The sequence below is a fragment of the Talpa europaea genome, assembly GCF_964194135.1.
Source record: "Talpa europaea genome assembly, chromosome: 2".
In the NCBI taxonomy this organism is placed as follows: domain Eukaryota; kingdom Metazoa; phylum Chordata; class Mammalia; order Eulipotyphla; family Talpidae; genus Talpa; species Talpa europaea.
The window spans coordinates 97,093,257-97,203,363 of NC_140068.1; the positions used below are offsets into that span (position 1 = coordinate 97,093,257).

Sequence of the window (110,107 nt, forward strand, 5' to 3'; positions counted from 1 at the left end):
GCCCCCTGTGAACATCACATAAAAAATTGTTAGATTCAGGAGCTTGGAATGGAGTCCAAGCACAGCTACGATATGATGATCAGGCTGTGGCTCAGGTTCGAGTCTGCTATCTTAAAACATAGGACAGGATCTCCCCTCCCAGGAAGGTCATCACCCCTTCTTTTGTGCAGATTAAGCAAGGACCTACCGAACCATATGTAGAATTCATAGCCCAATTAAAACAATAAACCTTGCTAAGACATTGTCATGCCTGGCTTGTGAGATCTTCTTTTAAAAACACTGGCCTTTATTAATGCCAATAGGGACTGCCAAAAGGCCCTGCAGCCAGTCTAAGCTGCTAATGGGGTACTGAAAGATTATATAAAAACATACCAGGATAGGGCCTCCCTGGTGGCGCAGCAGTTGAGGGCTGGGTTGCGAAGCTGCCTGCAGTCTCTGCGGCGCCGGTTCAATCCCCAGGCGCCGGCGAGGGTCCCACATGGTGCACAGACTACTCCTGCAGCACCTGCTGTTCCCCTCAGCAGTGTATTTCACAAGTCTGCCTGTTCTACTCTGGCTCTGGTGAATTCTTTCACCCTTCTGCGCTTCTGACTGTACCCAGTGCTTGTATAAATAAATCTTTAAAAAAAAAGAAAACATACCAGGATATTGGATCTCATTCATACAATGCTAATCTTCTTGCAGCTGCCCTCAAAAATTTGAATATGAATCAAATTAAGGGCAATTGTTTTAATTGTGGAAACCAGGTCATTTAAAGTGGGACTGCAGATATCGCAGAAACTCAAGAGGGTATCATAAGAACTTAAACAATGGAATATGCCCCTGTTGACAGAAAGGAAAACACTGGGCCCATGACTGTCATTCCAAATTTACTAAGCAAGGTCAGTTTCTTGAATCTACTCTGGAAATGTGGGCCCAACAATCACAATACAAGGCATTACATCCAACAATATTCAATCCAGACTTGTCAACATTTAGGTCCAAATTGTTCACAAACCTTGTCCCTGCCATGGCAGGAAGTGCAGCCTTCAACTTAAGTATTTCTGATCATCTGCTGCTCACCCCTGCAGAAGGAGTGGTTAAACTCCCCACAGGTGTCTATGGGCCATACCCCCAGGAACAGTAAGATTAGTTATTGGCTGTGATAGTTACAACCCTAAAAGGCATAAAAGTTCATATTGGGATAACAGATAAAGAGTATGATGGGCATATTCAAATTATGGCTTCTAGTACTTACCCATCTCAGTTGAGTACAGGAGATAGAACTGCACAGCTGCTGTTCCTACCTTATATTAAAGTCAATTCTTCACAACACAAAAGGACTAGGGGCGGGGGGGCCTCCCCTGGTGGCACTAGCAGTTGAATGCTGGGCTGCGAAGCTGCCTGCAGCCTCTGCAGCGCCGGTTCAATCCCTAGCCGCTGGGCGAGGGTCCCACATGGTGTGACAGACCTGACCTTTCCTGCTGCACCCCCTGCTCCCCTCAGCAGTGTATTTCATCAGTCTGCCTGTTCTGTTCCCCACTCTGACTCTGGTGAATTCCCTCACCCACCCGCACTTCTGACTGTACCCAGTGCCTGTATAAATAAATCTTAAAAAAAAAAAAAAAAGCACTGGGGGGTTTGGTAGTACAAATACTCAAATCTGGTACAATGCAGTCCTTCAGCTTCAATGCCCAGAGAGTGATCTTCTCACACAAGGAAAGAAATTTAAAGGGCTTATAGATACAGGGACGGATGTTTATGTGATCTCAAAAAAATTCTGGCCTGTCTCCTGTCCTTTCCAAAAAATGGACACGCTGGTTTCTGGAATGGGGTCTCTTGCCGCTGTGCTACAAAGCTCTCACATACGCAAGTATCAGTGTCCTTAAGGTCAGCTGGGCTCCTTTCCACCTCTGGTCTTTGACATTGCTTTTATTTTTTTTTTTTTAAAGATTTATTTATTTATTTATTTATACAAGCACTGGGTACAGTCAGAAGTGGGGGAGGGTGAGAGAATTCACCAGAGCCAGAGCAGGGAACAGAATAGGCAGAGTGATGAAATACACTACTGAGGGGAGAAGCGGGCATGGCAGGAGAGGTCTGCCGCGCTATGCGGGACCCTCGCCAGCGGCCAGGGGTCGAACCTGCGCTGCAGAGGCTGCGGGCAGCCGCTGCGCCACTAGGGGAGGCCCCCTGACATTGCTTTTAACTTGTGGGGCAGAGACTTAAACAAATGGGGAGTGTTCGTACACATTCCCTCGGTTTTCCCCAGTCCAAGCAAATTATATTGGACATGGACTATAATCCCTTAAAAGGACTAGGAAAAAATGAACAAGGAAATTCATGACCTTTACAAATTGAACCTAATGAAGGTCGCTGGGGTTCAGGGTTTCTAAATTTATCATAGGGGCTGCTGCAGTGCGTCCGTGTCCCATTCCACTTAAGAGGCTGATGGAAAAACCTATTTGGGTAGAACAGTGGCTCCTATCCATAGAAAAGCTGGACGAGTTAAAACAATTGGTTTTAAAACAGCTTACTTTGGGACGTATAGAACCCTTAGTAAGTCAGTGGAATAAAAAAGAAATTTTGGGAATAAAAAAGAAATTTAAAAAATGGAGAATACTGACTGTGGTCATTCATTAAATGTGGTCATTCAACCAACGGGCGCTTTACAGCCAGGGCTCCCTTCATCCACCACGATCCCTAAGGTTGGCATTTGAGGATAACTGATCTCAAAGACTGTTTTTTCACAATTCCATTGGTTCTAAAAGACCATAAAAAATGTGCATTTTCCATCCCAACTTATATTAATATATCTCCTTATGAAAGATACCAGTAAAAGGTACTATCCCAAAAAATGCTAAATAGTCCAACAATCTGTCAAATGTTTGCGGGGGGGAGGGGGGGCTCTATGCCCTCTGAGTTAATTTCCCTAAAGCCTCTATCATTCATTATATGGATGACATCGTCATGGCTACTGCCACTAGTCAAGAGCTGGATACAGTTTTCCAAGAGGTTCAACCGTATTTGTCCTTTGCAGGCTTGCAAATTACATCAGATAAGATTCAGGATCGGCCCCCCATCTCTATTTAGGTACAAAAATTATGTACAATACGATTATCCCACAAAAACTATAAAATAGAAGAGATAAATTAAAAACGTTAAATGACTTTCAAAAATTGCTTGGGGATATTAATTGGTTTCACCCTTCACTGGGCATTAATACATATGCGTTAAGCCATTCATTTGACACACTTTTTTAAAGATTTATTTTATTTATACAATAGCTGGGGTACAGGCCAGATGCACGGGATGGTGAGAGGATTCACCAGAGACAGAGCGGGGAACAGAACAGGCAGACTGACAAAATACACTGCTGAAGGGAGCAGCAGGCGAGACAGGAGAGGTCTGCTGCACCATGTGGGATTCTCACGGGCCCGCCCGGATCGAACCCACACTCCAGAGGCTACGAAAAGTTTCACAGTGCTGCAGCAGGGCGCTCAACCACCTGCGCCACCAGAGAGGCCCTATTTGACACCCTTAAAGGAGATCCGGCCTTACATAGTCCTCCTTCTCTCACCCCTGAGGCAGAAAAGGAGCTTGAATGGATAGAGGAGTATATTCATAAAGCTCAGTTACAGCGTATGCTTCTTGATTCTACTGTGGGTCTCTTAATCTTCCCCACAAAACATTTTCCTACAGGACTGCTAAGCCAAGGTAAAGGATGGATTAAATGGATTTTTTTTGCCCAACACACAAACTAAGCAATTATTAACTTTTGACAAAATTAGAGAGGTGATGTTAAGAGGGCATAGACGCCTTCAAACTCTGTTGAGACCCTGATCACATTGTTTTGTCCTTATCAAGAAAACAGATTGATAGTGCCCTCAGTGAAAATCTTAAATGACAGATAGGTCTCTGTAATTATCTGGGGATCTTGGATTGTCACTACCTTTCTTCCAAATTGTTTAACTTCCTTAAATCCACTTCGTGAATTTTACCAAAAAAATTTCTGTCATTCCTCTGCTAGATACAGTCACATATTTTACAGATGGCAGCAGTCCATTCTCCTTATCGCTCAACAGGTAAAATTGTATGCCAACTGTATGCTCTTAACTGACAAATCTCAAGCCCTTATTATTGTTACTGATTCTCAGTATGTTAGTCACACTCTTCCTGTTCTAAAAACTTTACACGTTTCTGCACAAGAGCCTCCTATTAACTCCTTATTGTTGGACATCCAGATGTTACTGCTTTGTCACACTACATAAATTTATTTATTTTTAAAACATTGTTTCTTTCTTTCTTTCTTTCTTTTTTTTTTTTTGAAGATTTATTTATTTATTTATACAAGCACTAGGTACAGTCAGAAGTGTGGGAGGGTGAGAGAATTCACCAGAGCCAGAGCAGGGAGCAGAGCAGGCAGAAGGACCGAAGTACACTGCTGAGGGGAGCAGCGGGCGGCAGGAGAGGTCTGCGCACCATGTGGGACCCTCCTCCAGTGGCCGGGTTGCAGTTGGGGATCGAACCGGAGCTGCAGAGGCTGTGGAGCTTCGCAACCCAGCGCTCAACCGCTGTGCCACCGGGGAGGCCCTCTTTTTTTTTTTTTAAGAATTATTTATTTATACAAGCACTGAGTACAGTCAGAAGCGCGGGAGGGTGAGTGAATTCACCAGAGCCAGAGTGGAGAGCAGAAAAGGTAGACTGACAAAGTACACTGCTGAGGGGAGCAGCGGGCGGCAGGAGGGGTTTGCGTGCCATGTGGAACCCTCTCCGGCAGCTGGGGATTGAATCTGAGCTGCAAAGGTTGCAGGCAGTTTCACAGTCCAGCACTCAAACACTGCACCACGGGGGAGGCCCACACTACCTAAATTTACATTACATTACTCACATTAGACCTCATTTTCACCTGCCTGACCCATTAGCACATGGTAACGCCCAGACAAATCATTTGGTAGCTCCTGTACTTGCCGAAGCTTAACACTGGCATCAGCTCACCCACGTGAAGGCCAAAGGGCTTCGAAAAAAATTTGCATTGACTAAGTCACAAACCAAGTTCACTGTCTGACAGTGTCCGTCTTGCTCTCCCTTAGTGACTCCCCCATTTCATTCCTGTGTAAATCCTAGAGGCCTCTGTTCCAATGAGTCATGGCAGATAGAGGTAACTCACATCCCAGATTTTGGTAGTTTATGTTCATGTCTCTGTAGACACATATTCTGGGTCCTTATGGGCTACCCTGTCATAGAGAAAAACTGCCCAACATGTAATTTCACATTTATTGTCTTGTTTTGCTTTACTTTTTTGTTTAGGCTTTACTCTACTTTTTATTTTTCCTCCTGGATGGGGGAATTAGGGTCAAGTCAGACAGAAGATGATGCTCCCAAGCCCCTTAATCCTGGCATTGCTGAGCAAAGGCTTCCATTCCAGTCTCCTTGATCCAGCCAGCTGTCAGACTAAGTAAGAGTGCCAGTGAAAGAGGGCAATGTGGATGAGGAGGATGTGTTCTTGGCATTTGCCTGGAGTCCCTCTCCTCCCAGGGGTCCCCTGCATCAGACCTTGGACAAGGCTTTCTTTACCTTGCTGGTCCTCATCTTGACACTACGATGCTGGAAGCTGGATACAGGCTGCTGTGGCTGCTTCCATGGGCAAAATTTGGGGACTGGCTCTTAGGAACACCTCAGAAGGAGAAGGAGCTGGAATTGTCACCACCTCTCCTATAAACATCCCATTTCCCTGCCTCGGAGGTGAGAGGAGAGACAGGAGGGAAATGGGAGGGTTGGGGACAAAAGCTTGTACTCCTTACATAAACATCTAATAATCTTCATAGGGCCTCCCCGGTGGCGCAGCGGTTGAGCGCTGGGTTGCGAAGCTGCCAGCGGCCTCTGCGGCGCCGGTTCGATCCCCGGCTGCTCCCCGGCCACCGGAGGAGGGTCCCACATGGCACGCAGACCTCTCCTGCCGCCCGCTGCTCCCCTCAGCAGTGTACTTCGGTCCTTCTGCCTGCTCTGCTCCCCACTCTGGCTCTGGTGGATTCTCTCACCCTCCCGCGCTTCTGACTGTACCCAGTACTTGTATAAATAAATAAAAATAAATCTTTAAAAAAAAAAGAATACTTATAATAATCTTCATAAATTAAAATTATTTCAAGGATATAATTCTGGCATAGTGAACACATTGATATTTAAAGTAAAATAATTAGGGGCCTCCCCGGTGGCACAACGGGTTGAGGTCGGGTGAAGTCTGCTGCGCCACGTGGGTAGCTCTCTGGCTGGGTATCAAACTCATATTGCAGTGACTGTGGATAGCTTCACAGGTTGTGTCTTAACCCCTTGTGCTACCAGGGAGGCCCTACAGCCCAGTTCTTGTATGCATAAATAAATAAATCTGTATAAAACAAACAAACCTGGCCTCCCAGTGGTGCAGTGGGTTGAGCGCAGCACTGTGAAGCTGTCTGCAGCCTCTGCAGCACAGGTTCAATTCCCGGCCGGCCAGGGAGATACCCACATGGCATGGCAGACCTCATCTGTTGCACCCGCTGCTCCCCTCAGCAGAGCTTTCAGTCCGTCTGCCTGTTCTGCTCCCCACTCTGTCTCTGATGAATCCTCTCACCCTTCTGCACCTCTGGCCTATACCCCAGCTATTGTATAAATAAAATAAAATAAAAATAATTAAATCACCTTTTGACTGTCCAGGGCTACCGAAATATTACTACCATCAATTTAAAAATAGATAAGTAAGCTGTTCACATTTGAGGATCTTTTTCTTTTTTTTTAAGATTTATTTATTTATACAAGCACTGGGTACAGTCAGAAGTGCAGGAGGGTGAGAGAATTCACCAGAGCCAGAGCGGGGAACAGAACAGGCAGGCTGACTAGAAATACACTGCTGAGGGGAGAAGCGGGTGGGGCAGGAGAGGTCTGTGCGCCATGTGGGACCCACCATGTGGGACCCACTGGCAGCCAGGAATGGAGCCGGCGCTGCAGGCAACTTCGCAGCCCAGCACTCAATTGCTGTGCCACCAGGGGAGGCCCTCTTTCTTTTTTTTTTTTTTTTTTTAAAGATTTATTTATTTATTTTTACAAACACTGGGTACAGTCAGAAGCGGGGGAGGGTGAGAGAATTCACAAGAGCCAGAGCAGACAGAAGGACCGAAGCACACTGCTGAGGGGAGCAGCGGGCGGCAGGAGAGGTCTGCGCGCCATGTGGGACCCTCCTCCGGGGGCCGGGGAACAGCCGGGGATCGAACCGGCGCTGCAGAGGCTGCGGGCAGCTTCGCAACCCAGCGCTCAACCGCTGCGCCACCAGGGAGGCCCGAGGCCCTCTTTCTTTTCCTTCTTTCATCATTCTCTTTTTTCCCTGAACTCCTATTACCAACTCATTTCCCCACTGACTATTTTAAAAGATTCTTTTTGACCAATCTATCATACTTTCCTGCATATACATGTACATTGAGGTGAAAGATAGTTTCCTTTCTTGTAACCATAAGACTCTAGCTTAAAATTTTCCCCCTGGGTTATCATTATAATTATTATGAGACCAGAACTAATCAAATAATATGAAATGTACACATTTTTTACAATTGTTGAAAATAAAGGTACATTTTTAATGAGATAGATGAGGAGGTTTACGGTACCTTGTCTCCTCATTCAAGGAAAAGGTAAGATTATCCCTAGGAGAGATAATGTTTGAGAACAATGTTTTTGTTTTTGTTTTTGTTTTTTTAAATGAGTGAGAAATTCTACCTCAAGAGGAAAAAGGAAGAGGGGGGACCTCTATTGCGGGCATTTACTCAAGTAGGCCAATTTGGAGAACGTTGATCATCTGGAAATTAAATCCCTTATGTTTCCCAAGTCTGAGTATCCTTTGGAAAGTCTCCATGTTCCCCATTTGAAGACTGTAGGCTTAGACGAGTGGAGAGAAATGGTGTGGAATTTTTTAATGAGTGGAAGGGCTGGAGGTTCTGGGACACTGAGGGATGGGGATGTACGGGCCTCAGTGGTTCTAGAAAGCGTCAGGATGCTGTCCACTGGTAGAATGTGCAAGGATACAGCAGGTGGGAATCTCGGGGATCGGAACTGTGTTAACTTTTCCTGTTTCCTCTTTGGAAAGCTCATCTTGGAAACAGCCTCGCCTCCACAGCCCCCCAGCCTCCCTAAAGCTGGACAAGGTGGGGGTGCGAGAGAGGCGGCGTCACCGTCGGCTTCTTCTCTCTTCCTTCTTTCCTCAGCTCTCCCAGGGGAAGAGGCGACTACGAGACCCGAGCTCTTTGACGAGCCTCATTTCATCTCAGCCCTCACAGCGGCAACTCGAACAAGATTCTCCTCAAAGCCCCCGCCCCCATCGCCCGCCGTCGGCCCTGAAGCTCCCGGGCACAGCGGGACCCCGGCCCAGCACCGCCGGCGCGCGGGGCTCGCCCCAGAGAAGGGCGGACACCCACCTAGGCCCCCCCACCCCTCTGCTTGGTCAGTAGTTCTGTGGTGGAGCTTGAAAAGCAGATCGAGAACAAGCGCAATTATTACAACAGCACAATTTGCCTAGCCCCGTGTGCTCATTTGTATGCGTGTGTCGTGACTCCATGACAGGGAGCGGGAGGCCCCCCGCGCCCGGCAGCTGGCGGACAAGGGCTCCGCGGCGGCGGCGCGGCCTGGGACGGGAAGGGCCGGCGCATTCGCAGAAGCCGCGGAAACGAGTACCTGGCAGGTAGGACAGCAGCACCGGAAGACTTGACGGTAGCCCAGCGGAAGGAAAGGCTTTTCTTTCTCTCTTCAGAGACTTCCGCCCTTCGGCGAACCCCGGGGCAGGCTAGCTGGGCGCGACTCCTTAGGTGCGCGGTTCCGCTTCCCCCTCGCCGCCTAGAAAAGGTGGCGCAGCCCTCCGGCACGTGACGGGCTGACGGTTGGGCCAGATATAGGAAGTTTCTGATTGGCTGAGTCGCAGAAGCACCGGGAGAAAAGAGCTCCCGAGCCCAGTCAAAGCCGTACGGCAAAATGGCGCCCGCCATTCGGAGGCCCAGCAGGGACAACCCCGCCCCCTGCAGGTCAGCGGAAAGGATCCGCAGACTACGTAGACCGCGCTGGAGAAGCTCGGGGGGCGGGTCTGCCATCACTTCCGGCCATGGGGAAGGGACTGGGTGCCGTGCGACAATATGGCCGCGCCTAGGTATCTGTTGGCGGAAGCTCTGTGACTTCCGGCCCAGAGTGGGACCCGCGGTGGGAGGGGAAAGGAAGGCGGAGGGAACCATGCGAGGTTCTGAGATCTGCGGTGAGGGTCGCCTCGAGAGACCGTTTCTGAGGTGGGGGCCGGATGGTGGAGGGAACGAGGGGGGGGGTGGGAATGTCAAGGGAAAGGTAGTAGGGAGTCCCGGGCGCTGAATCTGAGGGGCAAGCTGTGGTGCCTTCCTATCCTTGAAGGGAAGTGGGGTGGCCGGGTGCTAAACTGGGGGAGGGGGACTTGGCGGGAAGGTGATCACTAGATCCACTAGGAAGGATTGGGATCTAAGGTTGGGATCTGAGAGAAATCGGAAGAGCCCAGTGCGGGGCTCACAATCAGTACAGGTCACCGAAAGAGAATGGGGAAAATTAGGGTGGGGTGTGCGGCAGGGGACTTGAGATGAAATGTCTCCAGTCTAAAGCACCTGCTTGAGAAGAACCATCAGAAGGTGGAATATGGAGATATTTGAGGAGAAAAGGAAATGGATTGTTGAGAGGGAACCTTCTTTTGCCTCAGAGAGTCTAGGAGTTGGGGTGATCCTTCAGAATGGGTAAGGGTGTAGATTTGACGTTTGAAAGCGAAGCGGGGAAAACAAGGGAGGTGGTGCCAACGGAGATGTATCCGTGACGGGATGTCAAAGAATTCTGGAATGCAACGTGGGAAGTGGTCCAGGTGTTGGAAGGAAGAATCAACTTGCCAACTACCCGAAAGACAGGATATTGACGTGAGAGGGGTGGAGCTGGGGGTGGGGACATACGACTTTTGAGGCACTGTAGTAAAGGGCTCAAAAAACTTATGGTACTAATGGTTGATGGTGATAAGCAGTGGGGACACTGTTGGGTAGGACTGGGTATTACTGAAACCTAAGGAGGTTGAAAACGTGTGAGCTGAAGGGATGGGGCTATGCTGGAGGGGCATTTTCTGAGGCCCCACCCCCTTCCAGCAGGAATTCTGAAATCCCCAACACTTCCTCCCTCTGGGGAATTTGATCCCCCATGGCCACCGCTAACAGCATCATCGTGCTGGATGATGAAGATGAAGCTGCTGCTCAGCCAGGGCCCTCCCACCCACCCCCCAATCCAGCCTCACCCCTGGCAGAAGCCCCTGGTTCCTCCCAGCCCCCTGTGGCTGGAGGAAGCAGTAGTTCTGGCGGCAAGAAATGCTACAAGTTGGAGAATGAAAAGCTGTTTGAAGAGGTGAGCTTTAGGGGAGAAGACTCTTGATGCTCCAGGGAGGGGGATGGCTGACAGGCTCTCCTGTCCTTTCTTCCCCACTAACCCCACCTCGCCTTCTTTCTCTCAACCCCTTCCCTTGTCTCTTTCTCCTTCCCTTCTTCTGCTGAACCCTCCAGTTCCTTGAACTGTGTAAGACACAGACGGCAGACCACCCTGAGGTGGTCACATTCCTCTGTACCCGGCAGCAGCGTGCCCACCCTCAGTTTTTGGCCTCAGCGGAGTTCTACAACATTCTCTCTCGAGTCCTATCCCGGGCCCAGAGTCGGCCAGCTAAATTCTATGTCTACGTTAATGAGCTTTGCACTGTACTTAAGGCCCACTCGGTCAAGAAAAAGCTGAACCTGGCTCCAGCTGCCACCACCTCTAGTGAGCCCTCTGGGAATGACCCTCGCACAGACCCCTCTTCGGACCCCACAAATGCTGAGACCACTGCCTCTGAAGCCTCAAGGACCCGTGGTTCCCGGCGGCAGATCCAGCGCTTGGAGCAGCTGCTGGCCCTCTATGTGGCAGAGATCCGGCGGCTGCAGGAAAAGGAGCTGGACCTCTCAGAATTAGATGACCCAAACTCCACATACCTGCAGGAGGCCAAGTTGAAGCGGAAACTGATCCGCCTCTTTGGGCGGCTGTGTGAGCTGAAAGAGTGCTCTTCACTAACGGGCAGAGTCATAGAGCAGCGTATCCCCTACCGTGGCACTCGCTACCCAGAGGTTAACAGGCGCATTGAGCGGCTCATCAATAAGCCAGGGCCTGATACCTTCCCTGACTATGGAGATGTGCTGAGGGCGGTAGAGAAAGCAGCTACACGGCATAGCCTTGGCCTCCCCCGACAGCAGCTCCAGCTCATGGCTCAAGATGCCTTTCGCGATGTGGGCATCAGGTTACAGGAGCGACGCCACCTCGATCTCATCTACAACTTTGGCTGTCACCTCACAGATGACTATAGGCCAGGTAGGGATTAATGGGACATATGAGGGACATAACCCTCATATGTCAGGTGTGTGGTGGAGGGGCGTGTCCCTAGTCCCTTTTCTTGGGATTTGGGCTGAGTGCTCTGACTTTGTATCTTCCCATCTAGGCATTGACCCTGCACTGTCAGATCCTGCCCTAGCCCGGCGCCTGCGGGAAAACCGGAGCTTGGCTATGAGCCGGCTGGATGAGGTCATCTCCAAATATGCAATGATGCAAGACAACAGTGAAGAGGGTGAGAGACAGAGGAGAAGAGCCCGGCACCCCCAAGCCAGCTCTTCTCACTCTGCAGACTCTCCCAGAGCGCCCTTGGATTCTGGTGAGGTATGGAGGCCATATGTCCTTCAGAGAGACCTTATCCTTCCCCTGCACTAGCCACCAGAGAGTCCAGAGTAACTGATGGGGGAGTGTGCAGAAGGAATGCAAGAACCAGACCCTCTGGGGTGAGGGATTCCTTAGAGAGCCCCCTTTGTAACCCCAGGGCCCTAGTGGAATGGTATCCCAGGAGTGTGCTGTCACCTCCAAGACTGAGAGAGATGATGAAGAAGATGAGGAAAGTGAGGAGGAGGAGGAAGAGGAAGAGGCCACAGATTCTGAGGAAGAGGAGGATCTGGAACAGATCCAGGAAGGTCAGGGGGATGATGAAGAGGAGGAGGTGAAAGCAGGTATGTCTCGTGTCAGTTCCCTCTACTCTGTTGGGCATGAGCCACCTGTTTGAGACCCTTCCCCTCCTCCTCTTACTTGTAGTGTCCTCTCAGCAGTATTCTTCCCCCTAGTTCTCATGCTGCCCCTCCCCCATTTTCTTCTTTTCCAGATAAGGTTGGAGATAAGAGCCCTGTGTCCCCACCACAGATTTCTACTGAGAACCTGGAACCTAGCAAGGGGATCAGCAGGTCTTCGGAAGAGCAGCAAAACAAAGGACTCATAATGTCACCTTCTTCATTGTCAGAAGAACCCTTGGTCCCCTCTACCATAGATGCTGAAAGCAATGGAGAACACCTTGAGGAGCTGCGCCTGACAGAAGAGAGCCCTATGTCCCAGCTCTTTGAGCTGGAAATTGAAGCCTTGCCCCTGGATGCCACCCCTTCCCCTGAGGAGAGGGACATTTCCACTTCCAGGAAGCAATCAGAGGACACCCTCACCACTGTCTTGGAGAATGGAGCAGCCATGGTCTCTTCTACTTCCTTCAATGGAGGTGTCTCTCCTCACTCCTGGGGAAACTCCAGTCCCCCCTGCAAGAAATCTCGGAAGGAAAAGAGGCAAACAGAAACAGGACCATTAGGAAACAGGTAACAAGGGGAGGAAGAGGGAAGTCCAGGTGGGATGGCAGCAGGCTTTCTGAGAGGAGTATTGGGAGAAACTGGAAACTCCCCCTCCAACCTTAAGCTCACCATATCCCTCCACACATTTATATTTCTATCCCTAGCTATGTGGAGAGGGAAAGGCCAGTGCTTGAGAAGAATGGGAAGAAGATATGTACCCTGCCCAGCCCTCCTTCTCCTTCAGCTTCCATGACCCCAGTTGCCGATTCCTCCACAAGGGTGGATTCTCCTAGTCATGTCCTGGTGACCAGCTCCCTCTGTAGCCCATCTCCAGCTGGGCTGTCCCAAATTCCCCAACCACAACCCTCCCGGCCTGGTACTTACAAGGTAAGGGGCAGGGAGGGTACTGTTTTTCCTCACTTCATTCTTTCATCGTCTATTCAGTTTCAGACCCTCTGTCTGAATATTTATTTATTTATACAAGAACTGGGGTACAGGCCAGATGCGCGGGAGGGTGAGAGGATTCACCAGAGACAGAGCGGGGAACAGAACAGGCAGACCGACGAAATACACTGCTGAGGGGAGCAGCGGGCACCACAGGAGAGGTCTGCTTCATCATGTGGGACCCTCCCCAGCCGGCCAGGATCGAACCGGCGCTGCAGAGGCTGCGGGTAGCTTCACAGCTTCACAGAGCGGCGCTCAACCGCCTGCACCACCAGGGGAGGCCCCCCTCCATTTTTTCATCGGTGATAAATCCTTGCCTCTTCCCCCTGTATTTCAGACCTATTTGTCTCTCTATCCCCTACAGACAAGTGTGGCCACACAGTGTGATCCAGAGGAGATCATCGTGCTCTCAGACTCTGATTAGCTGCCTCCCCCAATCCCTGCTTCCCAAAATGTTCTGGTATTGTATTGGAGGATGGTGGAAAGCAGATGACTGAGGAAGGACTGGACTGAGCTAATCCCCCTTTGGTGGTGTTTCTTAAAAACAAAAACAGCAAGAGTTGAAGTTTTACACAAAAACATTAATAAACAATAAAGTTCTTTTCCTATTGTATGCCTGTCTTTCCTTGTTCTCCCTCTCATGCTCTCACCACTTGGCACCCACTGTTCTCTACTCAATGTTAGGTCAGCCCCCAGTAGCTCTGGGTCTGTCCTTTCTAGCCCACCCTTGGCACGCCTCTCTTGGAGGTTCCTCACTCGCAGGCCTTCCCTTTCACCCTCTGCCTGACATTAAAAACAAATTTGAGCTTCAGTCTTCTGAAAGCTCGTCGCTTTCTCGCTTGGAGCAGTAGGAGTAAAAAGGCCAATCAGGACTGACTCAAGGTTATTTGGCCAATCCAGGCCGGGAGGAGGGGGCGGGGCTTCAGGAGGACTGTCATAAACTGGGAGAGACCTGGGCGATTCGATGCCGCAAAAGCGCTAATGGCCAAAGCTTGGGGGCGGAGTCTCGGTAGCGACGGCCGAAACCCGTCACCTATGGGAAGAGGCAGGCTTACAGAATTAAAGAGGAATAAGTGTTTCGGCCAAACCTAGTCCTCAGTGCTCAGCTACAAAAGGGACGTGGTATCTTTAAGGTGGAATGAAGCGCCAGTTCTCTTTAAAGGAGAAGTGGGCGAGTCGGCCGAGTATTGCCCAGCAGCACGGGCGGGGTGCCCGCCTGTACCTTTAAAGCCGGAGGGGCGGGAGGCGGAGCGGAGGCGGAGGGCGGAGGGAGTCGGCGCAAGATGGCGGCGGGAGGGGCCCAGGCTGCGGCTCTGGCGGCCGAGTGAGGGGCGGGGGGGCCCGGGGGCGCGCGGCCCGGTAAGCGGGGACGCGCGGGGTTGCGGGGCGCCTTCCGGGTGGGAGAGGAGGTCGAAGTAGCGCCTGGGGCGGAGCAGAGGGGGCGGGGTCGGTGTGGGCGGGGGTAGACAAGAGGCGGGGCCGAAGGGGCCACGGGGGCGGGCCCTGAAGGGGGTGGGGCCGAGGGCGCGGGGCGGGTCTTGAAAGGGGCGGGGCCAGTGTGCGCGTGGGGTGAAGGGGGCGTGGCCGGCGAAGGAACCGGGGTGTATAGCTTATAAGGAAATGGGAGGATGGTTTTCAGTACGAGGGCAGACGTACCCCCCCTTCCAAGAAAAGGGTGCGGAACACCAAAAAGACACCCCACTCCCCAGGAACTTCTTGTTTCTCTAACTTCCAAAGAAAGAACATTGGATTTGGAGTCAGGACAACTGCGTTCGGTGGTGCAGCCACTTACTGGCTGTGTGACCTTGTATCATCTCTTGATTTTTCTGAGGCTCAGTTCATCTGTCAAATGGGGTCAGGAGGACTCTCAGTTTCACAGTGGTGGTGTGAAGTTACTCAGATAATAGGTGTGAACGTATTTTTAAACTGTAAAGGGCTGTATATTTATGAGATGTTATCATTCTTCTCTCTTTTTTTCCCCCAGAGACCCCCCCGGCCGCCCTCCTCTTTTCTTTGTTCCTGTGGCTGGGGGGGGTTATCCCCTCCCTCCACACCATGGAGCCATCTCCTCTGTCTCCCAGCGGGGCAGCACTCCCCCTGCCTCTATCACTGGCCCCACCCCCACTGCCCCTGCCTGCAGCTGCAGTGGTACATGTGTCCTTCCCTGAGGTAACCAGCGCCCTCTTGGAGTCCCTCAATCAGCAGCGGCTGCAGGGCCAGCTCTGTGACGTGTCCATCCGAGTACAGGGCCGGGAATTCAGGGCTCACCGTGCTGTTCTGGCTGCCTCCTCCCCTTACTTCCACGACCAGGTCCTACTCAAGGGCATGACCTCCATCTCGCTGCCCAGCGTCATGGACCCAGGGGCCTTCGAGACTGTTCTGGCTTCAGCTTACACTGGCCGCCTCAGCATGGCCGCTGCTGACATTGTCAACTTCCTCACTGTGGGGTCTGTGCTGCAAATGTGGCACATCGTGGACAAATGTACTGAACTCCTCCGTGAAGGCCGGGCCTCAGCTACTACCACCACCATCACCACTGCTGCGGCTACCTCGGTCACTGTCCCTGGTGCTGGGGTGCCTTCAGGGAGTGGGGGCACTGTGGCCTCTGCCACAGTGGGCTCGGTGCGCTCCCATGCCTCCAGTCGGGCCAGTGAGAATCAGTCCCCTAGCAGCAGCAACTACTTCAGTCCCCGGGAGTCTGCTGATTTCTCATCTTCCTCCCAGGAAGCATTTACAGCTTCTACAGTGGGTAGTGTGGAGCGTCGTGGAGGTGGCCCTGTATTCCCAGCCCCTGTGGTTGGCAGTGGGGGGGCTACTTCTGGAAAGCTGCTGCTGGAGGCGGATGAGCTATGTGATGATGGGGGAGATGGGAGAGGTGCTGTGGTCCCCGGGGCTGGGCTCCGGCGACCCACCTATGCACCCCCTAGCATCATGCCCCAGAAACACTGGGTATATGTGAAAAGGGGTGGAAACTGTCCAGCGCCGACACCCCTGGTTCCACAAGACCCAGATCTGGAAGAGGATGAGGAGGAGGAAGACCTGGTGTTGACCTGTGAGGATGATGAAGATGAAGAGCTAGGGGGTGGGTCCAGGGTTCCAGCAGGGGGTGGACCTGAGGCTACCCTTAGCATAAGCGATGTCCGGACCCTGACTGAACCTCCAGAGAAGGGAGAGGAACAGGTCAATTTCTGTGAGTCTTCTAATGACTTTGGCCCCTATGAGGGTGGAGGTCCTGGGGCAGGGCTTGATGATTCAGGGGGGCCAACTCCTTCCTCCTACGCCCCCTCCCACCCTCCCCGGCCCCTGCTTCCACTGGACATGCAGGGCAACCAGATCCTAGTCTTCCCATCATCTTCATCCTCCTCCTCACAGGCTCCAGGCCAGCCACCAGGGATCCAAACTGAACACGGGGCGGTGACCATGGGGAGCACATCCGCAGGAGGTCTGGGTGTGCCCAGTGGCCCTGGTGGGACCCCTGGAGGGACAGGCAGTGGGGATGGGAATAAGATCTTCCTGTGCCACTGCGGGAAGGCCTTCTCCCACAAGAGCATGCGTGACAGGCATGTGAACATGCACCTCAACCTGCGGCCCTTTGACTGCCCCGTGTGCAACAAAAAGTTCAAGATGAAGCACCACCTGACTGAGCACATGAAGACGCACACAGGCCTCAAGCCCTACGAATGCAGTGTCTGCGCCAAGAAGTTCATGTGGCGAGACAGCTTCATGCGCCACAGGGGACATTGTGAGCGCCGGCACCGGCTAGGTGGGGGCGGGGCTGGGGCTGCACCAGGACCTGGGGGCCCTGCTGGGCCAGCCTTGCCTCCCAAGAGAGAGTCCCCTGGGGTGGGCGGTGGAAGCAGCGATGAAGCCAGTGGAGTCACCACACCTTCCAGCCGAAGGGTCTGGTCCCCACCCAGTGTCCCCAAGGTGGAGATGGGATTCAGTGGGGGTGGAGGAGCAAATTGACGGGTGGTAGCTTTCAGGGAAGAGGGATTAGGGAGTAAGAGCCAGGGGGCTGTGATCCCCAGATGACCCCCCACTACAGTTACTGTCTTCCTTTTCTCTATGGACTTGTATATATTCTGGAGGGGGAACCACGTTGCACCATTGGCTGCCCCATTCCACTCCTCAGCCCCTTAGAGTATCCCCAGAACTCAGTCTTTCCTTCCCCTCAGATGGGAACACTGAAGCCCTAGCTCCAGAGTAGGGCACATATCGGGGGTGGGAGGGGGAGAGGGGGGCTTGTTGAGCATCCTGGAGCCACAGGGTCAAGGGTCAGGTGGTTGTAGTCTGTACCTGAAGTCTGTGTTGTATTGTTGTGGAGACCAGGCCTTTCAGTCTCACACCCTTGTCCTAGAATCTACCCTGCCCCTCCCCCCAAAGATGTGCCCTTTATTTCTACCCTATCCTTCCTCCATCCCTCCTTTGGCGCCCCCCCCCCAGAAAAAAAGCAAAACTCAGTTCTCACTGAGGAGGGGTTGGAGAGAAGGAGTAAGTCGTAGGAGTACAAAGTTTTTATTTTAAATTTTATTTTTTTTAAACGGTGATTAAAATATTTATTGGTCATTTCACTTGGCTTCTTTACAGCCCCTCTGTGTTTGCTGGGAACACGGCACAGGTGGGGGAAGGCGGAGTAATGTTCGTGGGGGAGTGGGTGGTTGGGGGAGCACAGGGTTGGGAGGTCTCTGGGATTCAGGGGGGTGGTGTTGGGTGCTCCAGGAGGGCAGAGCTGAGGTGCCACACCCGAACTGGAGAGGATGGCCCTGGATACCAACCTGCCCGGCCAGTAGGGAAGCACCTGCCTCCCAGAAGCTCTCTGCTAATCGAAGCGGGGATTTCCTCGGCTCCTCCTGCTGGCCTTTGGGCGAAAGAGAAAGTGAAAGGGGAAGAGGAGGCTTGAAGACTGAGAAGATCGCGGCGCGATGAAGCCCCTATCCCTGCTCCTCATAGTGGCTTTGGGTGAGCGGACCCCGCGACTTAACGCTCAGGAACTGGGGGGGGGGAAGCAGAGGGAGGTTTCCCTCCGCGCACGCGACACGCGCGGCGGGGTCGGGTGAGTTCTCCTGAGTTGGGGCCTCCCGCTCCCTCGCGCCCTCCCCCCAGGCCTGCAGACCGTGGTCGTAGCGGGGCGCGCGGTCATCGAGTGCTGGTTCGTGGAGGATGCGGGGGGCGGCCGCCTGGCCAAGAAGCCCGCGGCCCTGATGGTGCACCAGGGCCCGGGGCCACTACCTCCTCGGCCCGACCTCGACCCCAAGCTCTACCTCAAGGTGCTCGGTGAGTCTTTCCGGTCTCTCCTCCATCTTGGGCTCCTCCGCCGAAACCCCGTCTTCCTTAGGGCACTCAGTGACCTGTGGCCTCAGTGTCTCGCTCTGTAAGACGAATCTGGAACACACGTCGAACCTCTCGCTACCGGGCAGTCTGTGCCTTTGCAATTCCCTGGCGCTGCCCTCCCGCCCCTTTGCGCGCGGTGACTTTACAGCTGCGGCTCCCCTTCCCCGCACTTGACAGATCCCCCCAGCACCCTCCAGGCCGCCTTCAAGCGCTTCCCCCGGGACGCCCCGGCGCCGCACTGCGAGATGAGCCGCTACGTCCTGCTCCCCGCCTCGGCGGAGTGGGCCGGCGGCCTGACCCCCGAGGAGAGCTGCCCCAGAGCCCTGGACGGCACTTGGTACATGGTCAGCGTGTCCAGCCCGGTCGTCAGCCTCTCCAGCCTCCTGCTGTTGCAGCCCGAGCCTCAGCCGGAGCCCGTTCTCTTCACCGTGGCGACAGGTAGCTGGCCGGGGAGAGGGGGGAGGTCGTGAGGGTCGCGATCGCGGTGTGGACTTGAGCCCAGTTTCCTTATTTGTAAAGCGAGGCAGTTCGGCTAATTAAACCGCCTCTGGCTTCTTCCAGCCCCCGCCGAGTATAACAAATCCGGAGGTTTGGGGCGGGGTTTGGAGAGAGGCGGGGTTTCCCGGCGCCCGACCTGGAAAAACTTGTCGGGAGACGAGGGTGGGAGGCGTCAGAGGCGGGAACTTTTCTTCAGCCCTTTCCCTTTGGCGCGAGGTGGCGCCATCTCTTTGCGGCACTTAGTGGGCTCGAGTAGAGGGAAGGTCGCAGCGAGAGACCCGAGCTTCCCACGGCGGGGACTGCGTGGCCCGTTTGAGGCCCAGGCGCCGGGCACAGAGTTGGGCTGGGGCGCCGGGAGGGAATGGGAGATAGCGCAGGAATGGGGACACCTAGGGGCAGCGGCGGCTGGGTGGGATACGGGTAGAGCCCTCGCCTTCCCTCTCTCCTGTGTGATTTTACGTAAGTAACACGGCCTGACCGTTAGGGCAACCCCAACAGAGCCCTTGCACCCTTGCTTCCCCGCCACCCTCCTCCTCGCCGAGAATCACCCACAGGACCAGGGAGACGGACCCAGCAGCCACACCCAACCCCCACCTCTGCCTGCACCTCCGGTCTTGGTTTGGAGGCCCGACCCTGGGCGGGGCAGAGGCAATTTGCTCCTGGTGGGGGCTGTCGCTCCCTCCAGCGGTAGGAGTACTCCCCAGAGCTCCTGGCTTCCCCACCTGGTGGTGAGAAAGTCCCTTCTGAGCCCGTTTTTCTAAGTGTGGAATGTGGATGCTATTTCCCATCTGTCTCTGTTGTGTCTTGATAGTTGTGACTATCAAGGGAGGCACTTTGTTAATTTATTCACTGATGCAATAAATATTTCTTAGCACCAAGAATAAATTAGGGCCCAGTTCTCAGTCCAGGCTACAAATAACTCCTCTTGGAAGTTTCTAAATATACTGAAACCTGGGTCTCCTTACAGGCGAATTAAAATCAGAATCTCTTAAATAAATAAATAAATAAATAAATAAAATCAGAATCTCTTGGGTGTCCTCCTCCTCCCCTTTAAGGGTCACAATGTTATTAACTGCAGATTCTGCTCTGTAGAAGGTTCTCAGTTGATTTGTCATAGATACTGTAAGGCAGCCTAGAGAGCAGCTGGGGTAGGAAGGCAGCCCAGTTAGGGATCCATGGAATGGCCTACTGGGAAGATTATCTGCATTTCATAGACCACCAGGGGTAAAAACTTCCTGTGCTCAGTCTTCCTTTTCAAGCATTTCTATTTGTTAGGGACTTAAGAAAATCAAATTTGTTTGTTTTTTTTTTTAATTTTCTAGAGGCATGTCTTATTTATTTATTTATTATTTGTTTGTTTGTTTGGTTTATACATGCACTGGGTACAGACAGAAGCGCGGGAGGGTGAGAGAATTCACCAGAGCCAGAGCGGGGAGCAGAGCAGGCAGAAGGACCGAAGTACACTGCTGAGGGGAGCAGCGGGCGGCAGGAGAGGTCTGCGCGCCATGTGGGACCCTACTCCGGTGGCCGGGGAGCAGCCGGGGATCGAACCGGCGCCGCAGAGGCTGCGGGCAGCTTCGCAACCCAGCGCTCAACCGCTGCGCCGGGGAGGCCCAAAATCAAATTTGTTTTAATGTAAAATTTTAAAATGGGGGCCTCCCTGGTGGCACAGGGGGTTGAGCACAGCACTATGGGGCAGTCCACAAGCTCTGCAGCTTGAGATTGATCCCCCGCTGGCTGGGGAGTGGCCCACATGGCCCAGCAGACCTCTCCTGTCTCGCCTGCTGCTCCCCTCAGCAATCTGTTTCATTCGGTCTGCCTGTTCTGTTCCCCGCTCTGTCTCTGGTGGATCCCCTCACCCCCACATCTCTGGCCTGTACCCCAGTTCTTGTATGCATAAATAAATCTTTAAAAATTTTTTTAATGGAATATATACCTGGATTACAGATCATTGATGATTTTGCTAATATGTATTTATACACTATTTTTTTTAAACTAGTCCAGACCTATCATGCTGCGAATTCATAGGGAATGGGGTCCAGCAAATCAGCACATTTCCATGGGTTCTCACAAAATGTGCTTCTCTGGGTAGAGCAGGCAGGTGTTGCAGCTGAACTCAAGTACCTTTCTCTTTGGCTTCCTTCATTTTTTTTCTGATCATTTTCTTTCATACTTTTCAGGGAGCTATCTCCACTCTTAGCGTGCTTAATATGCTCAATGGAATATTCTCTTGGCAAGAATTTTGCCCTTGTTTGTTTACAATAATGCCAACTGCATGCTAGTGCATTGGGTGAGAGGATTCACTAGAGACAGAGTGGGGAGCAGAACAGGTGGATTGACTGAAATACTCTGCTGAGGGGAGCAGTGGGCGAGACAGGAGAGGTCTGCTGCACCACATGGGTTAGCTCCCTGGCCGGGAATTGAACTCATGCAGCAGTGGCTAGGGATAGCCTGATAGGTCTGAGACTTTAATCCCTGCGCCACCAGGGAGGCCCTAACTCTCATGAATCTTTTAAAATGGAAGCCTCCATGGTGGCCTACAAGTTAAGTCTCAGTGCCATCTCCATCAAGGCCTAAGTTTGATCCTGGTCAAGGAGTTAATCCACATGGCAGCAGCAAACCGCTCTTGTCTCTGCCCACTACTCCCCTCAGCAGTGTATTTCAGTCAATCTGCCTGTTCTGTTTCCCACCCTGTCTCTGGTAACTCCTCTCACACCCTACACCTCTGGCCTATACCCCAGTTCTTCTATACAAAAAAAAAAAAAAAAAAAAAAAAGAACAAAAACAAACCTTTTAGAATGTTGTTATACAAAATTTCAAAGACACAAAATTAGAAAAGTATATTTAGCTGCCATATACCCATCACCCAAGAGCACAGTTTTGTTTGTTGGTGTTTTTTTTTTTTTTGTACACTTTACCAAAATGTTTCACTATCTTCCCCCACCTTCTTTCCTTTTTTTTTTTTTAAGTGTTTCATATATGCCAGGCATCATATTACTTTACTCCTAAGTACTTCAGTAGGCATCTCTATTAAACAAGGTGGTAACAAAAGCCAGAAACCATTATCATACTTAACAAAAAAATTCTGTACTATTTATTTCATTTCTAGCCTGTATTAAAATTTTCCTGTTGTACAAGGATACAATTTTACAGTTGATTTGCTTGAATCAGGAGCCAAAAACAAGTCTGTGGTATTATATTTGATTGTTGTTATCTGTGCAGGCTGCTATAGCATAATAGCCTAGACTGGGTGACTGGGTGGCTTAAATGACAGGAATTATTTTCTCATAACTGTGGAGCCTAGCAGATCAAGTTTAAGGTGCTAGCAGGGTCAATGTCTGGTGAAAACTCTCCCTTTTGTGTTACAGGCCCCCTTACAGGCCATGTCTTCAGAGAAGTCCAGCAGTTCTAACAGACAGGGAGCATACGTTTATGATCTCATTTAATCTTTACCACTTCCTCACACCCTTTATATCCAAACATAGTAACACTCGGTTGGGGGCGGGGAGAGGATTGGGGGTTAAAGCTTTAGATATGAATTTGGGAATAAGGGGGACACAAATATTCAGCACCTATCAGTTGTTTTGTCTTGAGTCTTTTTTATTCTATCATTCCCTGCCCCATTTGTCCTGTAAAATTTCCCTACGTTTTCTATTTGGCCAATTGTTTCCTCATGGTGTCATTTCCCCTCTTCATCTTTCTTCCACACTTCCTACATATCGGTAGTTAGATCTAGAAGCTTGAGTAGATTTCGGTTTAAATACTTTTTTAAGATTTATTTGTGCATACAAGAATTGGGGCGCAGGCCAGAGGTACGGGAGGATGAGCGGATTCACCAGATAGAGTGGGGAGCAGAACAGGCAGATCTACTGAAATACACTGCTGAGGGGAACAGCAGGCGAGACAGGAGAGGTCTGCTGTGCTATGAGGTTTATCTTCCTGGCAGGGGATGGAACTTATGTTGCAGGGGCTGGCAATAGCTTGATAGTGCTGTGTCTTTATTAACCCCTGTATTACCAGGGAGGCCCTGGGTTTATATAATTTAAATAATGCTTTATATGATGTTGTTTTTTTAAAAGATTGATTTATTTATGCATACAAGAAACGGGGTACAGGCCAGAGATATGGGGTGAGGGGTGTGTGTGTGTGTGAGGAATCACCAGAGAGAGACAGAGTGGGGAACAGAACAGGCAGCAGGCAGATTGACTGAAATACACTGCTGAGGGCAGTGTAGTGGGCGAGACAGAAGAGGTCTGCTGCGCCATGTGGGTTGCTCCCTGGCCAGTCTGGGATCGAACTCGTGCTGCAGAGGCTGCGAATTGCTTCATAGTGCTTAACCCCTTGTGCCACCAGGGAGGCCCTATATGCTTGTTTTTTTTTTTTTTTTTTTTTTTTTTTTTATACAAGCACTAGGTACAGTCAGAAGTGCAGGAGGGTGAGAGAATTCACCAGAGCCAGAGCGGGGAGCAGAGCAGGCAGAAGGACCAAAGTACACTGCTGAAGGGAGCAGCGGGCGGCAGGAGAGGTCTGCGCGCCATGTGGGACCCTCCTCCGGTGGCTGGGGAGCAGCCGGGGATCGAACCGGCGCTGCAGAGGCTGCGGGCCGCTTCGCAACCCAGCGCTCAACCGCTGCGCCACCGGGGAGGCCCCCTATATGCTTGTTTTTAATGAGAAAACAAAAATCTATATAATGCAAGCTGCAAAAACAGAATTTTTCTTGCTGTTCAGACCATTTTTACAGAGTAGAGTTTGTGGCATGCAGGCCTCAAATTGTTTCTAAAACCCCTACTAAAGCACACTATTAGTTTAAAGGTTAAACTGTAAGAACTCTAGGTTTTATTAATCCTATGGATTGTTCTTAACAATTCAAAAGTATGTGTCTGGATTTTTATAAACTAGGTGAAATGCCCTACTTTTTAAAACTCTGTTGAACTAAAGCAGTCCCATAAAGCCAAGAGAAATTTAATCTTGTAAACTTAGACGCTAGGCTTAAAAATTGCATACTCACTAGAGAAAAAAGATTACTTGGAGGACCCTGACACTTCTGGGAGGAAGTAGCCATGGAACTGACCTTGAGAGACATGGGATATTTAGATATTTGGGAAGGGATGTTGTAAACCTAAGGAAACATATCCAAAGCAAAGACTTATAAAATGATTAGCATTTCCACTAGTCACAGAAAGGCATTTAATGTGACTGCTTCATAGGGTGTGAAGGAAGCCTGGGAAGGTAGATGGAGGCTGGAGGCTGGATTACCAAGTGCCCGGAAAGGCAGGCTTACAGGTGATAGTGAGCCATCAGAAGTTGAATGTGTCTGTGTACATGCGTGCAATTTTCCCCCAAACTATGTTATTTTGATTCTTACAAAAGGTAGCAAGGTCAGATCATTGATAAATAAGGAAAATATACATTAAATGATTTTCCCATGGACTTTCCCAGCAAGTTCATGATGATAATAATGATGATAGTCCAAGAGCTAGAAAATAGTAGCAGCTAACATTTATCAAGCATTTTCTACATGCCAGGTCCTGTTCAAAGCACTTCGCATGCATATTGTCATTTATTCCTCTCAACAACCGTAAGAAATTGGTGTTGATATTATTCGCATGTCACAGATGAAGAAATCTGTGACACAAAGCAGCTAGGTAACTTGCTCAAGGACAAAAAGCTTGTAAGAAAGGGGCTAGGAATTGAACCAAGGCCATCTAGCCCCAGCCTGTGCCTTTAGTGACTGGCTTTCTAAGTTGTTGGGAATTTTAAACAGGTGAATGACTGGATCAGACTTGTAGCCACACTGCTTGGCTATAATTTGGAGGATAAATCAAAGCAGAGACACTGAGGATAGGGAGACATGAGAGGAGGCCGTTGCAATTATCCAAGTGTACATCGATGAGAACTTTCATTGGAAACAGAACTTGAGATATGTTTGGGAGATAGAAGTAGGAAGTGGTGAGGAAAGAGTATTATACATTATACTTGGCAACGTGCTTGTCTGTCTTCCTTATTAAACTGGAAGCAATTGGAGGGCAGGGGTTACCTCTTCTTCACTACTTTGTCTTCTACCACAACACGCTGAACATCCTAGGTGCTCAACACATGCTTGTAGAGTGAATACTTAGAGGAGGCAGAGTGGCTCCATAACATATGGCTCCCTCATAACAACCCCATGAGATAGGTACTCTTCGCATTATCATTCCTATTTTAGAGATTAGGAACCTAGCCATGGAAAAGTGAGATAACTATAGCCATATAAATAGCTAAAGTTAGGGTTAACCAGGACAGCCAGGCTCCAGGCACTTCCCCTCTGAACACTGCCACATAGAGCAGAGAGGTCTAGACAGAGCCAGAACCCTCCAGAGTCAGTAAACACTCTGGACATCACCACGGGATTGAAATCATGAGTCACCAAGATCTTCATAGCAACCAAGAAAGGTCTGGCTTGCTCTCCAAGGCTGGCTCAGGCTGTGTCAGGAGATCTCGCTGCCCCCACAGCTCCCGTGGGCTGAGTCCAGAGCAGCCTTCAAGAGCTATACCCAGTCACTGCCCCTGTTCACCTCTAGTCTCTGGTCATTCAACCACTCTGGGTCCTACCAATACAGAACACCAATCCAGGGGGTGGGGCAATGCAGGGAGGGCTGGGAGATGGTATCAGAAAAGGGTATCCTCTGACAGGTAGTACTTAGTTTTGCCCTACCTGTGTAACTCCATTTTTTTTTCCTTGTGTTTTTTCCCCCTTCTTTCTCTCATGTCCTTTCCACTCCCCTCTCTCCCTCTTCCACAGCTGTGCTGTCTGTCTTCACCAACACACCCTCCCCTCAAATCCGACTGGGACGAGATACACTGCTGGACTTGAGTTTTGCCTACACGCCCCCCACTTCCCAGGCTGCTACAGCTCCGGCCCCAGGCCCCCCTCCCTTTGGGCTGGAGTGGCGACGTCAGCACCTGGGTAAAGGGTACCTCCTCCTGGCTGCCACTCCTGGGCTGGATGGACAGATGCCAGCTGCCCAAGAGGGAGCAGTGGCATTTGCAGCTTGGGATGATAATGAGCCATGGGGTCCATGGACTGGAAATGGGAGCCTCTGGCTACCTGCAGTGCGGCCCTCTCAGGAGGGCTCCTATCTGGCCACTGTCCACCTGCCATACCTGCAAGGGCAGGTCACCCTGGAGCTTGCTGTGCAGAGTGAGTGACGGGACAGGTGTTCCCACAGGTAGGGGGTGGGCATTGGGATTATGGGGACACCAAAATAGTAGTGGGTAGGGATGGTGGAGAAGAGTGGAGGGAGACAGATTAAGGTCTCTCAGAGTCACAAGGGCAATGGCTAGAAAGTTCCTGGGAATCTGTGGGGCTCTGGGATGAAGGTTCCCCAAATCTCAGGGAATAGGGGTCCCTGAGATAGGAGGCTTGGACATAGGAATTCCTATGAAGTGCCAATGGAGAGATAGTAGATTCCCTACTCCTAGAGAAAAGAACCCAAGCCCCCCTCAATTTTGGGGAATCCAGAGGGCAAACTGAGGGTCTCTGAGGGAGGACAGTGTGGACTGATTACTACCATGCTCCTTTCCTACTCTCTTTCCAGAGCCACCCAAAGTATCTCTGACACCAGCACCTCTTATATGGGCTGCCGCTGGGGAGGCCCCCCCAGAGTTGCTCTGCCTTGTGTCCCATTTTTATCCCTCCAAGGGCCTCAAGGTGGAATGGGAGCTCCATGGTGGCCCAGCAGGTGGCTATCAAAAGGCTGAGGGGCGAAAGTGGCTCTCCGCAGTTCGCCACCACTCTGACGGCTCCATCAGCCTCTCGGGGCACTTCCAGCCACCCCCAGTCACCGCTGAGCAGCACGGGGCACGCTATGCCTGCCGTGTCTACCACCCAAGCCTGCCCGCTTTGGGGCGCAAAGCAGAGGTCACCCTGGAGGTAGCAGGTAAGAGCCAAAGCATTCAAAATCTGGAGTCAAGCACCTGGGAAGACAGGGAACTTATTCCAGTCTCCTCTGCCGCTAGGTCTCTCTGGGCCCTCCCTAGAGGACGGAGTTGGCCTCTTCCTGTCTGCCTTTTTGCTCCTCGGGCTCTTCAAGGCACTGAGCTGGGTTGGTGAGTGTGGGCCCCACCCAACCAGGACCCTCCACTGTGGGATATCCCCTGCCCACTCCCAGAGGCCTGACATCCAGCCTGCTGCCCTCCCATCACGCCTCTCCCTCATCCTTTCTCAATCTCTCTCCACAGCTGCCTACCTGAATACACCCAAGGATTCAAAGGAGGAGAAGGTAACATCGCTTGCCCCTCCCTTATTTTTCCCTTCTCATTTGGTTCTGTCCCCCCAACTATTCACCCTTGGAGGGAGGCTGCAGGTGTGATGGGTGGGGCCCAGGCTTGGAATTCACAGACCTGTTAGATCCTGCTGCCCTGAGCATGCTACTTATTTTCCTTGGGTGTGGAGACTAAAAAAAATTACTTAGGTATCAATGTCCCACAGGACTATAATGGAAACCATATATGTACATTTAAAGGATCTAGTAGCAACATTAAAAAGGAAAGGTGGATTTTAATAATTTATTTCATCCAAGATATTAAACATATTATCATTTCAACATGTAATAAATAGAAGAAAAAACAATCCCCCCCCCCACCAACCCGATCCTAAATCTTCAAATACAGAAGTTTAATCTGTCAGCACATCTTGGTGCAAGCCACATTCTAATACAGATACCTGTGGGTGGTGATTACTGTATTTGAAGGTGAACCTCAGAGTTTTGTTGGGAGGACTGGAAGAGACAGATGCAGTGACACTGGCAATGTCTGCCAGGAAGAAAACAAAAGTTAGCCCTGTGGTTCTCCCATCCTGTGCCCATGTTGGTTCATTTACCTCTAGCTTGATCAGGAGTAGTTTACCCCACTTTCTAAAGCCCCCAATTCCTCACTTCCTCTTACTTCTCTTCCAGAAAACACAGTGAGGGCATTCACCACCATCCTGGGGGAACCACCGTTATTTCTGGCCTCAGCTACTGTGGTAGCACCCTCATCAACCATCATCTGTTCCTGCCCTCTCCAGTCTCTCCACAAGTGACTGGAATACTTTTTTATTGTTGTTGGCATATTTTTTTTTTAGATAAAAATCTATGGCATTCATCTTCTTAGAGCTTCAGGGCAGTGGTTCTCAAAATTTTTGGTCTCAGGATCTCTTAAAAATTATCAAGGACTCTTAAAGAGCATTTCTTAGGAGGGTTGTAACTAGTTGTTCTAGCACTTAGAAAAATTTGAAACATGAAACTAGAGCCACCCTGGTGGTCAAGGGGTTAAGCACAGCACTGTGAAAGAGACACAGCTACTGCAGCAGGAGTTACCAGGGAGCTACCCACATGGCTCAGCGGACCTCTCCTTTCTCTCCTGCTGCTCCCCTCAGCAGTGTGTTTCAGTCAGTCTGCCTATTCTGCTCCCCACTTTGTCTCTGGTGAATCCTCTCACACCCCCACCCCCATCTCAGGCCTGTACCCCAGTTCTTGTACACAGAAATAAATTAAAAAAAAACCCAAAAACATTGGGCTTCCCTGGTGGCACAGGCAGTTGATTGCAGCACTGTGCAGCTGTCCACAGCCTCTGCAGCACCGGTTTGATCCCCACCGGCCTCGGAGCAACCCACATGGTGAGCAGACCTCTCCTGTCTTGCCCTCTGCTCCCCTCAGTAGTGTGTTTGATTGGCCTGCCTGTTCCGTTCCCGGCTCTGTCTCTGGTGAGTCCTCTCACCCTCCCGCGCATCTGGACTGTACCCCCAGCTCTTGTATAAATAAAATAAATCTTTAAAAAAGACAAAAAAAGTTGGAAACTTACTAAAAAAAAAAAACATGAACCTATATAAGTACATATTCCATTAACCTTGAGGGCAATAATGCCAGTTCACATCTTGTACCTTCTGGAAAACACTATATTCTTAGAGAACGAGAGAGAAAAAAGCAGGTAACATCTTAGCATTACTGTAAAAAGTCTTAACCTGGTACAGTAGTCACAGGAACCTCTGGGACAGGGAGCATACTTGGAGAACTGGTGCCCTAGAGGCCAAACCCATTCTTCTTGCCATTGGCCTATGCATCCCATGCTCAGCCACGGCGTACACTTCTGCCCACCTGTGCCCTCCAGCCCTCCTCTCCTACAATGGACTAACCGCCTCCTGCCAGCCCTGGGTGCCAGTGATCCGTTCCCTCTGCCAGCTTGACCCTCGTCCTCCCCCGGCTCCAGTCCAGGTCAGCCTCAGCACTCCCTACAGACCGCCATGTGTCCCACAGTGCGGTTCTTTGCGGTTGTGTTAAGTGATCGCGCGAGTCCTTGGTAAATGCCTGTCCCCCTCCCGCCCCCCGCCAGACTGCGGGCTCCTCGAGGCCGGGCCCGTCCACTGCAGTATCCCCCGCGCCTGCAGAGCCTGACGGCCACTGGAGGGCGCTCGATACAAGAAATTAGTTTTTTTCCTGCCCACAGCATTCAAAAACCGGGGTTCGGTCTTGTAACTACTGCTGGAAGGAGCTGCGGCTCGGCTTGGGGGCCTCCGAGCACAGGCCCGCGGCCAGGCCGACGGCGGCGCGTCTAACCGGGTGGGAATAAAGCTGTTTCCAAGGGCTGGCGCAGGCCACGCCGGGGTCTCCCTTTCCAAGAAAAACCCGTCTCCCAATCACTTCTGGTCCCGTCCAGTTACCCCGACATCTGGGCCACACGCAGCCGCCCCTGCAAGCTCGCGGTGGGCGCCACCACCGCGCGCCCGACACCCCGGGCAGCGGGCCGGGGGCCCAGCGGGGAGCGCAGATCCCGGCCCGCGCCGGAAACTCCGGAGCGCGAATCTGGAACCGGATGCGGCGGCTTCCTGCTCCGCCCTCCCGAGGCGGGAGCCCAGGGCGCTCCCGAAAACCCGGAGTGGACGCGGGCCGCTCCGCGCGTGGGTGGGGGTGGGGCGCGCAGCCCCGCGGGGTGGAGGGCTGCGCCCGCCCGGCCTAAAGCGCCTCCCCGGCGGCTCCCGCCGTGCGTGGAGTGGCGGGTGTCGTTCTGCCCCTGCCCGCCCCCGGGGGCTGGGGCGTAGAATCTTATCCAAGTTCAGGGAGGGGCGACGTGGGCCGCGGGTCCCCGAGTCGGGGCGGGGGGGGCGTGAGGACCGCGGAGCCGGGGCCGGGACTCCTGGCTCGCGGCCCCCGGCGCCCAGCGCTCCCCTAGTCCGCGGCCCTGGCTCCTGTCCTCACTTCCTTCCCCTTTTGGCTCCTGCTCTCGGAGCGGGCGGACGTGGGGGGAGCGGAAAGGGCGGGAGGCCCGGGAGCCTGGCGGGGGGGGGCTTAACGGGGGTGCGGAAAAGCCGGGGAGGGTACTCGGTCGCGGGCCGGAGACCGGCGAGAACAGCGGCCCGGGGACCCGCGCTGCCCCCCACCCCTCCCAAGCAGGTCAGAGCCCCGTGACCCTGCCCGTTCCCGTGACCCCTTCATCCCCCAAGTGCACCGGGGCCCCCATATTCCGCCCTGGCGTTGCCCCCCGCCCTCAGCCTCCCTGCTGGATTGCCGTCCGGTTTCCTAGACACCCACACGCGTCCTCCCCGCCCGGATCCCGCGCCCACCTGACTCTCCACCCGTTCCCCCTCCGGTCTCTCCCCAGGCGCCCCCATGGGCCGACCCCGCTGATTCCTTCATCCGGCCATGCTCCCGCGGCCCCTGCGGCTGCTTTGGGACACGAGCCCCCCCGGGGGAGTCGTGTTGAGCAGCTTCCGGAGCCGAGACCCCGAAGAGGGTGGGGGCCCAGGTGGCCTGGGCGCGGGCGGGGGGCAGGAGGACGAGGAGGAGGAGGAAGAAGACGAGGTGAGACGCAGGCGGGGGGAGGCAGGGGCCGCGCGAACTTGGGAGACTCTTTTCTCTCGAGTCGGTGTCCCGGCCTCCCTTCCCTGCCTCGGTTATTTCCTCTCTCTGGGCGTCTGCCAGCTCCCCGCCGCGGGGAGGCCCGGCGTTTCTCCGGATCTTTGTGCCTGAGTGATTTGGGGCCTGCCCGTAGGAACCTGCCCTGTTGCCGCCTGGAGGGGCTGTCCAGCGGGTCCTCGGCCCCCAGCGCCCGTCTCTCCGGGCATTGTGTCTTGGTCCCTGTCCCTCCTTGTTTTTGTTTGGCGGGGAGGGGTTTGTTTCCACAGTAACCGGCTCCTCTGACTCTGGGATTGGGGAGGGAACCCTTCGATTTCGTGACCCCTCCCCCTTCTCCCTCCTGGCCCTGAGTGGAGGCGGAAAGCCAAGGTTCGCGGAACTTGGAGCGAGTTCCCAGGCTGAGTGGAGGTGGTCACCTGCTCTCCTCAGGGACTAATGGTGGTGGCCAGGAGCAGGATTTGGGGACATGGGAGGGGCCAGAAGTTGGATTTGGGGCCCCGAGGCCCTGGACTCCTGGGTCCCAAGGCTGGGTGAGGGCAGGGTGACTGGCAGGGCTGGTTTTTCGGGATCCGTTGGGAGGAGGGGCTGGGGCCACGTGACACTGAGTCTACAACCCCCCCCCTCCCCACCACCATCATCCCCACTTCCCCTTCTCTTTCCTGTCCTGGGATCGGAGCCGCCACCTCGCAGGGGTCTAAGGGCAGGGGGCTGGGGGCTAAGGGGAAGTACTAATTCTTCGGGCTTGGCCAGTTCCCGCGGGGAAGGGCGGAGCATGGGGCTGTGCCTATGACTGAGGTTTCAGCTTCTCAAGGTCTCTGCCTCTTGACTTTCGGCCTCTGGCCTCCCCTCCTGTCCTTTACACCTTGCTTCTCTGTGTTGGGACTCAGCTCTGGGGGGAAGGGGCTACGGTGGCCTCCAGGATCAGGGTTCCTGCCTTCCACCAGCCTCCCCACTTCAAGCCCCTCGACTCCACCGGGCCCTGAGGCGGCTTGGGGGGGGCTGTCTGGGCCCCAGTGTGGGAGACCTGGGGTCACCAGCCCGCCCCGCCCCTCGCACTCGCTGGTACTGTCCCCTGCCATCACAGGTGAGGGGCACAGAGGGAGGAGTAGGACCTGGGGTGAGGGCTGGGGACAGTGGGGGTGCTGTGGGGCTGTCTGACACCCCTTCCTTGCTCCTCCAGGCCCCTGTGACTGCCTGGGATGAGGAGGAGGATGGTGCCACATTTACTGTCACCAGCCGCCAGTATCGACCTCTTAATCCCTTGGTGAGATCATAACTTTGGCTTCTTACCTCTGACCCATCACCTCCAGCTCTTTGTCCTGTGGCCGATTTTCTGGCCAGAGTGCTAGGTTAGAAGTCCAGACACCTGACTGTGCTATGTGACTTAGGCTGTCTTTTACTCTCTTCTAAGTAGTGTAAGCCTGGATGATCTAGGTCTAGAATTGGCCCCAGAGATCCAGAAGCAGGATTGAAGAAAGGATTAGTGACTGGCCCTCTATCTCCCTCAGGCCCCAATGCCTCCCCCGCGTTCCTCCAGAAGGCTCCGTGCTGGCACACTGGAGGCCCTGGTCAGGTACCTGCTGGATGCTCGGACTGCAGGGGCTGACATGACCTTCACATCAGCCTTCCTGGCTACCCACCGGGCCTTCACCTCCACGCCTGCCCTACTAGGACTTGTGGCTGACAGGTCAGTCATAAGGGACTTGGTCCTGGAGGCATCTAGACTTTCTAATCAGTATCCCAGCAAAAATAGTCACAGCCACTGGACTTTGGAAAAATATAAACAGATAGGTTCTCTTTCCCTCCCCAGGTTGGAAGCCCTTGAATCTCATCCTACCGATGAACTTGAGCGAACCAAAGGGTAAGTGACCCCAGCTTCTTTACCTCACATTCCCCTCTGCCTGAGCTGTAGCTTGACATCTGATCCCTGGCTGATTTCACCTTCTCCCAGGGTAGCCATCTCTGTCCTGTCAACCTGGCTGGCCTCTCACCCTGAGGATTTTGGCTCTGAGGTCAAGGGTCAGCTTGACCGGCTTGAGAGCTTCTTGCTTCGGACAGGGTATGCAGCAGGGGAGGGTGTTGGGGGGGGCAGCGCTGACCTCATCCGCAACCTCCGGTCCCGGGTGGACCCCCAGGCCCCCGACCTTCCTAAGCCCCTGGCCCTCCCCGGCGATCCCCCTGCTGACCCCACGGATGTCCTGGTGTTCCTCGCTGACCACTTGGCCGAACAGCTGACCCTGCTAGATGCGGTGAGACCCTGACCTCTGACCCCATGCCCCCTGTCCCCTTACTAACCTCTCCTTGACTCCAGATCCTTTCCTTGCTTCCAACCCTTGATCCAGCTCCCAGCCTCCTCCATCCACCCAGTTTTGACCTTTCCCCTTTCCCCTTGGGCATTACCCTCCAACCCTGTGCCCCTCTGGTTCCTTGGCCGCCTGAGATCCTCACAGCCCCGATATTAGAAGGCTGACCCCACTTGATGATGAATTTTAACCTCTGACCTTTGATCTGCAGGAACTGTTTCTCAATCTGGTCCCCTCTCAGTGCCTGGGGGGCCTATGGGGTCACAGAGACCGGCCAGGACATTCCCACCTCTGCCCATCTGTCCGGGCTACTATCACACAGTTCAACAAGGTGGCAGGGGCAGTGGTCAGCTCTGTCCTGGGGGCCACCCCAACCGGAGAGGGACCTGGGGAGGTGACCATACGGCCACTCCGTCCCCCCCAGAGGGCCCGGCTTCTGGAGAAGTGGATTCGAGTGGCAGAGGTAAGAGAACCGATGGGCCCTGTTGGGGGCCAGGGTGTAGAGGGGAGTCCCACAGCTGTGGCCTCCCTCTGTGACTCCCACAGGAATGTCGTCTGCTCCGAAACTTCTCCTCAGTTTACGCTGTCGTGTCAGCCCTGCAGTCCAGCCCCATCCACAGGCTTCGGGCAGCCTGGGGAGAAGCAGCCAGGTTGGGCACTGGACTGGGAGTGAGGGTTGGGATTGCCTCTGCCAAGCCCATCCTCAAGGCTACTGCCCTCCATCCCCTAGGGACAGCCTCAGAGTCTTCTCCAGCCTCTGTCAGATTTTCTCTGAGGAGGATAATTATTCTCAGAGCCGGGAGCTGCTCCTGCAGGTGAGCCCTATTCCCTGGCGTTCCCAGCTACATCTGCTTTCCACTCCCACCACCACATCTCCTTCTTCTGCCACCACCAGGATGTGAAACTGCAGCCCTCTCTGGAGACAAATTCCAAGAAAACTCCGAGGCCTGGCTCCCGGAGAGGGGTGAGTGACTGGGGGGAGGGGGTGGTTAAAATGAGTAAGAAGTGTGTGTGGGGGGGAGCTGTGTGAATGATGGAAAGGGGAGGCAAGTAGGGTGTGGACAATTAAATGTGTTCTCCGAAGCAATGGGATGGGGACGTGCATGGGGTGGAGAACCCCTGGATCAGTGGCAGGGGCAACTGACTCTTGCCTCTGACCTCAGGGTGTGGTGCCCTACCTTGGTACCTTCTTAAAGGACCTGGTGATGCTGGATGCAGCCTCCAAGGATGAGCTGGAGGTCAGTAGTGTGTGTGTGTGTGTGTGTGGGTGTGTGTGGGTGTGTGTAAACATGATGTGATGGCTCAGGGTCAGACAGCCCTCCCTTTGTGAAGAGGCTGTGGTAGTTGAGCATGCGACCCTGGAGCCAGATTGTAGGGTTCTGGTGCTCTTACTTTGGAAGTTGCTAAGCCTCTCTGTGCCTTAGTGAGCTATAAAGGAGAAACTCATCAACTTATTATTATGAGGGTTAAGTGAGTGTTAAAACATATTTGAGATGTTTGTTGAACAAATACGAGGATACAGTTTCTACCTGATTTGAAAACTTTGAAGGTTGAGTAATTAGGGCCTGGTGGATGTGAGGGAAGAGGTGGAGGGAAGTGTATGTGAGCTGGATGTGGGTGTGCAGGTGCTTGGGAGAGTACATCTCTCTCCCATCCCTTTTGTTCTTGCAGAATGGATACATTAATTTTGACAAACGGAGAAAGGTGAGTGGAATGCATGGGTGAGGCCAGACACCCCCTAGCCATGTCCCAGGAAAGGGAGAAAAGGATGAGTCAGGTGTCCCTGAGATTTTACTCCTACAGTTTGAGGCTCTTTTGTAGGAGTTTGCTGTCCTTTCTGAGCTTCAGCGGCTCCAGAACGAATGTCGCGGCTATGACCTCCGACCTGACCCTGACATCCAGCGGTGGCTTCAGGGACTCCGGCCACTAACAGAGGCTCAGAGGTGACTGGCTGGGTGAAGTTGGGACTCAGGCTGGGCCTGGGAGTGTGTCCTGTCCTCATCTCTGTCCATTTCTCCCTCTCCCAGCCATCGTGTGTCTTATGAGGTGGAGCCATCTGGTACCAGTGAATCTCCTGCCCCAAGGGTGCTTCGACCAGCAGTGGTCATCTCACATTGGACAGAGTGAGTCAGCGGTCGGGGGATAGGCTTTTGGAGGCTTACCCTTCTTTCTCTGACTGTCCCAATCTCACCCCTGTAGGGTTCTGGGCTCTGTTGGGGGTCCCACCTCCCTTGTGTCCTGGGACCGGCCCAGTGTAGGGGGAGATGAGGTGCCTGGAACTCCTGCTCCTTTACTAACCCGGCTGGCCCAGGTGAGCTCTGCTCCTGACCTCTGACCTCAACACTGACCCTGACTTTGTGTATGTTTCTTCCTTGATCTCCCTGCCTTCACCCCAGTCCCCATGTTGTTTGTCCCCAGCACATGAAGTGGCCGTCTGTCTCATCTCTGGACTCCGCCCTGGAAAGCACTCCACCCCTGCACAGCCCGGCTGACTCCAGCCACCTCTCTCCCCCAGCTTCCTCCCCTAGGCCTTCTCGAGGTCACCGCCGCTCTGCTTCCTGTGGCTCCCCACTCAGTGGCGGTGCAGAAGGGGCCTCCAAGGGCACAGGATACGGGGGTGGGGGGTCTGGGCCAGGGGCTTCTGATTGCCGAATCATCCGAGTCCAGATGGAGCTGGGGGAAGATGGCAGCGTCTACAAGAGCATCCTGGTGAGGGAGGCATGGGCTAGGAGGGGGCGGTGAAGGGTGGTGCCTCGTGGGACAATATAGATGTAGTTTTAGGTTTAACTAGCTAAACGGGACGACGATTCTACTTTGAAATGGGATCTTGGGTTTTAGCAGCTATGTTTTATTTGATGGCTATTTTGCTGCTGCACCTGGAACTTTGGGTGGGCATATTCTTTTTTTTTTTTTTAAATTTATTTATTTATGCATACAAGAGCTGGGGGACAGGCCAGAGGTGCGGGCAGCGAGAGGATTTACGAGAGACAGAGTGGGGAATAGAACAGATTGAAATACACTGCTAAAGGGAGCAGCGGGCGAGACAGGAGAGGTCTGCTGCCCCATGTGGGTTGCTCCTTGGCCGGCCGGGGTTGGAACTCATGCTGCAGATGCTGCGGATTACTTCATAGTGCGGTGTTTAACCCCTTGCGCCACCAAGGAGGCCCTGGATGGCCATATTCTATTTGTTGAATCAATCAGTTTCCCCACAGAGAGCAGCTCTATTTCACTAGGATGGCTTGTCAAGTTCAGGGAACCACCATATTGGGTCTCCTTGTTCACTCTAAATTAACGGTGCACATGGATAACCTGTGCGTGGATAATCAGTAGCCAGGGTTGAAAGGATAGGAAGGAGAGATCATCATGGCCAATTCACTGCTCTTTTCGTCTCCTCTCCTGACAGGTGACAAGCCAGGACAAGGCTCCAAGTGTCATCAGTCGTGTCCTTAAGAAAAACAATCGTGATTCTGCAGTGGCTTCGGAGTATGAGCTGGTACAGCTGCTACCAGGGGAGCGAGGTCAGAGGCTATGAGGGAATGCAGGCTTGGGGGTAGAGTGGTCCCCAGCAGTGGGATTGCTTCTACATCTGGGCGGTTGTGAGGCAATGACTGTGTTTGTGCTTGATACCCCTTCTCTGAACCTGCAGAGCTGACTATCCCACCCTCGGCTAACGTCTTCTATGCTATGGATGGGGCCTCCCATGATTTCGTCCTGCGGCAGCGGCGAAGGTCCTCTACTGCTCCACCTGGCCTCCCCAGTGGCCCCTCTGCCTCAGGAACTCCTCCAAGTGAGGGAGGAGGGGGTTCTTTTCCCAGAATCAAGGCCACAGGGAGGAAGATTGCCCGGGCACTGTTTTAAGGAGGAAGTCCTGCTGGCTTACAGAACTCATGGTGGCCTTACCAGATGTGGGTAGCCATCCCGAATGTTGGCAGTTATGTCGCACTGAGAAGAAATGCAGCAAAGTAGCAGCCACCCTGGGGCAGTGAAGTGACACTGACTTACCAGATAGCCGAGAAATCCAGCCCTGTGGGAACTGGCAATCTTGGTAACCAAGTAGGATACCTGTGTATACCTCCCCTATTTCCATGAACACAGCACATGGCTAGTGCTGGAAGCAGCAATCAGTTTCTGATTCCTGGCCACATCCTAGCATGTAAAGAGCATGGAAAAGCCTAGGAGAGGAAAAGCCTAGTGGCTCTGAGCCCTGGGGTGACGGGATGGCAAGAAGTGGGTTCAAGTATTCTTTTCCTACAAGGTCCCTGTCACTGTGACAACACTAAGATAATAAACCAAAACACTACCTGAATTTCACTTCCCTGTTCTTGCAGTGTGTATGATTAGCTACTAGAAGTGGGGGTGGGGAGTTGGCTCAAGGCAGATGCCACAGAACAAGGCTGTGTCCAATGTTTTCTATCCCCAGAAGAGCTCCAAGTCAGATATTGTGGAAAATGATTTCCTCAGAAAGGTTTATACCTTCCCAGCAACATCTCCTCCTCTGGCCCCTTTCTTTCTTTCCTCAGTTGTCACAGACCCATATCAAGTACTAGCCACCCAATTAGAGTGACTGGCATGAAGAACTCCCCTGACTGCAAATTTTTAAGGCACAATTTTAAGACAAAGAAATAGAACAACTTTGTGGACAATGTGCAACTTTGGAGAACTTACAACCTCACAAAGCATTATGTGATGGAATTTTAAATCAGTTTTGCTACACTCAAATTCTAGGGAGAGGCTAAAAAGAAGTAAGAGATTCCAAGGTGCTCTCTCGGAGGATGACAAATAATCATAGCAGGGAGGACCACTACGTTTCACTGTGGGGTCTCAAGTTTGAGAACTGGAAGTTCTTTAGCCAGCTGACATCCCCACAGATTGTGTTGTTGCTGATGTTTCCTTAAGCAATGTGCCAACCAAAATAGGGGAGCATTGAGGCAAGAAGTAAGTTTGAGACATCTTAAGAATTTGGACCTGATGGAGTAATGTAGGTGGTGTGCATACAAGGTGGACGATGTAGGGGAGGGGGAAGACGACACAATTATGACAGAAGTGGCTGGTTGGAAAACAGCCAGGTATTCTCACATTTTATTAGCTACAGTATAGACCCTAGAGCTGCCTCATTCCCTCCCCTACCCTCCCCCCTACCATGGGGTCAGGCCTTCCCAGAAGCCCCTGCCTTTGCTGCCTGGGCCCGCTGGAACTCCTGTTGCAGCTGAGCAAGGGTCTCCCTCTGTTGTTCTGATTGCCGCTCAAGGTCTCGGAGCTGGGATTCGTATCTCTTACTGAAGAGAGGAAAGAGAGAGAGAGACAATTGAGGAATCAGAGGTGCTTACTAATGAGGGTGCTGAGAGAGTTGGGTGAAAAAGTTGAGATTGAGGGAGGAGGGGGGCTAAATGAGAGGGGCTGGAGGAACCAGACAACTGGGGGCTACTCCAGAGAGCTACTCTACAAAGGTTTCTCCACAACTCTAAGAGTGTCAGGTGCACCACAGGGTGGTAGTAGAAAGACTCACATTTCAGCTGTGATATAGTCCAGCCTCTTCCCAACTGTGGCCCGCGCCTCCCCCAGCTCCTGTTTGACCAGCACGGGACCCAGAAGTTTAAAGACCACGTTGGACCCATCTAGCAGGGCCAGTTCCTGGAGGAGTGGGACATACATCTTCAGAATCATTGCTAATACAGGTCCCTCCTCGCCCCACAAATCCCAGTCTCTCACCTCCTTCACGATATTGTTTTCTGTTAGTTGTGCCTCCAGCTTCTGCCGCCCTGACATGGATTTACTCAAATCTAGAGTATGAGAAGAAAGATTTGGCTAAGGTATAAAAAGAGCCACCCGATCCCCACCAATCCCAGTCAGGAGAAAATGGAACCGAGGAAATAGACAAGAATGAAGGAGGAGGAGGGGACCCGGGTGGGGAAGACAACATCTGGGTATAGCTTCGGATTGTGAGTGAGTGAAGGGACTGGGACGAGGCTACACCGACCCTGCTCCCTTACCCTTTTGTAGCTGTTGATATTTCTCCACTTCTCCCTGTAACTTCTTCTGAATCAGTTCAGCCATGGCGGGGACGAAAGTCTGCGGGGAGTGGGAGAGGGGCGGCTGGATTTCACTCTGGAAAGGACCCGAGGTCTCGTCCCTGGCCTGGCCTGCGGAAATGACAGTACTCTTGAAAGGCAGCCTCTACCGGTTCGGAATATCCACTCTACTCCGGCTCCAGGGGGTGGCGGGCGAAATGAGACCCCCAAAACCCTCAACCGAAACCGGGTCCTACTCACGTTCTCCTCTCAGTATTGAAAACCCGGAAGTAAACAAAGAATGCTGGGAAAAAGACGGCGCCGGAAGTTGTCGCCTGACTCATTCTGGGAATTGTAGTTCTGACGTGTTTAGTCAGTGGCGTTCTGCTAAAACTGACTGGACTCGGAAGGTGTTAAGCAAGGTTGGAAACGAAGCTGGATAAAGAAATTGCACATTTCTTTGTCCCTGACCCGGACTTGCCTTTTCTCGTAACTTGGTTCTCAGCTGACGCTCGGGAGGGAGAGGCCAAGTCTTGCCCTGCCCTCAACGGGGCGCATGCCCTTATCCAAAATGGCGCCTAGACGGCTTCATACTTGGTACGTGCTGATTGGAGAAGACCAGAGGACTTCCGGGAGGTTGCAGCAGTACTGTGGGACAGCTGAGAGCGATTTGCACGTGGGTCGTTGTTCGGGTGGGCTAGATGGAGACAGCCCCCAAGCCAGGCAAGGGTGTCCCACCCAAGAAGAACAAGCCTAAGGCGAAGAAGGTACAGACCTCCCTGGGATGGAAGGGAAGTTTATAGCTGCGGGGTCGAAGGGGCGGGGCGCGGGCAGAGGCGCATCAAGGCTTCTGATGTGCCCGTAGAAACCCCGGCGATACTGGGAAGAAGAGAGCACCCCATCCGCCGTCGAAACCTCTTCAGGACCTCCTCGTAAAAAGAAGAGGAGTCGAGAGCTTTGTCCTCAAAAGCCAAAGAACTCTCACGTCCCTAAGTCCCGAATCTCCAAGAAGCCACAGGTGCCAAAGAAACACCGACAACGGAGGAAACCGGAGCCTCAGCGCACTTTGTCTGGGGTGAGCCTGGGACCTGAGGGGGTGGCGGTGCAGGTCGCCTTGTGTTTTGAGAGTGCGAGGGATGGGGTCAGCCCGAGTCTATCTACTAATAGTCTTCTCCCTGCCCTAGGCCCAGGACCCATTTCCAGGTCCCGCCCCTATCCCTGTGGAGGCGGCCCAGAAGTTTTGTCGCATAGATAAATCCAAAAAGGTGAGGACCAGCCGGAGAGTGGGGAGGGGTTGCAGTAAGGGTGAGTTGGAGGAATCAGGGACCCCATTTAGCCTCAGGTTTTTCTTCCACTCTTCCTCCACCCATGATGTTATAGCTGCCACATTCTAAACCTAAAACCCGAAGCCGAATTGAGGTGGCCGAAGCTGAGGAAGAGGAAGTAAGTGCCAAAGCTGCTCGTTCTGAACTACTGCTTGCTGAGGAACCCGGGTAAGTGGACCTTAACCCCACCCCCAACCCCTGCTTTATGCTACTCTTTCTCATTTGTATGTGGTACACTCATTTCATATTAGAGAACCTTGCTGCAACTCCAACACTCACTTGCAGGTTTCTCGAAGGGGAAGATGGGGAGGACACAGCAAAGATTCGGCAGGCTGACATCGTGGAGGCTGTGGACATTGCGAGTGCAGCCAAAGTGAGCCTGAGAATGGGAAAGGGGTGAATGGGTTGACTGAGGAGCAGAGCAAGTGGGTGCTGGGTAGTAAAAGAAGGAATTGCTGAAAGAAACCAATTACTTCTGGGTATTCTTTTTGTTTTTACTTCTCTTTTTCCCAGCACTTTGACTTAAACTTGCGGCAGTTTGGACCCTACCGCCTGAATTACTCTAGAACTGGGAGGTAAGGTTGAAATCCACTGAGCCTGTAGCCAGAATGTGGCCATGTCTCTTAATCGCTTCAGCCATGCCTGCCTCAGTCATACCACTCAGCATGTTTGGGCTGTTGACGTGGGGAGGGTCGTTGGGATTTGCTTGCCTGTGAGGGTGAGCATACATAACAGTATTTCTCCTCTCACCTGGAGAGGAGGGGCTGACATGGGCAGACCTCAGATGGTCTGATGACGCTCCCCTGCATTGACATCCTGTCTGTCCCCCACCAACAATATAGACACCTGGCTCTTGGAGGGCGCCGGGGTCATGTGGCAGCCTTTGATTGGGTGACCAAGAGGCTTACCTGTGAGATCAACGTCATGGAGGCGGTGCGGGACATCCGGTCAGTGAGGGTGGGAGAGGCCAATCCCTGACTGAATAATAGCCTGTGAATCCCTTTCCCATTGAACCCTTCTGCCCCCTGCTCCCCTCTCCAGGTTTCTGCATTCAGAGGCACTGCTCGCAGTGGCTCAGAACCGCTGGCTTTACATCTATGACAACCAGGGCATCGAGCTCCATTGCATCCGCCGTTGTGACCGCATCACCCGACTTGAGTTCCTACCCTTCCATTTCCTCCTGGCCACAGCTGTGAGTGTCTGTGGAGCACAGGGGCTGGGCAGCAACTCTAGGGAAGACTGCTCATCCTCTGGAACCCGGGAAGAGGGAGGACAGAGGGCAGTCAGGACTCGTTCTCTCTCTTAGTCAGAGACGGGGTTTCTGACCTACCTGGACGTGTCAGTGGGGAAGATTGTGGCAGCTCTGAATGCAAAGGCTGGACGGCTCGACGTCATGACTCAGAACCCTTACAATGCCGTCATCCATCTTGGACATAGCAATGGTCAGTCAGTGGCTAACACTCTCCTGATTGGCTTTTTTCTATATTTGTACTTCCCAAGACTCTTAAAATTGCTCTTTTGTCTCCTTTTCTTTCTTATCTCCTTGACTGTTCTTCTTTCTCTAGCATAATCACCTCATCGCCCGATTAGGAACCTTAGCTTTTCTCCTCTGACCCAGGTACTGTATCCTTATGGAGTCCAGCTATGAAGGAGCCACTGGCGAAGATTCTTTGTCACCGTGGAGGGGTTCGGGCAGTGGCAGTAGATTCTACAGGCACGTAAGTCACATGCTGGGGCAGAGGTGCTGGGAGAGGTAGCAGGTCACAGCCAGGCAGAAAGTTATGGAGGGGGCCTCCCCGGTGGCGCAGCGGTTGAGCGCTGGGTTGCGAAGCTGCCCGCAGCCTCTGCAGCGCCAGTTCGATCCCCGGCTGCTCCCCGGCCACCGGAGGAGGGTCCCGCATGGTGCGCAGACCTCTCCTGCCGCCCGCTGCTCCCCTCAGCAGTGTACTTCGGTCCTTCTGCCTGCTCTGCTCCCCGCTCTGGCTCTGGTGAATTCTCTCACCCTCCCGCGCTTCTGACTGTACCCAGTGCATGTATAAACAAAACAAACAAACAAACAAGTAAATAAATAAACATGCCTCTATAAAAAAAAAAAAAGAAAAAAAAAAAGAAAGTTATGGAGGGCAGCGTGTCTTTAGGAGAGCAGACTAGTTAGACTGTCTGGGCTTAAATCCTAGGGTTAGCCACTGACCAGCCAGGGAAGCGTGACTCATAGCACCCATAACTTCTGTGTGCTTCACACTTTCCTCCCCCTCCACGTCTGGCTGACTTTCACACAAGTTCCTGTGTCTTCTAATTCCTTTTATCCATCAGGCTTTCACTGGGTACCTGTAGCAGCTGGGCTTTTTGCTAAGGTTTGGGAGGGGTATAAGGATGTACTGGCCATGGAGCCTTCCCTGGTGCACTGTTCCACTTATCCTCCATTTGTAAAACAAGTCACTGGAGCTTGTAAGAATGGTTGCCAGGTGGTGCATTTCACTTCTGCTCAGCTGTCTTTTGTCATTCCAAACTCAGTGTGTCCATTATGGGACCAGTTACTCTACTCTCTACGCCCAAGGTTTCGCCTTGCCTGCTCCCTTTTTGCCACGTTTTCCTGTCTCTTGGAATTTGACCCCTCTAGTTAGCTACTTAGCCCCATGTCCTTCAACCATTATAGCAGGATCAAAAGTGTCATTTACTGAGTGCTTTCTGGGTTTGGACTCTGCTAGTTGCTTTGCTCTTGAGCCCCTGTGAAGTCCTGACTGCTTTAACCCTTGAGCTTTGTTCCTAGGTCTGTTCTTTCCATCCTTGCTCTCTCTGGGGACATGCGTGCTCATGAGCAGTTTTCATTGTCTTTTGGTGCCGTTGTCAGAATAAGCTTTCCTCTTTTTTTTTTTTTTTAAAGGTTTATGTTATTTATTTATGCATATGAGAGTTGGGGTGTAGGGCCAGAGGTGCAGAGGGTGAGAAGATTCACCAGAGACAGAGTGGGGAACAGAACAGGCAGACTGACTGAAATACACTGCTGAGGGGAGCAGTAGGCGAGACAGGAGAGGTCTGCTGCACCATGTGGATAGCTCCCTGGCTGGGGATCGAACTTGTGCTGCAGTGGCTGCGGATAGCTTGATAGTGATGAGTCTTCCCCCCTAATGCCACCAGGGATGGCCCTAGTCTTTCCTTGTTTCACCCTGCTGCTCAGGAACCTTCTACATGAAGTATAAGTCACCTAACTCCATTTTTAAGTTATTTTAGAGAACATCAGGAAAAGGTGGCCACCAACTTAGGAAAGCCTAATATATGCTTGGACCGCCCCTCCCCCCATCTTTGTGGACAAATGATCTGGCCCCACTCTTTTGACTTCATAGCTGTGCCAGCCTGGCTCTGGGAGAGGGCAGAACCTGCCTTCTATATGCCCCAGGCCTAAGCTGTGGTTGACCTGCCCTGGGCTGCCTAGGTTAGCTGCTTCAGTGTTGTGATCACTGCACAGAGGTTTGTTCAACAACTGAAGCTGAATGGTTCTACCACTTGATCTCAGGCCTATCCCGCTTATCTCTGACCCTCCTCAGAAGTGCCGCAGACAAGCCACAGGGACTTCAGAGATGAGTTTATTACCTTTCTTATAAGGTTTTCTGGAAACTTGAATCTTGGGTGCATTGGATTCTCTAAACTGTTTCTTGTGGCCTGGATGCGCATCTGGCCTGTGGACTGGTATTTGTGTAGGAGGATCCAAACACAGTGTGTGAGGGCAGGAACAACCTGTGCCCCTAGTGCTGGTTCACTGAAGGGTGTGCCCTTGAGTCCCGGGAGCCCGGCTATTCCTTATTTATACTCATGACCTTGCCTGCTGGTGGAGTTAGAGCCAGGGCCCCCATCGTCTGGTCTTGTCAGAAGTATCCTGCTGGGCCACTGTTCAGCCTCACTACAGGGTGGGTCTCCACTCATAGAATTCTTCAGTCCCCTTCTGGGTTCACAGCTTTTTGGCAAACATACATCCCCTGGCCTGGTACATCCCCTTTCAGCCTTTCTTTCTGAAGGATGACTAGAGCAAGGGTAGAAACTCATGTCTCTAAAAAGTACACAACTTTTTGTCACAATTCCTTGAGAGGATTTGGCCATCAACCTTGCCCTCCTTCAGGGAATAGGTGCGTGTGTGGGGTGGAGGGAGTGCAGGGCCCTCAGGCATACTACTTCATGGCTTCCTGAGGCTTTCTCAGATCCATGCAGTCTTTGGTGCCAGAGAGCATTGTTGGAGACTTTGGGTTCTCGGTCCACTGCTTACAAGTTCCTGGTATGTCCATCCCGAGCCTCTTGAACATATTTCATACCCATTCTGAAAACAGATCTGTTTCTTCTGGCTCCAATCTGATGTTAATTCATTTGTACCTACTATATCTATTTCTTGTGCTTTCTTGGGAGTTAACCTAGAATGACTCAAATACCAGTTTTCCCACAAAGTGCACCCTGACCACGGCAGTCCACCCTTCGCTCTGCCAGGTTGCTGTGCTGTCTGTACAGTGGAACTTCACATTCAGGCCCAGGTTGTCTTGTGTTCTTTGACTCATGTTGAGTAGGTAAGAGGGTAGACACTAATGAAATAAGTCTGACTTAAATTCTAGCTCTCCCACTCACCCTGATTTCCTTTTTCCATGTTCAGTTTCCTCATCTCAGAGGAAAATAAAAATAATAGAGTTGGGGCAGGGAGCAAAATGAGTGAAAGGGATCAAGAGGTACAGACTTCCAGTTACAAAATAAATTTAAGTCACAGGGATGTGATGTACAGTGCAGGAACTTTACTCAATACTGTCTATCGGGGCCACCCTAGTGGTTAAGACGCAGCACTATGAAGCTAGCCGCAGCCACTGCAGCACAAGTTCGATCCCCGGCTGGCCAGGTGTTACCCACATGGCGCAGCAGACCTCTCCTGCCTCGTCCGCTGCTCCCCTCAGTAGTGTATTTCAGTCAGTCTGCCTGTTCTGTTCCCCACTCTGTCTCTGGTGAATCCTCTCACCCTCCCCACACTTCTGGCCTGTACCCCAGTTCTTGTATGCATGAATAAATCTTTTAAAAAAATAAGCTGCTGTATGTATATACACACACATCAATATATGTAAAATGTACCTATTGTGGTTGCACAACAATGTGAATGTGCTTGGTGGCATGAAATTGTAGAGTCAAAATTTGTTAAATTTGTTTTATGTTACGTGTGTTTTACCATGCACAAATAGGACAGAGTTGTGTCACCCCTAACTGCGAGGATACCTGCGGAGTGTTTGGTGTGATGGGAGCAGTAAATATCATTATTGGTCTTTTTCTCCCCACCTGTGCTTCATACCTAGACTTGCCCACAGGTCTGTGATTGAGCCCCTCTCTTTCTTTCCCCAGGTACATGGCCACTTCTGGCCTGGACCACCAGCTGAAGATCTTTGACTTGCGAGGGACATTCCAGCCCCTGACCGCTCGGACCCTGCCCCAGGGAGCAGGGCATCTGGCCTTCTCCCAGCGGGGACTGCTGGCTGCGGGAATGGGTGATGTGGTCAACATATGGGCAGGGCAGGGCAAGGCCAGCCCACCCTCCCTGGAGAAGCCCTACCTCACCCACCACCTCTCAGGCCATGTACATGGCCTTCAGTTCTGCCCCTTTGAAGATGTGCTAGGGGTCGGGCACAGTGGGGGCATCACCAGCATGCTGGTCCCTGGTAAGTGGGCCCGGGGATGGGACTCACAGTAAATGAACTCAGGATGGAAACTAGAGTAGGCCTGAGAGCCACAGGCAGGGCTTGGTCAGGCTGCAGCTGCTGGACAAGAGTTCCTTTTGATGGCTCCATGCTCCTTCCTCCCGCCAGGGGCTGCTGAGCCCAACTTTGACGGCCTGGAGAGTAACCCATACAGGAGCAGGAAGCAGCGCCAGGAGTGGGAGGTGAAGGCCCTGTTAGAGAAGGTGAGGACGTGCCTGCGTGTGGTCTGGGGTTGAGGGTAGGGAAAGCTCCCCATACTGGGGGTTGTGGGAATGGTGGTCTCTGGCTTCTGTTCCTCTTGGGGGTCTTCCTCTTGTGACTCCTTACCCATTTTTGTCCCTCTGTGATACCTCCAGGTCCCTGCAGAGCTCATTTGTCTAGATCCACGAGCCCTGGCAGAGGTTGATGTCATCTCTTTGGAGCAGGAAAAGAAGGAGCGGATAGAGAGGCTGGTACGGCGCTCCTCTCACCCCCACACCTCTCCCCATATCCCCAAAGCTCGGGTGAGTTGTTGGGTACTGCCAGTTCCTTGCCTCTGGGGCTTTTGTGGATTTTACTATCTACTCTTCTAGGGCTATGACCCAGAAGCCAAGGCCCCCTTCCAACCAAGGCCAAAGCAGAAGGGGCGCAGCTCAACAGCAAGCCTGGTAAAGAGGAAGAGGAAGGTCATGGATGAGGAACACCGGGTAAATGAGCATTTTGTGCCTCTGTTTGTGCCTCTGGCCTGGCCAGCCTGCCCGTCTCACCTCCCCCATTCCCTTCCCCCCACCAGGACAAAGTCCGTCAGAGCCTTGAACAGCAGCCACAGAAGCAAGATAAGGCGAAGCCTACTGGGCACCGGCCGTCTGTCCTGGATAGATTTGTACGCTGAGCCAGGCTCCAGGGTGGCATGAAAATCATCTCTCCCTAAGATAGCTTTTGGGGAAATGAGCCTGTTTCCTGGAATAAAGAGGGGGTCGTGAGCCCAGTCCCTGACTGGGGCAGACATCTGGTTCCAGGGGTGGGTTGGCATTAAAGAGGAAGGTGGGTTTTTTTTTTAGATACTGTGTCTGGATCATCCTTGTTCCTCTTCCCTGGTCCAGCCTGGAGCTACTTTAGGATCTGAGGGGTTTGGGTGTCCTGCCTCCACCCTTATCCATTGCAGTTGCTGTGGCCTTAGCCTTGCTCTTTAGAGGTCTTCCTCCTCAGAGAGGCTGCCCTCTGCCACCCACATCCTTTGAGCAGTCCTGGCAGTCTCTAGCCTCTCCAGGTTTGTGTTCTGGGGATCCTGGTGAGGAACACACTACACTTGAAGAGGTAGAAAGACAAGTTTATTGAGGGGCGTGTGTCCCTCTTCTGCCATGGCTGGAGGGGACAGCTCCAGCATTTCTTTGCTCTTCCTGATGACCATCTTGGGGTTGGCAGACCAGTCCCCTAGGTTTCTCCTCTATTCCTCAGTCTCTAGTACTAAACATCCGGACAGAAAATTATGATTGCCACCAGTGAGGGCCCAGTCTTGGGCCTGTGAGAAAAGGTCATGAGGGTCTGAAGATGGTGGATAGGCCCTCAGCTCCTCCACCTGTGGCCCCAGCACTCAGCTGTGAAGCCAGGCTATTATCCGACAACGTGTGATGCCCAGGACTCCCTGAAACCAAGAGCACAAGGGTGCAGTCCTACCCCCTTTGGAGCTGCCCACCAGCTTCCAGGCTTCCTGCATCTTCCAGGGGTCCAACTTGTGGGAGGTCAGCAGGAACTTCCCATAGCAGCACCGGTCCAGGGGGTAGTGGGTGGCACCAGCTAGCCTGACACAGTGGGTTGGAGAGAGGCCTCCTCGTCGGGCACTCACCCCCACAAAGACATCCTCCAGTGGCAGAGAGGGTGCCCGGCTGGCCACTCTGAGCACAAGCTGCACAGCGGAAGCAGACAACACATAGCCTGTGCCAGAGGCATAGGGTGGAAAGGCACCCCAGGTGGGAGGCCACTGCTCCTCTGATATCTGGTGCTTGTACCCCGGTGTCCGAGAGGGGTACACCCGCCAGTGTACACGGCCCAGGTACAAAAGAGGCACGGGCTGGTGCCCCAAGGTGAAGTGTCCTTCCCATTGTTCATGTCCCACCTCAAGCCCTCCTTGGCCCCTCTGCCATCGCTGCGAGTGTCCCTCTCGCCGGAGCAGCTCTGATACCAGTTCAGGGACGTTGACGAACACATCGTCATCAGTTTTGAGGATGTAGCGGGCCATGGGGCAGTGTTTCTCTGCCCAGTTCAGTCCACTGAGGGTCTTGAGAGTAAGGTTGCGGTAGGAGTCCTGGAAGGCTGCCTGCACGATGTCCCCGTGGGCTTCAGACTCGAGGGCCAGCATCTTGTGCTCCGAGTCCCAGGCAGGATGCCCCCTGCTCGGCTCTCCCAGCAAAAAGAGAGTCTGCACCCTGAGCCCCTGGGCCTCCCGCAGCCTGCCCCATGAGGACCGAATGGCGTTCCTTTGGTTGAGGTTCTCCGTGGCGGAGCACACCAGGATAAGCAGGAAGGGTGGGGCGCCGGGAGTCCTGCAGGCGGCCTCGTTGGGGATCAAGAGGCGGGGCAGGGCTAGGGGCGGCCCGGGCGAGGCTGGGGCTGGAAGCAAGGAGGCTAGCGAGAGGCTCAGCAGCTCCTCCTCGATACCGGAAAGCCCCAGGAGGGTCCAAACAATCACCAGTAGCAGGGCGGCTACGAGAAATCGCCGGGAGAGGCTGAAGGGCATGGTGTGTGACAGTCAGAGGGGAGCTGGAGGGAGGGAGAGGGTGGTTAGCCGGGGTCTCGGTGGCCTGGGTCCCAAACCGGCCCGAGGCGGGGCGGGCGGAGCATGCGGCCAGCGCCTACCCTGGGAGGTGGGGAGCGGGATGAGGGGGAAGACCGGAGCTGGAGAGGGAGCGAGGTTACCTTGTGGCGGCCCCGCGGCTCCGGAGCTCCGCGCCATGGCTTCCAGATGGCGACTCTTCCCGCCGCCCCTCCCCACACGCGCGGCGGGGGCCTGCCCCTCTCGCTGGAAGCCGCGGCAACGTGCCAGACTCCCCCGGGCGGGAACAGACTTCAACCCCTTTGCTAGAGGAACGCTGCGGAGCTTGTGGAACCGGCAGCAGCCTGCTTCCCCAACCAATCACGCCGGAAGCCTGATGCTGGAGGTTGCTCTTCCGGGTCAGTGAAATCACCATCTCCCCAAAATTTGACTCCCAGCCCTCATCCTTTAGAAACTAGGTCTCTTTAAGTGGCCCAAACGAGCTACTCACCCCCAACAACCAGCGGCCCAGCTCTATCACCACGTGGCACGCCACCCCCCAGGAGCCTGATTGTCTAGAGGCTGGTCAGGCTCCACCTCCAGGCTGGGTGGTTGGTTATCACCTTTCATTTATCTTAAGAGGGCGGAGCCCCACCAGGTGAAGGGTTGCTTCAGGTAGGGCTGCAATTGGTAACTTGTTTTAACTAAGACCAAGGATACTCAATGTTTGGGCAGCTGAGTGGGTAACATCAGGAAAGAGGGGAGAATGCCTAACAGGGCTGAGTGACAGCATTCCACACCAGTATCCCCGCAACAGAGAACCACACAGATCATAGCCGTATAAACTATTTATTTGCAGGGCCTAGAGATTTATTTCTTCTTGGACACACCCACAGTACGGCCACGGCGTCCTGTGGTCTTGGTGTGCTGGCCTCTGACGCGAAGTCTGCAAGTGAGAAAAGAAAATAGCCATGGGTCATACCAGCACAGAGAAGAAATCTCTGGGAATGTGGGGGAGTCAGGGAGATGAGAACCCTACCCCCACTCACCCCCAGAAGTGGCGCAGCCCTCTGTGGGCCCGTATCTTCTTCAGTCGCTCCAGGTCTTCACGGAGCTTGTTGTCCAGACCGTTGGCCAGGACCTGGATTTGGAAGGTGGAAGGATGTTCGTCTTACTCTACCTCCCACGACCAGTTCTAAGTGAACTCCTGCCTATTTTTCTACAATCTTTCCACACACACCTGGCTGTATTTCCCGTCTTTCACGTCCTTCTGTCTGTTCAAGAACCAGTCAGGAATCTTGTACTGGCGTGGATTCTGCATAATGGTGATCACGCGTTCCACCTGGCAGGCAGGACAAGGGTCAGATCTGGAGTTGGTGTCCCCCCTCCTAGCCCACCAGTCCCCTTCCCTGTCCTCACCTCATCCTCTGTCAGCTCTCCAGCCCTCTTGGTGAGGTCGATGTCTGCTTTCCTCAACACCACATGAGCATATCTTCGCCCCACACCCTGAGAAGATTTTGTAATTGAGTTTTAGTCTGCATTCTTTTTTTTTTTTTTAAAGATTTACTTTATTTATTTATACAAGCACTGGGTACAGTCAGAAGTGCGGGAGGGTGAGAGAATTCACCAGAGTCAGCGGAGAACAGAACAGGCAGACTGACGAAATACACTGCTGAGGGGAGCAGCGGGCGGCAGGAGAGGTCTGTGCGCCATGTGGGACCCTCCTTCGGTGACTAGGGAGCAGCCAGGGATTGAACCGGCGCTGCAGAGGCTGCGTGCAGCTTTGCAACCCAGCGCATTCTTTGAGTCCCACTACCCAGCGCTTTGCATTTCCCACACTGCCCTCGCCTCACTTGTTTTTCCAGATGTGAAGCCTAAATACAACCTATAAAGGGGATCAGGAGTACAGCTGGACCAAGAACAGGAACTTGGGGGTAGGTAACCCAAAAGCAGATCTTTTTCACACTGCCCAGAACATACAGTCATTGAACATGTTGTTGGACATAATAGCAGCAGCATGAAAGACCATACCGCTTTTAATCTCTACACTATGGAAGATGCCTGGCTCCCCAAGCAGATTGCAGCATAAAAGCAGGAAGACTAGGGTCTCTCCCGAGTTAACAGGATTGATCAGGAGGCAAAACTGTCAGTTGCTTGGGGTCACTAAGGGCTACAATGTTTGGGCAGGTTACCACATGCCCCCATGACCAAAGTTTTCCAAGGTCATAAACTTTGTCAGTGCCTAGAGATGACCGGAAGCTAATCCCTAAATCAAACTCAAGAGGGAATTAATGTTTACAGTGGTGGCACCACACCAACACCAGTACATCTTTCCACCTGAATTCACAAACCAGATTTGGTCTGGTGTGAACAATGGTGTGCTGGGTAGACTTAAGCACCTTCTTCCCACCCCCATGTAAGGTTATCTAGAATCTCAGGATGTGACCTTATTTGTACTAGGATTTTTGGAAATGTAATTTATTAAAATGAGGTCATAATGGATTTGGGTAGGCCCTAAGCCCAATGTCTTGATACCATAAAAATTGAACAGAGAAGGCCACATAAGAGGCAAGAAGGCTGGAGTGATGCAGCTGCAAGATTAAGAACTCCAAGGCCTGACGGCAACCACCACTGGAGGGATTCCTAGAGCCTTCAGTGGGAGTCTGGCTTCACTGATGGATTTGGGTGTTTTAAGTCAACTCTGTGGTAATTTATCTTAATAGCCCCAGGACCTCTCTAAAACCCCTCCCTCGTGGCACATGGAACTATGAAGCTATCACCAGCCACTGCAGCACCAGTTACACCCCTGGCCAGGAAGCTACCCGCATGGCACAGCAGACCTCTCCTGTCTTGCCCGCTGCTCCCCTCAGCAGCATATTTCAGTCAATCTGCCTGTCCTGCTCCCCTGTCTCTGATGAATCTTCACTGCCCACCACCTCTGGCCTGCACCCCAGCTCCCTGTATGCATAAATAAAAATAAGTCTTTTAAAATACATTAAAAAAAATGATTTGGGGGCCTCCCCTGGTGGTACAGCGGTTGACCGCTGGCCTGCGAAGCTGACCGCAGCCTCTGCCGCGCAGGCTCGATCCCCGGGTTCAATCCTGGGCTGCCAGCGAGGGTCCCATATGGCACGCAGACCTCTCCTGCCTCGCCTGCTGTTCCCCTCAGCAGTGTATTTCGTCAGTCTGCCTGTTCTGTTCTCTGCTCTGGCGAATTCTCTCACCCTCCCGCGCTTCTGACTATACCCAGTGCTTGTATAAATAAATCTTTAAAAAAAAAGATTTGGGCATCAGATTATCAGAAGTTTGACTCAGAAAGATTAGGGTCTAAGTCCCTCATACGTAAATTTACAGATTAGAGTAGGCCTGAGATTTAGGTTGCAAATTTTTAGCTAGATGATATATCCATGGGAGGTGATAATTTCCACTACTTTTGAACTTTCAAAGTTTTCCAATCAAAAAATTTTAAAGTTGCTGTCAAGCTCAAGTTTTTGAAAGTGTATTTTCACACTCTAGATACTGGCTTACCAGCCTAAGTCAGTCCTCCTTTCCTCAGTCCCAAGGAGCCCACTGGGATTTTCTATATCCAGAAGAGTAAATTCAGGGACCATTTTTTAACTCTTTTTAGTAGAAGACCACAAAGTGTAAGTGTTGATATCAACCTACTATTAATCTCTAGAAAGTAGCTGGAACATTATTACTCCCGAAGGCATTGGTATTTTAGCAGAAAAAAATTCCTTATAAACAAGGCCAGTGGGCGGGCACCTTCCAGTCACTATGACCAACTAACCAACCTCTCCCAATTTTCTGAACAATTCACCTGGCAGCTCTCACCCAGATTTAGAGAGAGGATGGAAGATTAGCCAGTCTTAAATAACAACCACAGCCAAAGTCTACATGTGGAGACAATACAACTAGGAAGGGACTGCAGCATAACCTTGCAGGATCTGTATTACCACTTTATACCTTCTGCCTGTGTCAACTTCCATTCTTTACCCTTCCATTGGTCAATCAATGACCTCTGTTGAGGAACCCCTCTCCCCCGAAACTTTCTTCAAATACTTCCCCCATCCTAAATCCTTAACCAAAGACCACCAAGTTTTAATTCTCACCAGCAGAAAAACTAGCTGTTTCTCCTGGTTCGCCACAAAAGGAACAAACTCATTTATCTTTAGGCACCTTTCCCTAAAGGTGATAAGGGGCACCAGGATCCTTATGAAAATTTTTAAAAATTTTATTGTTATTTATTCATGCATACAAGAACTGGGTGGGGTGTAGGCCAAAAGTGCAGGGAGTGATTCACCAGAGACAGAGTGGGGAGCAGAGGGTGAGACAGGAGAGGTCTGCTGCACCATACGCGTTTAGCTCCCTGGCCAGGGATCGAACTCATGCTGCAGTGACTGGTGACAGCCTGATAGTGCTGAGACTTTAACCCCTGAGCCACTGGGGAGGCCTCCCTTAAGAAATTTGTTATCATAACACTCATTAACTACCTTACCTAAAGGTGCTTTGGTTACACTGTGGTTAGCTACAAAGATTATGGCACACACTAACTAAAGCATCAACCAAACCAATGAACTTCAAAGAGGAAGGGTTTAACAGAAGCATCCTGTTAACCACACTCATCTTTTACATTCACTATCTCACTGAAGTACAGCAACCCTTGAAAAATGTACTGTACTTTACACTGCTACCAGGTCTCACAGGTTGCAGTCTTATCTACTATTGAAGAACAAATGAAAGCTGTGCTCCCTGCAGTACAGAAGAAAATAAAGGGTATATTGATCTTGTAAATCAAACGTAAACCAACAACTTACCCATAAAATATTTATCGGTTTCCTTTAAACTCTTTGAAACTAGACTACACTACCCCAGGTAACAAACACTCCCTAACAGGGTATTAGCACCTATCATACCCAAGAAGCTGAGGATTGTGAGCAAGACAGGTTAATTATCCTTTTCCCCACAGAAGGCACAATTGGGTAGAGCCAGTTCTAGAACTGCATGTCTTGATTAACGGAAAAATGATGTCTCCATCCAGAAGGCTTGAAGTTCATCAGGGGGAGAGCCAAGTTTGTACCCACTCATTGTTAACTCACGCAACTAGCCCAAATACTGGTTTCCACTTCCAGTGGAAAAAGGCAACCACTTCACCTCTGGCTTCTGAGTAAATATCCAGGCTCTATGGTAATGACACCCCTCCCACCTACTGGCTTCTTCACACTTAGAATCTGTTAGCATTTCCACTCAATCTTCTAGATGCAATTAAGTTTCACAGGAAGGATGGCTGTTATGCACAGACGAGGAGTGACAGAAATCAAACCTAGAATGGAGCTCTTAAGCTGGATAATGGTTCCAGGAAAACTGTAGTGAATCCCAGAAGACAACAAACCCACTTGCACCATCCTCTGAACTGACCTGAGACTACTCTTTGGGCTTTCATTACTTACCTTTTGGAGTAAATGTGGTAATGGGTTTAGTTGCTCCTTTTCTGAAACCCTGAGGTGATCTCATTGGGACTTAAATATTCTCAACCTCGTCCGATTTATGGCTTGTATCTTAACAACCTACATTTCACTTACATTTCTCTACTCCTTACCCTCCTTTACCTTAATTGCGGTGATGGCAAAAGCTATTTTCCGCCGCCCATCGATGTTGGTGTTGAGTACTCGCAAAATGTGCTGGAATTTCTCAGGAATCACTAGAGACTGACAGAGATGGGGGAGAAATCAGACACCGTGAAGTACCATCAAAACTTAACCTCAAGCAGGGAGCCTGTCACACAGGGTGCAATGACCCCTTTTCATGAACTGCACAGCAAACTCCTCAGTCCTGCGGACATCAGGTACATGAAGTGCGCAGGACTGAGAACATGCAACCTCTGGGGAGAGGGCAAGTTTCCTGCCTGGTCCCAAAAGTACACTCTGAGTAGCAGAGACCGGAGATGCCCATAGAAGCCCAAGACTTTAGCGTGTTTCCAGCGCCTACGGGGTGACTTTTCCTCTGGACCCACTCCCCAGAGCTAGATGTCTTTACTCGTCCCTTCGCAGATGAGGGGTCCAAGGCTCCACACAGACGTTGCAGGCCCCCCGGATAGGGTGTTTTTGGCCCCCTGATAGCAGATCATCCCTGCCCGAGTTCCGATGTCGCTGGATTCCCGCACGAACTCCAGTCTTACCATGGCGGCGGCCAAGCGGCGGCGTGTAGGCCTCCTGTGGAAGAGAGAGCGGAAGTTACGTAACAGTTTTATATACCCTACTCGGCGGAAGAGGCGGAGCGATCTTGGCAAAGTGCTTCCTGAAACTGCTTATAGACTAGCCGACTAGAGACAGACTGAATGGGCCACCACAACTTCCGGTACGGTTTCTCTTTACAGTTCGTAAGGTTCTCGAGTGAGAGGGCAGCGAAGGTTCCGGGGTGAGATTGTCCCCAAGACTTCCAATTCGCTTTTACTCTCGGGTGAAGTGGTTAAAGCGGAATGGTGGAGACTGGAGTAAAAAAATTTAACTAAATATTTGGGAGCGATTTCACTCTGCGTAAGACATCTCAAGACTTGTAGTTCCACTCCGGGGAACGGACTCGCCGGGACTGACAGCTGCCGGAAGTGAGGCTGCGCGGAATGGCCGCCGCTGCGACCATGGCCGCAGCCGCCCGGGAGCTGGTATTGCGAGCTGGGGCCTCGGATATGGAAGAGGAGGAGGGCCCGCTGGTGAGAACGCAGGACTGTTTCTTCTCCAAATTCTTGTCCGGCCGTCCTCCCGTGCAGACAGGCCTGGGCTGGGTTTAAAACGAGGGTAGAGCTTGGCTGCTACCGGTGATGCTGCTTGTTTGGTTCTGTGTACACCTCCCTGGCATCACCTAAACCTGAGTGGAGACCAGAATGGCGAGATTCAAGCTGGGGGGCAAAATTTCAATTAACTTCCAGATTTTCGGGCAGAATAGAGAAGCAGTGTAGTGTAAAGTTTAGGAATATGTCTGGAGCCAGACTGCCTGGGTTGTAATTTCAGTTCTGTCACTTACATGCAGTGTGCCCTTGGGCATATTAACCAGCCCCTCTGTGCTATCACTTCACACCTATTAGGAGAAAGAAATAAGACCTGCCATAAAGGTTGTCGGTTAGATGAACGAGGATTAGAATGAGTATATATACGTCGGCACCTGGCATACACCTAAAAACTGTGTGTTAACTGACATTTCTGCAAAAGCTGGGACTCCCCAGAGGGATTGGGATAGTAAACCTAAGAGCAGGAGTCTGGGATTCAAACTAAATGCAGTTCTGCTCTGTCCCCTGAAATACTTAATTGTTCTCATTCATACACCTATACTGTTTCTCTGCATTTCCTATTCCATCAGGCCTAAATGGTAGATTGGTTTCCATGTGAGTGTTTTGGGATTTTTTTTGACTCAGTACCTACGGCTTACCCCCCATCCCCATACACATTTGAAGTTTGGGTTTATCCCATTATATTTTCTTCCCCTCTCTCCCTGTATCCTCTCCCATTAACCTGTCCCTCTCCAGGGGGGTGGTCCTTGTCTTCAGGAACCATTGCAACTTGGAGAGTTGGACATCACCTCTGATGAATTCATCCTGGATGAAGTAGATGGTAAGTGATGGTCCAGGGTGGATATAAGTGCCTGCAGTCTGAGAGGGTTGGGGGCTGGAAATGATAAGTCAGGGATTGGTGTGCAGATGATCAGTGTGGGAAGAGGGAGCTGTGGAGCTAGACCCTTATGACAAACTTCTGTTTCCAGTTCACATTCAGGCAAATCTGGAGGATGAGTTAGTAAAGGAAGCTCTTAAAACGGTGAGATTTTATACTAAACTGCCCTCAACTAACACTTCCCTCAAGGGAAAAAAAAAAGGAAATTGTCTCTTGCTCTTAAAATATCACCCCTTTAGTCCTTTGTTGATTCTGTTCCAGTGACTTCTATCTCACCTCTCATGTTTATGTTGTACCAGGGTGTGGATCTCCGTCACTATTCAAAGCAGGTTGAACTGGAGCTACAACAGATTGAACAGAAGTCCATTCGGGATTGTATCCTCCCAACAGAGTAAAGGGTGCTATTATTAAAATGGGGATTTTGTAGAATGTGCTATGGGCTTCCAGCTTCTGCTTGAGGTTTCTATCACCTTAGGGAGAAATTACAAGGGTCTTGCAAATCTGAGATCATTCTCCATCTTCATAATGGGCCCCTTGACTTTTTGTGGGTCAGATATCCAAGAGAGTGAGAACATAGCATCTCTGCACAACCAGATCACAGCCTGCGATGCTGTTCTAGAGGTTAGTAACAATCACCCCTGAAAACACTGAAACAGTTCGTGGTCTCTGATGCCATGATCTCTTGAGGTTATCAGCCTCAGGTGGAGACAGAGTCACTTTCAGGAAAACCTCAGCAGCCTTTTCTGATACTTGCAAATGACTTTTAGGGTACTCTTCCTTCATTACTTATATTACCTGGTGATACTGGAGACTACCAGTAAACATAGGTGACCCACTTGTTCTCTGCCAACCCTGTGGTGCTCCAACAAACCTTTCCCTCTTCCCCTCTTCCCCTCAGCGCATGGAACAGATGCTGGGGGCTTTTCAGAGTGACCTCAGTTCCATCAGCTCGGAGATCCGGACACTGCAGGAGCAGTCTGGAGCCATGAACATTCGACTTCGGAACCGCCAGGCAGTTCGGGGGAAACTTGGGGAGCTTGTTGATGGTCTGGTAGTGCCCTCTGTGCTGGTCACGTAAGTCACTGGTTTGAAGGGTCACAATATCTATAGCAGGAAGATAGACTGGGGTGACCTACCCTACGTACACGTGGATCTCCTGGCTCTAGGTCTTCGAGTGCCTTTCAGAAACAGATGGGTAGGTTAGCAGCTCTTTCTAACCTTGGTGCATACTATAGGCATCAAAAGTTAGGAATCATCCAGGGTTGAGTATATAGTAAGGAAGTCCAAGTCCAAGGGGTCCAAGAACAGAGAACTTAGTACTTGTATCCTGACTGCATGCTATGATGTGAGAGGGGAGAGGAGTCAGAAACTGGATTTCAGGGATATGGTTTGAAGTCCTGCGATGCCTGGGTCTTCTTCCTAACCCATCCCATTGCTCCCCACAGGGCAATTCTGGAAGCACCAGTGACAGAGCCCAGGTTCCTGGAACAGCTGCAGGAGCTCGATGCCAAGGCAGCTGCGGTTCGAGAGCAGGAATCTAGAGGCACAGCAGCCTGCGCTGATGTCAGAGGCGTGCTTGACAGGCTCCGGGTCAAGGTGGGGGTTGTCTAGTCACCTGAGATGACTAGAACTTGCTCCCCGATTCTTTCACTCTGGATTTCCTTGGCAGAGCTCAGGGTAGCCTGTCCCCTGCCATTACCTGTCAGAACTCCCCCTCACCTCTTTGGGCTCCACTGAAAATCCCAAGATTACTGAAGAGATATTCTCCACCCTCCCTCTTCTATGTTTAACATTTGTCGTGTCCCCCACTTACTATCTGCCTCCCAAACAGTTACAGCTTTATGCCCTGTGTTTGGCCCCCACATCTAGGCAGTGACGAAGATCCGCGAGTTCATCCTTCAGAAGATTTATTCCTTCAGAAAACCAATGACCAACTATCAGATCCCCCAGACGGCTCTGCTGAAGTACAGGTCACCATTCAAGGAAGGGCATGGGATGGTCTCTGAGCGTCCAAGCAGCTCCCCATCATGTCTGCTTTCTTGGGCAGGCAGGGAGACTGACCCATCCCTGGCCCCCCAGGTTCTTCTATCAATTCCTGCTGGGCAATGAACGAGCAACAGCGAAGGAGATCAGGGATGAATATGTGGAGACACTGAGCAAGATCTACCTGTCTTACTACCGCTCTTACTTGGGGCGCCTCATGAAGGTCCAGGTGAGACTGAGGAGAAGGGGGTGCTCCTGAGCACACTGGCCGGGAGGTGGAACCACCCCTGGGCAGGGGGCCTGTGTGCTGTTGGGGGAGATGGTGACCAGTGCTCTTTTCTTTTCTCTAGTACGAGGAAGTTGCTGAGAAGGATGACCTAATGGGTGTGGAAGATACAGCAAAGAAAGATATCCTAGAGCTGAGAACCCTTATATTAGGCCTTGAGAGTGAGGGTGCTTCTGGGTCCGACCTGCAAGGCACTGCTTCTCACCTTTATTGTGGGACTGGAACTTTTGATACTGCAATGAAGGCTACAGCATCCTCCCCAGATCATTTTGACAGTAATTTTGCATATGGTGTTAGGGGTTGTAGAGGCTCCAGGAAGCCCATTCACAGATGTCAGGTGAAGTGGGGCCTTGGTATTGGGCAAGGGGGGCATCTAGGCTCTATCTAGCTGCTGGGGTCCTCCCCAGAGGTATTGAGTGACTTTTTTTTAAAGATTTATTTATGCATACAAGAACTGGGGAACAGGCTAGGGGTGCAGCGTGTGAGAGGATTCACCAGAGACAGAGTGGGGAGCAGAACAGGCAGACTGAAGAAATATACTGCTAAGGGGAGCAGCGGGTGAGTCAGGAGAGGTCTGCTGCGCCATGCGGGCAGCTCCCCGGCTGGCAAGGGATCGAACTCGTGCTGCAGTGGCTGCGGATAGCTTCATAGGTGTGTCTCAACCCCTTGTGCCACGAGGGAGGCCCTTGAGTGACTTTCCAAATTACTTGTGACCTTATTGTTCCCTGACTCTGACCCTTCACGGTTCTTCTCGAAGCCATCCCTCCGCAGCAGGAACACTATCTTCACCCTGGGTACCCGGGGCTCTGTCATCTCCCCCACGGAACTGGAGGCCCCCATCCTGGTGCCCCACACCGCCCAGCGGGGAGAACAGAGGGTAGGAAAAAGAGGAATGAGCTTCAGTCATGATGGGACCACTGAGCATGGAGGGGGTGGCTGGGGAAATCCTGAGCTCAGGGCAAAGCATCCCACCTGCCTGCCCTACATAAATCCCCTCAGACCAGAGGGTGGCCTCTAGTTGTCCTCATGAGTTCTGTGATGTGAAGAGAGATGAGGGGAGAGGCTACCTGAGGGGATGACAGGTCATGAGGCAGGGTGGGGTGGGCTACAGCTTCTTGTGTTCCCCACCCCAACTTTAGTTCCCATTCAGGATTCTCTTTCAGTCTGGACTTGGGTGGATGGGAAGGGTTTTACCCAGGTTTGATGATTTGCCCCCATATCCTGGAGGAGTCAGTGTCTGTCTGTTTACCCCTCCCACCCCAGTATCCATTTGAGGCGCTCTTCCGCAGCCAGCACTACGCCCTCCTAGACAACTCCTGCCGTGAATATCTTTTCATCTGTGAATTCTTTGTTGTGTCTGGCCCAGCTGCTCACGACCTCTTCCATGCTGTCATGGGCCGCACACTCAGCATGACGCTGGTGAGATCCCCGTCTCCTGTGCTCTTCGGCGCTTTGCCCTAGTTCTCAGCAGTGCTACAGTGGGATCATAACTCTAGTGGTACTGCAACCCCTCATTTCTAAAATCTCTAAACCTCGTAGTCACGATGTATTCCCCATGAAACCCTCAAAGCCGGGAGTTTGTAAGACACCCTTCCTGCTGAGCCACACCCAGGCAGCAGCACTTGAAAACTGAGGGGCCCTAACCCATGGTGCTCAGCTCTGAATTCTCTGCTAGCTTGAGAGCAGAGATCCTGGCAAGTAAGGCCACTGAGTGACCAGTTGTCAGGGAAGGGGGCCTCATTGCCCCTTTTAGATCTCTTATGCCTCTCCCTGCCTCCCCTCCCATCCATCCCTCCCAGTGCTGCAGCCTGAGGAGAATTTGCATTTGTCCATAGCTGCTGGGAATGACATAGTAAAATTCCTTTTCAATCCCTTACCTGTTCCTAAATCACAGAAACATCTGGAGTCCTATCTCGCAGACTGTTACGATGCCATTGCTGTTTTTCTGTGTATCCACATCGTCCTCCGATTCCGCAACATTGCAGCAAAGAGGGATGTTCCTGCCCTGGACAGGTCACTGAGTTCTGGTCCTTGTTGCCCTGCTGCCTTGAACTCTTAGTCTAACGTGACTCTGCCCTGTCCCTTGTCAAGGCTCCTGACAGTGATCGCCCTTATCCCCCATCCTTCTGCTTGGAGCCAGTGTTGAGGCTTTGGGGTCCATCTTTCACACCCAGTTGTACCATCACCTGTCATCACCTGTTAATCAGATTTCCCCACAGAAACCCCACCCCTTCTCCCCACCATCACCTTTCTTGCCCTCTAGTCTGATTCTGATAAGCCCACAGGTACTGGGAACAGGTGCTTGCTTTGCTGTGGCCACGGTTTGAACTTATCCTGGAGATGAATGTCCAGAGTGTCCGAAGCACTGACCCTCAGCGCCTTGGGGGACTGGATACTCGGCCCCACTATGTAAGGGAGAGCGAGGGTAATAAAGGGGTTCCTGAAAGGCAGGTGTAAGCTTCACAGTGGTAGGTGGCCAGGGTCACAGTTGTGTGGTGGGTCTGGCTGGATATTTAGACACACGTTGAGAGGGGACAGTCGAGTGTGGGCCAGCTCAGAGTGGGTTGGGTGTTGTCTGTAGGAGGGGTTGGAGGTGGGAGTCACACAGGTTGATTGACCAGCCTCAAGGGAGTAGGAGGCTGTATTGGTTGAGCCGGGAGTTGATATGATGTTTCCTCCCACTTCCTCCCAGATCACGCGCCGATATGCAGAGTTCTCCTCTGCCCTGGTGAGCATCAATCAGACAATTCCCAATGAGCGGGCGATGCAGCTTCTGGGACAACTACAGGTGAGCGTAGGGCCAGACATGTCCCAGCAGCAGGGTGGCTGCCGTGGGCTGCAATGTGAGGAGGGGCCCTGGCCTGCTCACATCACCTCCTCTCGGCTCTTTCAGGTGGAAGTGGAGAACTTTGTCCTCCGTGTGGCAGCTGAGTTCTCCTCAAGGAAGGAGCAGCTTGTGTTTCTGATCAACAACTATGACATGATGCTGGGTGTGCTGATGGTAAAAACCTCCCCCTTTCCTTGATTCCCTGCCCAGAGAACTCAGGATCCCCCCTGCTCTGTTAGCCCCATGTGGGCAGAGATGACGTGGCCTTGTTTGAGTTTTGTTCCTGGAGTCTGAACAATGACTAATGAGGAAAGGGGAAACCTGAAGTGAAGGGCTGCTTCTCCTTAAACTTGAGATTTCCCATTGGCTTCCCCTAGGAGCGGGCTGCAGATGACAGCAAAGAGGTTGAGAGTTTCCAGCAGCTGCTCAATGCCCGGACACAGGTAGGGATGTGGGGAAAGGAAGAGGATGTCTTGTGTGCTCTTTCAGTTCAGAGTGTGTGTGACACAGAATTGGAATAATTATTAACTCTTGGTTCACAACATGCTGTCATTATTGGTCTATTTTTTTTTGAAGTTTTATTTATGCATAGAAGAACTGGGGTGCAGGCCAGAGGTGTGGGGTGCAAGAGGATTCACCAGAGACAGAGCAGGAAGCAGAACAGGCAGATCCACTGAAATACACTGCTGAGGGGAGCAGCGGGCGAGACAGGAGAGGTCTGCTGCGCCATGTGAGTCAGCTCCCTGGCTGGGGTTCGAACTCAAGCCATTGTGGTGATAGCACTGAGACTTAACCACTATGCTACCAGGGAGACCCAATTATTGGTCTATTTTAACTTTAGTATTTTTTAAATAATGCTGACATCTGGGCCTCCCTGGTGGCTCAGGGGTTAAAGACAGCACTATTAAGCTATCCCAGCCACTGCAGCACGAGTTCGATCCCCAGCCAATAACCAACTTCAGAGTATGAATTCCTCCTCCCCATCTCCCTACAACTTGGTCAGAGATAGCTTTGACCTAAATATTTTTTTTATCATGCCCTTGCTTTAAAAACTATAGCTATAGGTATTCTAAAACAGTCATTCCTATGTTTGGGGGATGTCATAAAAATGGAATCACATTATTTTTTTAGACATACTTTTTCTAATATTGTCTTACTACATAAGGCTATAGCTCTTTTTTCACTGCTATCTGATGTTACACTGTATGAATATAATCTCCTGTAAGTAGACATTGGATTATGTCCACTTTTTGCTACCATGAGCATTGTTTTATGAACCGTTGTCTCTTAGCACACATAGATGTAGTTAAGTTTTATCAGATTCCTCTTGAAAGTAGTACCTTGCTGTTTATAGGGTTTGCTTTATGAGATAATGCCAATTGCCAATGCCAAATGGTCTTCCTAAGTGGTCATATCAATTTATTCCTTACCTGCAACATCTAAGAATTCTCAAGTGTATTTCCTCTAACTTGTGGTCTCATAAAACAATCTTTTTTTTTTTTTAAAGGTTATTTATTTATGCATACAAGAACCATGGTATAGGCCAGAGGTGTGGGGGGTGAGAGGATTCACCAGAAACAGAGTGGGGAACAGAACAGGCAGATTGACCTAAGTACACTGCTGTGGGGAGCAGCGGGCGATTCAGGAGATGTCTGCTATGCCATGTGTGTTCTCCTTGGCCGGCCTGGGGCTCGAACTTGTGCTACAGTGGCTGTGGACAGCTTTATAGGTTGTGTCTTAACCCCTTGCGCCACCAGGGAGGCCTTATCAAACAATCTTTGCCTTTCTGGTGGGCATCTCACTGTGGTCTTGACTTGCATTTACCTGATTACTGGTGAGATTGAACACCATTTCAAATGTTAAGTAGCCATACAAGTTTTTCTTTTCTCTAAGGTGTCCTGTAATTGTGTATGACCTATTAAAAGTTGGAGTGTTTGGGCCTCCCTGGTGGCGCAGCGGTTAAGCGCTGGGTTGCAAAACTGCCCGCAGCCTCTGCAGCGCTGGTTCGATTCCCAGCCGCCAGGCAAGGGTCCCACATGGCGTGCAGACCTCTCCTGCCGCCTGCTGCTCCCCTCAGCAGTGTACTTCGTCAGTCTGCCTGTTCTGTTCCCTGCTCTGGCTCTGGTGAATTCTCTCACTCTCCCTTGCTTCTGACTGTACCCAGTGCTTGTATAAATAAATAAAGAAATCTTTGGGGGGGGGGGAACAGTGACACTTAAGAAATCTCTAAGCTTTAAAAAAAAAAGTTGGAGTGTTTGCTTTTCCTTTTGATTTATAAGAGTTCTTCACATATTTTACTACTGATCTCTTGTTGGATACATACGTTGCATATAGCTTTCAGTATGCGTTTTTCACTTCTTTTATGATCTGATGAATAGAAATTCATAATTATAACAGAGTTGAATTTATTAACCTTGTCTTTATTCTTGTGACTTGTTTTAAGAAATCTCTTATTAGGGCCTCCCCGGTGGCGCAGCGGTTGAGCACTGGGTTGCGAAGCTGCCCGCGGCCTCTGCAGCGCCGGTTCGATCCCCGGCTGCTCCCCGGCCACCAGAGGAGGGTCCCACATGGCGCGCAGACCTCTCCTGCCGCCCGCTGCTCCCCTCAGCAGTGTACTTCGGTCCTTCTGCCTGCTCTGCTCCCCGCTCTGGCTCTGGTGAATTCTCTCACCCTCCCGCGCTTCTGACTGTACCCAGTGCATGTATAAACAAAACAAACAAACAAATAAAGAAAGAAAGAAAAACATGCCTCTATAAAAAAAAAAAAAAAAAAAAAAGAAATCTCTTATTACCCCAAGGTCAGAAAAACAATTATACTACATTTTCTTAATATTGTAGAATTTTTGTTTTACCTTTGGGGTCTAAATTTGCCTAGAAGTGATTTTTTGTGTATTATGTGAGGTAGGAATCTAATTTAGTTTTTTTCCATATGATAATGATTTACCCTAAACCATTTCTAGAAAATCCCTTTTCTTTTCCTACTTGATCTGCAGTGCTGTCCCTTCACATAGCAACACTCCACAAAGAGGTGCTTCTTGCCTCGATTCTGTTCCATTGGTCAATATGTCTGTAGTACAGTTTTTTTTTTTTAAGATTTATTTATTCATTTATACTAGATCTGGGGTACAGGTCAGAAGCGCGGGAGGGTGAGAGAATTCACCAGAGACAGAGCGGGGAGCAGAGCAGGCAGACAGACCAAAGACACTGCTGAGGGGAGCAGCGGGCGAGGCAGGAGAGGTCTGCCCCACCTTGTGGGAATCTCCCTGGTCGGCAGGGAATTGAACCGGCGCTGCAGATGCTGTGGACAGCTTCACAGCGCGTTGCTCAACTGCTGCGCCACCGGGGAGGCCCTGCAGTACAGTTTTAATTATTATGCTTTATAGAGAAAATTCTCTTGCCTTTTTAAATCAGTATCTTGAGTATTTTGATCTTTGATTTTTCATTTAAGTTTTATCATTCGCTTGTAAGTTTTCACATTAAAAAATTAAGGATTTTGGGCCTCCCTGGTGGTGCAAGGGTTTGAGCACTGCACTATGAAGCAATCTGCAGCCTCTGCAGCATGAGTTCAATCCCCTGCCGGCCAGGGAGCAACCCACATGGCATGGCAGACCTCTCCTGTCTCGCCCGCTGCTCCCCTCAGCAGTATATTTCAGTCAGCCCACCTGTTCTGTTCCCCACTCTGTCTCTGGTGAATCCTCTCACTACCACCCCCCATTCTGTCCTATACCCCAGCTCTTGTATGCATAAATAAATAAATCATTTAAAAAATTAAGGCTTTTGATTAGAATCACATTGATCAATTTGAATTGATTTGGGAGAACTGACACAGTGAATTTGAAGCTTCCTGTCCATGACCATGGGCTCCTGCTCCAATTTTTTTTTTTTTGTGGGACCCTCACCGGTGGCGGGGGATCAAACTGGCGCTGAAGAGGCTGTGAACAGCCTCGCAACCCAGCGCTCAACCGCTGTGCCACCAGGGGAGGCCCTCCTGCTACATTTTAAAAGCTGTTTTCTAATGTATTTTGATAACCTCTTACAATTGTTAACATAAAGACATCACAAATATCTCATTAGTTATATGTGTGATACATAGGTTCAGTTTCACTGGGAATAAATTTTTCTAATCCTCTGCCATTAATTTTATGTCTTTGATCTCTTTCTGTTCTGGCTAGGACCTCTATGACAATATGGAATAGTTGAATACTAGGGTAATAGTAAGGAAGCTTATGCTGTTCCTCATTTAAAAAGATTTCTATCATCATTTCCCAGTTAAGAGTAATGTTGCTGGGCCTCCCCGGTGGCGCAGCGGTTGAGCGCTGGGTTGCGAAGCTGCCCGCAGCCTCTGCAGCGCCGGTTCGATCCCCGGCTGCTCCCCAGCCACCGGAGGAGGGTCCCACATGGCGCGCAGACCTCTCCTGCCGCCCGCTGCTCCCCTCAGCAGTGTACTTCAGTCCTTCTGCCTGCTCTGCTCCCCGCTCTGGCTCTGGTGAATTCTCTCACCCTCCCGTGCTTCTGACTGTACCCAGTGCATGTATAAACAAAACAAACAAATGAATAAATAAATAAATAAATAAATAAAAAACATGCCTCTATTAAAAAAAAAAAAAAGATTAAAAAAAAAAAGTAATGTTGCTGTAGGGTTTTATGTAGATCTGCTCTTGCTATCAGGTTGAGAAAATGCCATTTAATCTATAGTGTGCTAATAATTATCGCTAGTTATTCCTACTAAGAATAAATATACATTTACTTAGGAATAACTTATTTAGGAATAATTACTAGGAATAATATTAGGAATGACTAAGAATAATTTTTTAAAAGAATTTATTTATTATTTATGCATACAAGAACTGGGGTACAGGGCCTCCCCAGTGGCGCAGCGGTTGAGCGCTGGGTTGCGAAGCTGCCTGTGGCCTCTGCGGCGCCGGTTCGATCCCCGGCTGCTCCTCGGCCACCGGAGGAGGGTCCCACATGGCGCGCAGACCTCTCCTGCCGCCCGCTGCTCCCCTCAGCAGTGTACTTCGGTCCTTCTGCCTGTTCTGCTCCCCACTCTGGCTCTGGTGAATTCTCTCACCCTCCCGCGCTTCTGACTGTACCCAGTGCATGTATAAACAAAACAAACAAACAAACCAGCAAAACAAATAAAGCATGCCTCTTAAAAAAAAAAAAAAAAAAGAACTGGGGTACAGGCCAGAGGTGAGGGGGTTGAGAGGATCACCAGAGACAGTGGGGAACACAACAGGTGGATTGCCTGAAATACACTGCTGAGGGGATCAGCAGGTGAGTCAGGAGAGGTCTGCTGTGCCATGTGGGTCAGTTCCCTGGCCAGGGATTGAACTTGTGCTGCAGTGGCTGGGAATAGCTAACCCCTTGCGCCACCAGGGAGGCCCAAGAATGACTAAGAACAATGACTACATTTTTCCTGTAATTGTTTGAACTTCTACTCTATTCTTTTAGAATATGTCCTTTAAGCAAACTGTTGTTATTTAAATGTGATCTTTTTAAAAAGGCATTTTCTTCTTGTTTGAACTGGTTTACAGAAATGCCATTGATTTTTATATATTAGTCATATAACCAACTAGCTTTCTAAATTATCATTCCTCATGTTTCCAGAGGTATATATGTTTCTATGGAGGCATTCATCATCATGAATTATAGGAGTTTTAGTTCTTTCTTCCTGATCTATATGCCCTTCCTTTGCTGCACTGCCTGGCACCTCCAGTACACAGCTGAATAGTTGAATAGAAGTGGTGATAGTGAGAACCCTTTTCTTTTCTTTTTTTAAGATTTATTTATGCATTCAAGAACTGGGGTGTAAGCCAGAGGTGTGGAGGGTGAGAGAATTCACCAGAGACAAAGTGGGGAGCAGAACAGGCTGATCTACTGAAATACTCACTGAGGGGAGCAGCAGGGCGAGGCAGGAGAAATCTGCTGCCCCTTGTGGGTTGCTCTCTGGCTTGTGGGGGTGCTACAGTGGCTGGCCATAGCTTGATAGTGCTGTTTTTAACCCTTGCGCCACCAGGGAGACCCCCGTTATCTTTTCTTAATTGTAAGAGGAATGTTTTCATCATTTCCCCACTAAGAATAATGTTTCTGTAGGCTTTAAATTTTGTTTTGTTATTTAGAAAGTCCAGTTCCCCATGTCTATTTTTGTCTCCCCACCATTTCCATTTGTCTGACCACCACTACTACTAAGTCCTGTTATAACATTACATACATAGTTAAGACCAAGCAAGGGGTGGAGTTTCATCTTTAAAAACTAAACAAGCATTTTGGATAACACATTCTTGGCACGGGAACCTGGACATTTATCAGACACAGGGAAATTCTCACTCTGCAGATATCAACTGTGACAGAAATGAAATAAGAGGGAAAATTTTAACAAGCTGTTCAAACTATTTTCTTAAAGAGGCTTCCTTCACTGCCAGAGATCTTGAATACCCTCCTGGTGGGTCATCCACAAGCAGTTCTTCACATAATTGAATGTGGCTTCTACTTTGGGAAGAGGACCACTTTTTCTATACTTTCTTGCATTTTTGCTTTCACATTTATAGAACTAGGTCCTTTTGATGTTCTAGGAGGTTTTTTTTTTTCTTGTTTTCTGAAGGATACTTGATCTTTTGATCTTGGTGTTGACGGTTTTGAGTCTTTTCCATTTTTTTTTTAAAGATCTATTTATGCATACAAGAGTTGGGGTACAGGCCAGAGGTGTGGGGGTCAGAGGATTCACCAGAGACAGTGTGGGGAGCAGAACAGGCAGATCAACTGAAATATACTGCTGAGGGGAACAGTTGGTGAGACAGGAGAGGTCTGCTGCGTCATGTGGGTCACCCCCATGGCCAAGGATTGAATATGCTACAGTACTTATGGACAGCTTCATAGTGCTGACGCTTAACCCCTTACACCACCCTAGTCTTTTCCATTCTGGTTTGATTTTTGTGCATTTTTGATGAGCATCTCATATAGATTTCTTTTTTTTTTCTTTTTCTTTTTTTAAAGATTTATTTATGCATACAAGAGCTGGGGTACAGGCCAGAGGTGTGGGGGTGTGTGTGAGAGGATTCATCAGAGACAGAGTGGGGAACAGAACAGGCAGACTGACCGAAGTATACTGCTGAGGAGAGCAGCAGGCGAGTCAGAAGAGGTCTGCTGCGCCATGTGGGTTGCTCCCTGGCTGGCTGGGGATCGAACTCATGCTGTAGAGGCTGCAGATAGCTTCATAAGTTGTGTCTTAACCCCTTGTGCCACCAGGGAGGCCCCAGATTTTTTTTTTTAAAGATTTATGTATGGGCCTCCCTGGTGGCACAGGGGTTTAAGATGCAACCTGTGAAGTTAACTGCAGCCACTGCAGCACAAGTTCGATCCCCAGCCAGGGAGCAACCCACCCACCATGGTGCAGCAGACCTCTCCTGTCTCACCCGCTGCTCCCCTCAGCAGTGTACTTTGATCAGTCTGCCTGTTCTGTTCCCCAGTCTGTCTCTGGTGAAGCCTCTCACCCCCCTCCCCCACACCTCTAGCCTGTACTCCACCTCTTGTATACATAAAAAAAAGTAAAAAAAATCTCGGGGCCTCCCCGGTTGCGCAGCGGTTGAGCGCTGGGCTGCGAAGCTGCCCACAGCCTCTGCAGCGCTGGTTCGATCCCCGGCCGCTGGCAAGGGTCTCACATGGCGCGCAGACCTCTCCTGCTGTGCCTGCTGCTCCCCTCAGCAGTGTCTTCCGTTTATCTGCCTGTTCTGCTCTCTGCTCTGGCTCTAGTGAATTCTTTCACCCTTTCGCGCTTCTGAGTGTACCCAGTGCTTGTATAAAGAAATCTTTAAAAATAAATACATAAATAAATCTTTATAAAAAAGATTTATGCATACAAGAGCTGTGGTGCTGCAGTAGTTGCAGATAGCTTCACAGTGCTAAGACTTAACCCCTTGCGCCACCAGGAAGGCCGACATGTAGATTTCTTTACTGCTCTTTCTTCAGTTCCTTCATCATCAAATCATTATCGTCATCAGCAATAAGGTTTTTTCCTTTTCTATGGGACCTTGCTCTCACCTCCAGGGGCAAAACACTTTCCAGTTATACTTGGGAGTTTCTCATCCTCCTTCTCTTTATCTTCTGACTCCACATCTTCCTTCATAGCTACTAAGTGCTGTGTCACTCATCTGCACAGGCCCTGAGCCACAATTCAACTTCAGACCTTAGGTGGTGGTATTGCAAAACCAAGAACAACTGTTGGTTGTACAGATGTTTTCAAAGTTGCCAGTGTTGCTGTAATTGTACTGCCTTCTGTGGCAACAGTTAGTGCATCCTCAGCACCTGCCCCCAGCTGACTGTTCTTGAAGATCACTGCTGCTGGTTTTCATCATACCCACCTTAAAGGGATCATCTTTGTCCGCCTGCAGTTCATAACTGAAAAGATCATTCTGGACCTCAGGGGTGTCATGTTCATGTCCACTAATCTTTCATGGGGTGGCGACATGCACTTAGGTGGGAGAGAAGGCAACTTTGCTGAACAGCTCACAGAACAGAATCATACCAGGGTGCTGTATGATTCTGTCAATCCTTTTTATCAGGTTAAGAAGATTCCTTTCTACCTGTAGTTTGCCAAGAATGGTAGTTTTTTGTTGTTGTTGTTATTTTTTAAATGAATGGGTACTTAAAAAAAAAAAATGAATGGGTACTTAATGTTTAACCAAGAATGTGTGCTTTTTGTGTAACTGTTGAGGTAATTATAGTTTATTTCCTGAAATATATAATGTATGGTATTTATGGATTTTAGAATGTTAACCCATTCTGGATTTGGTCTAATTCATTTAGAATTTTTGCTTCTTTGTGCAGAGGTAAGATTAACTTGTGATTTTCCTGTTTTGTGCTGTGTTTTTGTGGTTTTAGTATCAAAGTCATACTGGCTTCTGGAAAGAAGCTGGAATGAAGGTGGTCCTCTCTTCTGAATGAGTTTAAGATTGAAATCCCTTCCTTGAAAGTTTCATAGAACTTGCCAGCCAGAGCTTTTGGAAATATTTTAAACTATAAAATTCCCTTTAAGTACTATTTTTATTGACTTCTGTAGATCTGAACATGTAGCATTTTTATTATCATTCAGTCTTAAGAATTTTCATATTTTGATTTATAAGATTTTTGGAGGGGGCCTCCCCAGTGGAGCAGCGGTTGAGCGCTGGGTTGCGAAGCTGCCCGCGGCCTCTGCGGCGCCGGTTCGATCCCCGGCTGCTCCCCGGCCACCGGAGGAGGGTCCCACATGGTGCGCAGACCTCTCCTGCTGCCCGCTGCTCCCCTCAGCAGTGTGCTTAGGTCCTTCTGCCTGCTCTGCTCCCCGCTATGGCTCTGGTGAATTCTCTCACCCTCCCGCGCTTCTGACTGTACCCAGTGCATGTACAAACAAACAAACAAATAAATAAATAAAAATACATGCCTCTTTAAAAAAAAATATTTAAAAAAAAAAAGATTTTTGGAGGAATTTTTGAAATTTCTAAAAGTAGATTTCTTTTAAAAAATATATTTATTTTGTAGAAAAACTGGGGTATAGGCCAGAGGTGTGGGGCGGGTGGGGGTGGGGGCGGTGTTAGTGGATTCACCAGAGACATAATGGGGAGCAGGATGGGTGGATTTTACTGAAATATACTGCTGAGGGGAACAGCGGGCAAGATAGGAGAAGTCTGCTATGCCTCGTGGGTTTGCTCCCCGGCCAGAGGTGGATGAGACTTTAACCCCTGCACCACCAGGGAAGCCCCCAAGAACATTCTCTTTTGCTGGATAGAGAACTTTAAGGAAAACATCCAAGTCTAGACTAGTGCTGTCCTATAGAAATATAATGCATGACACAAATAGAAGCTAAGTGATTTTAAATTTCCAAGTAGCTGTATTTTAAAGAGTAAAAAGAAACAAGTGAAATGAGTTTATTTTATTTAAAGCACTATATCCAAAATAGTATCTTTTCAGCATATAAGCAACAAAATTAATGATTTATTTAAAATCTTTTCCATGTGAGGTCTCTAGTCTGGTGTCTATTTTGTATTTGTAGTACTTTTCAGTTATGATTGGCCTTGTTTCAGGTTATCAGTTGCTACATGTGACTCATGGCTCCTGTGTTAGATAGGACAGGTCATCTCTGTGAGCTGGACTCCCTTTGCAATCTACCCCGTGAACCTCCCCTCCCCCAGGTCTATTGTTAAGAATGTGTGTGTGTTACTGCATTGTAATAGGTTGACTTTGGTTATTTAATCTTTGTCCAAAATCACATAACAGATAACGAAAGGTCCTTTATACAAAGATCCTTTCTTGAGAATGTTTCCCTAGTCTTAGAAAAGTTACCTGACAACCTTTATTAGATATATAAGTGGATGTTTTGTGGAAAGAGTAGAAAATGTTGTAGTAGTTTATTTTTATTTTTATTTTTTTATTTTTTTTAAACTTTTCTTACAATTTTTTTTAAGATTTATTTATTCATTTATTTATTTATTTATTTATTTATTTATACAAGCACTGGGTACAGTCAGAAGGACAGGAGGGCGAGAGAATTCACCAGAGCCAGAGCAGGGTGCAGAGCAGGCAGAAGGGCTGAAGTACACTGCTGAGGGGAGCAGCGGGCGGCAGAAGAGGTCTGCGTGCCATTTGGGACCCTCCTCTGGTGGCCGGGGAGCAGCTGGGGATTGAACCGGTGCTGCAGAGGCTGCGGGCAGCTTCGTAACCCAGCGCTCAACCGCTGTGCCACCGGGGAGGCCCAGTAGTTTATTTTTAAAGGGAATAAAAGTTTTACTTTCACCTTACTAGATCTGGACTGGGTTTCTTTTTTTTCTTTTCTTTTTTTTTTTAAAGATGATTTTTTTTTTTTTTATAGAGGCATGTTTTTATTTATTTATTTATTTATTTGTTTGTTTTGTTTATACATGCACTGGGTACAGTCAGAAGCGCGGGAGGGTGAGAGAATTCACCAGAGCCAGAGCGGGGAGCAGAGCAGGCAGAAGGACCGAAGTACACTGCTGAGGGAAGCAGCGGGCGGCAGGAGAGGTCTGCGCGCCATGTGGGACCCTCCTCCAGTGGCCGGGGAGCAACCGGGGATCGAACCCGCGCCGCAGAGGCCGCGGGCAGCTTTGCAACCCAGCGCTCAACCGCTGCGCCACCGGGGAGGCCCTCTTTTTTTTCTTTTTTTAGTGGGTGTTTTATTTTTCCCCTTAAACTATGTTTTTTCCTCTTTCTTCAGTTTTAACTTTTTTTTTCCAAAGATTTATTTATTTATGCATACAAGAGCTGGGGTACAGAGATGTGGGGGGTGAGAGGATACACTAGAGTCAGAGTGGGGAACAGAACATGCAGACTGACTGAAATACACTGCTGAGCGGAGCAGTAGGTGAAACAGGAGAGGTCTGCTGCGCCATGTGGGTTGCTCCCTGGCAGGCCGGGGATCGAAGTCATACTGCAGAGACTGCAGATTGCTTCGTAGTGTGGTGCTTAACCCCTTGCGCCACCACGGAGGCCTAGTTTTAACTTTTTAATTGCAGATTTTTCAAACATTCACATGTAGAGAATAATGCAGTGAACCCACAGGTTTTCAGCCAGTAACAACTCACAGTTTTGTTTCATCTGTTTCAGTCTCTATTGTTCTTGTTGCAACTGTGCCCCCTCTCATTATTATTTTTTTTAAAGATTTATTTATTTATGCATACAAGAACTGGGGTACAGGCCAGAGGTGCGGAGAGGGCCAGAGGTCTGTGGTGGGTCCTAACCAGACACAGAGTGGGGAGCAGAACAGGCAGATTTACTGAAATACACTGCTGAAGGGAGTAGCGGGTGAGGCAGGAGAGGTCTGCTGCGCCATGTGGGTCACCCCCTGGCTGGCGGGGATTGAATTTGTACTACAGTGGCCGGCAACAGCCTGAAGTGCTTGCTGTCTTTAACCCTGAACCACCAGGGAGGCCCCTATTTTGAATTAAATCCTATACATCAGGGCCTCCCTGGTGGTGCAGGGTTTGGGATGCAACCTATGAGGCTATCCACAGCCACTGCAGCACGAGTTCAATTCGATCCCTGGCCAGCAAGGGAGCAGCCCACATGGCGCAGCAGACCTCTCCTGTCTTGCCGGCTGCTCCCCTCAGCAGTGTGCTTTGGTCAGTCTACCTGTTCTTGTTCCCTACTCTGTCTCTGGCGAATCCTCTCACCCCCCTGCCCCCACACCTCTGACCTGTACCCCAGCTCTTGTATGCATGTATGCATAAATAAATAAATCTTTAAAAAAAAAAAACAGTAGGGCCTCCCTGGTGGCGCAGTGGTTGAGCACTGGTTTGTCAAGCGGCCCGCAGCCTCTGTAGCACTGGTTCGATCCCTGGCCCCCGGCGAGGGTCCCGCTTGGCACACAGACCTCTCCTGCCGCCCGCTGCTCCCCTCAGCAGTGTACTTCGGTCCTTCTGCCTGTTCTGCCCCCCGCTCTGGCTCTGGTGAATTCTCTCACCCTCCCGTGCTTCTGAATGTGCCCCAGTGCTTGTACAAATAAATAAATAAATCTTTAAAAAAAAAAAAAAAACACATTAAAAATAAATAAATAAATAAATTCTATACATCATATTACTTCTTCTGTATCAGGGGGTGTTTAAAATACCACAACACCTTATCATGCCTAAAAAAAAAAAATCACGCTTAAAATAGCATATTCAGATTTTCCCAGTTTTCATAAATGATTTTTATGATTCAAATCAAGATCCTTATATGTTTCATACATGTCATTTTTTTTTAAAGATTTATTTATTTATGCATACAAGAGCAGGGGTACAGGCCAGAGATGTGGGGGGGTGAGAGGATTCACCAGAGACAGAGTGGGGAACAGAACAGGCAGATTGACCGAAATACACTGCTGAGGGGAGCAGTGGGCGAGTCAGGAGAGGTCTGTTGTGCCGTGTGGGTAGCTCCCTGGCCGGCCAGGGATTGAACTTGTGCTGCAGAGGCTGCGGATTGCTTCATAGTGCGGTGCCACCAGGGAGGCCCACATGTCACTTTTTATTTTTATTTTTTTAAATATTTATTTATGTATTTATATAAGAGCCGGGGTACAAGCCAGAGGTGTGGGGAGGTGGTGAGAGGATTCACCAGAGACAGAGTGGGGAACAGAAGAGGCAGATTGATCAAAGTACACTGCTGAGGGGAGCAGCGGGCGAGCCAGGAGAGGTCTGCTGTGCCATGTGGGCTGCTCCCTGGCAGGCCCAGGATCGAACTCGTGCTGCAGTGGTTGCAGACAGCCTCACAGGTTGCATCTTAACCCCTTGCGCCTCCAGGGAGGCCCCACATGTCACCTTTTTTTTTTTTAAGATATATTTATTTATACAAGCACTGGATATAGTCAGAAGCGCAGGAGGGTGAGAGAATTCACCAGAGCCAGAGTGGGGAACAGAACAGGCAGACTGACAAAATATACTGCTGAGGGGAGCAGCGGGCACTGCAGGAGAGGTCTGCGCGCCATGTGGGACCCTTGCCGGCAGCAGGGGATCAAACCAGCTTCACAGCCCAGCGCTCAACTGCTGCGCCACCGGGGGAGGCCCACATGTCACTTTAAAAAGTGATTAAAATCTATAGATTTCCCTTCCATCTTTGCCCCTCTTCTGCAACTTATTTGTAAAGAAACTGAGTCACTGAGTCACACTTGTCATTAAGATGATGTAGTTTGGATCTTGCTGGTTGCATGCCAGTGTGCTAACTTCCTCTTTTCCCATAAATGTTTGGTTAGATGGAAAGGGTTGGTCAGACTCCAGCTAGATTTTTTACAAGGATATTTGAAAGGTAGTGGCATGTACTTCCATAGGGGCACATAATGTCATCTTGGTCTCTTTTTGTCAGTCATCAGTGATCACTGCCTGGATCCATTAGATTTCCATAGCTTGAAATGTCTCAAAATTGTCCCTCTCCTTATCTGTGTATGTTCCATTCGGTGTCATTTCTTCTGTTATAAATTATAGTTTGCGGTATCATTCTTTAGGTATTTCTAATCTGCTATTTATGACTTTTTATTTAAAAACATTTTTTATCATTTCTTAAAATGTTCTATTTTGTTTCAAGTCGGTCCTATTCTGATCTTGTTAATTGGTCATTTTTGTGTCTGTATCTTTAACTTTCTTGAACATTCCATACAGCACAGGATAGCTACTGTGTATCTGACAGTTCTAATGTTGACAGCCTGTGGAGGTCCAAATCCACTGTTTATTGTCTATACTGACTCATGATAGCTTGCTTATTACCTCTGTGTCTGGTCATCTTTGAGTTCATTGTTTGATAATCAGGGGAAGTCCATGGGTCTAAACTGGGGTTAAGGATATTTCCCTTCAGCAAGGATTTGCCTCTGATTTTACATTTTGCCTCTGATTTTGCATCTGGCTCCACCACCTGGATCTGCTGGCACATCTTTGAAAGTTTCACAAAGAGACCCAGGCTCAGCCTCCCACTCAAGGCTGGCATCAGACTCCAATTTTCTGACAGCAAAGTTGTCAGGGCCATTTTCCTTCTGATGCCCTGCCTCTCCCAGCCACCCACCCCTCTGGTTGTAGCTCTGGTCCCAATTTATTGTGGCCCTGATCCCAGCTCAAGTTTCATTTTTTGTTTTGGGGGGCAGAGGGATCCTTGGAGATTCCCCCCTACCTCTTATGAGATCAATGGTGTCTTAAAGTATCCAGCCTTCCCAGAATTTAGCTGTTCTGCTTATGGGAGTGTTGTCAAGTACCTAGTTGGTATTGATGCCTGAATTGGGGCTATCTGCTGACACCGAGACTCTTGGCTCTGTGTGTATGTCTCTCCAGGAATTCATTGAAGAATTGCTGTCTCCTCCTTTTGGGGGCCTGGTCGCATTTGTGAAAGAGGCTGAGGCATTGATTGAGCGTGGACAGGCTGAGCAACTTCGAGGGGAAGAAGGTATAAGGATGGTGTGGTAGTGGTGGGGTCAGAGGTAAAGGGAGTAGAAAAATGTGAGGATGCATAATACATGGGAGGGAGCAGAGCAGGAAAGAGTGGGTTGGGAGAACCCAGAAGACAGATCTGATGGTGAGGATGGTTGTGCCTTGGGGAGGACTTGTTGGGGGGTTGCAGATCATGTAGCCTAGTGCCTCTCTGATACTATCTCTTTGCCTCTGCTGTTAGCCCGGGTTACTCAGTTGATCCGTGGGTTTGGTAGTTCCTGGAAATCATCGGTGGAGTCTCTGAGTCAGGATGTAATGCGGAGCTTCACCAACTTCAGAAATGGAACCAGTATCATCCAGGTGATCTGCAACTCCCAGCCCCCACTCCCATCTCATCCCATCAATAATTTTTCCCCTGGGCACAGCATCATCAAAATGACCCTTGATCGTCAGCTGCCAGTTGTGCCCTAAGTTCTGGATGAGCCCTAACCTGATTCCTAACATCCTTAGCACCACCCCACCAGTCTGATCCCTCCATGGCTTTATCTGACCAGGGAGCATTGACCCAGCTGATCCAGCTCTATCATCGCTTCCACCGGGTACTGTCTCAGCCCCAGCTGCGAGCCCTCCCTGCGCGGGCCGAGCTCATCAACATTCACCACCTTATGGTGGAGCTCAAGAAGCACAAGCCCAACTTCTGATGTGCCGGACCTGGGATCCACCATGGACTTTTGTACTCCATTCCATAACCTTCTTACCTGGGGTCTCCCTTCGAGTTCTCACCTTGCCTCCCAGGTCCTTGACACGCCTCAGCCTGCTTTCATCCTCGGGATCCTGCCTCATTAGGACATCTTGGATCTCTTGGCTGTCTGAATCTCCCAGAGTCTTCAGGTTCCCCAGAACTACTTCCCCCTGGAATTCCAAAATGACCTTTATTATTTTCCTAATTTTTTTCAACCCCTCTTCCCTCTACCTCCTATTCCTCATACCCTCAAGGCTGTTTTCTTTCCCCAGTAAAACCTTTACTTCCTCCACCTCTTGTTCCCTCAACTCTTGTCTCCATGTCCTATGCTGTGAAGCCTCAACTTATGGAATTGGTGGCAAGGGGAGATTGCCTTGTGGATGTTGAGTTTGTTTATTTTCACTCAGTGGATTTCCTTTCTGTAGCTTATTGACCTAATATCTCAGCAATGTGAACACTAACCAATCCCCGCCTGGTTTGAGAGTTACTCCAAGGTCAGTCTGCAGAGAACAATAAATATTTAATATGACATAACACTCCTTTCTCATTTCCTTTCTCCTTCCTCCTGGGGCCTTCAAGTATCTCCATCTCTACTCCGGGGTCATCGTCCCTTTCTGACTACCTCCTGGGCTGGCACCCCTTATGGTGGGTGTCCAAAGGGAGGGGCATAGAGTAACCTCTAACTTCTAGTTACTTCAGGCCAGAGAAGTGGCAGGGTTGGTGTAGGGGCAGGAATGGACACGGTGCAGGTTTTCTATGATCCAGCAGACCAGGTAAAGGAGGAGTCAGAGTCCTCAGTGGTTTTGCAGGTTTTTATTGGGATTACCAGGTACATGGCAGTCAGGGGCGCTGGGGGGCTGGTAGGCTGGCAGGCCTCCCAGCCCCCAGCAGGTCTTCACTCTGGGCTCTCTGGCCTTCTCTCGGCTTCTGCTTCTCTTGCTTCTCTCTTGGCTTCTGTTCATTCTCGGCTTCTCTTTCGGCTTCTGCTGGCATCCCTGTGACACCGCCCTTAAAAGCCCAGTCTCAGCCCAGGTGAATCCCATTTACCTATGCCCACACCCTATTCCAGGTGCCCACCATCAGGCATGCATTCAGGAACACAAAGATGCATCATCTATCCTAATGGCGGGAGGGCAGAAAAGCCTGACATTTTTCCTTACCCTACAGTTGGTTTTAGGGAGCAGGATATTTTATGAGTAACTTACCTAGTGGAAGAAGGTGGCCCCTGGTTAAAATGACAGATGCATCAAGGGCTGGGAATATGGGTGTGTATGTAGCCTTACGCACTGTCCCAAGGGCTCCCTGACAGGGGGTTCTCCTTGCACCTGCCCTTGCAAGCTGACCTTGGATTGCCTCTTCCTTCAGCATCAGCTCCCAAGTTCCTCTGGTTCAGTGCATGGGGGAGGGCTGTAGCACCCACACCTCAGGAACCAGCGTTCCCATCTTACTCATTTCTGTGTGACTCAGAGTCTTCCTGTTGCTGCCACCTATAGGCCTCCTTTGAACTTAATCTCTGGACTGGAGAGATACTGGGGCGCTTTTGAGCCCTATGGGGGAAGGCGCAGGCAGTAAGGGCCATGGGCACTTGGAGATTTTCCTCCTCCCCGTGGCCTGTCATTGCCTCCCTGGCCCCACCGAGAGCGGTGGAAGGAAAGCAGTTCCTACTTCCCGCCTAGGCCGCTCGGCTACTGGCCCGGGCCGCGGAGGCAGCGAGGGGAGGGGTCCTGGGGGGCACCGCGCGCTGGTGGGGGAGCAGAGGAAAGGTGGGTGCCTTCCGGGTGACCCCAGAGGGCTCCCGGCCAGCGGGCTCTCCCGATTGGCTGGCGCGATGGGGAGGCGTGGCAAGACCGCTGGGGCCGCCCGCTCCCGCCTTTGCTAAGCTCCGCCCCGTCCTCCAGAGCAGCACTCCGATTGGCTGTGGCGGCCGTATCTCAGGACTTCGGCCTCCCGGCGGCCGCGAGCTTCCCTGCGCGGGAGCGCACAAACTGCGGAGGGTGGGGGGATGCGGGAGCGAGGCCGCGTCCTCAGCTGACCTCCTCCCCGGCCGCCTTCACCTGGCGGCTTTCCCCCTCCGCCCCTCGTCCTTCCAGGTCTACCCTGCCTGCCTGCCCGACATCCCCGAGGTCGCCCACTGCTGGGCGGCGGCGTGCTGGGCTCTGAGGGGCGCGGGCCGGCCCGGGAATCCTTTGTCCCTCACTTCCTGCTGCACTTGGCGTCCTCCGACCCCCGCGCACCCCGCGCACCCCGCCCTTTCTAGGTTTCCGTGGCGCAGGGCTTCCGTGACAAGTGCGGAGGACGGGCCCGGGGTTGGGGCTCCGCGCGACACCCCGGGGTGTGACAGGCAGTCTTGACAAAGGGCAGGTTTCCAGAGAACGGGGATCCGGAGCCCCGCGAGGGAGACTGGCGGCTTCGTCGAGCGTCAGCTGTGGCTGTGATGGGAGAAACGTGCAGGCAGCACCTTGTTCTCTCGTCGCGCTGAGTCACCTTTCCACGCCGAGCCGAAATCCTCAGACGGGGCTGCACAGCATGCATTTGTGCAGGCCTCCCTAAGGGCACTGCTGGAGCATGAGGAGGGTCGTGATTCTGGGGCCCGGGGGCATTCAAGTTATATCGGAGCACACAGTTTTAGGGGAACTTTTCCGGGGGTCCGTTGGTTCCTGAGAGGGAAATGTGGGTGCGACGGAAAGGCGGCACAAGAGCGTGAAAGGAGCCGCTACACCCACACTGACCTCCAGGGGGCAGCATCGCTCAGGGCATGGAGTCGTTCTCCATCCGCCCCAGCCGTCCAGCAGGCCGGCTGCCTGGTGTTGATGGAGAAGGCTGGGAGACTTCGTCCACTCCCCCTCACGCTGAAGCAACCGAGGGGCTTTCGCTTCAGCTTAAAAACCGTCAGCCCTGTGAACTGAAACTCGTGACTTCTGGCGAACATCACCGCCTCTCAAACTTCTCCCTCTCTCCCAGACTTGCTGACCTCAAAGACCCCAGAAACATCTAGTAGGATCACACCCTCGGTCAGGACTGTGTCAGCTACCCTCCTTCCCTTTGCTAATTTCCGGCACCGGTGTCTATCTGATGCACAGCCCTCTCAGAAGGTGCCCTTCTGGGGTGTCACAGTGCCCCAACCCATTCGTCTCCAGGGAGCTCTGTCCTTTAAAGAAACATCTCCCTCTATCTCTCCACCCCTGTGCCCTCCATCTCTCCACCTCTGTGCCCTTCACTTGCCCTGAGTTATTTCTTAACCCAGCTCTGGGAAACATTTACTCAGTGTTAACAGCTCTGTATCTGCATAATGTGGTGCCCACTCAGCATCAATTTAGAGTTATTGAATGTGTACCCTGAGAACTAAAGGAAGAAAGGGCATCCTTTCCCCTCCATCCTGTCAGAATGAACCTAGCTGCCCTCCATTTAAGAATGATGGCTTTTCCGGCCCCCCTGGTGGCTCAGGGATTAAGTCTCAGCGCTATTGATGGAGGACAAGAATAGAAAGACTGGAAAGGAGGTGCCCCAATACCAAAACCTGACTCACAGAAGGAGGTGGGGGGTCGAGGGGAATAACATGATCTTTAACCCAGCTGTAGAGGTCGGGACCCTTAGGCACCAGTACCTTATCACAAGGCTTGAGACTCAAGCAGGGTCAGATGCTATAGGGAGTGGAGCACAGACCTGAGGGTAAAGATAGGGAGACTGGGCCCACCTTGGAATCTCTGGTCCCTTTCTAGTTTTGCCTAATTATCCCTAATCAGCAACAAACAGGCCACTCCACGGAGAAGTGAGCCCCTCCTGAAGAGAAAAGGACTGTATCTGTTCAGTCTCTGCACAGGCTGGGGGCAGCATCCCCTCTGCCCACCTGTGACTATGCAGATGCCTCTTTTCACCAGCTCTCTCCCTCTGCAGGGCAACAGCTTTCTGGCTGTCCCTGATCTATACCATGCTGGGACTTCTCTTCACTGACCTCCCTCAGCAGATGCAGCTCTCCTCAAGGCTGCCTGCCTGCAACCATGCAGGCCTTTCTCAGCAAATCTGTCCCTTTCCCTAATAAACCTGTTCTTTAAATATAACTATATCTTTGTCTCATGGAGAAACTCGCCTGGGCAACTCACTGAGTGCTGCCGAAACAGGAACTCTGGCGAAACCTTTCCCAGAGTGAACCCAAGGACCCCGCACTCTACGAAATTACATCACTATCAAGCTATCACCAGCCACTGTGGCATAAGTTCCACCCCCCAGCCAGGGAGCAAACCCGCATGGCATAGCAGACCTCTCCTATCTTGCCCTCTGCTCCCCTCAGCAGTGTATCTCAGTAGATCCACTGTTCTGCTCCCCACTCTGGTAAATCTTCTCGCCGCCCCCCTCCACTTCTGGCCTACACCCCAGTTCTTATATACATAAATAAATAAAATAAATCTTAAAAAAAACAGAGGGGGCCTCCCCGGTGGCACAGCGGTTGAGCGTTGGGCTGGTTTTAATCCCCAGCCGCTGCCAGCGAGGCTCTCACATGGCGCTCAGACCTCTCCTGCTGCGCCCGCTGCTCCCCTCAGCAGTGTACTTCAGTCCTTCTGCCTGCTCTGCTCCCCGCTCTGTCTCTGGTGAATCCTCTCACCCTCCCACGCTGCTGACTGTACCCAGTGCTTGTATAAATAAATAAATAAATAAATCTTTTTAAAAAAGGCTTTTCTCATTGCAGGAGATCAGGCATTGGGGGAAACAGGCAAATTGGCTGTGTTCCAACATAGATTTTTTTTTTTAAGATTAATTTTATTTATGCATACAAAAGCTGGGGTAAAGGCCAGAGGTATGGGGAGGTGAAAGGATTCACCAGAGACAGAGTGGGGAGCAGAACAGGCAAACTGACTGAAATACACCGCTGAGGGGAGCAGTGGGCGAGACAGGAGAGGTCTGCTGCACCATGTGGGTCATCTCCCTGGTGGGAGATTGAACTTGTGCTGCAGAGGCTGGGGATTGCTTCATAGTGCTGAGACTTAATCCCTTGTGCCGCCAGGGAGGCCCCCAACTTAGATTTCAAGGAAAAAAGGAGAAAAGACCAAGACAAAACTTTAAGAGGAAGAATAGAAATCCACTCCTTTCTCCCTGGGAATGATGAATATAGCAATTTGTGTTGTATTTTAGCCTTTGCAGTGTTTTCAGATACAGTATTCATTAAATCAAACCATGTTTATGATTCCCTTCTCTGTTCTCTGTGACTGGCAATGTGGATTCAGCAGCAAATAAATCAAAGTCCTTGATGTCATCCAGCAGATATTTCATCTCACTGAAATCATACCCTTGGAGAAGGTGTCCTTCCCATTTCACATGCTTGAATACGTAACTAGCCTAGCACCACACAGCCACTTAGTGGCTTGAACTTTTTTTGCCCACATTCACCTCTTGTTTCATAAGTTCAGGCAATTCAATTCATGGAGCTGAGGAGGCCACACTGGCTGTAGAGAAATAGCAAATTAAAGAGTAAGTATAAATTATTGGAAGGATATTTAAAGAAATGAAGGAAAAGTTGAACAGGCAGACTCTGACAAGGACAGGATGTAGGTGGCAGGGGCCAAGGGACAGAGGCTGGTGGGTAGGGAAGCACATGTTTTCCTGACCTGGCTGCCTTTCCTCTCTGAGACTTCACTGGCTCTAATGCAGGGATCCTAAAGGATCTGTGAATGAAAGTGAGGAAAATGACATTTTATTTTTACTAACCTCGAGCTGAAATTTAGCATTTCCTTCAATGATAAATGCAGATCTCAAACTAATGGAGGACAAAAATAGAAAAACTGAAAAAGAGGTGCCACAAGACCAGAGATTAGCATAGCCATTGACACAGCTATGGAAACCAAGATCCTTAGGCACCAATGCCTAGATTACAAAGCATAAGAGCCAGGGCCTCCCCGGTAGCGGTAGCATAGTGGGTTGAGTGTAGTGAAGCTGTCAGCAGCTTCTGCAGCACAGGTTCGATTCCTGGCCCTCCAAGGAGATACGCCCACTGCTCCCCTCAGCAGTGTTTTCGGTCCGTCTGCCTGTTCTGCTCCCGCTTTGTCTCTGGTGAATTCTCTCCCCTCCTGCACCTCTGGCCTGTACCCCAGTTCTTGTATTCATAAATAAATCTTTAAAAAAAAAAAGCATAAGACCCAAGCAGGTATCAGACTGCTGTAGGGAGTGTCCAGAGCACAGGCCCAAGGGCAAAGATATGGAGATTGAGCCCAACAGACCCCAAAGGTAAAGATGTGGGATTGAGCCCCTTGTGGAATCTCTAGTCCCTTTCAGATTCTGCATAGTTGTCCAAAATCAGCAACTAACTGTATCAGTGCAGACTCTGCACAGGCTCAGAGCAGCACTCCTTCTGCCCACCTGTGACTATGCAGGTGCCTCTTTTCACCAACTCTGACCCTCTGCAGGGCAGCAGCTTCCTGCCTGCCTGTGACCTGTCCCATGCCGGGACTTCTCCTCACTGACCTCCCTCAGCAGAGGCAGCTCTCCTCAAGGCCGCCCGCCTGCAACCATGCAGGCCACTCTCAGTAAACCTTCCCCTTTCTGGGCAGCTCTTTCTGCCTGCTTGTGTCTATTCAAGTTTCCTTTATTCCTCTGTCCCTTTCCCTAATAAACTTGCTCTTTAAATATAACTAACGTCTCTATCTTGTGGAGAAACTTGCCTGGGAAACTTGCCGCATGTCGCTGAAACAGGAGCTCTGGTGAAAGCTTTCCCAGAGTGAACCCCAGGGCCCCGCATTCCAAACCCACAGATTCCAAAAACAACAACAAAACCACAGCATTATTTGTCGTACCTGTGGCTGTCTCTGGCTGGTCTCATTATAGTCCAGCATAAGCCCTGCAAATGTTGCATCTGTAGGCAGTGACCCCAGCTCCTCTTTATGCCCCTGTGCTTGAGCCCCTTGGCAGCTGGTTTTGATGGCTGAGTTCTGTTCTTCATCTGCAGAGGGTTCACATGGAAGGATTTCCCATCCTTCAAGAAAACTGCATTTCCTGGTCACTCCTAAGCTGACTTGAAGGCTTCTCTGGTCCTGATTTTTTTTTAATCTTTTACTATCTATAGATTTCTAATCACTTAACTTGGAAGTGTCACAGTCTTCATTTTTTAAAAAATTTATTTATGCGTACAAGAACTGGGGTACAGGCCAGAGGTGCTGGGAGCGGGGGGAGGGGGTGAGAGGATTCACCAGAGACAGAGTGGGGAACAGAACTGGCGGATTGACTGTTTCCATTTTTATTTCTGTTTTCCTTGCAGCCATAGGCTTACTCGGGGCCTACAGATAGCTGACCGCCCAACCTGAGCTGCTAGAATTGAGGTAAAGATAGGTCTCAGACACAGAATGCATTTTCTCATCTCTAGCCACTGCTAAGGTTCTTGGGTATGTTTGAGTCGGACCTACTCCACCACTTTTCTTTTGATTAACTCAAGATAAATTGATCTGGGCTTATAATTACATCTGCAAAATCCCTTCCCAGCAACACCTAGACTAAAATTGAAGTGAAAACTGGAAAAGGATGTGCTAAGGATCAATTAGGACAGTGATTCCAAGGCTCCCAGACCCCACAATCCCCATTTGTTGCTGATAATATAAATCAACCAACAATGTCCTTTGGGTTTGGCCTCTGAGGATGTGACGTGGGAAGAGTGGTCTCAATGAGGGTCTAAGGAAGAGACCAGGTTTTCCCAGGCCTAGGGTCAAAGGGTGAACTTTTTCTTTCTGAAGAGCAGATGGATTTGAGGACAAATGCCTTTGCTGACCAGGGGGCACTGAGGAAAGCCTCTGATCCTCTCAGCCTTTTCTTCCTTTCCCTTCAAATCTCCTCAGCCTGATCATCTAATCCCATGCATTGCTTAAGCAGTGACATGGTGGCCACCAAACTACTTCCATCCGGGATCTGTATACAGTAGTCTATGTGTCCTTGTTCCTCCAGGGCAGTGTCCCACCAGGTCTGTCTATCAGAGAGAAGGCACGTCCTAATAACGTCCCAACTTGGAACACTCTACTCAGAGGTCTTCTCTGATCTCGTTCACTACTAGTGGATCATCTTTAAAATCCATAGGATGAAGCCTATTTCTGATGACAGTTCATGGCACATTCTGGGTGGCCCTCTCTCCTTATAGGTCTCCAGTCCAAACACTTTTCTTTAAAAAAAAAAAAAAGATTTATTATGCATACAAGAACTAGGGTGTAGGCCGGAGGTGTAGGGGGTGAGAGGATTTGTTACAGGACAGGGAGTACCCTAGAACCCCCAAACCTACCTGCTCTAAATAGATTCTGCCATCCACTGCATCAACACGAAACATATAAGACTTTAATGGAAAGGAACTTTAATACAATTAGTAAACAATACAGAAAAGACAAAGAATATAGTTTGTAGATCAAGCACCCACAGTCACCCGTCCCCTTGTGGATAAAAGTTCACCCAAATGGGACTGGCCCAGAGCAAGGCCTGAAAGCTGGCCACAGGTCTAATGTAACTTCCAGTGGGGACCCACAGAGAAGGAACAGAAACAACCAGACAAGTCTGGGAGGAAAAGAGCAAAATCAAAATCAAGATAAAGGCTGGCATTATTAATCTTCCCCCTGGTCAATCACCCACCTCTGTTTCAACCAGTCCACGACCGAAAGGCAAGTGTAGTTTCTTCACATGTCTCTGCTCCATGTGCCTCCTCCAGGTCTCCTTGCTCTCCATCCTGCTTCCTTCCTTCCTCAGTCCCCTCTGAAGCTTCTTTTCCCTGCTCAGCTCTGCTCTCCTCTGGGTGGGGCAGGGAACCTGGAACTTCCCCTTTTCCTGGGGACCACCCTGTTATAGATTCACCAGAGAGAGTGGGGAGCAGAACAGGCAGATCTACTGAAATACAGTACTGAGGGGAGCATCAGGTGAGTCAGGAGAGGTCTGCTGCGCCATGTGGGTAGCTCCCATGTGGGGATCAAACTTGTGCTGCCAGAACTCATGCTGCCATGGTGGTGGCTTGCTACTGCTGCAACTTAACCCCTGTGTCACGAGGGAGGCCCCAGGCACTTTTCTTGCAGAGAAACTTCTTGCAGTTTTTGCTTTTGAGGCATCATATTCCCCCTTCGGGTGAAACTTTGCCACCTTGACATGTCATTTGTAGCCTCTAATTTCACCTTCATTTAAAAACTTTAATTCAAGAGCCACAGATTCCCTCTTCCAGTAATTGCAAAACCCATTGTTTTGAAGATTTGATTCTCTCTATAAAACTTGACCTTAATTCTTCCGAGAATAATGCAAAAGTTGGATATAAACGATGTAAATTCATTCACTGTCATATCTGGAAGCAAACCAGACACATAATACATTTTATTTCTATCTTTTTCAATATGACACCATCTCCATTCTGCCTTTCTTTTATCTCCCCTCATTTGGGGATCAATAGGTTTGGGGGTTTTCACTGCAGAGTTTCCTTTAGCATCAATGTCTTGTACATTTGTAGTAGAATTAGATGTAGTGTGGTATCGTTAAAGACGCCATAATTGGCCTGTTATGTTGCAACAAGATCTTCCGTGTTCTGGGAAACCAAGCCTTCTCATCTAGCTCCCATTCATAGGGGGTGCCAACCAGCTGCTGCCCCAAATAATCCATTTACTACCAGGATCCTCTTAGGTGGTGTTGGCCTTGGTGTCTTTGTGTGATTCTTGCATTTGAAACACTCATCAGACCTGTCTTTCTCACCCAAGTGCTTCCCACTTGTGTTTCCTACCTGGCAGTATCCAGGTGAATGTAGAGCTTCTTCACCAGGGCCCAGGAGCCACCCCAGAGCAGAGCGGATCTGGGTGGCTGTCCACATACTGCTTTAAACTTTTTTTTTAAGATTTTATTTTTTTATGCATACAAGAACTGGGATACAGGCCAGAGGTGTGGGGAACAAAACAGGCAGATTGACTGAAATGCACTGTTGAGGAGAGCAGCCGGGGAGACAGGAGAGGTCTGCTGTGCCATGTGGGTCACCCCCTGGCTGGCCGGGGATCAAACTCATGCTGTCGAGGCTGCGGATATCTTCATAGTACTGTGCCTAACCCCTTGTGCCGCCAGAGAAGCCCTACTGCTTTAAACTATTTTTTTTAAAGATGTATCCATTAATGCATATAAGAATGGGGTACAGGCCAGAGGTGTGGGTGGTGAGAGGATTCACCAGAGACAGAGTGGGGAGCCAAATAGGCAGACTGACTGAAATACACTGCCGAGGGGAGCAGCGGGCGAGACAGGAGAGGTCTGCTGGGCCATGTGGGTTGCTCCCTGGCCGGCCAAGGATTGAACTCGTGCTGCAGGGGCTGCGGACAGCCCCATAGGTTGTGTCCTAACCCCTTGCACCACCAGGGAGGCCCCTGCTTTAAACTTTTAACACACGAAGCATCAAATCATCACAGCAACCCTGTGAGGTAAGTGGTGTTACTATCTCCCTTGTATAGACGAGGAAACTGAGACCCAAGTTGTAGACGGCTGGTTGTGACCAGGCTGGGATTTGAGTCTGGGCAGGCCCGCTAGAGGCCACGTCCTTAACCACTGCTTTTCACAGCTTCCAAGAGACTAACTGGATGAAATCCAATCTGCCTCTCATCCGTTTTTATCATTTGAGAGTGGGAATGTAAACTCCCAGCCCACTTACTTGATTGCACTGCTGTCTCCGCTGTGCTTTGTACTTTCTGGCTTTGCCCCAGCCCTCCACTTGCCCCTTCCCTGGGCCACCCTCACGCCTCCTAATAACCTGCAAATCTCCTCATACCCTTAACTTCTCCTTGGAGTGCTCCCTCTACTTCCTGGCTTGAACTGAAATTTATCTCTCCCTCGAGGGCACTACCTCCTCTGCAGACTTCTGAAACCAGAGCTGTTTATTTTCTTCTAGGTGAGGGTGCTTGCCTTGCTCCAGATCGCTGCTTCCAGACTCCTCCTCCAAACCCCAGTTTCTAGTTTAAAATAACCCTGTGCTTCTCACACTCAGCCATTGGGCTAAATTGCCCTGTTCCTTCCTCTTTATTACCTTCTGCCCCCTGCCAAACGTCTCCACCGGGGGACTCTGGCATCCACCAGTCTACCTCTTCCCATCTCGTTGCTCACCTGGAAGACCCCATGCTCCACCTGGCATCTCAACACCTTGGTGAATTCCCCCCAGAATCTTCACCATGACAACTCCGTCGCACATTCTCACCATCACTCCCTGGACCTTGTCATCTGAGGCAGCCCCTGTTTGAGAATCGTTCAAACAGCCTGTGGCAGCCCCTTCTCCAACCTTCCATCTGGCTACTCCTCACAACCTTTTGTCAGTCTCTTGGGACCTCCAGATCCGGGATGCCTCCTTCTTTCCACCCATTGGCCCCTCCTCACCCAGCTTCAGCTGCACGGTCCTGCAGTCAGGAACTGTCTTGATAATATCCCAAACCCTTGTCCTTCTATTTTTTATCCTTTGCACCTCGCTGGCCAAATCTTTCCTTTAGAGGAAACCAGTGATCTGTTTTCACAGGACTTAACTCTGAGAGCTATGATGTGTAGGAGAAAGTCACACAACCAGGAAGTGGTGACCACTCCTCGCTCATGATCCTCCACCCTAAGGTGCTCCCCGCCTTGTAATGACCCAGCCACATTGCTCTGGTCATTGGCTACCTTAAACCCTGATCTTGGAATCTATGAGGCTCCTCTCTGTTTGTCACCTCACCCTCTGCTAATGATCTTGTTCCAATGTCACAGAGAAATGTCATCAGAAGTGAACTCCTCAGCACCTGTGCCCACCCTCTCCTTTTTCCACATGTTAGTCTCAGGCTGTGGTTTACTAACTCTGGTGTGCATCAGAATCGCCTGAAAGGTCTGTTAAAACATGTATCTGGGGGGCCTCCCTGGTGGCACAAGGAGTTAAGATGCAATCTATGAAGCTAGCCATAGCCACTGCAACACGAGTTCGATCCCCGGCAGGTAGCGACCCACATGGCGCAGCAGACCTCTCCTGACTCACCCGCTGCTCCCCTCGGCAGTGTATTTCAGTCAGTCTGCCTGTTCAGTTCCCCACTCTGTCTCTGGTGAATCCTCTCACCCCCTGAACCTCTGGCCTGTAACCCCAGTTCTTGTATGCATAAATAAATAAATCTTTAAAAAAAAGTTTCTGATTCATCAGTTTGGGAGGGGGGGCAGCTAGAATTTTCATTTGTAACTAGTTTCCATGTGATGCTTGACCTGGGGACTCCACTTCCTCCTCTCACTGCTCCCTGCATCTATTAATCATCTCGTCCAGCCCCCAATCTCACATACACAGATTGTGGGCCTTGCACCACCAGGGAGGCCCGATGTTACTTTCTTAACTGTGATCATATCATAATGTGATTATTATATAGGAGAAAGTCCTTATTTTCAGGAACTGTATACTGAATATTAAAGTATGAAACATGATTTCCTATAGTCTCACATGTTCAAGAATATATATAAATACATAAAAACTTGTGTGTATGTGTAAATGATAACACCTGTTAAATCTAAATAAAATGGCAAATATGTAAATGATAATAGTATGATGGCTTCCACTTTTCTGTGTGTCTGAAATTTTTCCTAATAAAAAGTGAGGGAAACACTCTCTGCAATGCCTCACTTCTACTGCCTCCCCAATCCTTTTAGGTTGGTGTCTGCCTCTCCCATGCCACTCAACTGCTTTTGCAATGAAATCATGTCATTAAATCCATTTTCTAGTTTTCCCTACTTACATCCCCACCGGTATTCAACATCATTGGCCAATTCTTTCTGGAAAGTCTTCTTTGGCTTATAGGACTGAACACTCTGGTTTGCCTCCTCTTTCTCAGGCCGTTCCTCTGTGGCTCATCCTGCTCTATCTGGCCATATTGGGGATCACCAGGCATGGGGGCCCCTCCCTCTCTCCCCTTGGCAGGCTGCACTCTCCCTCCAAGGGATCAGTCACATCTTACCTAGGGCTTCAGTTGACACAGCTGATCACTCTCAAATGTCTGTCTTTCCTCTGACCTCCAGACTTAGGTACCTAATGCCTCCCTAGTCCACTTACTTGGATATCTCAAAAGTATACCACAAACGTAGCATATCTGAAACGGAATTATCATCTTCCCCCACAAACTGTATCATCCTCAGCTCTGGAGCACAGGAGCCCTGTGCTGATCCATAAACTTTAGGAATTTTACCTGTCACACACACACACACACACAAAAAAAAACCAAACAAGGGCCTCCCCTGGTGGCGCAGGTCGTTGAGCGCTGTGCTGTGAAGCTGTCCGCAGCCTCTGCAGCACCACTTTGATCCTGGCCATCCGGCTGGGGTCCCACATGGCGCGGCAAACCTCTCTAGTCTCGCCCACTGCCCCCCTCCCCTCAGCAGTGTATTTCATCAGTCTGCCTGTTCTGTTCTGTTCTGTTCCCTGCTCTGTCTCTGGTGAATCCTTTCACCCGCGCATCTGGCCGTACCCCGGTTCTTTCATAAATAACTAAATAAATCTTTAAAAAAAACCCCAAAAAACAAAACAACAACAACAACAAAAAACCTCATACACGACATTTAGACGACACTTGGGTCCTCTGACTCGGGATCCAGCCCTCGGAGCTGGCATAGCACAGCCTGACCCTGAACATCTGTTCTCGTAACTAACACTGCTTAGCCCCCAGGGATATGCTTCTGCAATTGCTCGCCCTGTATCCTGGAGACAAAAGATCACTTACCAAGCCCTGTGAAAGTTTGAGGTACTTTCTCCACCAGATTCTGAGGCACACATTGCTATGGAGTGAAGAGAGAAATTAATCAGTGGAAGAAATTTGGTAAGAAAATAAAACTTTATTTGTCAAGTGATTAAAAAAAAAAAAAAAAAAAGGAAGGCCTCCCTGGTAGTGCAGGGGGTTAAGTCTCAGCATTATTAAGCTGTCACCAGCTACTACAGCACGAATTTGATCCCTGGCCAGGAGCCACCCACATGGTGCAGCAGATCTCTCCTGTCTCAATGGCTGCTCCCCTCAGCAGTGTATTTCAGAGGATCTGCCTGTTCTGCTCCCCACTCTGTCTCTGGTGAATCCTCTCACCCCCGGCACCTCTGGCCTACACCCCAGTTCTTGTATGCATAAATAAATAAATCTTAAAAAAAAAACCTGACATCACTGGGTCCCCAAATCACCTTTTTTTCTCTTTTTTAAAGATTTATTTATTCATGCATTCAAGATCTGGGGTACAGGCCAGAGGTGCGAGGGTTGGGTGGGGGAGGGTGAGAGGATTCACCAGAGACAGAGTGGGGAGCAGAACAGGCAGACTGACTGAAACACACTGCTGAGGGGAGAGGCAGGAGAGGTCTGCTGCGCCATGTGGGTCCGCTTCTTGGCCGGCTGGGGATCAAACTCGTGCTACAGTGGCTGCAGTTAGTTTCACAGTGCTGCAACTTAACCCTTTGCACCACCAGGGAGGCCCTCAGCTAAGTTTCTAGCCACGCCCGCAGCACTAGCTACCAGACCCCCGCGGAGGAGCCTGCGAGGATTTCTGCTGAGGCCACTGAGTCACGGCAGGGCGCGTCCCACACTGGAGCGGAGAGCAGCGGTCCCGGCGCGTCCTGCACAAATGCCTGACCCCCAAATCACGGGGAGGGGGGGGGTCATGCTGTGTAAGCCAGTAAGGTTTGGGTACTTTGTTGTACAGCGATAGATAATTTTTTTACACCTGGATCCCTGCGTTCAGCCTCACCCCTCCGCCCTCCCTCGGAGCCTGCGCTTGCTCAGGTCACCGTGGCTGGAGTCGCTCATTGCCACAGCCAATGGACGTTCCTCATCTTCAGTTCGGTTTTTCTTCTCTGGGGCACTTGACCCAATTAACTAACTACTCTTTAAAGTTCTTTTCTCTGTTGAGTTCTGCGAAACTTGGAAACTTCTCTTTCCCGCCTTTCCTCCCCCATTCTTTTCACCTCTTCAGACCTCACTGGCTGGCCTTAGGGGCTGCGCTCCTTGATTTGGTCCATGCTTCCTTCTCTCCCCTCATCTGTGCATTGGCGGGGTAGGGGAGGGCGGTGGGGGGTGGGGGTGGGGGTGGGGGAGTGGGCGGGCCCTCTCACACCCATTTGCTAAACTGGTGACAGCTAAATGTGTATTTCTTGCCCAGATTGCTCCCTTGCTCTGCCTCCCAGATATCTAGCTCATGAATCTGCACATCTGAATATCTCCAGCTGCTTAAAAATTAATGTTTCAATTTAAACTTACCAAGAGCGTGAACTATTGCTGAATTCAAATTCATCTTTTCTCCCAAACTGCTCCTTCATTATTCTTGGTTTTGTTGTTGTTTTTGGAGTTTGTGGGTTTGGAGTGCAAGGTCCTCAGGTTCACTCGGGGAAAGGTTTCACCAGAGCTCCAGTTTCAGCAACTCACGGTGAGTTCCCCAGGCGAGTTTCTCCACGAGACAGAGACATTTGTTATATTTTATTTATTTATTTTAAGATTTATTTATTTATTTATACAAGCACTGGGTACAGTCAGAAGTGCAGGAGGGTGAGAGAATTCACCAGAGCCAGAGCAGGGAGCAGAACAGGCAAACTGACAAAGTACACTGCTGAGGGGAGCAGCGGGCGCAGCAGGAGAGGTCTTCGCGCCTTGTGGGACCCTTGCCGGCGGCTGGGGATCGAACTGGTGCTTCAGAGGCTGCGGACAGCTTCACAACCCAGCGCTCAACCGCTGCACCACTGGGGAGGTCCTTGTTATATTTAAAGGGCAGGTTTATTAGGGAAAGGAACAAAAGAGTACAAGACACTTGCCGAGACATAAGCGGGCAGGAAGAGCTGCCCCAAAGGGACAGGTTTGCTGAGAGAGTCCTGCGTGGTGGTTGCAGGTGGGCGGCCTTGAGGGGAGCTGCCTCTGCTGAGGGAGGTCAGTGAAGATCAGTCCCGGCATGGGACAGGTCACGGGCAGGCAGGAGGCTGCTGCCCTGCGGAGGAGAGAGTTGGTGAAAAGTAGCACCTGCAGAGTCACAGGTGGTCAGTGGGAGTGCTGCCCCGAGCCAGTGTAGAGACTGCACTGATAAAGTCTTCTGTTTGGGAGGGGCTCACTCCTTGTGAGCCTTTGGGTTAGTTGCTGATTTTGAATAACTATGCAGAATCTGAAAGAGACTGGAGATTCTACAATGGGCTCAACCTCCATATCTTTACCTTGGGATGCGCACTCTCATCTACCTGGATGTTATGCTTTGGAATCTAGGCATTGGCTCCTAAGGATCTTGGTTTCCATAGCTGGGTCGATGGCTGTGCTAATCTCTTCTACCCACACCTCCTGTGTGAGCCAGGTTTCTGGTGTTATGGCACCTCCTTTTCAGTTTTTCCTATTCCTGTCCTCCATCAGTTTCAGTAGACAGAATCACTAACCAGCCAGTTGCTTAAGCTATGTCCAGAAACCCCCACTCCCACTCCCAACCTTTCAGGTCACAGTCTTTCTTGCTCTTCCCTCAGCTTCTAATGACCAAGACTTGGTGCTTTCACTCTCCAGCTTTTTTTCATATCAGAATTCCCCCAGCTCTGCTGCCACTGCCTGCTTAGCCACCTCAGGCCTATCCCCCAGCCCCTGGCACCATACACCCTCCAGCCTTGCAGGGGTGAATCACCAGCACCCCTGGGGCTTGCAGCCACAGTTCAGGAGCCTCCTCCCTGCCATGGTTCTTTTTTTTTTAGAGGCATGTTTTTATTTATTTATTTATTTGTTTGTTTGTTTGCTTGTCTTTGTTTATACATGCACTGGGCACAGTCAGAAGCGCGGGAGGGTGAGAGAACTCACCAGAGCCAGAGTGGGGAGCAGAGCAGGCAGAAGGACCGAAGTACACTGCTGAGGGGAGCAGCGGGCGGCAGGAGAGGTCTGCGCGCCATGTGGGACCCTCCTCTGGTGGCCGGGGAGCAGCCGGGGATCGAACCGGTGCCGCAGAGGCCGCGGGCAGCCTCACAACCCAGCGCTCAACCACTGTGCCACCGGGGAGGCCCCCTGCCATGGTTCTTGACCTACTTCCCTGACCTCACCTCTTTCCAGCTCCTAACTCTTGGCCTTATAACCCCCATCTAAATTTCATCTCTGGACCTTTAGATCCAGGGTTTGAACCCAGTTTTCCCAGATAGGCAGTGATACAGCTTTCTGTGCTTCAGAGAGAATTTTTACCCTGGATCTGCCCCTAACTCCAAATCTTAGCCACTTGGCCAGCCACAGGTTGTCTGTGCCAGTCCCCAAGAGTGGCATTCTCAGGTGTCATCTTTGATAGCTGTCTCTTTACTGGCCTCTGCTTCTAGTTTTACCACCCCTCTTTAGCCCATGCCTCCCAACAGCTGCCAGAGGGATGTTTCTGAAGGGATATTGAAACTTCTCCCTCTCTTATTCACAGTTCCTTAATGGTTACTTGCCCCTTCAGGTGAAATCTCTACTTGTTCACCTGGCACACAAGATGTATGCTTTCAAGATCTGACTCAATGTTTGAAGCTGGAGTGTCTCTACAACGTGGTGGAAAGAGCACAGGATAGAGCTGCTTCAAATCTGAGTTCTGCTATTTGTTGGCTGTGTGACTTTTGTGAAGTTACACAACCTCTCTGGAGCAGAGTTTTTTTTTTTTAAGATTTATTTTTATTTTTATGCATAGAAGAACTAGGGTATAGGCCAGAGTATGGGGGGGGGAGGGTGAGAGGACCCACCAGAGAGAGTGGGGGCAGAAGAGGCAGACTGACTGAAATACACTGCTGAGGGGAGCAGCAGGCGAGACAGGAGAGGTCTGCTGTGCTATGTGGTAGCTCCCTGGTGGGCAGGGGATCAAACTCATGCTGCAGTGGCTGGCAAGACCTCTTTTTGCTAACCATGCCTGTCTTGGTTAACAAGCCACCTTAATATTTAGCATTTTTATTAAATATTTATTTATTTATGCATATAAGAACTGGGGTACAGGCCAGAGGTGTGGGGGTGGTAGTGAGAGGGTTCACCAGAGACAGAGTAGGGATCAGAACAGGCAGATTAACTGAACCACACTCCTGAGGGGAGCAACGGGTGAGTCAGGAGAGGTCTGCTGCACCATGTGGGTCAGCTCCCTGGCCAGGGATCGAACTCGTCTGCAGTGGCTGCAGACAGCTTCATAGGTTGCCCCTTAACCCTTTGAGCCACAGGGACACCCAATATTTAGTATCTTAAAACAACAGAAATTATTGTTTCTCAGTTCTGCAGGTTGGCTGGTGAGTTCTGCTTCATCTAGTGCAGGTGGTTGGTGGTTCCAAAACAGCCTCACACAGTGGAGATTGGCTGCTGGTGGAGCCCAGCCACCACTGTCATCTGTGGGCCTCAGTTCTGAGTTCCAAGAAATCGTGTTCCAAGTGGCAAAAGTGGAAGCTTCAAATCTCGTAAGACTTACCCTTAGAAATTACATATCAATCCTGCCACATTCTGTTAATGAGATCAGTTCACAGGACCAGCCCATATCCAAGGGAGAGGAAAGAGACTTCTTACATCTTGATGAGAAGGGACAGAATTTGCTGTTGTCTTTAATCTGCCACTCCTTTTTTTGCTCTCTCACTCATCTCTATCATAGCTCTGATTACATGTATTTTCTTTTCTTTTTTTTAAAAGAGATTTATTTATGCATACACGAGCTGGGGTATAAACCAGAGATGCAGGGGGTGAGAGGATTCACCAGAGACAGAGTGGGGCACAGAACAGGCAGATTGATTGAAATACGCTGCTGAAGGGAACAGCGGACGAGACAGGAGCGGTCTACCTCACCATGTGGGTTGCTCCCTGGCCTGCCCGGGATGGAGATTGTGCTGCAGAGGCTATGGATTGCTTCGTAGTGTGGTGCTTAACCCCTTGCACCACCAAAGAGGCCTTGATTCCATGTATTTTCTTTTTTTTTTTTTTCTTTTAATTTTTTTTTTTTTAATAGAGGCATGCTTTATTTATTTGTTTGCTGGTTTGTTTGTTTGTTTTGTTTATACATGCACTGGGTACAGTCAGAAGCGCGGGAGGGTGAGAGAATTCACCAGAGCCAGAGCGGGGAGCAGAGCAGGCAGAAGGACCGAAGTACACTGCTGAGGGGAGCAGCGGGAGGCAGGAGAGGTCTGCGCGCCATGTGGGACCCTCCTCCAGTGGCCGGGGAGCAGCCGGGGATCGAACCGGCGCCGCAGAGGCCGCGCGCAGTTTCGCAACCCAGCGCTCAACCGCTGCGCCACCGGGGAGGCCCTGATTCCATGTATTTTCAAGGTGTTCTCCTGTATCTGTCTCTGGACCAGCCTCTATCTTAGAACTCAAAAACTGGCAACCCACTCAAGTCTCTCATTTTATTCACAGAATGTTTTTATTATTCTTTTGAATTAATTGAAACAACTAAAAATGAAGAGATTTCACAGAAAATTTGGGGTTTATCATTTCTCTTGAAGGAAAAATTAATGTGCAAAGTTAGTTCTGAATTCCTAATTGACAACACCTAACCAGGAATGACTGAACCTCCAGGTGGGGAGGGTCTCCTTCCAAGTCCTCCAGCCTGACCTTGGCACTTTGCACATTGCCTGCCTGACCCCTAGTGAGGACTATAAGAATGTGAAATTGCAACCCTTGATTTGAAGGCAGACTCTGGATCTTCTCAAATATAGGCACTTGCATTGGCAAGTGAGATTCTTACAAGATTTTAAAAGTTAAGATTGAGGGCCTCCTTGGTGGCTCAGGGGTCAAAGATGGCTCATGAGTTCCATCCCCGGCCAGGGAGCTACCCACATGGTGGCGCAGACCTCTCCTGTCTCTCCCACTGCTCCCCTTAGCAGTGTATTTCATTAGATCCGCCTATTCTGATCCCCACTACTTTGTCTCTGGTGAATCCTCTCACTCCCCTCCCCACCACACACACCTCTGGCCTACACCTAGTTTTTGTATGAATATTATTAAAAAATTTATTTATTTATGCATAGAAGAACTGGGGTATAGGCCCTAGGTGTGAGGTGTGGGCCTAGGTGTGATCCCTGGCCAGCTAGGGATTGAACTCGTGTTGCAGGGGCTGCAGATTTCTTCATAGTGCTGTACTTAACCCCTGTGCCACCAGGGAGGCTTGTATGCATACATAAATAAATCTTTAAAAAAATAAAACATTAAAGTTAGGATTGAAAAAGAATGTGTATGCAGCTCAAGATGAGGCCTGTCAATCATAGCAATAGCATCATCAACAACAGGGGTCTCCTAGGGGAAGGTTCTCTAGGCCAGGTACATTTCTATGCACTGCAACTTATTTAACTCCCACAGCGAGGCTATGAGGTAGACACTTTTAATATTTGAGGTATAGAGCAGTTAAGTAACTTGCCTAAAACTGTCAGTATAAATAGGAGGAGACTTCACGTGGCAGAGGAGGAATAGGCAGGATGTCACGTCTCTCCGCCTACACTGCACTGTCACTGTTCCTTCTAAGGAGACTGACAACCAACTTCCATTTAGCACTTTCCTATTTAGTCACTCACTCACTTAATTATCACAACTCAATTAAGCAAATCCTCACTTTTGCATCATCTCTTAGCTTTATATCTTTTCTTTTCTTTTCAAAGATTTATTTATTTATGCACACAAGAGCTGAAGTAGGGCCTCCCCCCGGTGGCAGTGGCGCAGCGGTTGAGCGCTGGGTTGCGAAGCTGCCTGCAGCCTCTGCAGCACCAGTTTGATCCCCGGCTGCTCCCCGGCCACCAGAGGAGGGTCCCACATGGCGCGCAGACCTCTCCTGCCGCCCGCTGCTCCCCTCAGCAGTGTACTTCGGTCCTTCTGCCTGCTCTGCTCCCCGCTCTGACTCTGGTGAATTCTCTCACCCTCCCGCGCTTCTGACTGTACCCAGTGCTTGTATAAATAAATAAATAAATAAATAAATAAATAAATAAATAAATAAATAAATCTTTAAAAAAAAAAAAAAAAGAGCTGAAGTATAAGCCAGAGGTGCGGGGCGTGAGAGGATTCACCAGAGACAGAGTGGGGAACTGAACAGGCAGACTGACTGAAATACACTGCTGAGGGGAGCAGCAGGTGAGACAGGAGAGGTCTGCTGCACCACGTGGGTTGCTCCCTGACTGGCAGGGGGTTGAACTTGTGCAGTGCTGCAGTGGCTGCAGATAGTTTCATAGTGCCAGGACACTTAACCTCTTGCACCACCTGGGAGGCCCCAGCTTTATATCTTTTCTTTAGAAATAAAGGCATTGGGCCTCCCTGGTGGTGCAGGGATTAAAGATGGCGCTATCAAGCTATCGCCAGCCACTGCAGCACAAGTTCCATCCCCTGGCAAGGGAGCTACTCACTTGGCACAGCAGACCTCTCCTGTCTCAGACTCCACTGCTCCCCTCAGCAGTGTATTTCAGTAGATCTGCCTGTTCTGCTCCCCACTCTCTTTGGTGAATCCTCTCACCCCCCACACCTCTGGCCTATACTTCAGCACTTGTATGCATAAATAAATAAATCTTAAAAAAAAAAAGGCATTATAGTCACAGTTAAAGCCTATCTCATTTCTCTCCTTCCTTGTGGCTGAAGCTGTTAGAAATTATTCCCAGGAAAGGAGGGCTTGGGGTGAAAATAAGGGGGTTGTAATTGTAAGGGGAATATAAAAATAAGATTTAAATTAAAAAAAAAGATATTATTCCCAGGACTATTTTGTACTCTTAACAAATATGTTTATTTTCCTAAACATGTATCATTTTTTTGTGTATTTTAATAGTTGTATAACTATCTTACAGTATCCAGTTTTGAAACTGTTTTTACTCTTTTTTTTCCTCCTCAACACATGGCAAGTTTATTAAGGAAAACAGAAAAGGGAAAGACAGACGCCTGTATAAACATAGGCAGCCAGTCTTAAAGGACAAGAACTACCCGTTTTGGGCCTCCCCTGGTGGCGCAGCGGTTGAGCGCTGGGCTGCCAAGCTGCCTGCAGCCTCTGCAGTGCCGTTTGATCCCAAAGGCTGGGCGAGGGTCCCACATGGCGAGACAGACCTCTCCTGCCCTCCCGCTGCTCCCCTCAGCAGTTTATTTCAGTACATCTGCTTGTTCTGTTCACCCCTCTGGCTCTGGTGAATTCTCTCACCCTCCCCTGCTTCTGACTGTACCCAGTGCTTGTATAAATAAATAAATAAATCTTTAAAAAAAAAAAAAGAACTGCCTGTTTTTACTCTTTTGTATTGGTAAATTAGTTATCACATATTTATTTTAACTGCTGTGTATGGGTCCACTGAAGAAAAAACACACTACTTATCCACTCTTTTACCTTAAGTACAATTAGGTGGGTTCCACTTATCTTGACAGTCAAATGATACCGAAATGCCTGTGAAATCCTTGCTTCCTTGCACACATGTAGAATGTGCTGGGCACACACTCGGGAGCAAGGTCTCTAGGTGTGACAGTGTGTCCATCTTTAGCATTAAATATTGCCAAATTTCTCTGCAAATTTTTTTTAAAGATTCATTTATGCACACAAGAGCTGGGGTACAGGTCAGAGGTGCAGGCGGGGTGAGAGGATTCACCAGAGACAGAGTGGGGAACAGAACAGGCAGACTGACTGTTCTGAGGGGAGCAGCGGGAGCGGCAGGAGAGGTCTGCTCGCCATGTGGGTCATCTCCCTGGCTGGGGATCGAACTCATGCTGCAGAGGCTGCAATGAGCTTCACAGGTTGGGTCTCTCTTGTACCACCAGGGAGGCCCTCTCTGCAAATCTGTTATAACTGTTCATACTTCACCCCAAAACTATGAGTTCCTACTCTCCCACATCGGTCAACATTTGATGTCATCAGAGTCATTTTAATTTTGCTGATTTAGTATGTGTAAATAGTAACTATAGTTTCCATCTACATTTTACTACTAGTGACGCGGAGTGTCTTTCCATGTGTTTATTGTCCATCTGGGTCTCCTCTTCTGTGACTTGCCTTTTCATAGCTTTTGCTTATTTTTTCCCACCTTGTCCTTTTCTTATTTATTTCCTTGGTGAGCTCTTTATGCATCCCAGAGACCAATTCTTTTTTGGTCATAAAGATTGTAAATATTCTCTAATTGTGCACTTACATTTTTATGTCATTCTGATGCCTCTTTTCCTGCAGAAGTTAAAAAGTCTAACACAGTCATATGTGTCAGTCTTTTAATTTTTTTACCTTGTTTAAGAAATCCTCCCCTACTCTGAATCATCTCTAAATTCTATTTCCTTTGAACACTTTTAAGTTCTGTTTTTCACATATCTAATTTATCTGACATTACTTTTGGTTATTTGTAATGAAGGGATCTATTTCTTTCCATTTGGATAGTCAACAAATTTGAGACAATTTAACAAATAGTCCAGTGTTCTTCTTTGTCATATACCAAGTTCTCGTATCCTTGAGGGTCTGATTTCAAGAAGTTCTATTCTGTAACTGTGGCCTATTTATTTGCTTAGCTTGGACTATACTTCTCTCATCACTAGCTTTAGAATTATGTTGTGGCCAGATGACTACTCCACTTCACATTTGTTTTAACTTTTATTGTCCTTTTACCCTCCCATGAAAAGTTTAAGAGTGACTTGTCAACTTCGATAAAAGATCTTGTTGAGGAGTTGATTAGAATTATACTGAATTTGGGCCTCCTTGGTGGTGCAAGAGGTTAAGTCACAGCACTGTGAAGCTATCCCCAGCCACTGCAGCATGAGTTCAATTTCTGGCCAGGGAGCTACCCACATGCTGCAGGAGACTTCTCCTGACTTGCCCGCTGCTCCCCTCAGCAGTGTTTTCAGTCCGTCTGCCTGTTCTGCTCTCAGCTCTGTCTCTGTCGAATCCTCTCTCCCCTGCCCCCCGCACCTCTGGTCTACACCCCAGCTCTTGTATGCATAAATAAATAAAATAAGTATTAAAAACAAACAAAAAGAATTGTACTGAATTTATATATTTGACAAAAATTACCAACTTTATATTAAATTTTTCTCTTCATGAGCATATGTTTTTTTCTCTATCTTTTCATGTCTTCCTTTCAAAATGTTCTCCAATGAGGGGAGGGTTTTATAGTTTTCTTTATAAAGTCCATGCACATATTGATGAAATTTAACTTTAGTGAGGAACTAAAGTAGTTTTTACACATTTGTTTGTTTTTATTTATTTATGCATATAAGAGCTGAGGTGTAGGCAAGAGATGTGGGGGTTGTGAGGATTCACCAGAATCAGAGTATAGAGCAGAACAAGCAGATCTACTGAAATACACTGCTGAGGGGAGCAGAGGGCAAGACAGGAGAGGTCTGCTGCGCCATGTGGATTAGCTCCTTGGTGGGGGATCGAACTAGCTATAGTGGCTGGTGATAGCTTCACAGTGCTGAGACTTAACCCTTTTGCACCATCAGTGAGGGCCTACACATGTTTGTTTATTTTCTTTTAAAGATTTATTTATTTATGCATACATGAGCTACGGTGTAGGCCAGAGGAGTGTGTGTGTTTGGGGGAGAGGATTCACCAGACAGAAGGGGAGCAGAACAGGTGGATCTACTGAAATACACTGCTGAGGGGAGCAGCGGGCGAGGCAGGAGAAGTCTGCTGTACCATGTGGGTTAGCTCCTTGACAGGGGATTCGAACTCATGCTGCAGTGGCTGGAGATATCTTCATAATGCTGAGACTTAACCCCTTGCACCACCAGGGAGGCCCCACATTTTTATTTTTAATGATGCATGCCTAAACATGTTGTAGTACAATGTAACAACAATAAAACAGTGAATCAAAAAGATCGCATAACTATTTTGTTATATTTATTAAGTATTTTATAGTTTTTGTTGCTATTATAAATGGTATTTTCTTGAAATATTTTTATTTATTAATGTGGTATATGCATATTGATGTTTGTACATTTATCTTGGCCCCAGAAATGGGTGTACTAGTTCTAGTTATTTGTGGGTTCTCATAAATCTTGGTCAATAATCATCATCTATGTATAGTGATGATTTAATTTCTTTTTCTTTTTTCTTTTTACTTTTGTTTTAAAAGATTTATTTATTTATACAAGAACTGGGGTATAGGGCAGAGGTTGTGGGAGGGTGAGAGAATTCACCAGAGACAGAGAGGTGAGCAGAATAGGCAGACAGACCGAAAACACTGCAGAGGGGTGTAGCCAGCGATACAGGAGCTGTCTGCTGCGCCATGTGGGTATCTCCCTGGCTGGCTGGGAATCAAACCCATGTTGCAGAGGCTTTTGACAGCTTCACAGCGCTGCGCTGAACTGGCTCTGCCACTGGCACCAAGGAGGCCCAATTTCCTCTTTTTCTTATTGTACATTTTTAAATCACTCAGTTCAGATCCCCCAGCACACCTTGAATAGAAACAGTGAAAACTATCATCCTTTTCTTGGCTTTTGAAGCTATTTTCTATTCCTAGTTAGTTTTTTTTTTTTTTTTAAATCATGTTCAACTTTATCTACAGCATTCTTTGTACCTCTTGGGACAGTCATGATTTTTTTCTTTTAATATGTCAATCTTGTAAATATCGTTAATAGATTTGTTAAGTAGACCATCTTTGTATTCTTGAAAAAACCTTGTTTGGTCATGCACATGCACATACACACCCTTCACATACACGTTTGCACAAATTGCAGTGGTTTCAGTTTGTTAATATTTTATTTAGTATTTTCAGTGTTACAAGTATAATTTGACCCACTTCTTCCATTGTATGGAGCAGTTCAAATAATTAAACTTTTCCTTTAAGAATAACACATTCATGGGGCCTCCCTGGTGGCACAGTGGGTTGAGCACCACACTGTGAAGCTGTCCTCGGCCTCTGCAGCATGGGTTTGATTCCCGGCCACCCAGGGAGAAAACCACATGGTGAGGCAGACCTCTCCTGTCTCACCCGCTGCTCCCCTCAGCAGTGTATTGCCGTCAGTCTGCCTGTTCTGTTCCCTGCTCTGTCTCTGCTGGATCCTCTTACCCCCTGCAACTCTGGCCTGTAGCCCAGTTCTTGTATAAATAAATAAATCTTATTTAAAAAGGAACAAATACATTCATGAAACCATCTAGATATTGTATGTGAATTTTTAACTTCTTGTTCAATTTATTAGAATTTATAGATCTGCTCAGGTTTTCTATTTCTTCTTGAGCCAGCTTTGGCTGCCTTTCATCTAATTTTCCCATCTCTTCAGGATCAAGACTTCATCTCCTGTCCCTGGGTACCTGGCAAGAAAGTTCTTAGTTAAAGAACCAGTTCCCTGCAGACCCCTTCTGGTAACTGTGACTATAGCCATAGTCAGCTCATCCTTTAGTTTTCAGTTTCATCTTTGCTTCTAGCACCTGGGATTTTACTTTCCTTTTGAGAACTCAGTCACATGCTTACTCTCCCCACCCATATTTTATGCAGTATTTCTAGGTGATGGTGCTTTTAGATTTTCTAATTCCTGTATTTTACTCCATTCTGTAGTTGTCCCCATTTTATTTTATTTTTAAATATTTGTTTATTTATGCATACAAGAACTTGGGTACAGGCCAGAGGTGTGGGGGGTGAGAGGATTCACCAGAGACAGAGTGGGGAGCAGAACAGGCAGACTGAAATACACTGCTGAGGGGAGCAGTGGGCGAGATAGGAGAGGTGTGCTGCACCATGTGGGTAGTTCCTTGGCCGGGGATCGAACTCATGCTGCAGTGGCTGCAGATTGCTCCATAAGTTGGGTCTTAACCCTTTGCACCACTAGGGAGGCCCTGAAGTTGTCCCCATTGTATGCATAAGAAAGCTAGCTTCTGAGTGGCCTAGTAGCCTGATGAAGGTCACACCACTAATAACTTTTAACCTAGTATTGAACCCAGATATTCTGGTTCTGAGTCCTGCACTGTTAATCCACATTGCCTCAGAAGCCAAAGGGGCACTAAAAAGTGAAAGGGGGGCCTCATAGGCAAGGTGGAGAATGAAGCCAGGTCTGTGGATGTGCGCGATGTGGAAAACGGGAGGGAATGGTGTCAAGGAAATGGTGTGTGGGGTTCCTGGGTTGATGCTGCTGGATGGGGAATCAAGGCTCAGTCATTCCTCTCTGAGATTCTGACTTCTGTAGCCTCCTGCCCCAGATCCTGACACACATGCATCTGTTCAACCAATATTTCAACTCAGTATTATGGAGTACCCAGTGCTGGAGCCAGGGAATGTCAAGAGTAAGCATCTGCAGTCAGGGGGCCTGCCCCTGGGGAACTCACTTACTTTCTAGGGGGGAGACATCCATAGAATAATCACTCACAGATGTAGAACTGTAACTGTGCCAAGTGCATCCACGGAAGTGCACAAATGTGGGAGCTCAAAAAAGGGAGATTTGACCCTGAAGGGCAGGCCAGCTTCCCTGAGCATATAGCAAATGAGCTGGGCAGCTGAAATGAAGAGAAGCGAACTGGGAGAAATAGAAGGAGACTTTCAGGCAAAGGGCCCAGACTGCACAAAGACTGTTGCTAGGAAGCACTATGCAGAAAGGGAGTGAGGGAGGAGTAAGTGGTGGGAGAAGATGCCTGAAGAGGCAAGCAGCGCCAAACATGGCTGAGGAAGCCAGGCCAGTTTGGGATTCAGGTCTTTAGATCAATGTGAAACCATTGCATGGGTTTACAGGTGCCTGAAACAATCTGATTTGCATTTCAAAAAGATCTCTCTTGCCGGGGAGTGCAACTTGTGTTAGAGAAGCCCATCCACTGCAGCTTGTAATGATTCTGAGGAGAGCCAGATGGTCTGGGTTGTAGCTGGACCAGGGAGATGGAGAAGAGTGGACTTGAGAGATATAATGGGGCCTCCCTGGTGGTACAGGTGGTTGAGCACAGCTCTGTGAAGCTGTCCGCAGCCTCTGAGATGCAGGTTTGATCCCCACCAGCTGCGGAGCAACCCACATGGCAAAGCAGACCTTTCCTGTCTCACCTGCTGCTCCCCTCAGCAGTGTATTTCAGTCAGTCTGCCTATTCTGTTCCCCACTCTGTCTCTGGTGAATCCTCTCACCCTCCTGCACATCTGGCCTGTACCCCGGTTCTTGTATAAATAAATCTTTTAAAAAGAGAGAGAAAGATAATGAATAGAATCGCAAGGACTACATGCTAGATTTCATATGGAGATGCTACCTCAAAACACCCCTAGAGCAAAGCCTTTGAAGTTATGGCTTACATCATGTGCCTGTTTGTAATACCCAGGTCACAGAACTGTTCCTGACATGGGGTGAACTGGATATATATTTCCTAAAAGCATGAAACTGACTAGTCTCCTGAGTGATCATTTTACTTTGGAAGGTGTTTAATTCCTTCTTGCATGTGATAATAATCAGTCTTTCTGAAATATCATAATGAGAAATCTGCCAAGGTCTAAAGAGTTGCATTGCAACTTGCAGTCAGAGACCCCAGTCCCATGAGGGAATAACTCATCCAGCAGAGCCTTCTGCAAGGGTGCATGATGACAGTGTGCTCCTCAGTGCCAGGATGGGCTTGGACGGTGGGGGGGAGAGGGGGAAGTGGAACGCCAATTTGGAAGGGATCCTATGGGACTCCCCATTATTTGTCCAAAACCAGTTTTCTGGGGCCTCCCTGGTGGTACAAGGGGTTAAGTCTCAACACTATGAAGCTATTGGCAACCGCTATAACATGAGTTCCAACCCCAGCCAGGGAGCTGACCGACATGGCGCAGCAGACTCTCCCGTCTCACCCGCTGCTCCCCTCAGCAGTGTATCTCAGTAGATCCACCTGTTTTGCTCCCCACTCTGTCTCTGGTGAACCCTCTCACCCCCCATGCCTCTGGCCTACAGCCCAGTTCTTTTTTTTTTTTTTTGAGATTTATTTATTTAGGCATACAAGAAGTGGGGTACAGGTCAGAGGTACGGGGGGTGAGAGGATTCACCAGAGACAGAGTGGGGAACAGAACATGCAGAACTACTGAAATACACTGCTGAGGGGAGCAGCAGGCAAGACAGGAGAGGTCTGCTGTGCCATGTGGGAAGCTCCCTGGAGGGGGACTGAACTTGGGCTGCAGAGGCTGTGGGTAGCTTCATAAGTTGCGTCTTAACCCCTTGCACCACCAGGGAGGCCCTACAGCCCAGTTCTTGTATGCATAAATAAATAAATCTGTAAAAAACCAACAAACCAGTTTTCCAGTACATGACGATGTTAAGCAAGCAGCTTTGTGTAAGAAGTGGAAATGGCAGGGCACAAAGTGCTAGTGTTGGCACTGGTGTTGAGGAGAGATGTAAACTGAAGAAATGTGTGGCTCCCTGAGGATGTCTGTACCTGAAGACATTTATGAGCTTTTCTGAAATGTTTCTTGCATGTCTCATCTCACGCAGCCCTATTCTCTTTTCTCCACCTTCCAGAACCTACTACTACTTTCTCCTTCAACCTCTCTTGGCTTCTTTTGCTGGTCTCCCTCTCCTCCATTTCCACACCTTCTCCTTGGGCACATGACTCTGCCCGAGAGCAGCCTCCATGTGGGCTTTATTCTTAAAGTGCAATTGGGGTTTTTAGAAAGCGTTGGGGTCCTAGAAACTGGGCCCAGTGAGTACAGGAGGGGACACTGGGAGATGGCATCATCACACAGGGAGATCTGGGATAGCTTTAGAAGACAAAGACCCAGCAGCCTCCGGGGAAAGTGACAGTATTGAATGGAATTAGAGGGCACTAGGAGTTGATGGTGGGGGCTGTCATGGAGAGCTCTGGGGATTCAGTTATTTCTTTAAAATGATCCCTTCAAGAAAATCCCAGGGAATCCATGATAGGTAGCAGGTCCCAGATCATCTGGTTCAATTTCTCAGATGGAGGGTAGGAGATTGGAAGTGCAGATTCCTTTCTAAGGATAAGGGTTCCAGGCCTGAGCTCCCTGGGGGATTGGCACTGTGGACTGGTGGTGAGGTGGGCCTGGCCGCTCCAGCTTTAAGTAAGGCCAGGTGAGACACTGGCTGCCAGACACGGTTGCTCTGAAAGTTGCTGGGCAGGCATGGGGTGGGACCTGTGTTCGATCATGGCCCTGCAGAGGAGGGTGTCACTCACACTGTGCAGGGGTCAGTTACCAGGGCTGCCTCTGTGTGCTCCTAGAATGCTGTGGGGTGTGAGTAGCACTACCATGGGGCCATGACTTTGCCTCCTGACTCCCTCCCCCGCTGTGTTCAATCCAGGCTTCCCTGCTGGGCATGGCTTGTCACTGAGGCAGATGGCTGCTCAGAGTCAATCAAGGCAGCAGAGGCCAGAGTCATAGGGACTGCCCCCAGAGTGGCTGTGGAGGCCCTGGTCAGGCTGGAGCTGTATCAGGACCTCACCTGCTGTCTTGCCCGTGGACTCTCGGGTGCTGCACCAGCCCTGAGCTCTGCCTGTAGCCCTTGCTACACCACCTGTCCTGAGCTGCTCACTGCCCTGGTCCTGCTGATGGCCTTACAGGTTGGAGTGGCTGGAGCCCTCCCCAAACCAGGGAGCAGAGGAAAGACTTCGTGGCCTGCTGGGCTGTGTGGCAGTGCACTGCTGCCAGCACCTGGCAGAGAGGGGTAGAGTAGAGCCTGACCACACTGGCTGCAAGGGCAAGATGTCTTCCTGTGTGCTCTGTAGGAGCTAGGCCAGGATAGTGCCCTGGGCAAGATACTCACCATACTTGGGACAGGGGCAGGAGCAGAGGCAGGGGTGCTCCCTAAGTGAGCCTTTTCACAGTGGACAGTTTGGGGAATGGGGGGGCACCCAAACCCTATCCACACAGACCAAGGGCCACTTGCCAGTGTGGACAGTGGTGCTGCAGCTGGCAGGAGCTTGGGAGGAACACGTCCATCCACACTGGCCACAGGGTGTGGTGGGGCTTGGGCAGGAGTGAACTGGGGCAGGAGTGTGGCCACATCATTTGGCCTTAGGGGTGGAGCTTGTTGCCTGTGTGGGATGCAGGTACAGGGAGAGCAGCTGAAGCACTTCCACATTGGGTGCAGGAAAGGGCGCTCACTCAAGTGGATGGCAGTAAGAGGAGGCTTCACTTTCCACAAGGGATAAGGGCATTGTGGTGGGGGCAGGACTGGGCATGGGAAGTGGAGAAGGGTCAGTTGTGACACCCGAGGGGAGTCAAGGGTGCCCCAGTGGACAGGGAGCTCTGTCCTGCCCTCTCTTCCTTCTCTTCTTTTGCCGCCAACCTGTGAGGCCAGAGTGGCTAAGGTGAAAGCAGCAAGGAAGAGGAGGAGGCAGAGATGAGGTAGAGAGTACAGTCTAGGAACCGGCCCCAAGTGATGGCGTGGCTGGGGTTCAGCAACCCTTCCCTCACCTCTCAGGGGCAGTGTGGGATTGGTGGGGAACCCAGAGCACAACTTTGCTGTGAGCAGTTTGCAGGGCTTTGAGGGCTGCCAGGCAAGGACAGGGCCCTCAGAGTAAGGCTTCACCTGGGTAGGGGTCTCCTGTAGGGCACTTTCTCTCAGGGTCCTGAGGACCTGGGCTCCCGGGCTCCGCTTCTGCACTCAGACACATGCTCTGCTATGGCTTGGGGGCCAAGGAAACTGAGGATGGTCAAACGGGGGTGGGGCGGGGATGAAGGAGAGAAGAGTCCTCTCATACCTCCCCCTTCCAAGGACTTCCTTCTTCCCCTCCTATTCATCCCAGTCAGACCTGCTGCCTCTCAGAGGCCCTTCCTGTCACCCTATGGGCTCCCAGTGGCCCCCTGCACCAGAAGTGTGGGACTGCTCCTTTGTGGGATACTCTCTTCCCCTGGGGGATGGAGGCTAATGCTCTCACTGCAGAGGACTTGCTGAAATGCAAGGCTGGCCTCCCCCGGTGGTGCTTGCACCTCCCCAGGGTCTGGTCAAGGCCGCTCAGTGTCAGTGGCAGGGGAAGAACTGCCTCCAGGTCCCTGTGACTTTCCTGCTGACCTTTTCTTTCTTTATCCACCTTGTTTCTTGGCATTGTTATTTATTCTCCTATATGTATCTTGTCCTGTCAACAAAGTTCCTTTTGTATACTTTGTATCACGCGCTTGCCTGACTCATAGATACAGGCTTAACTGAGAGCAACTCACAACTCACTAGGGCAACTAACCCAGGAGAGCCAACAGGTCCAAGGGAACTTGACACCAACCCTTGCCCCCCACCCCAGTACTAGGGAAGGAGAAGGTCTGGCCAGGTAGGGGAGACTCACCTAGGGCAAGGGCTCTATGTCTCCCAAATGGTGTCACCTCAATAAACAGATGTGCCTGTGAATTTCACAGTTATGGGGACAGAGAGAGGGAGCAGGAGGAGAAAAGTGAGAAGTGGCAGAAGGGGAGGATGAAGCAAAGGTGTGGACTAAGGGGCTGAGAAGGCTTAGAGGGGCCTTAGGAGCGGGAGATCGTCACACAGGGGTCATGGGCCGCCAGAGTCAAGCGAGGAGGGGGCAGGCAAGAAGAGGTTCCAGGTTGGTTGAGGTTGGGGAGAATGAAGAGAGTGAGGGGGTGAAGCTCCCAGCCGTCCCCGGAACAGAAGAGATGCCAAGTTTATTATATGCTTCGGCATCCACCAGGTATCCCTCCCTCCTCCTCTTCCTCTGTTTCTCATCTTCAAAACTCCAGGAGTAACGCCAACCTACCAACCCGCCCACAACATCCTGGGAGCATCACAGCCCCTGGATACCCGGTGGAGATAAGGGGAGCCAGGATCTGAGTTGGGGTAGGCGGATGTAAAGCAGCTCCTGAGGGTAGTGGGGATGCCCTCTATGTCTGCAGGTCTCTAGGGTGAGCGCCAGGCCGCCAAGTCTGCAGTCTGCCCTGGGGCTGGAGGATGCCCCTTTGGTTAGCTCTGTTGAGGGTAATAGGGAATAGGGGAACCAACCAGAAATCACAAGCATGCAGAGGGGGCACACAGAACTGAATTAGCCACAGGACTTTGGGGGTGGATGGGGAGGGGGCAAGCTGGGCAATAGAAACAGGAAGTGAGGGGCTGAGAAGCTGGGGCAGGAAGACAAGTGTTGGTGTCTGCTAGAAAGGGATTCCTCCTCCCCACC

At 50.3% G+C, this 110,107-nt stretch overlaps 10 protein-coding genes across 15 annotated transcripts; 7 read left to right on the forward strand and 3 right to left on the reverse strand.

Moving 5' to 3' along the window:
• Positions 1–5,127: 5,127 nt before the first annotated feature.
• SMIM40 (small integral membrane protein 40) lies at positions 5,128–5,700 on the forward strand (the record flags this gene model as incomplete). Its single annotated transcript, XM_084259312.1, is given in 3 exon segments — positions 5,128–5,140; positions 5,439–5,579; positions 5,582–5,700. Coding segments are annotated over 3 exon segments (273 nt in total).
• Positions 5,701–9,219: 3,519 nt separating this feature from the next.
• On the forward strand, positions 9,220–13,552 carry DAXX (death domain associated protein; the record flags this gene model as incomplete). The annotated part of the gene is made up of 8 exons (XM_084228005.1): positions 9,220–9,272; positions 10,203–10,386; positions 10,542–11,373; positions 11,501–11,715; positions 11,873–12,056; positions 12,206–12,680; positions 12,818–13,040; positions 13,462–13,552. 8 exons carry the CDS (start codon positions 9,220–9,222, stop codon positions 13,519–13,521), a joined length of 2,226 nt encoding a protein of 741 aa, XP_084084131.1. The 3' UTR covers positions 13,522–13,552.
• A 526-nt stretch (positions 13,553–14,078) lies between these two features.
• Positions 14,079–17,063, forward strand: ZBTB22 (zinc finger and BTB domain containing 22; the record flags this gene model as incomplete). Its single annotated transcript, XM_084228886.1, has 2 exons — positions 14,079–14,230; positions 15,082–17,063. Exon 2 carries the CDS (start codon positions 15,153–15,155, stop codon positions 17,061–17,063), a length of 1,911 nt encoding a protein of 636 aa, XP_084085012.1. The 5' UTR covers positions 14,079–14,230; positions 15,082–15,152.
• Positions 17,064–18,019: 956 nt separating this feature from the next.
• On the forward strand, positions 18,020–30,568 carry TAPBP (TAP binding protein; the record flags this gene model as incomplete). Its single annotated transcript, XM_084259314.1, has 9 exons — positions 18,020–18,056; positions 18,201–18,371; positions 18,606–18,866; positions 25,708–26,106; positions 26,504–26,845; positions 26,925–27,014; positions 27,147–27,187; positions 29,601–29,841; positions 30,543–30,568. The coding sequence occupies 9 exons, from the start codon at positions 18,020–18,022 to the stop codon at positions 30,566–30,568; spliced, it is 1,608 nt and encodes a 535-aa protein (XP_084115440.1).
• Positions 30,569–30,583: 15 nt separating this feature from the next.
• On the forward strand, positions 30,584–36,957 carry RGL2 (ral guanine nucleotide dissociation stimulator like 2; the record flags this gene model as incomplete). Of its 3 annotated transcripts, none has more annotated exons than XM_084227852.1 (17): positions 30,584–30,742; positions 31,977–32,060; positions 32,305–32,483; positions 32,607–32,657; positions 32,748–33,045; positions 33,311–33,562; positions 33,646–33,749; positions 33,830–33,914; positions 33,995–34,063; positions 34,263–34,337; positions 34,771–34,803; positions 34,921–35,042; positions 35,127–35,222; positions 35,299–35,410; positions 35,518–35,808; positions 36,503–36,617; positions 36,746–36,957. In XM_084227852.1, the coding sequence occupies 17 exons, from the start codon at positions 30,584–30,586 to the stop codon at positions 36,955–36,957; spliced, it is 2,337 nt and encodes a 778-aa protein (XP_084083978.1). The 3 variants fall into 3 exon arrangements, with proteins under 3 accessions (XP_084083978.1, XP_084083979.1, XP_084083980.1); XM_084227853.1 differs by having other exon boundaries at positions 34,924–35,042; XM_084227854.1 differs by having other exon boundaries at positions 34,957–35,042.
• Positions 36,958–38,245: 1,288 nt separating this feature from the next.
• On the reverse strand, positions 38,246–39,389 carry PFDN6 (prefoldin subunit 6; the record flags this gene model as incomplete). The annotated part of the gene is made up of 5 exons (XM_084227928.1): positions 39,369–39,389; positions 39,090–39,239; positions 38,809–38,879; positions 38,606–38,730; positions 38,246–38,375 (listed from the first exon to the last, which is right to left on the reverse strand). The coding sequence occupies exons 2-5, from the start codon at positions 39,151–39,153 to the stop codon at positions 38,246–38,248; spliced, it is 390 nt and encodes a 129-aa protein (XP_084084054.1). The 5' UTR covers positions 39,154–39,239; positions 39,369–39,389.
• A 404-nt stretch (positions 39,390–39,793) lies between these two features.
• On the forward strand, positions 39,794–47,190 carry WDR46 (WD repeat domain 46; the record flags this gene model as incomplete). Of its 2 annotated transcripts, none has more annotated exons than XM_084228251.1 (15): positions 39,794–39,874; positions 39,973–40,182; positions 40,292–40,372; positions 40,488–40,600; positions 40,718–40,805; positions 40,946–41,007; positions 41,275–41,379; positions 41,474–41,624; positions 41,739–41,874; positions 42,051–42,150; positions 45,794–46,107; positions 46,255–46,349; positions 46,503–46,598; positions 46,719–46,832; positions 46,919–47,190. In XM_084228251.1, the coding sequence occupies 15 exons, from the start codon at positions 39,809–39,811 to the stop codon at positions 47,015–47,017; spliced, it is 1,830 nt and encodes a 609-aa protein (XP_084084377.1). In that variant the 3' UTR covers positions 47,018–47,190. The 2 variants fall into 2 exon arrangements, with proteins under 2 accessions (XP_084084377.1, XP_084084376.1); XM_084228250.1 differs by having other exon boundaries at positions 39,809–39,874; positions 40,132–40,182.
• A 529-nt stretch (positions 47,191–47,719) lies between these two features.
• Positions 47,720–48,876, reverse strand: B3GALT4 (beta-1,3-galactosyltransferase 4; the record flags this gene model as incomplete). The annotated part of the gene is made up of 1 exon (XM_084228374.1): positions 47,720–48,876. Exon 1 carries the CDS (start codon positions 48,860–48,862, stop codon positions 47,720–47,722), a length of 1,143 nt encoding a protein of 380 aa, XP_084084500.1. The 5' UTR covers positions 48,863–48,876.
• Positions 48,877–49,712: 836 nt separating this feature from the next.
• On the reverse strand, positions 49,713–55,074 carry RPS18 (ribosomal protein S18). Its single transcript, XM_084229016.1, has 6 exons — positions 55,056–55,074; positions 54,487–54,585; positions 50,297–50,383; positions 50,118–50,219; positions 49,927–50,018; positions 49,713–49,823 (listed from the first exon to the last, which is right to left on the reverse strand). The coding sequence occupies exons 1-6, from the start codon at positions 55,056–55,058 to the stop codon at positions 49,748–49,750; spliced, it is 459 nt and encodes a 152-aa protein (XP_084085142.1). The 5' UTR covers positions 55,059–55,074; the 3' UTR covers positions 49,713–49,747.
• Positions 55,075–55,496: 422 nt separating this feature from the next.
• VPS52 (VPS52 subunit of GARP complex) lies at positions 55,497–77,210 on the forward strand (the record flags this gene model as incomplete). Of its 3 annotated transcripts, none has more annotated exons than XM_084227929.1 (20): positions 55,497–55,586; positions 56,397–56,481; positions 56,630–56,682; positions 56,838–56,913; positions 57,092–57,159; positions 57,437–57,612; positions 57,984–58,134; positions 58,408–58,508; positions 58,618–58,750; positions 58,872–58,929; positions 59,551–59,684; positions 60,071–60,226; positions 60,702–60,820; positions 61,093–61,258; positions 61,500–61,595; positions 61,701–61,808; positions 62,012–62,077; positions 76,414–76,525; positions 76,751–76,869; positions 77,064–77,210. In XM_084227929.1, 20 exons carry the CDS (start codon positions 55,497–55,499, stop codon positions 77,208–77,210), a joined length of 2,214 nt encoding a protein of 737 aa, XP_084084055.1. The 3 variants fall into 3 exon arrangements, with proteins under 3 accessions (XP_084084055.1, XP_084084056.1, XP_084084057.1); XM_084227930.1 differs by having other exon boundaries at positions 61,093–61,216; XM_084227931.1 differs by lacking the exons at positions 55,497–55,586; positions 56,397–56,481; positions 56,630–56,682; ... (2 more) ...; positions 58,872–58,929; positions 59,551–59,684 and having other exon boundaries at positions 57,440–57,612; positions 61,093–61,216.
• Positions 77,211–110,107: the final 32,897 nt, after the last annotated feature.

What these genes read in the sequence shown, in the direction of transcription:
- RPS18 (XM_084229016.1), bottom strand. An exon ending in GAGAGCTGACAGAGGATGAG is followed by an intron (nt 50,220 to 50,296) that starts GTGAGGACAGGG and finishes CCTGCCTGCCAG; the next exon opens with GTGGAACGCGTGATCACCAT. An exon ending in AAGACGGGAAATACAGCCAG is followed by an intron (nt 50,019 to 50,117) that starts GTGTGTGTGGAA and finishes TTCCAAATCCAG; the next exon opens with GTCCTGGCCAACGGTCTGGA.